This window comes from Parasteatoda tepidariorum, chromosome 6 (assembly GCF_043381705.1).
Source record: "Parasteatoda tepidariorum isolate YZ-2023 chromosome 6, CAS_Ptep_4.0, whole genome shotgun sequence".
NCBI classification, from domain to species: domain Eukaryota; kingdom Metazoa; phylum Arthropoda; class Arachnida; order Araneae; family Theridiidae; genus Parasteatoda; species Parasteatoda tepidariorum.
Genome location: NC_092209.1, coordinates 30,479,376 through 30,609,529, shown reverse-complemented (window position 1 = coordinate 30,609,529; position 130,154 = coordinate 30,479,376). Strand labels below are relative to the sequence as shown.

The 130,154-nt window shown below is 29.9% G+C and overlaps 2 protein-coding genes and 2 long non-coding RNA genes across 4 annotated transcripts; 3 read left to right on the top strand and 1 right to left on the bottom strand.

The window, feature by feature from the left end:
- The first annotated feature begins 14,169 nt into the window (after window positions 1-14,169).
- Window positions 14,170-57,995, top strand: LOC107438511 (WD repeat-containing protein 11). The gene is made up of 26 exons (XM_016050819.4): window positions 14,170-14,658; window positions 16,356-16,425; window positions 17,381-17,422; window positions 19,419-19,572; window positions 19,710-19,883; window positions 24,598-24,790; window positions 28,462-28,579; window positions 31,822-31,984; window positions 33,103-33,299; window positions 35,239-35,560; window positions 36,445-36,529; window positions 38,546-38,728; window positions 39,478-39,586; window positions 40,199-40,308; window positions 41,340-41,460; window positions 43,108-43,214; window positions 44,210-44,324; window positions 46,434-46,602; window positions 46,887-47,112; window positions 47,913-47,994; window positions 48,964-49,062; window positions 50,066-50,232; window positions 52,052-52,244; window positions 53,769-53,849; window positions 55,602-55,746; window positions 57,619-57,995. Exons 1-26 carry the CDS (start codon window positions 14,537-14,539, stop codon window positions 57,765-57,767), a joined length of 3,696 nt encoding a protein of 1,231 aa, XP_015906305.1. The 5' UTR covers window positions 14,170-14,536; the 3' UTR covers window positions 57,768-57,995.
- A 7,094-nt stretch (window positions 57,996-65,089) lies between these two features.
- LOC107438512 (TP53 regulating kinase) lies at window positions 65,090-66,049 on the bottom strand. The gene has a single exon (XM_016050820.4). The coding sequence runs from the start codon at window positions 65,868-65,870 to the stop codon at window positions 65,130-65,132; it is 741 nt and encodes a 246-aa protein (XP_015906306.1). The 5' UTR covers window positions 65,871-66,049; the 3' UTR covers window positions 65,090-65,129.
- A 35,662-nt stretch (window positions 66,050-101,711) lies between these two features.
- On the top strand, window positions 101,712-103,335 carry LOC122271825 (uncharacterized). The gene is made up of 2 exons (XR_006226616.2): window positions 101,712-102,002; window positions 103,029-103,335. It is a non-coding gene; the product is annotated as an uncharacterized lncRNA (long non-coding RNA).
- A 13,789-nt stretch (window positions 103,336-117,124) lies between these two features.
- LOC122271826 (uncharacterized) lies at window positions 117,125-122,544 on the top strand. Its single transcript, XR_006226617.2, has 2 exons — window positions 117,125-117,758; window positions 122,458-122,544. It is a non-coding gene; the product is annotated as an uncharacterized lncRNA (long non-coding RNA).
- The last annotated feature ends 7,610 nt before the right edge of the window (window positions 122,545-130,154 follow it).

The following is a 130,154-nucleotide window of genomic DNA, read 5'->3' as shown; positions in this document are numbered from 1 at the left end:
GTGGAAAATAACTGTGTATATATATATATATATATATGTACACACGTTGGAATTATGGAATAATAGCTCTTCGCTATAACATCAAGCTTGCTGGAATCTTCTATTAAATAGTTAAAGCCAAAACATTAAACAAAAATTTCATTTTAAATGCAAATTACATAAAAAAAACTTTTTAGACATATGTTTCATTTTTTTGTATTAACAATAAGCTGCTTCTGGAAATGAGCATATATTCACGATAAAGTATTTCTTTTACCTTTTTCTAAAAACTAATCTGAGTAGTAAAAAAAAGACTAGTAATTTGTTACAGCTATAATTACTGCCATTTGCTTAATACAATAACTTATAATCCTTATTGTCCCTTTCCCACACGAAATCAAACTCACTGCTTCGCGGATCTTCGCTTGTTCATGCAGATTTCGGCAGCATTGCTCTAAATCAGCGGTTTCCAACTGGCGGCCCGGGGGCTGCATCCGGCCCGCGAAGCCTTTTTTTGTGTGCCCGCGGACTAAAATATATTAGTTGTAATTTTTTTTTTGCGGACAATTTTCGTAAAAATTCTATATGGGTTTAAAATACTTTTCTCGTTCATAGAAAAACCTAATTTCTTCGTTTCTGTGAAATTTAACATACCAACGGTGCAAAAAAATTTATTTTCTCGAGTTTTGCATTTAAGAAAATATTTATTCAAATGCAAAAATTATCGTGTATGTTGCTCTTTTTTATTCATTTTTTGTATTTTGTGAATATAATTCAGCATGTGTGCATCAGAAATTTTCTCGAAGAAATTCTCCGATTTAGCTTTTTGAAACCACTCATTTTGGACGAAAATATTTACACACACATTTGTAAATTTTTAATTTAAGATGTAAATATCTATTCTCTGGTGGTTGTAGCAGACAAACCTCAATTTTCTCATTAAATATTTTGTGTGGTACTATGAAAGTTTTAATACCAACTTTTTTGAAGTTTTATATCTTAACAATTGGATATCTGTTGCACATTAATTGTTTAATACATAGGTGCACATTAAAGTTATTGTAGCCCGAATGTTTATCATTTATTTAACATTTTTTTAAATATTATTAGTAACAATTATGTATTTTTAAAAATCTTCTTCTTATTTTAATTTGTAGTTCAATACTTTTGTTTTGTACATCTTGGTAAAAATCTGACAGTAATATTTAATGTTCCTTCAAACATAAAGGAGTCCTACATAAAATTTTGATACAGTTGCGGCCCGCCATGTGATATGTGTTTTTAATTGTGGCCCCCTGTCTCATGTAAGTTGGAAACCCCTGCTCTAAATCATCGGCATTGGTTTTTTAAGCGCTGATCGGAGAGTCGGAAATCCTTCTCGGACTCGCCTACAATAGCTAGTTGGCTCACCCAATCATACTCACTGCTCAGTGGTTCCAGAAAGTCGTCCACTGTTTGACTTCACTTATTCGCGGTTTTGTGACACGGAAGCCGAAATCGGCAATGCTGCGCCAAACACATGATGGTAATTGGTGGGAACATGTTAATTATCATAGATGTCAAATAGTATAACTACCCCTATTTAACACGATAGTTTCAAATAACGAATTGAAGCTTTTTTAGTATTTTTCTTATCTCCTTAAAAGCACATGGTCAAAATTTGACACTTATCTTGGTAAAAACGTATTATTTAGCATTATTATCAATTTTGTGCTAGTTACCCTTTATTTACCCCGATAGTTACAAAATATCGAAATGGAAAGTTTATATTTGATTAGGAGCACATGGAATAATACTTTGCTACTTCCTTATTGCCAAAAACGTTTGAAAGTCTTACTATCTATTAAACAAATTACACCGATTATTAAAAGTAACTTGATAAAAAGAAAAGATCGAAATGAAAGTATTGTAGTTTTTCTATTTATTTCGGTAAGAACACGTGATCCAAATTTAAACTTCAAGCTTGCTAAAAAATTTTATTTATAGCTGTCAATTAAGCTAATATTTAACCAATAATTACAACATTTCGAAATGAAAATTTTTTAGTTTTTCTATTAATCTTATGAAAACACATGGTCCAAATTTCAGACTTCGATCTAGGAAAAAACGTGTTATCTAGCATTATTGTCAATTAGAATTACCCTGGTGATTACAAAATGTGAAAATTAAATTTTTTTTAAAGTTTTTTTGTTTTTCTCATGAAGAACGTATGTTCTAAGTTTTAGCTTTCTAACTTCTTGGGAAGTAAGAGAATTAGTAAAGAGTGAGTGAGAACTTTTTCCTTTTATATATCTGTCTTTTATATAACTGTCTTTTATATATCTGTCTTTTATGTATCTGTCCTTTATATTGTATCTGTCTTTTATATATCTGTCTCTTATATTTCAGCGAATCTGTATATATACAGCTTCTCTGAATCTATTTTTTAAAAACTTGCATTTGTATTTTTATAAAAGGAGATATTCTGAGCACATACGAAAATCAGAAATATCAAGAGAAAAAGCTAAAAAATCAGGGCAAAATTTATGATTTGAATTTTATGAAGAAAATCAGAACAACTACTACACCCTGTATTAAATATGTTCTTAAACCACGGAATATTCCCAGCTATATGTTGAACAATTTTGTTTTAATTTATGTAAGTTTAAACCTTATAAATTATCGTGAGAGTTTCTGATTTGCATTCAAGTTTTTCAAAAAAATAAACGTTTTTTTTTTCTTTAATTCCATTATTTTTATAATTTAAATATTTATTTTTTACGTTATGTATTATGTTTTTTTAATGAATTCTAATAGTTAGAAGAAATAATTTGCTGCCTTTTAGGGGTCAACCTAAAGATAAAAGTGCCCAGTGGTCCTTCAGTCACAAAGGTAGTGCAACCCTACTTTTAATCATACTAAAACAATGTTGCAATATTAACAATAATAGATTTTTCTTATAACTTCTTAACAATGCGACTCTTACTTCTTCGATACTTCTTAACAATAGCATCGCTAAAAGTAAAGACATTTTTAATTGTTAAGAAAATGTTGCTAAGTGAAATCATTGTTCTAAACGCAACAATGGCAGTATTAAAAGATATTTTTGCCATTCCAAAACTTGTATTTGGGGTGATAACTTGATTTTTATTCAAGAGTTTTCAAAAAGCGATTTTGATTCCATTATGGAATATTTTCAACGGATAAAGCGATTTTTCGCTAATTTGTGCTGCTGTGGCGGCGATGGTGAAGTTGATGATGGTGAGGATGATGATTTGGATTTTCAGGTAAATGGTAACAATCCCCATACAAATACCAACGTGTGTTATACCCTTTATTTGCATACTCATGCCTGTACAATATTAGTGTTTTAGCTATTGTAGCTTCATTGCCAGTTATTACATTCAGCAAAAATAAAATATAAAAAATTGCCGAGTATCTCTCATCAGCTGCAATCAAAATTTTGTTTTTGGCTTAGAAAATGGGTAGAAATGGATATCGATTAAGTCAATTGTCGCCAGTTTTTTATTACTTTATTTTTATTAAACTGAGTAAAAGGGCTCTAGTTCCTTTTTTTCGCATAATTTTTTTTAAATATTTTGTCCTTCCTCATACAGTAATTCAGTTTATATATTTTTGTATATTTAATGTAAATTGCATCTCATTTCTTTAATATGCATGGATATATTCTTATAGACTTATTTGCCAGATGTAAATTTAGGGATGAAATATTTCAAATGAAAGTTTTGTTTAATGTAGGGGACTTTACAAGGAAATTTTTTGTGATAGCAAAATTAGTAATTTTTAAAAAAAATTTTAACCATCAAAATTGGTTTCCAGCATTAAGTGCCATGTTACACCAAGTACAACTGATTGTTAGAGCGTAGAATTGGGTGTCCCTTCTATTAGTCACTGTATCTCGGAGTTTTTATTGTATATAAAACTACTATTATCTTTATTTCATATTAGAAAATCTCACCTTTAAATAACTTTTTTCTTGCCTTATGACAAAGCATTTTTAAAAAAATCACAAAAATGAGAAAGGCACTGAAATATAAATTTTCACACTACTGATTTCAAATACAAACAACTTTTCAAACCACTATTATTTGTCAAGAGCGACGTTAAATATTTTCATGTTGATGTAATCCTGATAAAAAAACTACTTAATTTCATATTTCTTTCAGCCAAAGATTGCTGAAACTTTGAGATGTGTGGAATCAATTGATTCTATTCATGATTTCTCATACAAAGATGGTAATCCTTTATTTCTCTATAAATTCCTGTTAATCTATGAAATCAGTTGATGATTATTCATATATATATATATATATATATATATATATATATATTAAATNTATGTATGTGTATATATATATATATATATATATATATATATATAATTACTATCACATTCTTTCTTGCTGCTTTGACATACTGCTTTAATTTGTTTGACAACACAGTGTTCCCTTGATAAAACTAAATTAACTGGTATCGAAAGAAATAATTAGTTTCTGTGTTTTGAGTGTATCCTTTACCAGGAAGAAAGTGATTAAGATGATAAGCAATAAAAATCTATTGCTTACAAATTAAAGTCTGTAGTTTACAAACCTAAAAGGAACATCTTCCACAGCATCAATACTGTCATTCGTCTGGAAAAACAATGATCTGCCCAAAAAGTTCTTGTGACAGGAATAGAAAAAATTCTCAATGAACTTCATTAAATTTAACTAAACTTCGTGTGTTTTCATATGCTCGTTAAACTTTTGTATTTTGGGTGAACTCTTTGCCAGACATAAAGTGATTAATGTGGCAATACAAATGAAATTCTATAGATAAGAAGTCAGTGAATAATCAGGATACGAGTACAAGGAGTGAATAAGGAGGACGAGGCAACACTTCAAAACAAAAAACATTGTCTGCATTATCTGTTGCGTGGAATGCGAGAGGGTATCGTCTTGCAGTTCAAGAGCTTTGTAGCTATTAGTCAAAGACAGTACAATCAGATGAATACCTAGCACTGTCAACATCTCGTAACATGTTTTCCAAAATTAGCTTCATATACAGAATATTCACTTAACAATGGTTCAACATTCATTTTTCAGATCCATATAGCATGTAGAAAGCATTATTAATCATTTCCTTTTGGTTAATTCACTGACAGTATTATTCTTGAGGACTGGAATTTATTTTGGAAAATGATTCCTACTCCGATTTTGCTAAAAGAAGGAGTTGAAAAATCACAATGCAATATCACCAATTTTTTTTTCCAAATGGAGGGGGGGAGGCTGCTATATACGCATCATCACTTTGCGTTGATATTGGACGTTTCATTTTCACCAATTCGATTAAATAAAGTAGGAAAGGAGAAACTACAGTGACGTACATTATTTAAAGTTCTCGATGGTAAGAAAATTTTAATTTTGAATAAAAATAAGATTATATTAAAAACATTAAGGTTCTTGGTAAACAATAATTATTAGTTTCATTTCGATGCTACCACTTGCACTTATTTAAAAAATTTCAATATTTTCTTTTTATTTTCTAAAAAGGCATCAGTGATGAGTTAAGTTCAATTGAAGGAACTGAAGCTAATGCAATTGAATGCGATGATGACCTGAAAGTTCCGACTGATGAGGAACTTTTTGACATGCTTGGGGTCAATGTGAGACTAATGTTGGTTGATGAAAAGGAATCATCAACTGTGGATAATTTTGTCAGCTTAGGAGAAGTGTTGACGGATGATGAGCTGCTTGATATGCTCCATGTCAACTTACAATCAATGTTGACTGATAAAACTGAGCTGGCAGCTGTGGAAAATTCAGTCGATTTCGGAGAAGTGTTGACTGATGCAGAATTACTCGGTATGCTTGATGCATTTAATGGGCCAGAGGTTACTTCAGCCGAGTCTCAAAATGAGCAGTCTTCCCCTGGCAAAGAAGTTTGCGTTGCAAACATTGGAAATGATCCTTTGGCTCAAATTACTGAAAACATAGGCTTCATCATGGAACATCTAACTGATGTATTCATTGCTGCTAAAAAGAGAGGAAGCCTGATAGTGGAAATCGATGATCCTAGGTTTGATCATGTGATAGAAAAGTTAGGGCTTACAAACCCTGTTCAAATCGCATTTTTGGATTTGATTTTTGATGTTTCAAAAGAAATTTTGATGGATATATATCGGTGAGTAAGGAACTTTCTTTAAAAGTTCTGATATAGAATTGAAGGGCTTGGAGATATGTTAATATAAGCCACATTTTTAAATTGTTCAAGAGAGTATTTTTAGTGTAAATTTTTGCAGTTTTCATGTAGGCAATAAAGCGTTTGCCTTCATTGAGTCCTTATTTAGTAGAAATATAGGAAACTTGTAAAATACTTATCTGAAAGAAATACTAAGATATAATCTCTGTAGGGAAAAGTATTGTTTACCACAAAATTTCCTCAATCATTCAACTAACTTTAAAGACATAATCTGTTAAAGTTAAAATTTTGCATCATAACACCACATTTAGAATTTTTTAACTATAAAATTCTTATAAAACAATTATTGCTTATTGCTTTTTTTGTTCCACAGTATTTTCTAAGATTAATGTTTAAAAATATACAGTTTTGTGGACCAATAGTTCTGGTTCAAAGAAACAAAATATTTATGTCCATATTGATCTTGTCTGGATTTCTTTTTCTTTGACAGCACTATATATTTTTAAAAACACTCCGAGAAACATTTATTTTGAATCATATTAGTGACAAAAATTTAAAAGAAAATTAAATTCTCCTTTAAAGAGAATAATAACTAATAACTCCATGAATCAATATTTTTTGTAATGAAAATGGAATAAAAGGTATTTTGTACATTTATGAACACAAAAAAATTAGGTTTCTGGAATCAAAAATAAAAATTAAAAATTCTTATGAGATTTTCTGTAAATTTAAGTTTTAATTTTTTTAATTTTTACAGTCATATTACGTTTATACACATTTGTCACACTGGTTCGAATTACTTTTTGTAAGATAAACATAGCATGCAGGGCAACGGGTAAAATAAAATTATTTCTTAAGAAGAGAAATAATGTTGTACATGAATCATACAGATTTCTAAAGCCCATCCTCTAAGATTATAATGACACAGAGCAGACATGCGACTGTAACGGCAAAAAAGCCTTCGTAGCTGGAGTAGACAAACAATAGCAACTGGTTAAATACAGAGCGAGTTTATTTTTTAATGAATTAGTTTTTTTATTCATGATGTTTTAATTTCTAACAATAATTAACCATAGTATAACTTGATTTTGTATTACAGTGTAAGAAAAAAAGTTTTTACGCTTAAATCTGCTTCAAACTTTTCAAAACAAAAAATTGCCAAACATGGTTAAACGTTTTTTTAACAATCTATAAGTTCTTTTTCTTCGCATTTTGCCTAAATTGGCTGAAAAAGCTTTTTATAATTTAAATATTTTTTTAAACATTTTATGGAGAAAAAAAATATTATAGTAATCTCTCACTGGTGAAAATTGGCTTTTGCAAATATTTTCTTTGGTGAATCTCTGAAAATGTTAAGTGGAAAATAACTAAATTTAATTAACTTTTCATCATCAATACATACGGATTTTAAACATAAGGTGAAAAAGAAATGATGTTTATCAAATATTCCAAACGCTCTTCAATATCATCAACAACGTCATGGTAACACATTATACAAATTTTATTTTATTTCTGGACTTAAACTGTGTCACATCTAGTTAAAATAATTTCCTAACATTTATTTAATATCTCTTTAGAGAAGCACAGGAAATGCCTCAACCATGGCTAAAGCCAAAGAGGTTAACTCCTAAGCCAACTTTCCCGTGTGACAAAGATAAAATATTACCCGTGCTTCAGAAAGAAGTGGAAAAGGCTTTAGGGCTCTTACCAAATCCTCAAACAAACGCATGGGAAAATAAGAGACCTCCATGGTCCATTATGAAACTAGGTAGCAAGGATAGAGACCTTGTGGATTACATTTTAATAAATGAGATCAAAGAGGAAGAACCTGATTGGGTCAATTATGATGAGGAGGAAGTAATGGTTAAGATGCAAATTGCCGATTCCATATTGGATTCATTGATAGATGATACCATTACTACTCTGAAAAAGATAGAGGAAAATCTGGATAGTCAAACATCTGGTTTTCCTTGATTGGAAGAGTGTGTTGTATTAAAATTACTTATCTGGATTTGATAAATGGACTGGAATTGGATTTGATAAGTGGACTGGAACTGGATTATAAAAATTGTGATCAAGATTAAGTAGCGGCCAAGTTCTAAACAGCCGATTTCTTACTTGATCTTTCGATAATTTCAAAAATGAAAAAAGTGAATTGTAATCAGACTGCAAGTTGGAGTAATGATCAAATTTGAAATACCCACTTGAAAAAGCATGTCGAAAATATAAACAGGTAAATATTTTGTTTTCATTGGTATGAACGGTGTGTTATATTTAATTACGATATTTATTTTTTTGCTATTCTAAATTACTATGGCTACATGATGTTGCAAATCTGCATCGCTGCATGGTGTTGTCATTGTTGTATAAACTTATTAAGCTCGATCCACATTCCGCTTACGGTTAGAAAGCCACGGCTAGCTTATTATTGCTTATCCTTTGAGGCGATATTTTCTGGCAAATGAGTTTTTGTTATAAAAAAAAATTATGGTTTCAACTCTAACTAAGTGATTGTAAAGTTTGTTATCTTCATTTGTTAATTTATTTAAATATATGATTAATTTTGCTACAGGATTATTTTAGCAGAATAAATTACTAAATTACGCATACACAAGAGTTGCGGACCATCATGTATTTTTCACAAGCAAATGGCTTCTTTTAACTTGTTACAACACAAAACATTGAAAAGTCCACAACAAATTATAAAGCGAGGATTTGGAGGAGCGCAACAGTTGAATGAAAAATAAATTAAACAAAAAATATTTTTGACAATTCTCTCCTCTTTAGCTTTTGAGAAATATTCTGAGAGACGTGTAATATAGATTAAAAACTTTATGTTGTTGCTTAATATCATTTCAATAAATAGGTGAATCTCTATTGTTTTTATCAAATAATGTATTAAAAGAAACTAATTCTATTTCTTTATTATCTCCTTTAGAATACAAAGATTCCCCAGCTACAGAAGAATCTTTCAATTTCTAAAAAAAAAAAAAAAAAAAAAATAAAAAATAAAAAAATAAAAAAAATTTATATCATTAGAAGATAAAAATTACAAAGCTGCAGAAGATCAATTCAATTTCTAGAAAGGAAAATTCATAACAACGTGACTATTGTAAAAGAAATTATTTAAAAAATCATTATATTAATAAAATAATTATAAATAAAAAAAACACAAAAAAAAAATTCTGACTCTCTGTTTTTATTCCCTTGCTTTAAGTTTTCAAATAAGTGGATAATTTAGTACTTTTCCATTTCACCTGCCCAAGTGATTAAGTTCTACTGTTTTTCCAAGTGATTAAGTTCTATTGTTATTTCAGTTGACAGCTAATTTGAGAATCCGTATTTCTGTATCATGGTATACGACAGAATAATCGTCAAATTTCGGAAACATCCAGCAGCAACCTGCGAAAAAAGGGGGGAACGGGACTAATTCGAAGGGTTTAACTCCTAGCCAACCCTAGGTAAACCTTTAAATGCATTTTTTTTTAAAAAAGATTTAAAATCCATTTTGAGCGACAGATCACGATACGGAAATATCGCTATTTTTAACAATAAATATAAAAATAAATGCAATAGATGAATTTACTAGGACAGGTAAAATGGAAAAGAACCGTTATTTTATCATTCATAAGAAATTGTAAGCTTTGATAAATTATTAATTAAAAACTATAAGAAACTGCCTTATTTTGATGAAGTCAATTGTGGTGTTTTTACAACAGCCCGTTGTGGGCCAAGGCGGTCATGGAGGTTTAAACTTCAAATTTCGTATCCATCGGCATGATTGCGACAATATAGTCAGCATTGAACACAGGCTGGTACCCTCCTATCTGAAGATGGATGGGTTTTAATCTGCCACAGGAGATCGAACCCTAGTTTTCCATTATGACAGTTCAGTGCCTTAACCACTGAGCTATTGCGGCCCTAGCAAAATATTTTATTATTATTTTTTTCAATTAAAAAAGTAGGAAAGAGAAAAAGTTCTTTACTTCTTTATTTTTTTTAAAAAAAAGAGAAAGAAACCTTTATCACTAAAATTCATGAGTTTATTCTCAAAATATACCAAAAAGATAACTGATGAACAAAAGGAACACAAAGAGCTACGTAACAGAAATAACTTGTAAATTCTTAAGTAGTTATGATAGAAATAATAATGAAAATGCAGTTAAATGAAAGTAAAAGTATCCCTACATTAACAATTTAAAATGGGTGTGTGTCATTGTATTATTAAGTGGACACAACAAGCGAAACGGTGACCATATGGTGCCTTTTAACCTTGTAGCCGTTTTGCATGTTCTATCTGGGGGCATCAAATGAGCTTTTTTAGGTTCACTCCCGTTTCCGCAGCATGATAAACATCAAACGCATGACGTCAGATAAAACAAAAGCCATGAAAATCGTACATCGAAATATATGTAAACATTTTTTTCATCAATATACACTTATTTTTTGTAATAAGCTTTATATTTGTTAAAGTTTTAACACAGACTCTCAAAAATAAACAACTTTCTGAATAGCACGAACATTTAAATCGAGGAGGCAGTACATTTAAAATAATTTTATTCTAAAAACTCAAAAAAACACGACTTCGGTACCAAGACTACCAGCGCGCAATATCGAACCAGGGGTGAAAGCGAGACGGAAAAGAGGAAAGGCTGGTAGTAAAACCATTTCAGTTATAGCTAGTTTTGGGGAGGGGTTTACTTATTCTTTTTTTAAATTTTTCAACAATATCTACTTTATCTTGGAAAAGAAGCAATTTTATATGTATGCCAGAATTATAAAAGAAATCTTGATAGTTACAGATATTTCATTTTTTTCGAAAAAAATGCTGGAATGAAATGTTTTACGTACCAGGTTTTTCTCTTTTCCGTCTTGCTATATAAGGGCTTTCACCCATGTATCGAACACTTTACGTAGAGCAGTTTTACGAGCACCGATATTCCACACGCTCGGTCTCTTCGCATTCTGATCAATTTGGTCACAGATCTTATAAAACTTGGAGGGTAGATTATTATTCATATAATAACCGCGTTTTGCGACCAGATAGGTCACCTTTCAGAATAATAAGTTTAGCATTTATAATCCTATGGTAGTTAAGCCGAATGCCAAAAACACAGCTGTATTTATACATATTCCAATTCTTCAAACTTTCCTCTAATCTTAACACCTTTGTTTTAAAAACTAACTAGTGAGTAAGAATTGTTGCAACTTAATTATTATTTTGAGGTTAGTTATTTAATATATCGTTTACTAGTTTTGAAAATTACATGAAGCAAATTTTTTTACCATCTAGCTGTTGCCCGCGGCTTTGTTCGCCCACACGCAAGTATTTTGATTTCAATTTTGATGTTTTCGCGAGGTGTCCACGATATTGTCAATGTTCTTTATGTATTGAATTTTAGTAATAATTTAAAGTCTGTGAGGCAGTCCTTTAACCACACTAACCACCATAAGTATGAGCTTAGTAGGCAGCAGAAGTATTTAAATTATTTTCGTCTTTATCGTGCGATAAGATAGAAAATTCATTCCAATGCTCCCAATACACTACTTTTCCACGCACCTCTAAAGTCTTATTTTAAAAATACGATACGATACGACCGATTTCGCTCAAATTTCGTATTTTGCCATGCAAAATTGCATTTTTTAAAACGATGTGAAAAATTGTGTACCTAACTATTCAAACTCTTTTCGACTATATAATTAAATAAAATAATAAACTATTATAAATATTTGCTGAAAGTTATTTTTTGCATTAAATTATCTTTGGATAAACTAATTTTACAATTGTGTGCAAAAAATTTTCAATTACTTATTCTCGAGATACGGCGAAATACGTATAAAGTAAAATTAACTTTAATGAGTTCAACCCTTGCACCCAGACTGCTGGTGCAGAATTTTGGGTATTTCCTATATTTTGGGGGCCTGGCATCCGAATCGTCCAAAAAAAAGAGTATATGATATTACAGAGAAAGTACGTTTTTGTTTCTGATTTCGTAGCTTAAAATAACGTCTGCACTAATTAATTAGCATATTTGAGATTACCTCCTCGTGTCATGATTCCTTACTAATATTTCATTGAAAAAAATTCAGAAGAGATACTTTTTTTCCTGGTTAATTCATTAACAATTGTGCATCATTTGACTCTTATGTAGGTGTCGAAAAAGGCAAATAAAATTCTTATCGTCATGCAGATGGTTATTTTCACAACCATTTTTAAAGCAATGAAATCCATTTTATGAGCTAATGTGTCACTTTTATGCATACATAGAATGCACTCTTTAAAAAATTTTGGATCAAATTGTCGTAAAAATTATAGGCTCTCTGGTTCAACCTCTATAAATTCCATTTTCTAATAAAATCCATTTTTTAAGTAAAAAAATTTTTAACGTAATTTTTATAGTAATATATATTTAATTGCAGTGATTCAACAATTTCACAGTGAATATTACAGTACAAATTTCGGCTTGTCAGATTTTTTGTTCCGTAAAATATTGCAGTAAAAATGATTTTTATGGCAGAAAGTACTGGCACACTGAATGTCGGTATGAATTTTCTGCAGTGCACTTTTAGAGGACACTGTACCACGGTATTTTTTTCATCTCAAAATTTCTTTCCGCTACATATATATAATTANGGATATATACACATATATATATATATGAAGGGAAAGAAAATTTGCGTTATAAATATTACAAAAGTATGTATAAGAATAAATTAAAATGTATGTTTGAATAACTATGACTAGTGAGTTAGTAAGGTTGACGCTAATTGCTGAGAGTAAATAATAAATTCAAACTTTTTAACTGTCTAAGAATAATTATAGGTTCAGAAAAATGATTTTTATTTTCAAATGATCAAAAAAAAATTTTTTTAGTATTGCACCCTAGAAAAATTTATTTTTTGCAATAATTGATGTTGGTGAACTTAAATATTCAAATTATTTCATTAGCTAACACTTTTTTTATGAAAAATCATCACATTATTTAAGTTCAGTTCTTTTTAACAAAATAACGTAAAAATCTTTCCCTAATTATTAGTGTAGTTTAATGCTTAGTAAAGATTTTTAACCTGGATCCACTGGAAAACACTCGTTCTTTTTTCCGTTTTTTTTTTTATAGCATTCTTTTAATTTTTTTTAACATTTTTAGCAGTTTAAACTGACGCTCGGTGACTGAGCGGTAGCGCTTCGCACTGTCGTGCCACAGGTCCTTGGTTCGATCCTCGGGCCGGGCAAGGCCGACTTAGCCTTTCATCCCTTCAGTGGGACGGTAAATGAGTACCAAGCATGCTTGAGAACTAAACTCAGGGGGCTCCGTGCTCGGCTGACCACCTGACCGGAACATCTGCTCCTGCACCCCAGAGCCCAAAGTCAAGAAAACTGAATTGGGCACAGTAGGCCTTGGCGCCTTGGCCCTCTATGGGCTGTCGTGCCGCTGAGTTTAGTTTAGCAGTTTAAACTACATCAGTCCCGCAGTGGACTGATCGTTAAGACACGGTTCCCAGCAGATCACCGAAGTCAAGTATCACTGGCTGCGGTCATTGTGCTCGTGGGTGACCACTTGGATCCGTCTGCGTAGGGACCGAGGGTGTGCGGTATTGGTCCTCGTTAAACTGTGCTACCGTAAAGTGCTCGACTTCGCGCGCAGGTCGTTGGGCTACCGAAGCGGGGGTGCCATCCCCTCTGCAGAGGATCAAAATTGTGATGGCATGTCTTCGGATCATCCTCCGGGATGTTTTCCCAGACCGTCGCCAAAAACCTATTGTGCAGCTCTAGTGCGACGTAAATTAACAACAACAACAACATTACCGATATTTTATAATGAAACTATTAAACCAATTTTTTCTTTTAAATTGTCAGCCGATTGTTTTTTAAGTATAAATTGATAACTAAACAAATGAAAATTCATGAAATAAAAGGGTCAAACCATGGAACTGATCTTTCGAATATCAGATTCGTGAATTAAGAGAGTTAGGTCTAAGCATTATAAAATCATCACTAAAAACTGGCTTATGACAGCACTGTGAAAACGGAAACAAATGATATTTCAAGCCAAATAAATAAACATTACTACTTTTTGAAGTTAGGATATTTTTTCGGATATTTTCATTTTCAATGTTTTATTTATAACTTCTTACTAACTTGTTTTCTTCTAAATGTTTATGAACGTTAAACAGGGATTTACGTGGGCTGAGTCCAAGAAAGAATGTGATGTTATTTCGTTTTTGTACATTCATCTGCTAATTTTGTTGTCGTGAACTGTACATTTTTCTAGTTTTAGAAATTTCTTTGAAAGGAATTCAATGGTGGAGAAATTATTGAACGTTTCAAAACGAAATTGTCGAGAAACTGTGATTATTTATAATATAATTTGTTAAAATGTCTTTGAGTGTGGATTCACCAAAAAGTTCTGAGGAGAAGACTACACCAATTATCCAACGTGTCTCCCCTAGATGTATAACTGGAGTTCTATCTGGTGCAAATAAAGGAGCTTTAGATTGGTATGTGTTTATTAATTGTTGATTTCATGTTATCTTAAAGACTATTTTATTTAGACTGGAAATATGATTAAAATTTCTTTTATGCAGCTTAATTGAGATAGTTTGTAAATCGTGATCTGTCGCACCAACTACACTCTCCAAAATGTCAAATGGATATGAAATTTTCAAATTTAGAAAGAGAAAAAAAACGCCTGAATATTTGTACCCAGGGGTAATAAATTTTACCTTTTCTGTTTTTTTTTTTTTTTTTTTTTTTTTTTAAAAAAANTTTTTTTTTTTTTTTTTTTTTTTTTTTTTTTTTTTTTTTTTTTTGAGTTTCTACTACCGCAGCTCGGAAGATGCTTGGTGATTATTTGGAGATATTTCAGTATCGTAATCTGCTTATTACAATCGCCATAAGTGTCAAGTAGATTTTAAACTTGTGAATTTTAAAAAAAAGACATGTAGACAATTGCCTTGGGAGGCTGTGAGGTATACCTTTAAAGTTGGTCTTTTTCTGTGACATCTTTTTTTTTATTTTCTCTCCGGCCATTGTCCGGAAATTGCCAAGACTTGACAATTATTCTGCCACAAAACAGGATACGGAAATCATCCTGCTTATTTTATTTTTAGGAACATTTCTGCATTGTCATCTACAGAAGAATAAGTGTCAAGTATTGGCAACTTCTGGACACCACACTGTGAGAAATAAGAAAGAAAAAAACAGTAGGGGACCAATTTGAAGGATAAAGCTTGTAACCACCTCCAGACAAATTTCTGCAGTTTTTCTTTTTGATTTTTTATAATAAAATTATGTGTTTAAATCTCTTTAGTGATTGCAGTTTGCTGGGACAGATCCCAATATGGAAATTTCTACATTTTCTATTGTTACAGGGGGAAGATTTCATTATTGGTGTCTATTCGTGCCCACCACTGCGCCAAAAGGATTAGTTTTCTAGCCACAACCCTGAAGTGGCAAAACTTGTTGTTCATTTTAATAGATACTGATAGGGGAATCTTTTCTTAAGGAAAAATAGGATTTACTACCTAATTAAAACTTTTCATAATATTGGGGAATATTTTAATAATAATTCAAGTAATGTGACAACTGGACTGAATCAGTAGTAACTAAAAAAGAACATCGCAGAATGGAAAACACTTAAAAGGTAAATCCCACTGTATCATTCCGGCAAACCAAAACATCACCACTGAGCTTTTATTCCATACACAGTTCAAAATGCATGTTTAATAAATTAGAAATAGCCTGAAATGAGTGTTTAAAACTGGCATAGATTAAAAGGAATATTTAAGAAAATTGACATAGCTCAAAACATGTTTTTAAGAAAATAAACACAACTCGAAACATGTTTTTAAGAAAATGGATGCAGCTCGAAAAGTCCGTTTAAGAAAAGTTATCTTATATATCCACAAAAAATTTTAATAATTATTGATATGAACTGTAATTAAAAAAAATAATAAGGACAGAAATTGAGTTCCTATGGGAAAATAAAAGTTGTTGATTATCATTGTTTGTTTATAGAAAATAGTAGATTAAGAAAAACTAAAACATGATCAGTTCCTTATTAATTTGATGCTAGGAATTACAATCTTATTCTATATAACCAGCACATTAAAGTTATAAAAAATTATATCTGTGTAAGATCTTAAATACTATGTAATTTTACTTATGATACACACACATATAATATTTGTTTCAGGGGCTGGCAGTCATTTTTTGCATATGGATGTCATAACCATATTGTAATTGTTGACACAGAAAATATTAAGGTAATTTTTTTAGTTATATTTAAGTATATAAACTTTTTATACATCAAAATCATAATTGATTTAATTTTATTTATTACCTAAAGATCATCAGGGCTTGAAATTAATGGTTGTCCTAAACTACGAAAATCTGACTTGAACATCAGTTAAATAATTATTGCTGGTCTCCTGAACAATAAGTGTCTATTGAGCATAAAGGGATTATGTTTTGATTTGGTTCTACTTTTATTTTGATTTTCAAAGTAGCATTATTAGTCATATTTAATTTAATTTTAATTGCTTTTTTTATTTTTAATATATATTATATTATATTTAATATATATTATATATATATGAAATTTATTTTGCATTTCTTAATTGGCTCATAAAAATTTAAATATTGTATTTGATAAATTTATTTTGTTTCATAAAACTTATAAGTATCTTTTTTTTCTTCATCTAAATGAGGAGTATGAACATGAACGTATATATAAACTAGTGTAATCTTAACTGGGACCAGGTACTGGGAAAAGATCTAGAGGAAATGCTTTTGTACTATCTTATTTGTCTTCCTGTAAATTAATTCATTGCCTAAGTTAATTAATTAGCAAATAATCTTTTCAAATTGTGAGTTTTTGCTCTAATTTTATATATTAAAGTGATAATTAAGTTAAAACCAATTAAGTTTTATGGTAATTTTTAAATCAATATAACTTTTATTATCTTATTTGTTTTAAATTTAACGAATAAGCAAAGTTAAATAGACAATTCTCATTTATCCTTTAAATAAAAAAATATTCTTTTTAAATATACTTATGTTAGAATAATCTTGTGTAATAACTGTTACTTGCTTTCATTATTTTCTCACATTTTTAAAATTACTTGAAACTTTCATTACAATAATAGATTCACCTTTTATGATTTTTTTTTTTTTCTTCAGTGTTTTAGTTTTAACCATTTTTCTTTTTTCTGTTTTTAGGCTTTTCAAACTTTGGAAAGGCATGCTACAGATGTCACTAAAGTAATATTATTTTGTCTTTTGAATTAATAAAATTAAACGGAAATTAAATTGCTGCATAAAATGTCATTTTACTAAATGAAAATTAAATCTCATTGTAATCTTCAATGTGTGACCAAAATATGAGAAAAGTCAGGATTTTTTTTCTGATTTCCCAGATTTATTGATGTGGACTTAAATGGTTGGAGACTGCTAATTCAATGGATTATTCTACAGACGTTTTGTTGTTTTCATGAAGTTTCCTTTTTTTTTAAATTCGAAAGAAAATTGAAAAAAATAATAATGTATTAGTAAATTATCTTAATTAATGTGATATAGTTAAAGTTTTATTAAGTGCGTGAGGTATGAACAACAGCGAAAGATCTATCCCACCTGCAACATATGTTTCTCCAGTGCAGTCAGCCCGGCCCACCTCCTTAGCTGTGTGGATTTTGAAAAGGAGGATTTTCTGCTCGACCTGATCTTGTTTTTTGATTTCCTGAGGGTTCCGCTTTTTAGCGGATTTCCGCTTTTTTTACTTTTGTGTCTCAAATATCCGCCTTTTTATCAAAAACTCCGATTATCTAAAAGTTTCTCTTTTTTAAAAAAAATTTTTTAAATAAAGATTTTGCTTTTTCGAAAAATTTAGCCGTTGAAATAAAAGAATTATATTTATTTCCGATTTTCAAAGATAAACAGAAAATTCAACCTACATATCTGTCAATCCTTCCACATATTTACATTTTAGCTATTTTCGCCGCTTTTACGCACAGAAGATACGATTTTCCTCATTTTTACCCGCCCGCCAGATAGTTCGTATTTTTGTACTTCAAGCTTTTTAAAAGTCTCAAGCCCGGAATTTGCTAACATTTCGATTCTTATTCACGCGATTTGAATATATTACAATATGATTCTTATTTACGAGATTTAAAAATCCAATGTCACTATTTGTATTTACTCATTTTTAAAAACCTATGTAACGATTCGTATTCACACGAGTTTAAATCAATTATCGCGATTCTTGTAAGAAGTAGGTTTTTTAAAATTAGTTACTACAAATGTGACTGTTTTTCTATCAACAATTATTAGCATATATAGGCATATTCAAAACTTACATTCTGTGCTTGCGAAGAAGAATGTGACAAAGGCAGGTAAAGAAACAAAAAATAGGATGTGTGAAAAGATGTTTGAAGATGGGCTAACGACTAAATTAATCACCAATCTGTTTCCCCTCATTCACAAGCTGCATTATGATAAATTTTACCTTGTTAAAGGATTTTTTGCTGGTTTTGTAAAACATGAAGCGTTTGCAGGAAATTAAGCACAAAAAAAAGATGTTGCAAACAAAAGCAATCACTTAAAAAATTATTCAATTTTTTGTGGAAAAAGAGTTTTTTAACTCAGCACCGAAATTTAAGAAATAATGCTGCTGTTATTTATGATATAAAATGCGAAATTCTTATCATATGATAAATAATTATCCAAACAGTTGCTGATTATCATGTAATTTTTTCAAACTAAAATAGCAATTTTTGTTGTTTGTTATCTTAAATTGTCTGGAATTTATTATTAAACGATTGCACACAAGTAAAATTTACTCACATGGAAATTCAGCTTTTTTTGCCTTTTGGCCAATCTCATCCCTGACAACAACAGTAAAAGCTTTAATTTATTATCGTGTAATTATTTTACAAGCTTACATTTAATATTATCTAATAGTTTAATTAAACACTGCTTTTATCTTTTATTAAATTATAGTAATAATTAAGTAAAGTAAGTTACAATTAAATAAATAAACAATTTCCTTGATACGTATACAATTTTTCATAATGATTGTATATTTTTCACCCTATTATTACATTTAATATCTATATATTTATTTTTCTAATGTCTAGATATTTATCTTGATATTATGTCTAAATGTGTACTATAATATAATGTCTAAATGTTTACCATAATAAAAGGTCTGATATCTAAATATTTACTCTAATATTACATCTAATGTCAAGATATTTTGTAGGTAAAATGGGCTCGGGAAAATTACTACCATGATCTTCAGCATCCTTATTCATTGAAGTTAGCATCTTTAGATTCTGGTGGTTTAATAGTTATTTGGGATGTCAAAGAAGGAAAACCAATGACAACATTTTCTGAGCCCGGAAAAGCTGCAATTGGTAAGATTTTTTCACCCTCAACATGACTTTGCACAATATTAGGGATAAATAGGAATTATGTAGTAGATTTTTACGTGATTGATTTTTTGGTTTTATAAATGAAGTTCTTTTTTTACTAGTTGTTTTTTTATTTTCAGATATAGAATGGCTTCCAGGTGAAGATTTGTGCCAAAATCTACTCTTAGGTCTACATCCACCATATTCTATAGTATTGTGGAATACAGAAACTGGAGCTAAGTTATGGAAGAAATCCTATACAGAAACATTACTTTCTTTTGCTTTTGATCCATTTTCAATCAGAAATATTGCTTGTAAGCATATTTAATTAGTTCAAATGTATTGTTTTTAATATGATATTTTGATTAAACTTTATCCGGATGCTTGCCTTTGCAATATGAAGCTTAAACTCATAAAATATCTCATCATTTTTTTCTATTTTTTTAAATCATGTTTTTTTTATAATATTAGGGTTGTGTAAAATAAGGATATAATGCACCTGATTTTGGTTTCCATTTGATATTCAGTGCATTCAATTGAGTTGATAAACTGAATACACTATAACATGGTATTCAATTAGGTTTGACAGTCATAAAATACCGCTCATAACCTCTACATCAGGGGTTTCCAACTTAAATGAGGCCGGGGGCCACAATTAAAAACACAAATCAAATGGCGGGCCTCAACTTTATCAAAATTTTATGTAGGACTCTTTTATGTTTGAAGGAACATTAAATATTACTGTCAGCAAGGATGAGATTTTTCCGCTTTTTGGCGTATTTCCGTCTTTTTCTCTTTTGTCTCTTGAATTTCAGTCTTTTTATCAAAAACTTTGATTCTCTAAAAGTTAGGTTTTTTTTAATAAATATAAAAATTTTTCTGAAAATTCAACCGTTGAAATGAAATAAATACATTTATTTCCGATCTTCAAAGATAAACAGAAAATTCCAGCTACATAGCTGCCAATCCTTCCGCATTTTTAATTATTTTAGCTATTTTCTCCGCTTTTACAAGCAGAAAATAAGATTTTTCGCATTTTTACCTGTCTGCCAGATAGCTCGAATTTTCATAAAAGTTGTGCATTGCGATTCTTATTCATGCGATTTCAACATTGTACATTGCAATTCTCTCGATTGCTAGATTTAAAAATCCAATATCGCGATTTGTATTTACGCCTTTTTAAAATCCTATATAGCGATTCGTATTCGCTCAAACTTAAAATTAAATATGTGGTTGTAATATCAAACATCGATTTTCATAATTACACACGATTTAAAAATTAGGCTTTGGATTCGTATTCACGCGTTATAGAAATTATCAATTGTGATTCGATATTTTAACATTTTTAAAATCCTATATCGAGTTTCATATTCACGTGATTTCAAAGTCCAATATCGGGATCCATATTCACGCGATTTTGAAATCCAAGATCGCAATTCTTGTAAAAAAAGTTTTTTTTCTTGAATTAGTTACTATAAAGGTGGCAGTTCTATCGATGATTATTGGTATATATCGGGTGGCCAAGCTACTTGAGAGTCGAGCCATTTTTCAAAATTTGAAATTTTTGCTAGCCGCAATTAAATACATATTTAAAAGGTATTTAAGAAAAAAACTTTTTTACATAAATTATATTTATTGAGAACATAACAGTACAAAATATGTGTATTGAATTTAAATATTAAAAACTGAACACATTTATTTTACTTTTCTTGATAATTCTTTAAAATATGAAGAATAATTTGGGACAGCACTTCTCAGTAATTCTTTGAGATGCTGGTTAATTAATACTGATTGTTGTTTGGATTTCACGAATTTTAAAGTGGAATAAAATGATTCCCATAAGTATGTTGTTCCTAATATTGAAATAATTCTACAATCAGCCTTTTTTAATTCAGGATAATTCGATTCTGGTACAAATTTCCAAAATTCAGTAATCAACGTCGACTTATTGTAGAGCTTGATTTTCTTAGATCTCTATTAATTCTAATTCTCCAGATGCTTTTTAGGTCATAATTATATTGGAAATGGAAAACTCACCTTGAATTGGACAATGTTGCACTTAGTCTTTCATATTTGTTCTCAGTAATTGAAAAGACATTTTGAAACACATACGGAATGATAATAATTTTTTAAAAATATAATAGCACAAAAATGAAAAGGGAACTCGAGTACATTTATCAAGAGCCACAAATAATCCTTCAAAGAGCCGCAGGTTGGCCACCCCTGGTATGTATATTACAACATCAGCGAAACTGGATGAGAATATGTTGCTGATATTTTTACTATAAATCACGTAATAGTATTTATTAAAAAAAATTTAATATTAAAGTATGTTCTCAGAGTAGTTTAATGTGCTAAACTAGACATTCTCAAGTAATAATTGTCTCCTTTGTGACTGTAGAAAAATATAATTTCTAGCTTTATTTTTTTAATTTGTAATTTTACTTTTTACTAAATGTTAAGTGTCAATGTAATTCATATATTAATAAATTGGTACACAATTAATTTTAAATCAACTCATAGTTATTTATTATCTTAAATTGTCTGGAATTTATTATTAAATGATTGCACGCTCATAAGATTTACTTGCCTGAAAATTCAGCTTTTTTGCCTTTTGGCCAATCTCATTCCTGTGTCAGATTTTTACCAAGTTGTACAAAATGAAGTTATTGAACTACAAATTAAAATAAGAAGTAGATTTTTAAAAATATTTAATTGCATATTAAAAAATTCGGGCTACGATAACTTTAATGTGCACCCATGTTTTAAACAATAAATGTGCAACAGATATCTAATTGTTAATATATAAAACTTTAAAAAAGTTGGTATTAAAACTTACATAGTAGCACACAAAATGTTCAAGGACAAAATTGAGGTTTGTCTGCTGCAACCACCAGAGAATAAATATTTACATTTTAAATTTAAAATGTACAAATGTGTGTGTAAATATTTTCATCCAAAATGAGTGGTTTCAGAAAGTTAAATCGAAGAATTTCTTCGAGAAAATTTCTGATACACACATACTAAATTATATTCACAAAATACAAAAAAAAATGAAATAAAAAAGAGCAACATACACGATTATTTTTGTATTTGAATAAATATTTTCTTGGATGCAAAACCTGAGAAATAATTTTTTTTTGCACCGTTAGTGTGATAAATTTCACAGAAACGAAGAAATTAGGTTTTTATTAACGAGAACTATTTTAAACCCATATAGATTTTTTACGAAAATTGTCTGCAAAAAAATGACAACTAATATATTTTAGTTCAGGGGCCGCCAGTTGGAAACCACTGCTCTAGATTTTATTAAACTTCCAACAAAAATTTCATTTAAATATTTAGCAGTGATTGATACTGATCATTAATATCTCTTTGAATAAAACATTAAGAGAAAAAAAAGGATTTTTGAAATTATACCTAAGAAAAACTTTTCAAGGCTTTTATTCAGTTTTGGAACTTGTAGCTCTATTATTTATCTTCTACAGTCTAACCTTGAAACTCCAGAATCGAAAAATTAGTAAACTTTCAATATTCAGGGAAAAAAAATTATCGTGATGAGAAAAATAAGCACAATCAATTTTAAATTGGGTGCAGAAATTTGTGCGTCATGATAACATCGCATGAGAAAAATAATTGATTATAAATACTATGTGCCAATCTGTAGCATTAACTGCTGAAAAAGTGGTTCACAAAACCGTGGTTTTATGATGGTGCGTTCTGAAAGTAATGCGCATTTTTTGGGAAAAATAGATTTATTGATCCTATGGGTACAAATGGTTAAAATTCTTCAAAATAGTTCCCTTGTGCACCAATACACTTGCGGAGACGATTCTGCCACGTCTGGAAGGCATCCTGGAACTCCTCGACAGGAATGCCTCTCAGGAACCTTGTAACATGAGCTTGGATGTTCTCCACCGACTCCCAGTGCTTTCCCTTCAGCTCTCTTTTCAGTCGGGGGAGCAAAAAAAGGTCACACAGCGCCAAGTCAGGGCTATAGGGAGGCTGGGGCACCAACTCATCAATTCCAGCAATTCTTCATAGCGCAAAACTCAAACTTCCTTTTGCTCCTCCGTCAACTCCTTCGGCACAAGCTTCGTACAGACCTTTCGCATTTGCAAATCCTCCGTTACAATCCCATGTACCACACATTTTTATAAGTTTAGGGTGTCAGCGATTACCAGAATGCTTAACCGACTGTCTGACTTCAAAACTTCACGCACACGCTGAACGTTTTCATCGGGTCGGGCTGTTGTTGGGCGTTCAGAACAAGTCTCGCCGGGGACCTTCTCCCGCTCCTCCTTGGAGGCCTTGTGCCACCTTCCACACTGAGATCTTGAAATGCATTCCTGTCTTGAAGCATGTGATGCAGTTGTCTTGAAGCATGTGATGAGTTTCCTTTGCATTCTTCCCTAGTCGCACACAAAATTTTATCGCGTACCGCTGTTCCAGCGAACGAACACTCCACCACGCCGTGACTCGATCGAAAAAAGACTTTGCGCGAAGACACGGCCTACTGCTCGGAGCGACCTGAGACCAGGCTTGTTTGGAAGGACAAATCCCCCACCTCAATAGTCGCGTCACAATAAAATCATGCGCATTACTTTCAGAACGCACCCTGTATCATTGGGAAATGAATGAGTTTAAAAGAGATTGCTAAATTTTTATTGTCGTAGTACTACTTTCTAGCGTATAATAATATGGTATTGAAATATCAAGATTTTAAAAACCTTACACCACTTAGGTTTTGGATGGAATCAAATGTATTATTATGATTTTTTTTATAATTTTGGTCCTGTAGCTTCTATTCATTAGGTGGACACAGACGTTATGTTGGCTAACATAACGTCTGAATTCCGTAAGTTTCGAAAATACAGACCATCCGAACTCTGAGCTTTGAACTTTTTTAACAAATTTTGTGAAGCATACTAAATAGATGTATGGAAAGTTTATTAAAAATTTGATATTTGTTCATGTCATATGCTTTTAACAATTTATGTATTTTTTTTTTTTTTTTTTTAAATTTAGTTTTAGCATCAGATTGCATTTTATTTGTTGATGACTTCAACTTAGTTAAAACTCCATCCAGTAATGGCCGTAAATTCTGTATTTCCAATCCTTCATCCAGTACTTCTGCAGCTGAAGGAAAAGTGAAAGCTGTCACTAGAAATACTTTAACGAAAAGAATATGGCTTCTGTCTAAATCTGACTCAAAAACTAGGTAAAAAGAATTTTTCAAATTGATGTTACAAAATGTAATTTTTATTATCTTTAATATTAAACTAGAGGGTTATGCCAACACCTCCTAGAAAAGAGAAGGCCTTAGCACAGATCACTTAAGTAGTTTGAAGAAACAAACGTATACTGCTCAGTGGAAGCAGAATAAGAATGGAATGATGTCACAATCTTCTGACTTCTAAATTACGTAGTAGGGGTAATTAAGAAAGATGCCATAACGATCAGACTACTAAGGGATCGTATTTATTATCTAAGGTAGCCCTGTGCAAAAGCCTTCTCTTTTCTAGGAGGTGTTGGTTCTTCCCTTTGCTCACTTAGCTTCTTGATCATAACTGACTTCGTTTGTTTGCCAATTTTTAAGACTTGGTTTGTGAAAAAATTCTGGTAAGATTAATAATATGAACTTGTTTACTGTAGAAATATTTTATTTAATGAAGTTTTGATAAACTTTTTATAATAAATATTTAAAGCTTGTTGAAATAGCATAAATTGGTTTGTTTGTTTTATTTTACTTTGAAAATGTAATGTTGATCGTCTTTGTAGAGCAAATTCTATCTTTTGTGTTATTGAGTTTTACATTACATTCAATTCAGTTTTGCACTGGTGACTGAAAGGCTAGTTTCCATGTTTAATTTTAGCTTAATAGTTTGCAGCCAATGCTTGAATCTTCGAAAATAAAGTAGAGATATGAAGTAAATGTAGTTCTTTTTTTCATATGTCTGTTTTAGTTCCTTTTTTTCCTTAGTTTTTGTTTACAATAATTATTTTAAACATGGTTTTAATCATTTTAATAATTATTGAGAAATATCTTGTAATGTGTCTCTTTTTCTGAAATTTTATTATTTTTATTATCAAATGTTATAATTATTAAGTATTTTTTGTTTCCATTTTGTAAAGAATAATTTAAAAAATCTCTTCATAGAAAATAGAATATTTAAATAAATTGAAAATGTAAGAAATAATTTGCAGTGAAGAGTTTAACTCAATCCACCTTACATGCATTTTAAATTCACAGAATTAAATATTATTTTTTTTTTTTTAAGTAAATGCATGTCATACAGCTTTTAAAAAGTCACTTAAGTTATTATTTTGACTGGACTATTAAAAAGTATTCAATATTTGTTTATTGATATCCTGAATTTTCAATATCATGACATTTTTAGTGTCTCCCTTCAAGTTAAAAATTTTGAGGTTTGACTATAGTACAAAATAAAAGTATTAAATAATATATTTGTTGTAATTTTTTAAGGGACAAATAAATTTACTTAGAATGACATTTTTCTCCCCCATGATGCATGATTCCTTAATATAGGGCAGTCAACTTGCTCCGCTTTGTAGGCAAATTTTTTATGTTGTGACAAAAAAATTATTTATAATTTTTAGTTCATGGCAAGGACGCAAAAATTCTCAGAGCCAAATATTTCTGTTGTACACAGTTTTTTTTTTTTTTTTTCTGGTTTGAAATTTTCCCTAAAATTACAGTACTTTTTTTCAGTTACAAAAACTTTTTCAAAATATTTTTAGAAAGTAAAATTTATGTATTGTTAAATTTTTTTAATAATAACTTTCTTAATGAAAAAAATAACTTATTTAATATTACACAATTCGGGGTTGTTTAAATATTACATAAGCATATTTTTGGCAATTTTAGACTTCCCTTCTCCCTTTTAAGCAAAAATAAGCAACTCACTAACATCCTTCCATGCTTATATACACAAGCTTCAACACTTACACAAGCTTCTTTTGTTTTTGCTATGCTTTTACTGCCGTAATCTAGTTTTAAGATTAAATTCAAATAAAAAGAAGTTTTAAGTTAAATTCAAATGGAAGAAACCTTGCATTAAACAAATTTTAGATTTTTATTCATTTTTTAAAAATGTGAATGGAAGTATTCTGCAATAATCTTTTGTGTTCAAACTGCTAACCTCTGAAACTCTCCAAGGAAATCTTTTTCTAATTTTTTAATTCCCTGAATTCAATTTTTAATCCACATTTTAATTTATATCAATTTTTTTTTTGTTATATTTTTATTTTACATTTTAAGAAAATTTTGAAATTAAGGAGATTTTAATGTCTTACACAGGCATTGCTCTTGCTCCTCCTCCTCCCCTTTATCAGCAAAAATAAGCAGATCACACCCCTCATATGGTGCTTATGTAATATTTGAGTGAGCCCTTCTCTGTTTAAATAACATATGTGTTAAAAAAAATAGAAATCAAAATATATTGAAATAGTAATAATTTTTTTAACTAAATTTAATCTCCCCCTCGTAAATTAAGTAATTCAAACTAAGCAAATTGACATTTAAAGTTATTTGTGTTATATTCGAAATGGCAGATCAACCAAAACATAACAGACAATTATTTCATTCTTTTTCTCAGGGAAAAATATTTCTTGGAATTCATTCATTCAGTAAACTTTATTGAAACTTATAGCCTACCACTGCATAAAAATAATTTAAAAAATTTCTAAAATGCAACTTTGTCCCAGTTATCTTATGATGAACTTTTTAAAATTTTGGCATTATTAAGTAGCAAAAATTCTTAAAGTTTCGATTTTTATTCTCTCCCACCTTGTTAATTACATTAGTTTTTATTTGTTATTCCCCTTTTTAGTGCCTTTATTACCTTTTTATACTTATTTAAATTTCTAAAATAAATATTTTAAATTTAGGGGCTGTTCAAATATTACTTAACCATATTTTAGACTATTTCTGGCTCCGCCACTCCCTTTTCAACAAAAATAAGCCGGAGAACGAAGGTCCAGGTGTTTCAAAAAATCATTGATCACATAAGTTTCTGGAAACCAAATTTTCAAAGGTGGAACTTAAAAACACAATTTATTTTATTTGTCTGTAAGGGAGAGCCAGATACTTTATAAGCTTATATTCATGATTAATATTAATTTTTTATCAGTAAATAGTTATTATAATCATAAACTCAAGAAAGACATATTTGTAAATTTTAATTACTTCTCCAGGTCATCATAGGTATGTGTAAATGGTATAGGTATATGTAAAATTTTAAATATATTTTAAGTAAACTAAGAAATATTGAGAAAAAGGCAAAAAAAACCTTGTTTAAATTTTTTTCAATTTAAACTGTTTTTTTTTTTTTTTTTTCTAACTCGAGAAATTTTCCGTAATTTTGACTTGGGCTCACTATCACCCCTGCTCCTCCATACTTATGTATGAAAATCAGAACACTGCCTCTCCTGGTTTTTGTTTTGACATTTACTTTCGTAATCCAGTTTTTGGGTTAAAATCAAACAAAAGATGTAGTTTTGTGTAAGATACAATTTATGTTTTTAACTCATTTTATAAAATTTTGAGTTGAATATTCTCAGGGAATCCCTTAGATATTCCTTTCCTGTTCAAAACTATTGGCTAAGATTAATTCTTCTAAATACTTCTTTTATTCCAAATTTAAAATTTGTATTTTTTCGGTACATTTTAATTTAGCTTTTTAAGAATTTTTTTAAAATACGAGAATTTTAATGTCTTATATAAGCATGGTTTATACTTTATCTCCTCTTGTTTGCAAAAAATAAACAAATCGCAAAACCCCTTCTTAAACTAGGTGCATACGTAATATTTAAACAGCCTCTTAAATATTATTGTAGAATCTTTGATGAAATAATGAATTTTTACTTCAGTGAGGAAGGAGTTACATTGCAAGAATGCCTCACACTCACTTATCACAAGACCTATCGACATCATCTTCTTCTTTTATATCCGAAAGAAGTTCTCATTTTAGATCTTGAAATAAATCAGGTTAGTCAATTCATATTTTGTAAAGTGAAATAAACTAGTTCTCATTTTTGTCATCAATTTTCAACAAAACAGCTGTATGCTTTCATTTGTGTTTTGTGTTTATATCATCCAAAAAAAGTCTCTTTCTGTACTTTCATATATTATATCAGTAATATTGGTATGCAAGCATAATCGATTGTTCAATTATTCTACAATTATGATGTATTGGAAGTAGGATAACAGGATTCCCACGGTCCTTGAGAGTCCTTGAATTTTTTTTTTCTAAATTTAGGTCCTTGAAAGTGCTTGAAAAACGTCTTAGGTCCTTGAATTTGTCCAATACTGCCGGCGGCCCTTTTTATAAAACACCCGCGGATCTTTCTGTTTTGTTCCCGAGCTCTCTCACGTGGTTTTTAACGCCACCGTTTCTAACCGGGCCTAGCGTCTTGGTGTCTGCCAAGCGCGCGGAGCACAGCAGACAATCAATGCGTTCGGGGCGAGACTCCACTTCATCTTCTGTCGCATATGCTTAGATCTTCTTTTTTCTTATCGAAACTGGAATACTCTCGAATTTCGTAACAATATGTACCTTGTAGTTTTCAATAAATTTGCCGTTTTACCATCCGCACTTGTCCTTACGTTTGCGTCATTTCAAAACTTTATTGTAAAGCGTATTCGCAAAGGCACGGCTTCGTATTTGTGTTATGTAGTTTAGACTAGTTATGCCTGGGAAGTGCTATTTTAATCCCCAATGGATGGATAATCAAGCTTATAAAGAATGGATTTTATCGATGCCCGAAAAGAAGTTCAGAGCCAAGTGCCGATTATGCATGAAGGAGATCGATATCGCGAAAATGGAAGAATCTGCTCTGAAATCACACATGAAAGAAAGGTAAAACAAAAAAGCAGTCTCATGCCCTGAGTTCTCTTTTTCCAAAGACATCAACATCTAATTCATCTGGTGTAAATACTCCTTCAACATCGTGTGCCCCATGTGAAACAGAAACTTTAGTGGCCGAGGTAACATTGTCTTCTTATCTGGTCAAAAGGAATGTGCTTGATGCTGAAATTCTCTGGAGTCTGAAGTGCATCACTAGTAATTATTCATGTAACTCCTGTGAAGGGATTAGTAAATTGTTCTCCAAAATGTTTGCTGATAGCTGTATAGCGAGACAATTTTTTTGTAGTGCCACAAAGTGAGCCTATTTGGGCTCCTTTGGATTGGCACTATACTTCAAAGGGATTCTTATAAATGAGCTGAAGAATGTTGATTGCTACACTGTACTCTTTGATGAGACGTTAAATCAGTCTCTACAATCTAAGCAGATGGACATTATGGTAAGGAATTGATAATAAAGTTTGCACTAAGTATCTTACCTCCCAATTTATGGGTCATGGAACTGCAGAAAATATTTTGTCCTCTTTTTACAAATGCATGGATGATGGTTAAAAGCTCTCTAAAATACTTCAATTATCCATGGATGGACCCTATGTCAATTGGAAATTCTATTAGAAGCTTCAGTGTGAATTAAAAGAGAAATATTCCCACCAGGTCATATTCATTGGCAGTTGTGGATTACACATAACGAATAATGCTTTTAAACATGGTGAAAATGGGATATGTTCCTTCTAATTTTTATTTTCAGAAAGAATTGTTGCTGCATAACATTTAGAGAAGGTTGTGTAAATTATGGATGAATAATTTCAGAAACGATGTTTAATAGAGGAGAGGAGGGGGTTATGGAATAGTCATGGAATATGGAATACCTAAGATTTAGCTCTGTCTTTCATGCAGCCTTCACATGGAAATACACAGGATTAAAGGATTTCACCATTAACACCTCATTACCATTAGTTATAGATTGTGCTGAAAATGATTTTGTGAATTAATATGTAAAACCAGTAGGGTTGTTTTTAAAAAAATATAAATTTTAGTCCATAATACATATACTCTCTTCTCTCTATATAGGCAAAGCATTTAGGTATTATATTTGAAATTAATTATTGCCACAACAAGCATTGTTGCTTCTAGTAAAATAGAAGAGAATAATTTTTAAAATTGGTCTTAGATTAAGGTCCTTGAAAATTTTGTTGAGGTCCTTGAAAAGTCCTGGAAAGTCCTTGAATTTCAATCTCATCATAGAGTGAGAACCCTGGATAAGTATTTGGCTGTAGAATATTTTACTAATTTCATTATTTTAATTATGAGAAAGGTGCTTTACATTTTTGTATTTGGAATTTAGTTGATTTTCTACCCTGTGTATGTCAGATTTTAATCTGAGTGCTATATTTATTTCAACTTTAGAGTAAATTATTAAACTTAGCTTATATGTATTAGTTATAATACGACTGAAATTTTTACATCTAAAAGTTATGAAATAATCAAAACTAAAAAGGGGCACTTCTTTCACTAATAAATTTTATTTTAGACCATCAAACAAAGCTTATCCAAAAAGTGAAGGGACAGTTAAAAAATAACCTGGTTGGTTGGTTCTAATGGCACTTGCCACACGGGCAAGCCTGCTTGGTGAAACTTAAGGCAGAGTGTGCGATTCTTGTTTTTCAGTGGCGCCATCTATGGCCAAGAATTCGACTTCGCCACAAAATATGTCACACCTCTTTATAAGGCGGACTCATTCATACATCCACAGATCGTAATTTTGACCTGAATCAGAGAACGATCGATCTCCAATCCAATACTCCCAGAGGTATTGATTTGTTAGGGAACATGGAGGACTTTGCGACTCGACAGAATTTTAACATGCATCAGTCACCAACTACACGGGGAGTCTTCGGCCAACGGGGTTCGAACCCACAAACTCTCCGGCATGGACCCAGCACCCTACCAACCAGGCTATCCCGGCAAAAAAAAAAGAGTAGGAAAGAGAAGAAAAAAATAACCTAGATCAAGCAATAAATAATTTTGTATTGTATAAGGTTCACCTTAAGCCGAAGCTCCTAGCAAAAATTATGAAATAAAGAATTTTAAAAAATCAACTGTACATAATTGATACTCTAATCTGCTATAGATGCCAGTTTAGGTTATTTAATTAGAGACCAAAGTAACATTTATTTCGGGGTATTGTGAAATAAAATTAGAAAATCTAAATTACAGCCACTTTTATAAAACCCATTTTCAACTTTATAAATTAGTTAACTTCCATTATGAGTTTGATGTTAAGCTCCTGAAATTGTACCATACTTCCTTATTGATGTATAATGTTTTATATGTTGATTAATTTCACTGGCCATCTTTCTTTCAGACTGTTGGCATTGTGTCATGTGAGCATTCATGTTCTTTCATGATGCAGTTATATTCATGTAACCAGAGAGATGCCTTCTACATTCTTCATGACTCTGGAACAGTTTCCTTTCGACTCAGACATCGTGGTCAAGCTGTAATGGCGCTCGCTACTCCTTTAGAGTGTAAGTCTCTTTTGCTAAATATTGCACTGTAAGATTTTGTTTCATCCGTCTGTCTTTTATTTCTCTGTCACTTGTCTTGCGTTTTTAAATTCCTCATCCAAATTTTTTAGCTGTTTAACCCCATAACGATCGGTTAATTTTTAAGAAAACGGTCATAAAAGTGCCTATTTTTTGACATCTAGTTTAAAATAAACTAACTCTCTACAATTGCCTTAAAAATATCCTGGTACTGCCATCTGGTGTGTAAAATGAGAAATAAAATGTTTTCCGGGCAAAAGAAATGAATTAATTTTATTCTAATTGGCGTGTTACTACTGAACACTCCAGCCCAGGATGGCCAGCACCGGAGCGAGAAATAGAGAGCGAAACCTCACCCCGTCATTTTCACGAGAGCGAGAAATAATGGGTTAAGTTTATATGTATTTTAATAATTAAAAAAAAATGCTCTTTTTTGAAGACAATAAATTTATTTTTATACAAGGACTAGCTCTAAGGCAAAAAAATATTTTTTTGGAACTAATGGTATTTTTGCATTAAAAATTGCAGTGTAACCTTAAAAAGTCAGACTAGTCAGAGGTCGAGAAGGTTATAAATTAGGAAATTCCCTTATTTTTGATTTACTTAAACCAATACATATGTTAAAGTTAGTGCCCAATGTGAAAAAAATGTGTTTGATTCCATCTTAAACATATGCACAGTGAAACCTCTAGGAAAGATCACCTCTGTGTTGCAAATTTCATTTTTTTTAGAGAGAAAGATAATTTATTTTAATTATTACTTTTTGCAACCATTTTTACTTATATAATTGACTTAACTAGTACTCTATAAATTTCTAATTTTACCTTAAAAGGGCAAACACCAGAGATTTATTTTTACATATAGATTTTTGCTAGTGTTAAATCTTTGTAATTAAATAATTTAACCAAATCTTTTGTTAGCTGCAGTTTGATACTATTGTTGTCTGTCTTTAATATTTCTGATAAAAATGTTCATGTGTGTCATAAGAAAAAAAATTTCAGGGAAAGACTAATTTTTAGTGTAATTATTACCTATTTTGCATACGTTTTTATACCATTTGCTGAGATGCATATGTTCTATTAATGCAACTTGCATTTTAGGTTCTGATACTGGCATAAACACTAACGATTCCAGTTTAGAAGTGACATACGATATGCAGTGTCAGTCAGACTCTTTGAGACTTACAAAACATGCAAAAGTGACTGGAATGGCAGTCTGTCCATTGAGTGAACAAAAAATAGCTCTTCTTGTTAGTGATGGTCGAATATTGTTTTTAGAAGTGGCAGCTTATCACCTGGTAACTATAGCTGATTTGTTTTTATTAACCGTAACTTTTACAACATTATTCATGTCATTTTATCAATCTTCATTTTCATAATAGTTCATAGGTCATAAATTTTCATAATTTTTTTTTCTTTCAAGAATGGTTGATACTAATTTTTATAGACATTTTCAGTTGCAATGTTGGTTAGTATTGTACTATAAAATATAAATTTTTCTCACTCTGAAACATTAGTTAGTCATTAGACTATATTCATTTATCATACCAATTACTTTCTTGGTATGCTGCTATAATTAAAGCAAGAAATAAAAAACCCAGTAAAACAGGGTTAAAAAAATTAATTTTCAATTGGAAAATTGTGCATAAATTTTATTTGACAAATTCATTGGCTTTTAAACTATATCCATTATTGTTACAAAAAACTTTCTTTTTTTGGATTTCATCTTAATAAAGCTAAAAAAAACGTTAAATAGTATGGAGAAAAAAATAATTTTCCTAAAGTAAAACTTGTGGGTTTCCTCTAACACAGTGATTCTCCACCTTTTTTTCGGGGCGGCACACTTTTAACAATTTCGAAATTTGACGGCATGCAATGAAAAAAAATTCTTTACAAGTTGTTTACTTACCTATCTGTTAAATAGTTTGTGATAATAATTTTGAATGTGAAATAAAATAATATGTACTGCAAAAGCACGTTTATTAAGGGATTAATTATTTCTTTCGACTAATTTTTATTAGTTAGTAACAGTTATTTATTTTTTTGCTTGTTATTGAATGTTAGCTTGTTTTCTATAGCTATTAACTGTTATTTTTTGTGATTTCTTGTTAACTAGTTTTTTGCTGATTATTAATTGTTAGCTTATTTTTTTTTGTTAGTTAACCTTTGTTAATTTGTTTTTATAACTATTAATTGCATAGCCTACTTTAATGATCAGCTTTTATTTCCATTTGAAGGCTAATATTTAGCTTGCTTTCCTTTGTTAATTAATAATTTTAATAATCATTAAATTCCCTACTTATTTCACAATTTTTTTAAATTGTCAAAGACAATTTAAACACTTCCTTCTTATTTTAAGATTGTCAGAGACAAGACAATCGCCAACAAGGATGTTCACGCGGTTGAAGCGTGGAAAAATTATGAAATGTATTATATATATACACTTTTCTTTAATTTAAACCTTACTCATAATTTAAAAAAAGCATTATAATTTTTATTGTTTCATTTCTAATATTTGGCGGCACATTTTAAGAATTTGGCGGCAAGCAAAAGTGCCGCGGCACAGTGTTTGAGAATCACTGCTCTAACATTTGGCAATTACACCATTTTGATTTATGCAATAAGAAACTTTCTTGACTTAATGTTAATATTAAAATCAGAAAAGAGCTGGGCATCAGAAGATGCTATGTTTGCTTGTTTGCCATCCTGCTATGTTTGGTTACTAAACCATATTGTTGTATTACAAAAGCTTCCTAATCTCATAATATATATATATAAATTTTTTTACTGTCAAATGTGTCATTTCTCAATAAGTATAAAATAGTACAGTACAGAACCCGTTATCCGGAAATCAGAAAACCAAAAAACCGGAACGAAATTCGATAAATTTTCCAGCCATTGTTTTTTTTTAAAAATTTTTCCCTTATAAGATTTTAGTATTTTTCTTTCTTTTTTGAAAGTTGTTTACCTTACCATCATTTTGGAAATAATCATTAGTGCATTACTCCATCGTTTTTTCTTCTTTTTAAGATTATTTCCAAAAAAAAAAAAATTTTTTTTTATTTGGGTTTAACAATAAAAAAAACGGCTTTTTGTAGCGATTCAGAAAACCGGAAAAATTAGTTATCCGAAATAGCGATGGTCCCGATCGTTCCGGATAATCGTTTCTCTACTGTATATATTATAATGTAAAAACTTATTGCTGTCTACTATGTATCTGCTTTTTTTATTTCATAGATACAAAATGTAAATTTTCTTCCTCCTTATTTATCCATGAGCATGGATCCTCAGCTTTTCACTAAAAAAGAAGAACCTTTCCCTCCAGATGTATTGCCCATTATTTCTGATGCTCATCATCCTGCCAACACACTCGCTGATCATCTTCCGCCCACACTCTATCGCTATGAGGACATTGCCACTGCTTCAGTTAAAAAGACAAAACTGAAAATGTTTATTTATGGATATCTTTGTGCACTGTCTGCCCCACCTCATGTTTTGAGAATGTGTCCTCCTGTTACATTTCGCAATTGGACTATATATAGACCTTTAATGGCTGTGGGTAAGGTTTTTTTTCCTCTGATCGATTGAGTGTTTTTCTAAATAAAATTTTTGATTTTTTGAAGAAGAAAAAAATTTGTTATGTGTTTTATTCTGAGCAATTTGACACCTAGTATAAGATGATTTCAGTTCAATAATTAAATTTTTTCACTTGGTGCGCAAGATTACTCGACTTCTAATTAACCAATTCAGTTAAAGCTGGGTAATTGGTTTCAGTATAATATGTTGCTTAAATTCAATTGATTTTTGGGTATCACTAGCTATTGTTTAATCGTAAATATTTGATGCATTTTTTTTTTGTTGCACAAAATAAATTTTTTTATAAGCCAAAAAATTAAAGTTTTTCTTTTTAATTTAAAAAATGCTTTTTGTATTTCAATTTCTTTTATGATTTTAAAAAATACATATATGATTTTAAAAGGTATATATTTAAAAAGTGTTTTATAAATATTTTTCTGATTTTTTAGTTTTATAATCAAATAATGCTTCTAGAAATTTTTAAAAATTTAATTAAATTTTTGAAAATTTCTAATAAAAATTTAATTAGTTAAATTAATATTTCATGGGAGCAATTAAATTGTTTTTAATTGACCTAACTTTTTTTCTGTATTGTTGCAGTCTTCAACAATTCAATTATTTAGATCAATCAAAAAAAGGGTTGTGTATTACTTTTCTAGGAATCCAAAAAGAGTCATTTGTTCAAAATTTATATATAATGTAAGAATTGCTTTTATAAATTTTTGTTGTAGCATTTAAAAGAAATTATAAATGAGTACTTTACAATTGATAGTTTCAAAGCTAATTTTGCAAAAAGGTTTTCTTTATTCAAATGCAGTTGAAAAAATGAAAATTATATTCTGAATTTTACATCCAAAATTTTCCTAGGAAATGCTAGTGGTAGTATTCAAGTGATCAATATGGCAACAGGAATTATAGAAAAAGAATATGCCCTTCATACTTCTCCTGTGAGGTAAACACTCTTTTCATTTGCTTAAATTAAATTTAGGATCTATTAAATATATTTTTTGTAAATAGGTACTGTTAAAGCTCGATATAACGAGTATGACATATTACAAGAAAACCTTTATACATTATATTTCACTATTGTTTAAATGAACAATATTATATGAAAAAGATTTAAATGGAAAGGTTTATTTATTTCTGGTATCAATGCAGAAAAGCAAAAAATGAACATAGTTGCCTTGCTTCAGTTTTAATCCTTTATTTTTTAAAGCAATGTGACGTTGACCACTGGCTAAGATATCTTATTCCTTATTTTAAAGAAAGTTGTTGATAATTTTAGAAATCCTGTCATACACTTCAAAAGAATACTCCTTTGTTGTCCACATAACTATTATTTTCCCTTATTTCCTTTTTTAACTATTCACTAATAAAATCAATATTCATTGTTATCAATGATGTCAAAAAGTGTTGCATTTATCTTTTCTTACAAAAATTTTTTACAATTTTCAAATTTGTCTTTCAAAAATTCCTATTGTAGTTATTTCTGCCTTTCATAAAGTACATATGTAATTCAGTGTACAATCCGTAGGCAAAGGCAGTACATGGATAGACATATTTTAATATAACAATTTTAATGCATACAAAGATACATATATTTTAAATTGAAATAGTTGAAAATATGTCTGTTTCATTTTTTATTCTTTTTATTGCTATTTTAACATTTATTTATTCGCTTCTAATAACAAGCTCACTGTAATGATAATTTCATCTGCTATTATGAATTGTCATTGCAATAGACTTTCACTGTATTTGGTTTCAAAATCAGTTTGATTCCATTTTTTAGAAATCTCATAATTTGAATTAAAATTTCTTTTAAACTTGCACCAGAGGAGGAAAAACGTTCCCGATCTAGGCATAAGCAATAATCTCTTCTTCAAGCTTAATGAAGCAGTGTTTAAATTGCTCAAAAGGGTTATGAAAAAATGCAATCTGTTTATAAAAACTAAAATAAATACATTTAAATCCCCAAGTTTCTATAATATAGGAGATCCATCTGAAATTATATCTCATAGAAATAAGATTTTTTTTTTTTTTGTCTCTATAGTAAACGAGCATCATTGAATGGCCAATGGAGAGTGCTACTGAATGATTTAAGTGGTTTATATATGTATGAACAGTATTCTCCACTTAATTGCATATCGGATAATCTAATAACCTGCTTTTATGAATAAAATTTAATGGAACTGCATCATTTATATGAAATTAATGTTAAATTTCCTCTTCTAAATGGTTATTTGTTGTTTCTAGTCCTTGCTTATTTGCATAAAAAATAGGTACTGAAACAAAAACAAAAAATTATTTTCAAGAAATGTTTTACCAGATAGAATGGAATTTTCGTTTTTCAGTAAGAAGATAAGAATACAGTAGGTGGTCACTCCAATAGGGGTTTTCTGTTCATTTGTTGCCCTAAACAAATGTTAGGAGTATAGTTTAAGAATTAATCGAGAATTTAATAGTTCAGTTTCTACCCCTTCAACTTGAAATTTTAAAATGATATACCAGGGAATTAATAATCAATTTGTTTTTCAAAGTTGTAAGTTTTGCCTAATCAAATTAGGTTTTTATGTTTAGAGCCTTACAACCATAAATAGCTTTACATTTGAATAACGAAAACTTTATATGTATTTTACTGTAATTTGATGTATGTTCTCTGTACCTATACTTTTATACGTCGATTCGCCTTGTTCCATTAAGTTTTTCTTATTATTCAGTATGAAGTTTTCTGAACATACCAGTGTATTTTAAAAAATCAAAACATCATTGACTGTAATAGTTTTTAAATGAGATTACCTACTTGTTTTTTTAAATTAAAATAACATACTTATATTAATATTTTATTTATTAAATGGGATACTTTTATTTTGATCATTGTAATGGAAATGTTACTGAATTCAGTTGATCTTCATAATGAGCCTAAAATTCATCTCTTAACTTTTAATGTAGATTGTGTTCATTTTAATAGGGGTATAGAGTGGATTGGTCTGACATCTTTCCTGTCATACTCCCACCCAAACACTGTTAATAATCTTGGCCAAGTCAGAAATGAGTTGATGTTGCTTGATCTGCAGTCTGGCCGTATCAGGAACCTACGAGAAGAAAGGACTGAAGAATCACCGATTGACATGATTCGTGTTTCATACCTTAGGTATGTAAAATTTCATTTATTAATAAAAAAAAGCTGTCGTGGTTCAGGGGATAGATCACTTGCCTCCCAATGAGGTGACTTTGGTTAAAATCCTAGTCATTGCAGGTTGATACGAATTCTATTCTGGTCTCACACTGGCTGCAGTGCTGTCGTAATATATACTCGGTAGACAAGTCAGACAATGGCTAGAATCCCCTTGCTGTCGGGCTAACCGTTGGAGGTTTTTGTTGTTTTCCTCTCCACGTAATGCAAATGAGGTTCAGTTTTATCAAAAAAAGTTCACCATGAAGACTAGTTTATTTCATTGCTCAATTCAGGAGTTTGGTTGTCTTCTTTGTTGGGTATAAAATTAGGTACAAGGATTGGCATTAGATATTCATAATTGAGTTGAACATTAATAGTTGTAATCCCGAAAATGGCTGGGCTGTGCACTGTCAGTTATAAAATAAAATACTTAATAAAAACTATTGATGTGTATGTTCAGTAATAAATATTATTAATTATATAATTTAATAATATTAATAATTATATATTTTTATTTGATGAAAATCAAATATTTGTAAATACTTGGTTCAACATTACATTCATTAGCAGCTACAAACAACTGTGGAAAATTAATTAGTACAAAGTATAATGTTTATTTAATAATCTCTCATAAAAAGCCATCACTTAGTCTCATAAAAGAAATTTTCTTTAAAAGTAAAAGCGGGATAATGCATTAGTTAATAGCGCAATTTTCTTGTTTTCAGGCAATATCTTATTGTGGCATTTAAAGATGAGCCATTTGAAATTTGGGATTTACGCCAGCTTGCTATTCTTCGTGTTATGCCAAAAAATTTTCCTGTAGTAACTGCATTGGTAAGTCTTTCTCTAACTCTGTTGAAAATAATTTTTATTTAAGATAATTTCAAAAAAATTTGTATTTATAGAATTGTTTCTTTATCTTACAAAATTCTAATACTTTTCTAAATTTAAAATGTTATTTTTATAGTTATAAAATATTTGTTTTGATAAATTTGAAAGCTTAATTAAACTAAACTTAACTAAACGAAAGTAGAATTTGCCTTTTAATAGTAGAAAAGAACTTTGTAACTGAACAAGTTTTAAAAATCCTTTTACTCAAAAAGTATATCTAAAAACTAGAGTAGAAATCACATTTTTCTTTATGTTACTAAGGTAGTTCACAATGTAATAATAAAAACAAACTTTAAGATGTTTTATTGAAAAGGGAAAAAGAAAAGCTTTATTCTTCAGCCCTGCATTTTTAGTTATTTAAATGGAGCTTGTATTTAAATACAGAAGTAATTTTGCATTATTATTTTTTTTATTTGTAATTATTATTGAATTTGTGAATTATTTTTTAGTTTAATTTCATGAATATGACTGCAAATGTTGCTAACTGAATGTCTTTTCTTTTACGAAATGTCCAATATTCTACTGTAGTTTTATTTAACTTATATTTATTTTCAGGAATGGTCACCTGGACATTATAAAAGAAAAGAATCATCATTAGAGCTATCCTTTGACAAAGTAAAAGAATCCACACCTTCAAGTTTAGATTATAACCCTGAAAGTGATGGGTAAATAGATTAATATTTAAATTTCCTCAATAATGTTTGAATGATTTTTTTTTTCGTATATTGTTCTCATCCTGCTTTGTACTTTTTTAAAACTATTTATTTATGCACTATTCAACAGATTTGTAGTGTATTTGTACGATCAGACAAGATAATTAACCGAACAGAATTAATTTTTAGAAAAATCATGGGAAGGACAAAAGAATTTGATATTAAACCCAGTACATTGACCACCGCACCGCCTAAAGTGTTACTGGATTAGAAAAACATCCTCTTTTTAAAATCAATTTTTCAAAAACAGAATCGGTGCAATATTAAAGCATGTTAATGTCTCCTTTTAGTAAATTCATTATCATTGTTTTATAAAATCAAGCTTTGAGAGGACAATTTTTTTTTTTAATGGAAAAAAGAGTCATGTTCTTTTTCGTTTGAGTACTCAATTTTTTTAAAGATTTTTATCTATGTAAATAACATTATATACATACCAAATTCCCACCCCCCTCCCATGTTGGTCGTATGTGAAGCTAATGTTTAACATCGTGAAACTAATGTGTAACATCGCCCATAATCCTGGAATCCACTTGTCTTCTGGAATAGGTTCAAAGTTTTAAAATTGAACATTGCTAGTCGCAAATTGGATATAAATTGTCTCATTAATAATATAAATTGCCTGTGCTGTTGATAAAAGCTTATTCTATAAAATAATTTGTCGCTCAAAAATTGCTATGTAATTAATTGTGTTAAAAGGCATTTTAAATTAAAAAAGCTTAAGTTATTTTGAACAAATAACTTCATGCATGCTAAGTTTTTTAATTAATTTTTATAATCTTAAATTTTTAAGCCAAACTGGATACAACAGGATACTTAAATGTTAAGAATTGATTAATGTGAATTTGGTTATAAGTATTGATTTTTTCTGACTTATTTTTTTTTTCTGGCTTATTTTTGAAATATTTTTAAAATTTAAATTGATAATTTATTTTTTACTAAAAATAATTCTGATATATTTTTTAAGCCCACACTTTTTCTTGCAGTTCAACAAAATCAGTGACATATACAAAAGAGCATCTGGTATTTACAGATACAAATGGGCAGCTGTATCATTTTTCTGTTGAAGGCAATGTGGTTAAACATGGATCTGTTATACCATCTGATGTGAGTGCTGCCATTTTATTATTTATTTAGCTTTTAACTTTCAGAGGAGGGATTAGTATCTGATAATTTATTAAATTATGTTATATAAATAATTTAGCTGTTGTCTGAACTATCTATTTGAACTGTCTGAACTATCTATCTCTATTTGTAGTGGTATTAAATAAGACAATTTCTTAATTTTTGTAGACTTCCTTTTTGATAATGACCATTTAATTGTTTTAAATTTTTTGAATCATCTATTTATTAAATTGCTCCATAATAATAGCAATAGAATAGCTTGAAGAATGAATAATTAGTTCAGTTCATTTATTTGAGTTTGTTGAAAATAGACTTTCTATACATTTACAAATGAAATAAACTGCTGTCAAGTTTTGCGATATGTGCAATGTTTTCAATATATTTTTTCTGTTTTTCCTTTTTTGACTTAAATGTGATGTTTACCTTGAACAAATTACTGTTAATTTTCATTTCTCATGTTTAACATGGCTTTTTGCTTAAATAAAGGGCCTTATGTGCCACTGGGTTTAAAGAGGGGTAAGCCTAAATAGCTTGCTATCAGCCTCGCTCATTCCAGGTGAAAAAGAATACTGAATTTTCATTTTTTAAATTTTATGTATTTCTTAAAATTTGAATTAATGTTTAAAAGTAATATTTGTATTACTTATACTTCAACGCACCTGTTTAAGGCATATAACCCTCAATGTAATCTTTCACTTCTCACGATTAATGGCTGACAGTTTTGCCTCATTCCCTGATTTGTTTCAATCTTTAATTCAATATTGATTGTCTTGCACCAAATTGTTTTTGTTCGATATTTTTTTTTATACTTTTTTTAATATTAGCTTTTAAAATATGGACTATAAATTTTTATACGATTTAAGACTGTTGATTTAGTTAATGAAATTTCTGCCTTAAAAATACTAATAAATGTGTAAGGAATGCTCTTTAATTGCAAGGGCAATGCAAATGTTAAATTTTTGATACGAACAAAATTAATATTTTCCACTCTCTCTAAATTTCCCAAAAAAAGGGAAAGAAACAAAAATTTTAAAAATTTGTTGAATACCTGAAAAAAAATTCATCTCTTTCTTGTGAACCTTAATTACTTTTAAATTGATGATGATTCACGAAAATTGTTTTTATTTGTCTTAAATATTGAAGTCTTAAATATTTTTGAGATATCTAATTATTGAGGGGGCTACAAGCCCCTGCCAATGAATCCCCTGATTGTAATAACTTGAATTATAATCTAATTTTGCGTTTTTAAAATTTTTTTTATTCTGAATTTAAGTAATTTAAATAAAGTTACAATTATTTTGAATAAAAATAATACTATTTAAAAATATTGTAGTCTAAAATAAATTAATTGCTTGTTGTTTAAAATCAATTGGCCTTTTTTAAGTTTTCTGCTGTGAGTGAAACTTAAAAGGACATTTAATTTAAATGCACTTTAGTCTTTATGAACTTTATAGATTTCAATATTTATTATAAAAAATGTAAAAGGATGTATAAAAAATATAAATAAAATAAAAATATAAATGAAGTATCCTTTGTATACCTCAAATTTAGTTTATTTGACTTGTACCTGAAACAGGTCCATATCTGTATTGTTTAAATTGATTTGTTGGTTCTAATTTGTTTTTATAGCAAGCGATGGGTAGCGTGACTTGTATTGCCTGGAAAGGGGATCATATTGTCTTAGGAGATGTTGATGGAAATTTAAATATCTGGAATTTGAGGGGGAAAGTGTCAAAGTATGTTTTTTTTTTCTGATTCTTTCCATAGTTGTAGTTCAAAATTTAGATATTGTTTTATTACCATAAATGTTTATGCTTATATATGAGTTGTTGTCAATGCTTTTATATTAAGCAATCCATCCATATTTGTCGGGCCGGGTTAGCCTGTTCAGTAGGGCGCTGGGCCCATGTCCGAGAGTTCGTGGGTTCGAACCCCGCCGGCCGAAGACTCCCCGTGTAGCAAAGTGACTGATGCACGTTAAATCTGTCGAGTCGCAAAAGTCCTCCATGTTCCCATAACAAGTCAATACCTCTGGGGGTACTGGATTGGAGATCGATCGTTCTCTGATTCAGGTCAAAATTACGATCTGTGGATGATTGAATGGGTCCGCCCTATAAACCGGTGTGACGTATGGTGTGGCAGAAGTCGAATTCTTGGCCATAGATGGCGCCATTGGAAAACAAGAACAATCGCACCCCTTCTGTCTAAACAGGCATACGTCAACTTATCCATATTTGTTATTACTTACCAATCCGATAAGGATATCCCATGGTAGTGGCAATGAATTAAGGGCCTCAGATATTCTAGAAAGCAAATTTTTTTACTTTTCTCTTGAAATTAATTTCTTGTGATAGAGTGTCACATTATTTTATAATTGATTCTTCAAGCTTATGCCATTGTATTGATCTAGAGTTTGGAAAAAGAAATATTAAACTTGTTTGTTTCATTTATCAACTCTAATGGTTCTTTTGCAGTTATTTGGTTCTTTTTTATACGAAATAAATAGAAATTATCTAAAGTCTCTCCTCATTTATAGAAAAAAAAATATTGCTGTTGTCAGTTTCAATTGATATAATGTTAAAAATTTTGTTTATTGTGAATGTATTTTAAATAGCTCTATTTTTTATTGATTTATTTTATTTCAATATTCATGAAGATAAGTAATTTAGTGACATTTTTTTAATTGATATGCATGACAGACTGTAATATTTGTTTTTTTATCTGTACATAGAGGTATTTCAACGCATCGAGGATGGATTAAAAAAATACGCTTTGGACCAGGCAAGGGTAATATGAAAATACTAGTCATGTACAGTGATGGGGTAGATGTTTATGATGTAAAAGAAGTAGGTGTTATTAATCACTGATAGAGTTATGAAATTTGTCTTCTAACAGTCAGTACTTGTATTACTTACAATTAAATTATATTTATTAATAGTTAATTGTGATACTTACAATTAAATGTGAAAGAAGTGTAGCGAAGGAGAATCCACTATCAAAATTAATTAGGTCTTAAAAAAGTAGCAATAAAAAAATTTAAAAAGCAAACAGTGTATTGGTAATGAAGGCTGCTAAAAGTTATGTATAATTTTTTAAATTCGTTTATAAAATTGCCCTCAAAAAGCAACTAAAATCAATTTAAATCAAGTTTAAGTACTGTGTCTAGTTCTGGTTAGTTTTATGTTATGGTCAATAAGGCCAATAAGGAAGGAATTTTAAAATCATATAAATTAATTCACTTTAGAATGAAGCTTAAAAGCATGTCTTAGTAAACTGCAAATGAATTTTAGTCCCACAAGACAAATAAATTGCTGTAATAAATTTTATTTCCCCTTTTTCTTTTTCCTCTCTCAATGATGATTGGTCTTATTTGAAAACTTTTTTTGTTTATTTCTTATTTTAATATTTTATTTATTTGCTTGTGGTCCTGATGTGCATTATTATATTTTCACTTTATTTATTTTTTAATAAGGATTCAATAATAAGGACAGTCTTTACAGCACCACTTTCTGTTTGATTTTTATTTAAATTTTATTAAATTCAAATTATCAAATTCAAATTATCAAATTCAAACTTCATTGAGTAAGGAATCTTAGCACAAACAAATACATGATTGCATCTTTTTTTATATAATTGAAGTATACTACCAAAATAATTATTTAATAACGCATTTATTAATTAGATCTGTGTATTCAAGTAAGGATTGAGTATACTTTGTACAAACAACAATCGAAACAACTTGAATAAAGGAACATGAATGGACTTACTATAGTTTTAATTCCATAAGCAAGACCCTTCTTCATTGTCTAAACACTCACATACAAAAAAAAAAAATTTTTAGACACTGACGAAGGCTCTTGTTTACAGAATAAAAGCTATAGTTTTGCATGGCCGTTAAACTTAAAACTTCCCCTTTAATCGTAAACTCTTAACTATGCAACATCTTCAGACCAGGAGAAACTGGAGGGAAGAAAAAAAAAATTTGTGCCACTCTTACTTGCAGTAAAGGCACTGTTATTAATCTCTGCCCACTGGTCAGCAAGCTGCTAGATTCAACTGCATTAAAGAGGGGGGAAACAATTTTCTTCTGTTGTGGTAGTTGTTATCAATAATTTCCAATGTTTGGTGCAAAACCTTTTTTTTTTCATATACAAGTTAAAGTTCAAAATCTGTTAAGGTGACTGTTCAATTAGGAAACCATGTGAAATAAATTTTTATAATTTATTCAATTACTGAGTAATATTTTAAAACTTTGAGCTTTTTAATACTCTCATAAAATGGTATTCGTTTTAACCCCTTAGCAGGTTATATTTCAGAAAAATGGACCGAAAATAGAATTTTTTTTTGACTGTTTAATTTTGTTCTTTACATTATTATAAAAGATAAAAAATGGTTTTAATTACAAAAATAAAATTTTAAATGCAATAACTACTGTATTTATAATTATTACATACACATAAAAAAGTAATGGATTACACACACATCTTATTCAGTTAGAGCAAATTAAACAAAATTTTGAAACTAAATATAACTAGTATAATATAATATAAAAACTCCACAATATCATATTCAATGCATAAATTTTACAAATCTTTTCCCTCCCTCGACTGAAGTTGAAATCTGTGAAAAACTAGAACCACTAATGCCATCTATTAGGAAAATAGTGAATTAAGTATCCTAAAGTAGAAATGAGCTCAGCTCAGGCTTCACAAAATGGAAACGTTAATTTTTCTCCTGCCCAAAGTTAGTTCGGGCATCACAAATACTGCAAGTAGTAGTTGCCCGAACTAGATTCAGGCGACACGGGCAAGGCGTTAAAAAGGAATTCTTCTTTGAGCATAAATTTATCGTACAAATTATTATATTCATTATATTATTCAAGGATCATATTTATTCTATTAAATTAACTATGTACTAATAATATGCATTTTTAAAAAAAAAATTCTTTTTGGAAGGTTTGTTTTTTACATCAAGTGAGATGCCCTCGAGATATGCCAAAAGTCCAAGACATGGACTGGGTTGGATCGGATCGCCCTGTCTTGGCTACAGCAGACGGAAGTCTTCGAATAACAGACATAACACTGAAACAATTTTCTTCCAGCATTCCTGACTATCAACCCTCAGGTAGTTTTAATCAGTTTTCATAATAATAATCAGGTTTCATTTAATTCACTGAATTATAGTTTTTTTCACAAGGAAGAAAATCGATTATATTCTCCAAATTTTGAGTGTAATTTTGAATTAAAAATGATGTTATGTTAATATTACTATATAAAGCATTGTTTTTTTCAAATCAGAAAAATATTATTTTAGCTATAAGTTAATATGTATGTTGTTCATATTAGTTTTATAATTCTTATGATTTTTATGATATTGTTGAGTTTTAAAATATATTATATTCTGTTTAGATTTTCCAATTGCACCACATATTTTGTCTCCTAAAGTATCGTTTTACATGAAAAGTTTCTTGCATCATATATTATGGAGGCAGGACTTTAAACCAGACATTGACCAACAAGATAATTCTGATATGCTTTGGGCTGAAGAGCAAGTAAATTCAATCGGAGAAGAATTAAAAACGTTTCTAAAATCATGTCCTTTTGGTATTGCTGAACGATGCTTACATGTATCCAGGTAGGCTAACATGTATTATTTAAAAAGTATTTTCTTCATTTGTGTCATTAGTATTGCACCAAAATGATAAAATGAAATTTTCTTTCGGTAATGGAATCTTGTGAAATGTAATATCTTTTATCTAAAACAAAGTTGTAAAAAAAGAAGAAAAAATTCAACTTTTGTAATAAAAAAATTTTAAAGTTTAATTATTTTATAAGTGATTATAGTCTAAAATGCAAAGTTTTGCTAGAAAACAATTTCATCAAAAAGTAATCTAACTGTTCATAAAATATCTTTTTTCTGATGTCTTTTCATGCTTCTAAACAAGTTGCTAAAAACTAATTTTTGTTGATAAAGTTAGAAGAGGATGAAACAAATAAATTTACAGAATCAACATTTTGGTCAAGTTTATAGAGAAATAGCTTCATAATTTTCAAAATCATTGAGTAACCAAGAAAAAACTAGTTTTTTTTGGCGGGAAAAATTATATGTGGCATCTTTAGGCATTGCAAACACTCAGTTGGCAACAAAGTCTTTTATTATGTGCTGGATATAAATAATAAAGTAGTAGAATAGGCTAGGCGGTTTCTGCTTACTTGTTACTAATTGAGGCTCTCTAGACAGTTTTGCTTTTTAATCAGTGCAGAATGTTCAGTGCCTGACATAGAAAAAAAATATTGATATTTTTTGTTATTTTTTTACGTTTGTGTTCTGTAATATATACCAACAACAATCCAACAGAACTTTAATTTAATACAAAAATTAACTGTAAAGGATGCATCTTACCCTTTTTTATTACATTTTTAATATTTTTGTAGGTTATTTGGAGACCAAGAAGGATGCAGATTTTGGACCGTGGCTTTACATTACTTGAAACTCGCCAAACGCCAGAAATTTAAAGTAAGTCAAATAGTTAATTACTACCTATGTATTATTAATTGACTATATATAATTAGAATACTGTCTAACCATTTGTTTTACTCGCTTGTTTACTGCATCCATTCAATTTTTTAACTCTTATTCTCTTAAGACTATTTGTAGAAATCATAATAATTTCCCATTTTCACAGTAAGTGAGGTTTTCACTTTAGGTATGACTTAATGAAAATATTTTCTTCATTTTAAACTACTTGAAAAATCAAGCTGATCACAGGTCAGAGAAAAGTTAGTTCATTTTATCAATCAGGGAATTCAGTTAAAATCCCCAAAAAGTCGGGAGAAATTAACTAATTTGAAACCTGAAAATCCAATTTTTTCCAAAAAGCAGAACGATTCTTTATTTTCAACTCTAATAGCAAATAAAATTATTTTGTAATGTATTTTTCGAATGAAAATAAGGCATAACTAAAATTATTACTATGCCATTGGCTAAAATAATCGGGGAAATTCGATTTTAAAAAAAAAGGACTGAAAAAGTCAGGGATTTTTTTTTTCTATGTGTTTCTAGCCACTCTGAAAATATACTTACTAAATTGAAATGGCTGAGATTTGATAACAAGATGGCCTACTTTTCAGCTAGAAGGATACTGGTTCCTTCAAAAGTCCCATAGAGAACTGCCCCTGCATGATTAGAAATTAAGAGAAACTACTATTTTGTCGTGAGGCTTTCAAAGGATGCTAAAAATAATTCCTGGAGTCAGTATCTACTTGTTCAGTTTTAATTTGATTGATTTACCCGACTCTGTCTTATGTAATTCGGGACAAGCTATGATTGCTGCTGATCTGGATGTGTCTTCTTCTGCACCAAATAATTTGTATCATTAAAGAATGTTAGATAATGTTTCTTAATGACTTTTGTTTAAGCAATAAAATAAAATGTACTTATTTTATTTTGTGAAAGCATGCATGACACTTAAATAACATTTTATAGGTTGATTCGGATATAAAAGAGGAAACAGCTGGTGAAAATTTTTTTGATCAGCCATTGGACACTGGCTTCGACTTCTTTTGTGATAATGACGTATATAAGGTATTTATATTATTATGCTTGCAAGAACATATTTTGTATTTTTAAAAAAATACATTGGAAAAAGTTTTATATTTAATTAATTTTCCATATTTTGTTTATATTTTAGGAAATTACTTATCATTTTAAAATAAGTATTAGTTAGAATGTTATATTTCAACCAAAATATGTCTTATATCAATTTCTAAATTATATTTTACCCCATAATAAAGCTCAATTTTTAATTTTTATGTAATAGATATTATTGAGATATTGCTACAATACTAATTTTGCAATTGTTAACCAAAAATAAATTAAAATCTTTGGAATTTGTAAATCAAAAGTGCATTGAAATTTGCAAATCCAGAATAAGTTAAATTTTTTTTATCTGCATTCATTGGTAAATTTGCATTTGTCCATTTAAATCAAATTAACTATGTCTTTTTTTTTAGAGAGGAACACCTTCCTAAAATTTTTAAAATATAAATTCTGTCATTAATGTAACTTAATTTAGAAAAATTTTAGTGTGCAAAGTCTGGCCCTAAAATATTGCTGAAGAAAAATTTCTGTACTCATCGAGACGTGTTATGCAATTTAAGGTGTGTAATGTAGGGAAATATAAGAATAAATATAGGGGGTTTTGATCAACTTTTAGGAAAATATATATTTTTAATATTTTATTTTATTTAGTGTTATATCAAACAATATTAATCAGGGCATTGAAAATATGTTTGCATTTTTTAAACTACGAACCTTTTAAAAATCTAGAATCTAGAAATTTGAATTCTCTTGAATCCCCTTGAAAACATAAAATCAATTATTTACCTAATAAATATTTATAAACATTACAAATTTGTATGAGTTTTTTCAAAGCAAACAAAAGGTTTTTAGACAGTATTATTTTTAATAATTTATCAATTGATTTCACATTATTTTTTATTAATGTTCAAAATATTATTGTAAAATTGTTATTTCAGCTGTAATGGGCTCAGTGAAAGTAACCTATTTATCTCTTAAACCATTTTAGAAGTTGCAATTGGACAGAGTACGTCTACACTTAAGCAAACGAACAACTTATACTCAAACGCAGCAGTGTGCAGAGCGTCTTTTGCTTTTAGGTCAAACTGACCAAGCAGTTCAATTGCTTCTTGAAACTGAGTCTGAAAATGATAATTTCTATGAAGACTGCCTAAGGTTGGTGAATTTGAAAGTTTAGTTAGTGATTTTATTGTTAGTCGTGAGTTATTTCTTAATTATTCAAGCCATTTTTGTTTGAATTTTTATTTGTTTACTGAGGTTGATTTCCAAATGTTTGTATTTGCTTCATGTACTTCTCTTTCTGCTGCAATATGTATTGTAAGGAATCAAAGATTAAATCTTTATTCACCCATTATTAATTGTAATCAAGTTCAAAGTTATTGCATTTCAATTTGTAATGCAAAAGCAAAACCCTTTTTGTCATATCGAAAGAAATTTCATTGCCATAACAATCATAAGTATTTAAAAACTTTGCTTGGTCTTAGCACCATATCCAAAAGATAGATTATGATACAAGAAGTCTTTTTAGAAACCAATAGAATTAGGATTCTTTAATTCTTTGATGCAAATAATCAAGCTTATCATTTGTACAACTTTATTTTATAAGAACCAATAAGAACATTATTTTACTTTGTATGAAGATGTGCTTTATTGCAGAATGAATAACACAATGTAAATATTTAGAAATTGTAACATCATAAAAATTACATTTTTGAATTTTCTAACTTTATAACTACATTATTTTTTTTAATTATATGTTCTTAGTTAACACTTGTAAATGTAAGTAAAGTAACAACAATTTGTGCTTAAAGAAATTTTAGGAAGATTTTTGCACTGGATCATTCATCAAAATGGTAACCAAGTTTTGATAATAGCTAGGATTTGGAATTGGAAAAACTAATATCACAAAAATATCCAAATCCAAAACTCACGGCTAATAAACACGTAAATTTTCATTTATTGCAAGTATTAGAACCAGGAAGTGACGCATTTATACCTTGACTGTTGTCTTTGATGCAATCAGGTTTTAGCATGAAAATGCCCCTTACCTTTGTCATGCTTGTGTTGAAAAAATCAAAACCTTTGCTTTTATCCTAAAAATATATTTATTTTACTTGTCCATTACTTATACTTTCTAGAGAACTTATTAAACTAAAAACAATAACATCACAAGTAGTTTCAAACACAAAAAATAGGTTAAGGATAAAACTCTTACCCAATATAGGGGAGAGTCGGGTAGCCCCGACCACTTAAGGAGTATTGCTTATATTTCTGTATAATATTGAGTAATAATCAATATTTTTGTATGTTTCTATTGTTTTATCATCTAATTAAATAATACAAAAAGAATAAACCAAGAAAAAAATAGTTTAACTTAAAAAAATAGAAATTAAAAAAAAACATGTTTTTCAGCTCTTTTCAAAATGTGTCGAGTAGCCCGCCCAGTTGCAAAAATTATGTTTTTTGACTGTTTTTTCAGGTGTAAATGAAAATGACCAATGTATTGACAATAGATAAACTTCATTTATCATTTTTATCACAAAATTCAACCGATTTTTCTTAATATCATGACTACTGTATTCAACATATTTTCAAAACTATTGTTTACCATGTTACCAGCTGCATAAATACTTGAAACTTTGAAAATAATCTTTTTTTAATATAACAATTAATGTCCGATGGCCCATTGACTTGAAAAAATATTCCATACATATGAAATTGACAATGGGCGGAGGTACCCAACACTCCCCTATGTATTATTTTTTCATGTATGGAAAATACCAGAGCCAAGAAATTGCACTTTGATGCCTTGTTTGACACAATTAAAATCTGACATGGCAATGTACACTAACCTTTGTTTTTTATGCTCATTTCTGTTGAAAAAAGCTGATCATATAAGCTTGTTGTTTTATTTTATTAACTGTCCATTACTTATATTAGAGTACTAATGTTTCCTATTTGTTTCGTATTTCAGAGCGTGCCTCATTGCGACTGTTCAGTCGTCTGGTACTTCCCAGTCAATAATCAAACTGGTGTCCACCAATCTGATAGCCAGTGGTCGAATATCAGAGGGTGTACAGCTACTATGTTTGATTGAGAAGGCATCCGATGGCTGCAGGTACTTACAGGGATCACAACGATGGGACCAAGCTGTATGGCTGGCAAAGGTAATTTCACATTTTTGGACATCATGCAGTTCTTCTAATTTAACAAATACATATTCTCCCTTAATTTAGATTTCTAGTACAAAACCTTTTTTTAAACTTGAATGTATACTTTTTTACCAAAATTAATTAAGCATCTATAATATTATAATGATTTTTATGCTTTTCCTAAATCAATAAGTGCTACCCATTTTCAATTAATTTAGATTTTTAGCACATAACTTGCTCTTTTATACAGGGCTGATTGTGCTCCGGAAAAAATCCGGATTTTTCGCTAACCGTGATCCGGAAATTTCCGGAGACCGAAAGTTCAGACGTTTTAAAAAATCCTTGATCGCAAAAGTTTCCGGAAATCAAATTTTCAAAGGTGGAACTTAAAAACACAGTTTATTTTATTTGTTTGTAAGGGAGAGCCAGAAAGATATTTTATAAGCTTATATTCAAGATTAATATTCATTTTTTATCAGTAAATAGTTATTAGAATCATAAAGTCAAGAAAGAAAGACGTATTTGTAAATTTCAATTACTTCTCTAGGTCATTATAGGTATGTGTAAAATTTTAAATATATTTTAAGTAAACTAAGAAATATTGAGAAAGAGAAAAAAACCTTGTTTAAATTTTTTTCGATTTAAACTCTCTTTTTTTTTTTTTTTTTACTCAAGAAATTTTCTGGAATTTTGACTTGGGCTCTGCTTATATTTCAATTAACGCTGATTTTAAATTATTTATTTTTTCCTGAAACAAGCTTTAAAGGTGTAACTGTAAACAAAATAAACTCATGGTTCCAGATAACTTTTGACATTTTTCCACAAAGTAGGCCTCTCATGTTATCCACATTGATCTTTGAGCATATTTTACATAATGAATAAAAATGTCCATTACTTATACTTTTTTTTTGTTCTGTTCTTTAGGTAAATATGAGTCCCATAACTCTGAGTGTTTATTTCTTTCTTAATACATTATTCTTACTTCATGAGACTCATTTAATTTGTTATATTATTGACAAAATTTATTATTTTTAAGACTGGTTCATTATTAGCAATTTATGATCAATATCATAATGTATTTAATGCCATTTGAATTTGTTATATAGTTGCACTTTTCTCTTGCAAGATTAAACTCAATATCCCATCCAATCCATATCCTATAAGAGGAAACTTATTTGTGAATTTTTTAATAAAAGGTTTTTTGATGTTTTTTTACTTAAAACAATGGAAATATTGGATATTATGATAAAGGTGGTCTACAAATTATGTTGTCAACATTTTATAAATTTAAAAATAAATTGAATTCCTAAATATTTTTCAAAAAGATAATTATTTGAATGTAAAGCAAAATTGATCAAAACTCTCTGACAATCTTTTCAAAACATTTTAACTTATTTTTTTTTTAAATTTAATATCAGAAATTTGTTTTCTAAAGTCTGAAATAAAAGCCTAATTATGTCTTATTTGTACTATCATATTACTGTGTTTTGTTTCTACTTTTCATATTTACAGATTAATTATTGTTCTTTAATTCTTTAGTCCACATTATCAGTAGCTGAAAATCGAGAAATTTTGAAACGTTGGGCAGATCACTTACGCTCTTCAAATATCGATCAAAAAGTAAGTTTTGATGAAATATTTATATTAGTTTTTATATAGATATTATGTTTCTAAGCAAATGTATTTATTTTCCTTGGATTAAGGAAAGGTTATGTCAAACAATCACTTTATATTTATGGCACAAGTAGTTCAGAAAACAACCTCACCTACTACAGCCAGGAATTTCTCATCATTTCACTAGTTTGATATCTTTCATCGCTAACCTATTTCTACCTTTTAAGTTAATAGAAATGATACCAAAGTTTAATATAACACTTACTCTGTCTAAATATTTCTTAATACTTTGTTTTTTTAAGTAACAGGTTGTGTTAAGAAATTTTTACAATGCTTATAACTACCCGATTTAAACTTAATTTTCTTATAACTTATCGGACATTTCCAGGTCCCTTTGTCTAAATAAAAACTATAGATTTTTAAAAATTCTCTAAAATTGAATTTTAAATTTCGGTTTTTTTATTGTTTCATTGATAATTTTTCATTTTTTAATGAATTGTAAAATTTTCAACAAAGCTGTTTATGAACTTTTACTCAAGTGTATTTAATGTCTATCACAAACAAAAAAAACTTTTAAATTTTTAATTTAGTTACATACAGGCTGTCACCAAGTCATGAATTTAAAAAAGGGTAATAAAAATCACAATTTTTTCGACAAAGTCCTGATGTTTATTTCCTTTTCAAGCGTCTCGAGAAGTGATAATTCTAACTTTTGCATACCATTATAATATCAAAAGTTATAATTGTCAAATGCAACAAATTACTGCCGAAAAAACAATCGAAACAAGAGGTAGATTTACAACAAAATCGTTGAGAGCCCAGCACGTCAAAAAGTGATGACTGGAATTCTAAATTTACTTGGCATAATAACATCGCAAACTTCATCGAAATAAGGGGAAAACGATCTAAAAAATACATATTTTTGCGATGAAATTGCAGCAAGCCAAACGTGTCCAACAGCAATAACTGAAATTTTAAATCCTGTGTTGTTATAACATCATATTCAAAACATTAAAGTTTGAAAACCGATGTGAAAATGCCAAAAACAATCGGAAAATGGCTTGTTTTTAAGATGGAATCACTGCGAATCAAGCACGTAAAACAGTGCTACTCAAATTCAAAATTCTTGTATTATAACATCAAAATTTGAAGAAAACAAAAACATCCAGGAGTTAAGAAGAAAACGATCTAAAAATGACATTGATTTATGATAGAATTTTTTTTATATCTGAAATTGAGATGTTTAAATTTTATAAAAAATCATTCAATGGATTAATCCATTATAGAGGCAAGACTGATAAAAATAGTCACATTCTGCTGACATCAGATGAGGACAGTAAGGCTTCCTGTAGGATTTGTTTGTTTTTTTAGAATAGATGATTTTTAAAAAATCTATGTACTTTGAATAATTTTTGAATTGTATAATGTACAATAGTTGACAAAAAATTTCGTTTACATATTTTTTAAAAATCTACTGAGTTTCTGTCATTTAATGCTTGCAGCAATGAATGTAAAAATTTAAATTATTAAACTATAATCTGCATATACATTTTAACTAAATCCCTAACATTCATTGTATTCAGAGCCATAATCTACACTATTTACATAATGTTAATATTTTAAGCTATCCAATACACTATGTTATATAAGACAGTTTATATAGCTTAAGCTGCTAAATAATTTATATTACAATTATAATTCACATTATAAATAAATAATAGTTGGTAAAATTTGATTTTCTTCATTTTTCAATTTCAGAATAAGGCACTTTTATCTGTGCTTTCCATTCAGGAATTTTGGACTGTGATCAAGTTTTTGCATTCATTTGGTATGTTTGAAAGAGCAGCTCTGTTTCTTCAAGCCACTTTGGAATTCGGTTTGTTGACTAAAACACCCGATAACTATATCCTTTTATAGATATAGATATATTTGATAAAATTTTATTGTTAACCGATACAGGCTGCTACAAACATTGTGGTCTCAACTCTAAAGGGTAATTTAACTTTCCAAATCAAACAACTTTTAACAATTCAGTATGGGGTGGGAAAATGAACCGTGAGAATGAACGGTTGCTCGTTTGAAGAAAACGAAAGAAACAATTGCGAGCAAAAAATAAAGAAATTTGAATAATGCAAATTTAAACAACAACCACCAATTGAAATGCAAGCTTCAAATCCACAACTGACTAAATATTCCTTGAACTTAATTGTCTCTGAAGTTGATTTGAGTGGATAACTCTCTGTTTGGAAATTGTTCCCATTAAACTCCCCACTTCTGCTGGTTTTCAGTCTTCTACAAAGTAAAAAATAAAACAAACCACTTTAAATGACTTTTGATCTAATAATCGGATCTTCGCGTTCTCTAACTAAATTTTAATGCTTTGAGAAGGGGACATCAAATATGCTAAATAATTAGTGCAGACAATAATTTAAGTCACAAAAACGTACTTTCTCTGAATAACTTTTTTAATGGACTCAGATATGGAGAAAGCCACAATTTAAGAAACTGGGTCCCAATAGTTTAAGGTCAGGAGAGAAGTTCAAAGATTGAACCATTAAATGTTAATTTTATTTTTTGCCTATTTTGTCATATCTCAAGCACTTTTTAAGCGAATTGAAAAAATTTCGAACGCACAATTATAAAATTTGTTTATCCAAAGACGATTCCAATAAATATATTTTTTCTATTATTTTGTTTAATAATACTCGAAAAAAATTATGAGGTAAAATGGGTTCGAATCTCAGCAATGGTAGGTCGATTCGAATTCCGCAACTGGCTTGCGCCAACCACAGTGATGGCGTAAAATTCCTCAGTGCTAGAAGGATTGTAGATTCGAATCTCCTTGCTGTCAGGCTCACCATCGGATAAACCAAGAAATCCAACTCTATTGAAAATCTATGTATATAATCTAAATAACCCTTCAAAATATTAGGTGGCTAGTTGAGTAGAGTGCAGGTGGAAATTAATGTGCAACCATCTCCACATAGTGAGTACCAGGGTTGTTCTAATCTAACATAATGAGCAAAGAGATATACTGTGAAAATTAAGAAAAATTGGTAAACTTCTGGTTCTAAAATTCAACACAAGCTATAAAAAATTAAATTATTGATCAGTATTTCATTTATTTAGGTTATTTAAACTAAAGTGTATTTATTTCAGAAATTGCAGGCAATGTAAAAAACAAAAATTGAAACAATTGATTTTTTCCAAGTTTTCGTTAATTTTAACTTTGATGTACAAACAGAAAACAGTTTTTTTTAATTTGTTGTTTTTATACTTATTATAATAGGCAGCTTTTACGTACTAAATCTTTTCATAATTAAATATTAACTTTTTTTGTCCCGCTCTTGTGTAGGTGACAATGATTTACCTACAGTCACATGGGCACCAAGGTTTCCAAACCCATGCCATGTGATTCCTTTTCACAAGGCTATACAAAGACAATGTTTACTAGCTTTCAACGCTAAATGCACTGCGAGAACTCTTTAGTGTAGCATTAGGAGAATTATTTACACTGTTAAAATACAAAATGTACAGAACAAGCTTAATCACAAATTAGATCTTCATCTTGCACTAAAAAAGCTATACTTTGAACATTTTTAACTAAAAAACAAAAAGTATATATATATAATTTTAATTTTATGCACTATTTTTGAGTCTTTGTTTTGATAATATAAATATTTAAAATGCAACCAATCATTTATATAAACCCTGTATACTAAAAAAAAGATTAGTATCTTTTTGTTTCAAGTTGTCGTTCTTAACATTTCATTACCTCAAGATATAGATGTTATTTTTATGGATTATTCAAAATACTTACTGTCAATCAAAAACAGAAGCTCTGCTATACACTACTGTAAATTGGTATCGGACATAGGAGATGACCTGAGGAAACAATTCCACTTCATTTCTGATGACTCATAAAACTTCACTGGAGTATTGACATTAATTTCAAAGTTGCTAAAACTTTTTATTTTCATTTTATTTATGCTTCACTCAAGATTGATTCCAAATACTGCATTCGGTACTTGTATATGGAATTGCGCTGTAAACTTGAATTGACTCATAGGCAAAAGATTTTTTTTTATGCTACATCAAGGTTGTGGTGTTTAGAACTTTAATTCAAAAATAAAGTTTGGAGGCATTTTAGTGTATAATGAAAATGCTTCAATTGAATGCCAAAAGGAAGAGAAAAAATTGTGAAATTCAAAGTTTTTGTTATTTATTTTCTAGCTAGCTTGAAAATTTAGGTTTATGAAACAAAAATAATACATAATATTCACTAAGTAACATAACATTCTCTTATATCTAGAAAATCAAAAGAAAACTTTGACAACTACTTTAACAAATAGACATTTTTTTTAGTATGAATATAACTTTAACTAATTGACACCTCCTAATTTCTTTATCAGAATTTGTAATCAATTTTTCTTATTAAAAGTAAATTTAGTGTGAGAGGTACAATTTTTAAGCAACACTTCAAGCTTTCTCTATTTTTTGGGGTAGATAAATTATTAGAAATACCCCACAGTTCACATTACCTAGCAAAAATTTTATTTAATCAGGAAATTATTACTTATACTAAGTAAACTTATTTATTTTTATTTCTAAAAAAACGAAATAAAAGTAGAAGTTTAAAACACATGTTTTACTAAATTAATAAAAATTACAATATTAAATTTCAACATTAATTTTATAAAATCATGAGATTCTTGAAATCTTGTGGTTTTCGTTTTCAATTAAATTTTATTTTTACATGATATTTTTGTTTTATAAGGTTTGTAAGTTTATAATTTTTATCTAAATATTTATTATTTATCAATTATGTTTTATTATTATTTGTTCTTTTGTAACAAATGTGAAAAAAATATTTTATGATTTATGCTTATTATTGTCTTTAAATATTTATTATGAGATTTGTTTATTTATGCTAAGAAATTTAAAAATATCAGTGCTCTCCCTCAGCATTTTTAAAAGAGCCGCCCACCCTATTTCCCTTTTGATCTCTATAAATGTGCCCTTCTTATAAAAATAAGTTGCCATCCCTTAAAAACAGTGCCTTTTTATTCATATTCCATTAAAAAAATTATAACTCGCTGTTTAAATAATAATTAAACACTGGTGAAATTATCTGTATTTATAAGTTTACTTCTGATTACTATTACTAATATTTACTTTGTTAGGATTATTCTCAACTGGTTAAATTTTTATAAGTTTCTTTTTTTTGTGGGGGGAGGTATATTAATAGATTTAAGTGATTTTAAAATAAATACTTTTTTTTAAACGCACCTTTGTTTATTTTTTCACAATTTTCAGTTTAAATTATAGAAATCAAGTTAAATATAGCTTTCAAGTTTATCAATAAACCATTTTTTTAGTTTGCTTTTATAAAAAAAAAATTAATGCTTAGAGATGCTCTTTAATTATTTTTTATTAACTACAAGTTTTTATCTTATTTTGATAATGAGTATTACTTTTTGAGTTACAAAAATAATACACAAGGATAATTTAAAAATTGTTGAGGATCAAATTCAATTATTACACATTTGATAAATTTTTATGTTGTTAAGTGAGTGCCCATTCAAAACTCAAAGTTCCCTTTTTAGTGAGACAGCCCCCTGCCTTTTTTATTTCTAGGGAGAACTCTGAATATTGTGTATCATATGTTAATGGAAAAAGTTTCCTGAGAGACCAATTTTTTTTATTTAATTATACTGATACCTACTGGTATATAATTTTTACATTCCGATGTATTCCTAAATTGCTTTACTATCATTCCCAAATTAAAATAATTTTTATTCTAATTTCTGGCAAATTTCAATTTTTTAATTACTTTTTATTCTTTATTACATATTCATTCAGTTTGTAAACAACTTATTTTTTATAGTTTTTCTGAAATTTGTAGATGAACTCTTATTTTTCACAAGTAGATAATTAAATTTTTTTTATTATTTTGTAATTAAATTTAAGAACTCTATTATTTTTACTAATCTTTACTATTTTAATACTATTCTTAGTTTTTTTTTAAATTGAGAACATTGATTCTTTTTTATATGTAAAATGTCATTTAAATATTTGATTTTGTTTTCCAATATCACAAAAGAATATAGTACTAAAAATATTTTTGTTAATAGAAGAAAAAAAAATAGCTCTGCTACAAAATTAGTAATTACATTTTGTAAAATTCCTGTTTGTGAGAAAAGTATTTTTCTATAATATTATATGTACAGTTTTCTAGTCAAAAATAAAAAATTTTCTTTATTTGTCTAAATGCCTTAATTTGTCTTTATCTAACCCACATATCACACTTTATTTTTAGTACTATCAGATAAAACTTTTTATCAGATGTGGACCATTAATATGGAGTTAAAATATGGCTTGAAATTAAATGGGCAAACTTAGATAAGAAGTTATCATTTCAGTTTTAAGTTCATTGCTTATTGCCTTAATCTTATATATTTTGTAACTTTAGGGGGAAAAATCATATTGGCTATTTTAATTGTAAACAAAAAAGATATTTTCACAATTTTGAAACTATTTACCATTTCGTGGAACTATAAACAATGGCTTGAATAATTTTTAAAGCCTAAAAATTTCTTTTAAAAAAAATGCGTTTGAAAGACAAAGAAACCTATTCCTTGTGCAGCAAATTTATAAACTAATAATATTTGTGTCAAAATGCTGCTTCATGGGTATAAAAGTATGAAGTTTTAGTTAATTAATAATTAGCAGTAAATTATTATGCAATCTATAATAATAATTTACTGCAAGTTATTTAAACTTTTAATAAGATTGATATATTAAAAATAGATCAAGAGGTAAAAAAATTTAGAGACTAAAAAATATTTGAAATATTTTTTAATAATATTTCAATTGTAATACAAAGTTTTATTTAAATAAGATTAAATTATTATAATATAATATCAACATGAAAGACTAGGACACTTAGATAGTGAAACTAACCTGAAAAGCCAAAAAGAAATTTAATATTAAAACCTAATTTTTATTGGTTTTGAATCATTTCTAATAAAATATCTTAATTGCTAATTCCAAATCTTTATCGATTAACGTAATCATAAAGGCAATAATGGAATTTTATAATAAATAACACTAAGGTAATTTATTATTATTATTTCAAATAAATACATATTTCATACAAAATTTAGATTTCAATCTATTTTCTAAGTATTATTAGGACTAACAAAACCCATAGGAAAAAACAAGAGGGTAGATTTGGGGATTGTAATAGCCAACAGAACAATAATATATCACTCAGCAGTGAGTGAGTGTTCTTTACCAAATTCTATGAGAAAATGTCTTAAGGTGATAATTTAATGAAAATGTTTTGGAATCTTCCAAAACATGGTCTGCACTGATGACACCATTCTGCGATTTCGTAACTAGAGGATTTTTAGTTAACTTGTTTCAACTAAATAAATTAATTACGGAATTCTTAATATGAAATTCTTTTTCTCCCATTCAACATAAAATACATAGTACACAACTTATCGAATTTAAAAAGTAAAATTGTCAATAAAATTTAACATAGATGGAATGCATAATAATAATCAAAAATCAATTTTATAACAAAAAAAAGACTCTTGTTAGCGCATTGAAAATAAGTCAGAATCACTAACAAGGGAAACTAGGGAAGTGTGACTCGCCAATTTTGAAATAAACTAGTGGGATGTATGCCTTATGAGGAATAATTTTAGGGGGCAACATTCGTTTCGGCCCATAGAAGGTCCTGTGAGAGATAAAAAATAATTCAATATATAGAAAATCGGTATTTTATTACTTCAATGCAGATTATTAGTTATTGTAATTGTCTCATACTCCAATTAATTTGTAATTAATTGGATACTTAATTAATTTGCTAATTAATAAATCAATCAGAAAATTAATTGTTAATTGATTTGCAATTACATACTCCAACTAATTTGAAAAGTTTTTTGGAAAAAAAATTTGACGTAAATTTTTTTTAAAAATTAACCTAACAGGTTTTTCTGAAAAACAACAGATATATAAAATTTTCGAAATCAATTTCGACAATAAATATGCATTATATAGTACGTGAAAGCACCACAAAATTAATTGGAGTATGAGACAATTACAATAACTAATAGTCTGTATTGAAGTAATAAAATACCGATTTTTCTATTTTTTATCTCTCACTGGACCTTCTAGGGGCGGGAACGAATGTTTCCCCCTAAAATTATTCCTCATAAGGCACACATCCCACTAGTTTATTTCAAAATTGGCGAGTCACTCTTCCCTAGTTTCCCTTGTAAGTAAATTTCACGTTATGGGGATCACCTAATATAGACCAAAACAATACCAAAATTCTAAATTAACATTTGGAAATTTAGATACCAATTTTGGTAAATAAATATAAGAAAATGATGGAAATGTACAAATTGATCTTTATAATTCCATAGTGTTGACCCCTGTTAATAACTAGGATAATGCTTTGTCAATTAAATTTTAAATTCACTTGTAGGGTAAGAAATATTACTTGAAAAAGAGTAACTGTTAAAAGTAACAGCCATTTGTTATTTTATCAAAAAATAAATAAGAATTATAATTTGCAGATAAAAATTCTACAGCAGAATGACTTTTTAACAATGGAAATGTTGAACAAAAGTAAGAATCACAGATGAGAAAAGTACCTTTGAAGGGCCATGAAATAATTTCATAAATTAAATTTAAGAAGGATGTTCTAGCACTAAATTTTAGATCAAAAAAATTAGTATATACTTGCAAAAAAATTTAATACTTTTAAGTACTAGAATTCATTCAAAAAAAATTTTTTTTTAAAGAAAACATACATGTTCTAACAAATTTTCCCTCTTATCAGTAATTGATTTAGGAAACATATATATATATATATTGTGAAAAGTAATTATTGAAATTCAAAATTCATGAATTGTAATACGAGGGTTGCTATTTATATTTCTAGCCTTGGCAACAGTAAGTGTTGCTAGGCGACCGCAGACGATTTTAATCGAAAGTTTGATATTTTTAAACATAAATTCAGCAGATGATTTACCATTATAGCTTCATTTGTGTTGTTGACAGTAAATTGAAAAGTTCTTCTCTTTCAAAAAATGGAATTGAATTGTGAACATTTTCGTGTCATTATTTTTCATAACTTTCGACGAGGATTGTCAAGACAAGAGTGCTTCGATGAACTTAATTCTTTATTCTGCGATAAAGCGCCATCCTACAGCAACGTAAAAAATTGGTATAACGAATTAAATCGTGGTCGATGTTCCATCCAGGACGAATCCCGTGCAGGTCGTCCAAAATCCGTTGTTGTGCCAGAAAAGATTGATGCTGTGCGTGAACTGATAAAGCAAGATCGTCATGTGACATACCGTGAGATAGAGGAGTCTTTGGACATTAGATGACTAGCATCAATAAAATATTGCATGAACATTTGAGCGTAAAAAATTTTTTTTCGCGTTGGATCCCGCATAATCTGACAAACTCTCAAAAAAAGGCTCATGTCGATTGGTGCAAGGAAATGTTGGAAAAATACGTTCAAGGTACATCAAAGGCTGTGTATAACATCTACACAGGTGACGAATCATGGATCTATGCATATGAGCCGGAAACAAAACAGCAATCAACTGTATGGGTCTTCCAAGACGAGGCAAAACCAACAAAAGTTGTTCGAGGAAGAAGCACATCGAAACAAATGATTGCCTGTTTCTTCGGCATTAACGGTCATGTGGCAACAGTGGCGTTAGAGCAACGCAGGACGGTCAATTCTGAATGGTACACGACCATTTGTTTGCCAGAAGTCATCGGAGAAATTCGAAAAAAGCAGAAGAACAGGCGAATCATTCTTCATCATGACAATGCGAGCTCTCACACATCGACTCAAACAAAGGCATTTCTGACGGAGCGAAAGATCGAACTGATGGGTCATCCGCCGTACAGCCCTGATTTGGCACCCAATGACTTCTTCTTATTCCCACACATCAAAAATAAATTACGTGGACAACGATTTTCGACCCCCGAAGAAGCGGTTGATGCATTCAAAACGCATGTTTTGGAGTTACCTCAATCGGACTGGAAAAAGTGCTTTGAAAATTGGTCCAAACGCATGCAAAAGTGTATTGATCATCATGGAGAATATTTTGAAAAACAAGAAAACCAATTTCGATCCTACATATTTGTTTTTTCATTATTAGACCAGAAATATAAATAGCAACCCTCGTATCATATTAAAAATTAGGTTTCTTAAAATCGTGCAGAGTTTCGCAGCATAATCGTTGAAAAGGTGATCGAGAAGCAAAATAGATTAACAATGGAATCGGTTCAATTTGAGCGCATTAAAAAGTGATTACTCAAATTCACAGTTCAAATTTTTTTTATTAAGAAAAAAAAAATCACTGTGTTCAGAAGCTCCCAAGGGCCGCAGGTTGTCAACACAATTCATGTCAAAAAACATTGCTAGTAGTATCCCTATAGTCTCCTTTTCCTGCAAATAGTTGCTTTTTCAGGCAAAAAAAGCTGCCATAGTCTCCTCAGGCCGAAAATAGTTTCATTTTAGTGGCCTGTGGAAACCCCAACCAAGCTAATTTTTTTTTCTTGCCAACATCAGCGATAATAACTAAAAATGCGAAGTTTGAATTGTATTTGCATAGATGAAATATGTGTAATGATCGGAAAAATAGGAGGGGCAAAGATTTTGACTTAAAAAACAAAATGAAGGTATTAAGTTTAAGTGGAATTGCCCAGTATGAACTTACCACATTGATAAATTGTGGATTTTCATATTAACTTTTAAGCGATGCACAAAATCTTCATTGGTGAAGTGCAATTATCCATATATTTGTCCTGAATCCACTACAATTATATTTTTTTAAAGGATTGTCAGAGTGTTTATTTTTTCAATGCATTTCTTCATAGCGCAGATATTTTAATAATGCCCAAATTAATTTTGAAGTGATACGTAGATACTTGGTATCTCATGAAAGTGAAATTATCATTTTTAGTTTCAGACATTTTGTTTTAATTGTTAAAATACTCATTTATTTAACACCTCAAATTCAAGTAGTTGATTTATATCTAGATAAATGGAACTCCTATTAAATTCAATAATTATTTTACAAAAGGAATGTATGTATATTCTGCTCATTTAAATAAATTTTTAAATCTAAGAAAGAATTAAATTTACTAAATATCATTATTTGATGAAACATACTCATTGCTTAAATATAAAAACAGAGCAAAAGTAGCAGGCAAATCTTATTTATTTATCTTAATCACAATACATCATCCTACCATCGACCTTTTCCGACCTCGCTGACGAACTTCTTCTAATTTATCAGCTACAGCTGAAGATTGTTTACCAAGTGTCTTTAAATACTGCTGAAGTATTGCAGAATAGAATTTTTCAGAGTTTGGGTGAGAACTCGAAATAGCACGTTCTAACACATACAAATCAACAGCTTTATCTTCAATCATAACGTCTCTCTTTGACAAACCAAAATCAATAAAATAAACATCAAAAGAACCCCCGGAAATATCATCTAAATGGTCTTTTTTCAAAAGTAGATTAGAGGTTGTAAGATCGCCATGAACCAATTCATTTTTATGCATTTTAGAAATACCTTCACCAATTTTCTGGGCTAAAGGTGTTAAGGTATTAATTCCATCGATTCCATGTTCCGTTTGAACAGATTTTAAATATTCTTTGACAGTTATTGAGCCGGTTATTTCTTGAAGTATAATAGAGCGAGCCTGTAAGTCTGCAAAATAAATAGCAGGGCACTTTATACCAATTTCGTGACATTTGTTGAGAGCTCTGACTTCAGCGCGAATGCGCTCCGATGTGAGTAATTTATCAAGATCGGGATGACGATACTTTTTAGAAAATCGTTCTTTTAGAATAGAAGGCTTCTCGAGAAATGTACCAATATAAATTTTTGCCTCTGAACCTTGGTTTTGCACCGTAAAATTTTCTTTCAGAGTTAAGTCTTTTGAAAAATTGTAGGTAAGTAAAGGCTTTGCCATTGTGAAATCACGAAACTAGTAATTAAAATCAAGTGAGGCAATTAAAATTGAGAACTTTTAAAATATATCTCCTTATAACTTATAATATATATTTATCCAAAAAGTAAATGTTCCTCACGTTTCTCTCATGTTTACAAAATGATAACAAACATGTTGAGTGGTTGATTTAATTGAAATCCGAGTGAACCTACACTTTTCGCTTGTAGCCTCTATTTTTAAAGAATAAATTGGTTGATTGATTGAAACTGCTTTTAGCTTACACTTAAGAACAAAAGCTTTTAGCTTCCACTTAAGAACTTACACTGACAAAAAGTAAAGGATTGGATTTGTCTTTGAACTCGGCTGAAGCAGATTTTCTCACGAGTTTTTTTTTTTTTACTATTAAGATTAGTCTCGCAGTGGACTGATCACTTAGACACGGTTCCCAGCAGATCACCGAAGTAAAGCATCACTGGCTGCGGTCAGTGTGCGGGTGGGTGACCACTTGGATCAGTCTGCGTAGGGACCGAGGGTGTGCGGCATTGATCCTCGTTAAACAGTGCTACCGTAAAGTGCTCAACTTCGCGTGCAGGTCGCTGGGCCTCCGAAGGGGGGTTGGTGCCATCCCCTCTGCAGAGGATCAAGATTGTGATGGCATGTCTTCGAATCATCCTCAGGGATGCTTCCCAGACCGACGCCAAGTCCATTGTGCAGCTCTAGTGTGACGTAAATGATTTACAACAACAACCATATTAAGATTATATTAACCATATTATATTAATATTTCCTTAACCGATTTTTTTTTCACTGTGCACCATTTTAATATTATTTGACACTTTTATGTATACTTTTTATTTCACTAATTTTATTTTTCTGCTAGTTTTAATGGTCCTGAAGACACTTATAAGTTAACACTTTCTGTTGAAATTTTTTTTAAAATAAACTTTTATTTTTATTTAAATTTTAAACTGTATAAGTAGCAATTCATTTGCAGTAACCATTCTCTGCTGAGAAATTTTCAAAATACGTTAGTTTTTTTAATTCCAATTTGTAACGTTTACAAGTTAGACATTTTGAAACCGTTTAATTACCACTTGAGATTAATCATATTTTTTTTATTAAGGATTAAAGTTGCACGCTCTGTAAATAAAATACAAAGAATTATTTTTCATACGCAAAACTACTTTTGTGTCATAATGTATGTAATTTAAGCATATTTCTTTGAAAATGATACCACATTTTATAAAATTACTAGGCTTGGCCTTAAATAGGTTAATTTTTTTATAGATATTAAAGGAAAATTTAATTTTATGCAAACGTGCTTATTAAAAAAATACATTATATTCTTTCATGTTCATAAAAAAAAAACAGATTAATGATTCAAATTTGAAACATCAAATCAAAAACTTTTAATGGTACCAAAGAATATTTTCCGACTAACAAATATTTAAACCAGGTTTTGTTTACCACAGTGTAGTACAGGAAGCAAAAGAAAGAAAAAACAGAACATTATAATAATAAATAAATACGTGGGTGTACTTGCAATATAAAGAACATGGTTTTATATAAGCGAACGGCAAAAGTTTGGGCCACTTAATATGAATTCCAATATTTTTTTTTTTTTTTTTTTTCTTTACTTAGTTCGACGCATTTTGTAACTTTTAATGCCAATCGAAAACTTTTCGCACGCAATAAAAAACTAGCTTATACAAAGATAAACTTAAGCAATATTAAATCTGAAGGTGATTATTCTCCTCCCCCCCCCCNTTTTTTTTTTTTTTTTTTTTTTTTTTTTTTTTTTTTTTTTTTTATATATATATATACACGAACTTGGGTCTCAAATTTATCCATAATATAATGTGAATTTGATGTTATTAATGTTAATACTTTTTGTAGAAAAAATACTCCTATTTCGTCTCAAAATTTAATTTTAATTTAAGTTTTTCATCCAAGTTTCGGCACATTTTTTGATAAATTTGGGTAATTTAGAAACAAGACGGAAATATTAATTTCCAAGATAATCAGCAATGACTAGATAATTGCAAAGATCTGAAATTTTATGTTGAGAAACAAATATTAATTTATAAAATAATTTGTATGTTTTGTAATTTGATATACATTTAAAATAATTAAAAGAATTTCTAGGAAACTAAAGTAAAATTTCTTTTTCTCAACAAATATCTGCCGAAAAACAAGCAGTACAACTTTTTATTCTCATCTGACTTATTTAAATATTTATTTTTGTAATTTCCATTCCGCGTAGGTTTTCATTCATTTATTTATTTCGTATATAGTTTTGTAAACCTATATTAGTCTGAGTAGGGAATACTTAATCTTTCCCAAAAATTATTTGATAGCAATATTCATATTCCTCCGTTCTTTTGTTAATGTATTTAATACGAGGTCATTTTTAATTTATTTTAAACGACTATTTTTAGGATAATAAGCTTCATAAATATTTTATTGCATATTCTGTTCATGCGACCTGGTATTATGAACGATTTTATATAAGTATAACGAGTGAATAAAGTAAGAATAGAGAATGAAGCCAATAAAGAAGAAAACCAATCAATGGATCAGTGAATATCAGCTAACGAGTTGCTAAATGCATAAAAATGTTAACTTTTAAATCGTGTTACGACAGTCGATGACAAAAATTTTTCATTTTTCAAAATTTTTTAACAAAATGATTATATATTGAATGCAAAGTACCTTTAAAATAGTATTTAAGCATGTACAGTTATAAACGCGATTTCAAATATCTAAAATATGTTGAGTATAAAAATGCTATGAAATTTAACCAAATCGCATGAAAATTGAATAAATGATCGTATTGGAAAAATTTTGTTTAAAAACGCACAATTTGAAGTTTGCAAAAACTTATTAATTAAGCATTTTGCATTGCAGGTCAAAATGTGATGAAATTTTCATTTATTACGAGTTATATTGTGGGGCAAGGGAGACTGAAAACACTTCGCTTTTGATTAATATTAGAAATTATATTTATTTGTATAGCTTAATATTTTGTATATAGCTTATTTTTAAATAAATTAACTTACTTCATAAAGTTTAAAAACAAGTGTTTTATAATATCAAAATAAATCTGATTCTTAATTCAAGTACTGTTTTCGTTATTGTTTGTTTCAGACTATTTTAACTGGTGTTTTTTTTTCCAGTACAGATATGTTAATTGAACCTTTTTTATTTAGTCATTTACGATTTCTTTTTATTTAGGACGTTAAGTAGTACGAAACTAAATAACTACTTTTATTCACGTTTTAATAACATTTCTTATTTATTTTTTTTTTTAAAAATTATAGAAAATAATTTAAAACTGATTTTGATCGATCAGTCGAGTTTTTCTTAAAGATAATCCCAGTAATGCAAGATCGTCTTAAATAAAAATACACATGACAAATTATATTAGCAAAACGAGCAAGATTCAATCCATGGCACTAACACCATGAGTTAAGAGTAGTAACATCAAGCACAATTTTTCCTATCGCATGTTAAAAAGTATAGCAAAGCAAGCATAAGTTTTAAATACAAAACACTTACCTCAAAAGTTCAACTTTGTTCATTTCTCCTTTTGCTTTTTCGATTTATTTATTATTGCGTTATTAGAATTATATACAATTGCAGCTTGTCCCGCGGTAGACTGATTCTAAAGACACGGTTAACAGTAGAACACCGAAGTCAAACATCACTGGCTGCGGTCAGCAAGAGGATGGATGACAACTTTGATCAGTTTGCGAAGGTACCGAGGGTGCGTGGTATCGATCCTCGTTAAACTGTTCTTACCTTAAATAAGTGCTCGACTTCGCGCAGATCGTCGGGCTACCCCAAAATCGAGGAGCCATCCCCTCTGTAGAGGATCAAAATTGCGATAACATGTCTTCGGATCAACCTCAGGAATGTTTCCCGAACCATCGCCAATAGCTCATTGTGTAGCTCTAGTGCGACATAAATAAAGTACCTACATTTGCAGGCTTGTGTGATCAATTTAGGCATATAAACCTCTGTTAAGGAGAAGGACAGGTAGAACAATTCAGAGAAAGGCATCACATCCAGAGTTACCGCGGGATTTGAGCCCGCTAACGCCACGCTTCGTACAGCGTTTGGCGGGTGACACCTCTTTTATTTATTCTGAAGGATTTACTTATTTATTTAATCGTGCACATACATATAAGCTTGTATGCTTAATTTTATTAGCACGATTATTCGCTATCCGTTTTTCTACTTGACAAAAACATATAATTCAGAGAATGACAGCACGAAGACACATCCAGGGCTATGCTACCGCATATAGGGTTAAGAGCCTGCTACCTTTACGTTACAGAGTGTTATCGGACTATACAGCTCAGCCAGGGAGGTTCTTTAATCAGAAGGAGAGTAGCGGTAATATTGTTTAATTGCAAAAATTGAAATTTTAATTTAGGAACTATAATTACTTTTTAAAATCCAAACTCCTTCAAGTAGTGTCCCGCAGTGGACAGATCATTAAGACACGGTTCCCAGCAGATCACCGAAGTCAAACATCACTGGCTGCGGTCAGTGTGCGGGTGGGTGACCACTTGGATCAGTCTGCGTAGGGGCCAATTTTCAAGAACTTTTAAGATCTTAATCACTTGGCCATTATAAGTATTAATCTAAATTTAGTAATAATTATTATTTGCTTTAATTTAAGGAAAATATTCAGTTTGAGTGGGAAAATTTCAACGAGGACCCTCGTTAAGTTCTTGAAAATTGGTCCCTACGCAGACTGATCCTCGCAGTAGGGTCCTCGTTAAACTGTTCTACCGTAAAGTGCTCAACTTCGCGTGCAGGTCGTTGGGCTACCAAAGCGGGGGTGCTACCCCCTCTGCAGAGGATCAAAATTGGGATGGCATGTCTTCGGATCATCCTCAGGGATGCTTCCCAGACAGTCGCCAATAGCCCATTGTGCAGCTCTAGTGCGACGTAAATGAACTACAACAACCTTTAAGTGGTAGTAATATTTTATTTACGTTACACTAGACATCTGAGAACATGTCTGAAAATGAACCGAAGACATGCTGTCACAATTTTGATCCTCTGCAGAGGGAATAGCTCCACTGATTTGGTACCCCTATGACCTGTGCCCGAAATTGAGCACTTTACAGTAGAACTGTTTAATAAGGGACGATACCGCAATCCCTCGGTTTCTTCACAGACCGATCAAAGTAGTCACCCACCCGCACACTTCTCGCAGTCAGTAACGTTGCCATAGAGGGCCAAGACCTACTGTGCCTATCTCAGTGTTCTTGACCTTGGGCACTGGGGTGCAAGAGCAGATATTCCGATTGGGTGGTCAACCGAACGCGGAACCCTCAGTTTTTAATCCCCAAGCATACTTGGTACTTATTCCATCAACCCAGCGAAGGGATGAAAAGCTAAGGCAACTTTGCCCGGCACGAAAGTCGAACCCAGGATCTGGTGGCATGAAATAAATAATAATAATAAAATAAATAAATGATCAAGGAAAGAAAATAACTTATCAACACAGATCATGTGAATTCATCATCATCAACAGCACGCCAATATGGCACGTCTTTCTTCTTTACTAGTATAGTATAATTCCGATTCTGTCTGATAGAAAACCGAAGTAATTTCGAGGTACCTATTTTCACCCCACTACCAGGTCTTATCGCACTCTTCCCTATACCATATTCATACGAGAGAACAGTATTAAGATCGCCACCATGTGATCTTGGGCCGTTATAGTCAGAAAGACTCGTGTCTTATGCAAGGGCGCCGACAGAATAATATAAAAGGGGGTGCAACCCTCTAACAAACTACCCCCCCCCCAAAAAAAAAGAAAATTTTTAAATATTCTGTTATTACATTTTGTTTTGTTATTACACATACTTTCATCTGTTAATTTTTTTCAAGATACATTTCTTCATTGTTAACAAGATATTTAAAATAAAAGTACGAATTTCTTTTACTTGCAAATTTTGACACGAGAAACTGTACTGATGGCGCTGGCATATACTGACTTTGAAACACAAATAACTAAAAACAGTAGTTTCGTATACTAAAGTGTTTGTGCAAGCTTAACATTGGTATTTATTGCGTTGATGAAGTTTTACAGTTGTGAGAAGTCAATCTGTTTTATACACCTTTGTTAAACTAAATAACTAATAGAAAATATAATATTATTTATATTTTATTAAATAAAATTTAAAAATATAGCTCAGATATCTGCCAAGTTTGTGCATGCTCAGTGTGCATGAGAAAAGAATCAAAGATGACTCAGAATTCATTGAAAAAGTTATAAACAGCTTTGGACAGCAAACAAGACGATTACAATTCTTGTTTGATTAAACAATTTTTTAATTGTTATGAATCAATAATTACTTAATTATTTGTTTTGGAATAAAAATATTTTTAATAAAAAAATTTGTAACAAAATTGTTTTTCTGTATCTCTTTAATTGTTTTTAAAAAAAAAGCCAGGGGGTGCAAGTGCACCCTCTTGCACCCCGCTGCCGGCGCCCTTGGTCTTATATGATGTCATGGGCCGTAAAGAGGGAATCACGCGATGACATATATTGTTGACATATATGACATATACATATATAGATCATGGTCCTAAAGGCGTTAAAAAAGTTTCAATGGTTGCAGTGTTATCCTCATATCATAGAATTAAAAGAGTATCAGAAAATAAAGACATTAAAAATTTTCTCACACTTCTTACATTTGATATTTGTATACCGCTGCCTCTCAACGTTTAAGTACCAATTGTCAAATTTAGACGCAACATCAAACTCTGTGGAGGAGGTCGATTTGTTGAAATTCCGAGCAAATCATGAAGTTGCTCAGATTTCAAAGAATTCCTGTAAGCTGTCTTCAGTTTATTGTGGCAGAGGAAGACGTAATCATTGGTAGAATGACACAAAAATTTTATGATTTGGAACACATCCAAGAATCTTTTTGACCATTCTTCACCTTTAAACTTTTCAAGCATTTGAGTAATGAAACTAAGTTAAACTTGAAATTTTCCCACTCAAACGGAATATTTTCCTTAAATTAAAGCAAATAATAATTATTACTAAATTTAGATTAATAGTACTTATAATGGCTAAGTGATTAAGATCTTAAAAGTTCTTCGAAAATTGACACACTAAAACACCAGGAAAAAAGCAAAACTTGCTTTAATATTCTAATTTATTTTGTATTTATTCGGAATTTAAAACTAATTTATTCAGCTTGCAGACGAAAACTTATAGACTATGAAAGCTAAGCAAACAATCGATCGTTTGGTTAGATAGGAAAAAAGCCATTCGTTTCAATTAATAAAGAATATATCAAGAATATATCAAGGTCTGCATCTGTTTAAATAACTGATATTATGCGTGAAAGGAAATTGAATATTTTTGTTCATCGTTACCTATGTTTTAAAACAAAAAAAAACAGGTGATCAACTGAGCCGTTGTTTTTTTTAAAGAGGTGTAAGTCTATTAGGATTTAAAGAATCATTAATTATTTTTTATTATTTTACGATTTTAATAATCATTATTATATTTTAAAGTAAAATAAAATTATGGTGTTAAAAACAACACTCAAATTTATTAACTTTCGTTAATATTTAATTTATAATACTCTTATTGGCAATATTTGATAATATTCACTTCAACACCAACCCTTAAATATCTAGATATATGAAAAAATAAAAAATGATAGAATTTTCTAATAGTTAAGATGTTTTTTTTTAAATTATACAATAATGTTTAGTTGAATTCTAACAAAAGGTGAAAGAACACGCTGAATTTTAACAGGAGTTTGTACTTTGCTATATTATATTCAAATGGAGTTGAAGATTAATATTGAAGTTGATGTTGGAGTTGATATTGAAGAGCCATAAAATAGTTTTTAGTATCATATAAAACTATTTTATCCTTTTATTTTTGTTTTATAAATTTTTTTAATTTAGTCTAAAATGTTTTGAGTAATTAAAAGTTATCTATTAAAGTGATCAAGATAATCTAATTTTCCAGTAACGCACGTAACACAATTTTGCATTTTTTTCCGTAAAAACTTAAGTAAGACAGAGAATTTTAAAATGCTTTGTTTTATAAATTAAGAAGGCGAGATATTCAGTTAAAACTCCCAAAAGTTATAATTTAAAAAATTTATTTTATTCAATGTAACACACGTAACAAAAAGTTACGCGTGTCACTGTTACGTGTGTTAAAGGTACTTATACACTTTATTTATTTACTATATTTCTATATTATTATATTAATGAAAAAGTGAAATCATGTCCGCGCATTTTTCATAACCGCCGCACAACTTCAACGCCAAAATCACAAATAAAGAATTGTAAGATTCAGGCTTTTTCTGTAATTTTTGTGAAATCATGTCGGTATAAGCATTAATAAGACGATAATTTTGAAACTTCTGGGAGTTGTTTTCCTAAACTTCTATTTGTTATATGTTCATGTATAAGTGGAATACTTCAACTGCATTATTCAAATTATTCTAATATAGATAAGTTTGAAATAGTGTCATTATCTGAAGCTAAAAGAATAAAAAGTTGATGAAAAAAGAAAAAAGCATCGCATCTTGCATTTCAAAGGCAAGAAAATAAAAGAATTGAATTCTTACAGAAATAAATAAAATGTGTGTTCTTTAGAAGAAGAAGCATAGGGCCAAAGTGGGAAAAAAGGTGTGAAAATGCAAACGCAGGATATGGAAGAATTTACCCCGACCCGCCCTTATTTAGGGCATACGGGTAAATGTTTATTAAAATAAAAATAAAAAAATAATAATCCAGAGAACAGTACAAACATAAATTACATAAAATACACATCAGACATGGCAACAGCCCATAAACATGGCGGGCGTAGAACAGCTAAAATCATGTAAGGTGATAAACATTAAAACAGCAATATATTAAAAAGTGTCAATTAAAAGAATAATTTAAAAGAGCAATTTAAAAGATAAACGTGCGAAATTTACAAGAGAACAAAATTGTAAAACATTTAAAAACATTACTTTTAAAACCAATTAAATAGTACAAAAGTAAATAACAATAAAATTGGAGCAAGTAAAAAAAGAAGAGTTTATAAAAGACATAGTAAAAAAATGAGACACCCAAGCTGGAAGGAACAAGTTCCGAGACATTAAAGACCGTCTCCCATTACATCCTCTAAAGTTTGTTTAATAATCTTTTTTATGATATTTCTACAAGTCAGGTTAGCATAGCATTGATGTTTGCCAATATTATTAAAGTTATTGCCCCGGATTGTCTGGAATTGAGAACAATTCATTAACAAGTGATCAATAGATTGATATTCACCACAGTAATTACATTCTGGAGTTTTGTGGAATAATTTATATTGGTGTTCTCCAAACTCTCCGTGGCCTGTTAAAAATTGATTGAGATAGAAGTTTGCTTGTAGTCTATTTAATTTCGGGTCTTTAAAAAATTTGAATGTCTGTCTCCCTTTCTCGGAACTCCGCCATTCCAGCCCCCAGCGCTTCATGCTATATAATTTAACCTGAGTTTTAATTTGGGCGATGGAGCTTGGGACCTCAAGGGCAACTTGGCAGAGATCGGTGGCTTTCTTAGCTGCTCGATCCGCCTCCTCGTTGCCTTGAATAATAACGTAACGCAGTAAACGCAGGATAAAAGAATAGAAGAGGAACATAAGTTGAATAATGATAACAGCATATTGAATTTATTAAAGACCTCAGTCATTAAGAAAAACAGTTCGCAAATCATTTAAAAGTTAACCTTTTTTGCCAAGAAAAAAAATTGCTGTAGTATCTGTGTTAGCAAAGCGAGTTAGACTTGAACTTTCAAAAAAGATTAATAATAATGTAAAACGTTCATCACTAAGTATTTCAGAGGAACTTAAATTACAAATAAATTAATTTTTCTTCAGAAGTGTGATTGTTTATACTATATTTGGATTGAAACAAGAGTTGGTTGTTTATGATTGAGTTGGTCTGGATTGTCAGAAAAAAAACTTGCAACAAATCAAAGGAACTATCTAACAATGTTTCTAAAATGCCGCTTTTTATCAGTTGCATCCTGAGCATTCAGTTTCGTTTTCAAAATTTTGTGGTTTATGACCGAAAAATGTCTATGACAATACATGGTGATGGTGAAAATATTTATGTAAATCAAGCGAAAGAAATCTTGGATCTAATTGTTGGGAGGGTGCATGTGATATTTACAAAAATGGCTCATTGTTTGTTATTGGTTTCTAGCTATCTTCTATTGTAGTTTGACAACGTTGGGAAAAAGATAACAATTGTCACATAAAAAAATATGACGGCAAATGTGCTGGATGAATTTTTTGAAATTATTCTTGAAAACTGGACTAGCATTCAATAATACGTAAGAGTTTAAAGAATCCAAGATGATGCTTTCCAACAAGACATATCGAGCAGTAAAATCAGGGTAGTTCAAGTTGACTTTGCAATGGCATATTCTTGAGTGAATATCAGAACAAAGTTCAATCAATATTATGCTTCTGAGCCTCTGTTCAATTATTTACAGCAGATGTTTCCTTAGACGATACTTTTCCTTCATTCTCAATATTCTCTGCTGGGAAAGACAAAGGTAAAAATAGTGTCTGTACTTTTGTTTAAAGATTAATTGAGAAGCTGTTTCAAAATTCATATTTTGTTTATTAAAATATTTCGGACGATAAACTAGCAGAAATCCTCTATAGTGATGAGCCAAGTTCAGAATTTAAAAATAAACATATGGTTGAGTTATTTCATCTTTTGTCAATCAAAATATAAAAAAGAAATGCTTTGGAAATATTTTACCATATTACTTGGCAGAAATGTATTGTATGAGATAGGTGTGCAGTGCAAAATCTTTAGTGTTGTTATAAAAAGTTGAGTTGTTATACAGTGTTGCTTGCAAAGCTAACCAATCAACTCATGCCTGCCTAATACATATTAGCCAAAATGAATTAAAGATATTAATTGAAAATATCAATCCAATGCAACGGTGATACAAAGCATAAAATCTATGCACAAGTATTTAGATACTTGTATAACATGCAAAGTCAGTTAGTCCGTTTATGTCCCCTCCTGATGTATTGTAGTCGGTAGAGCGCATATAACTGAAATTAAAACAATGTGAAATGTGCTCAATCTCGGTGCATTATTGACGCAAATGACGCTTGTAAACTTAAACTACAATATTTGCAGAAAATAATTGGAAACGATGCATATTTTATGTTTCCTGACAGAAATGATTTTGAGGAAATAGATGTGCCATCAATTTGCTATGTATTACTCACTAAACCAGTATAAAGAAGAGGTGCAATACTTGACAGAGGTGCAATACTTGACGAAATGGAATAGAAAGAACAGTTGATAACGTTAACAAATGTCACGTTTCAAACAACCCACGACACGTCACTTGAAAGTATTCCATTGTTTTTTAGCCAGAGTTTTTTAATTTAATTTTCACCTTCGTGCCTTTTTAATGTTTTTACAAAATATTAACTTGAATTTTAATTTTTTTTGAAGATCAATTCATTTATAATTTCTGCATCGTCTACGATTTTGATATGAACATAAATCCTGACGAAAGTAAAGGATTTTGTGACGAATGAAGAAACGTATATTGATTGGAATATTGAAAACCAATCCAGCCCATTAGATGACAAAAGGATGAACATCAATTTATACAGTTTTTGCAACCCATAATCAGAAAAGTTGAGACGTTTGTGAAAGTCTATCGAGGAAAAAAAACATTTGACAAATGGGCGATCTAGTGATCGCAATAATGCCATATCATTTTCTCTCTTTTGTAATCAATCGGAGTTATAATTATTGTCTTTGTTCTTACATTATTTTTATTATTACTAGAGGGCTGTGCCCCCTGATCGCTGACGCTCGTCAACCCCCGAAAATTGCTACGCAATCTTATATGGTTTGCTTCGCAAACCAAGCTCGCTTCGCTCGCTACTAACTTAGCTACATTGTAAATGCACAAAATTCTAAGAATTCAAAACAATCATTCAAATCCATATAAAAACTTTTTTTTTTAAAAAAATTACATCTTTTTAGTAAATACTAAGTCATTAAAATAAATTTGAATTCAAATAAATAACATGTAATTCGTTAAACCTATTAGAAATGTGCAATAGTATAATTCGTGATATAAATCAAAAATCGTCAAATAAATTCGTAATATATAAATTCGTGAAAAAAAAAGCGTTTTCGTCAAAATACTAAAATAGAGATCTATAGACAAAGACTACTCACTTCTGCCTAGCTTAATAGTATGAGATTGCCGCAACTGATGCTCTCTGGTTATTTCCGTTTCCGCTATATGCTGAGCCACCTCAGCTAGATTTGGCATGTGACATTTTTAGCGGCAATCATTGGTCGATTCGCCGTGTAAGAGAAATGGTAACGTAAACAAAACAAAGCAAACGTTGCCACCGGCGGAAAAGAAATACAGCCAAAATTTGGGAGCCACGTAAGAGAATTATACTCGTATATATTAGATTATTGTTGATTTTTAAAAGAAATGTGAGAACAGGGAGATTTTAGTATCTTACGTAAATATGACTCATACCCCCTTTCCATATGCTTACGTATTGTTTGAACGAAATTTTATAACTCATGCGCACTTTAAAAATCTTCATAATTAAATACGGAGGAAGCATTTAATAATGAAAAATTTTAAAGTGCAGAGAGGAACAGAAATCTTGGCTGAAAGTCTGCTTTCTGTTCCGTTCTGCAGACGGAAGCAGTCATAAGCGGACAGACTGCTAACATATGTGGTAAAATTCTTAAAATGGACTGACATTCGTTTCTTGGATACAAATTTAAAGTTTTGTAAATTGAAAAATCTTTAAAAAATTTTAAGCTATGCTGTTTGAATTTTATATTTTAAGCCGATGGACTTTTTTCTCCATTGAAGAAATTAGCATTTTGCCAAACACAGTTAACTTTAAAAGAAACTTCGGAAAAAAAATCTCAGGAGGAATTTTAAAAGGCTTTTTATATTTATTTACATATATATTAACTTCGAACTCCCTGATTAAAGTAATATTTTTTTATTGTCTGCAAAAATAGATTATGGGGCAATTAAAGAAAAAAAAAATTTAATTAGCTAAACCATTTCGAAGTTTGTACAAAATGGGGCTTATGATATCTTCAGATAAAAGAATACGTGATTCCAAGGCTAATGAAAATGGGCTAAAAAAATTTTTAAAAAAAACATAAATAAGACTAAAAAATAAATAATAGAGATTTACTTATTAATTTTTTTAAAAATTGAACTATTACAGGGTACAAATGGGAAAATTAAATTTAACGTTAAATAATTTAAAAGCCAATTGATACATTAACAACATTTTCATATCAGAATGTTCTTTAAGCGTTTCTTTAAATGTATGTGAAATTTTGAATATTTATTATCGAGTGATTTTTGCGTTGTGAGAGTGCGAGCGTGGAAATTTTTTCTTCGACAATGACGCGTTTTATTGCAGAGAAGTAATTTTAAAGCTTACAATGCACTGTCCAAAATATATAGATAGCAGGAAAAAAATGCGATTTAGATTTATATGTTAAAATAAATTTGGAGATTATGGTAACAAAACTATTGATTTTAAATTTTCGAAAGCACACTTCGAGTGAAAAAAAATGCGATTAAAAGTAAGAGGTATAAAAAACGTTTTAATTTGAATATTTAGAATTCCTTTGTTTGATCCTTCCTATGGAGAAAGGCTTGACACCCTGCTGGGCAAAGTCTGGCGCCGTCGTTGTCCCTTCGCCAACACTTTTCTGATGGTTGCATGGGAAGAAGGCTTTTAAACGTTACTTATTTACACTTTTTTTTCTTCCAGATGAAGTTGAATGCCCTGAACTTAAGGTGCCATGTAACGCACCCGGATGTAGCATATTACTCAACAAGGATGGGTGTGGAGTTAGTCAATGCACTCGCTGTGATCAATTGTATGACTGTCCCATTGAATGCCTAGACTTCTCCAATAGCCCATTGTGTCTTACCGGCGGTTGTTCATCAGATTGCAGTAACCAGACTTACAGTAAATGAAGAAAATGTAACCCCCAATTTGCAGTTGCTGGAACTATTTGGAACTTGGACACAGAACCAGAGCAACTTGCTGTAACAATACTTAACTGTAACTTAATAAAAGATAACTAAAAGTTTTATCTAATTGTTGATTTCTGCATTAGAAAGACATTACTTAAGCAACATTTGTCACTAACTACTTGAAAACCGTTGGTTATTATTTGAGCAGCATATGTCAGAAGTCACTGGCATTTATTGATAGTCACTTTTACAATATTTGCCAATAATTACTTGAACAACGAACAAAAAAAAAACTACTTGAATTATTTATGTATTGTTCTATTGTTCATTATGAAAAAAAATAAATCAGAAGACTAGCATTAAAAACCCCATTTTTCTTTTTTTTTTTCAAAGAAAAATTTTTTAATAAGAAAAATTAATTGTAGGTAATTCTAATTCACAGGTAATCGTAATAAGGGGGATACTTTAAAGTAGAAAACACTTGTTTCCGCATTTTGAAGGATCACCGTAATTAATCAGCAGATTGCCTAGGTATTATCTAAGTAGGCGAATTAATGGCTTGCGAGCTTTAGCGCTGGCTTAACCACCCCTCATAGCATGGGAATTAAAAAGTCAAATTCGTCGAAAGTCAAAAAAATTTTTAATGTAAACTACATAAAAAGACATTTTCCAAAAAAATTGACTAAAATTTTTCAAACTTTTTTTCTTCAAATCCTACTTTCAAGATGGTTTTTAACAAAATTTGGTTTTAAAAAAATGCAGTTGAATTTCTGCAATAACGTGCTATACTCTCTCTGCTAAGTAATATAATTCATAGTTAACTTTATTCCTAAAATTTGACCCCAAACTCATTAGTATACAAAGGAAATACCTAAACATTCCTCTAACGATTTAGGATGGTACTTAATATAGTTTTTAAATTTATCAATTGCCATTTTTCAGATCAAGTCCAGTCATGTCATAAACTTAAGATTCCATGTAACGCACCAGGATGTGAGAAAATACTCCGTCTGGACGAATGTGAAATTTGCCGATGCTTTCCTTGTGATCCATTGAATGATTGTCCTGTGGAATGTCTCAACTACGGCCTCACGCCATTATGTCCAACTTGTCGTTGCAAATTGACGAGTCGGTACAGCAACTATGATTTGCAGTTACTAGAGCAATTTGAGAGTTGGATAAAGCAGCAGCACCTAAGATGCCTCTGTTGTAATGATCCTTAATTGTAGCTAATATATTTCTAATACATTATAAACAGTGCTTCGAGTCTGTTTTTTCTCTTATTGGTCAATTATCACTCAAGCAGATTTTTTGTCAATAATTACTTGAAAGACATTGTCAATAATAACTTTGAAAATATTTATATCAATATTTACTGGAATTACTGTTGTCAATAATTACCTGACCAATTATTATAAGAATTATAATAATAGTAATTTTAAAAATATTTGTCTAACAACTTTTGTAATAATTACTGAGAGAGTATTTATTGATAAAGTATTTAAGCAACTACGTTAACAGCAGTTGACTTTCAAAGTATTGAAGTATGTAGTTATGTAGTTACCAAGTTAGGAAGTTAACTGAAACAATTTGAGGGTTAGATAAAACATCAGTAACAAAGAGGTCTCGGTTCTTAAAGTACCGAATTAGTTGAAGACAGACTTTAGTGAAACGAAATCTCTTTATTATAAATTAAAATCACCAAGAAAAAAACCCATCAACAACAGCTTGCGATCAACAACACAGACCAGACATAATGGCTGAGTTTAACGAAAGAACCATTAAGAACAACCTCAGTTTCGTGTAACACACACACACAATATATATATATATTTATATATATATAGTATATATATATATGTGTGTGTGTATATATATATATATATTCTAACTCATCATAACAGCTCGCAATAATTTTTTTCTTACAAGTTAAACTAGTAATGATTCTTAAACTATTTGAAATGATATCGAATGTTTAATTATTTTTATTCCATATTTTTTTATAACGGGGGTTGAACAGCAGACCCAATTTTGAGTTTATGTCTACCAAAATTCAATTCCGCAGACTTGTAGCTTTGAACCCAATTCAGAAGATACGGAAACTCCTGTATCAATTATTGGCAGAAATTTGCAAGAAATATTAACAACAATGCAATATTAGCAACAATATCTTTTTTAAAACTTCTTAACAATATGAAACAGTGCCATTAAGTGCAGTAAGTATATTTTTAATTGTTAGGAAACTGTAACTAAGCAAAATCATTGTTCAAAACGCAACAAAGACAGTTTTAAAAGATATTTTTATCATTCCAAAACTTGTATTTGGGGCGAAAACTTGATTTTTATTCAAGAGTTTTCAAAGAGCGATTTTGTTTCTATTATGGAATATTTTCAACGAATTAAGCGATTTTTCGCTAATTTGTGCTGCTGCGGCGGCGATGGTGAAGTGGATGATGGTGAGGAGAAGGATTTGGATTTTCAGGTAAATGATAACATTCCTCATACAAATAGCAATGATATTAGTGTTCCGGATATCGTAGCCTCTTGGTCAGTTATAATAATAATCAACATAAATAAAATATAAATACTGCGGAATATCTCTCATCAGCTGTAATCAAAATTTTGTAATTGATTCGGAGAATGGTTAAACATGGAGATTGATGAAATTGAATCGGATGGCTCTAGTTTTTTATTTTTTATTCATTTATTTATTTACTTTTAATATCAGCTTATGACTTTCGATCTTATAACTTTTTATAAATTTGGCCTATTTTTATAATGTTAGATATTTCCTATTCAAGTTATTACATAAAAATTTTAAAAAAATATTTCAAATTAGGAGATTTTGATGACATATAATCTCTTTTCTGACTTTTGAGATTTCGAAAGTAATGACATTTTAGTGCGATTTCTTTTGTATAAATTTTGTTTTAATATTTTTGCCTATTATGTTGTAATTCTATTTATTTACTTATATACTTAACTATACAAGTATATTAAGTCTATAAGTAAACTTTAAGTCTATAAGTAACTATTTACTTACTTGTATACTTAACGCACATTGCATCTCAATTCTCTTAAAATGAATAAATATTTATTTTTTTATACAATTGTAAGCTTAACGTAAATTTAAAGATAACTAATTTAAAATTAATAGTTTTGTTTATAATGGGGAAACTTAACATGGACATTTTTTGCTATATTTAGGAGCTTTTTGTATTATCAAAATCAGAGTTCTAGTATTAAGTATATTAACCAAGTGCTTCTTGGACTATGCACTATACCTTGGAGCTTTTGTTGCATAGAAGATTTTCTTTTTTTCCCATTTTTTCTATCTCACTTTAAAGTTTTTCCCATGCTTTCTGCAAAAATATTTAAGACACATCTCTAAAATAAGAGAGGTAACACTAGTAATTTTAAATACAAACTAATTTCCAAACTATTATTATTTATTAAAACTGACTTTGATCATTTTCATGTTGATGTAAACCTGATAGAGATTCTTGACTCGACTTAGCTTTGGTTGAACAGAGCCAATTTCATCATGAATTCACAGTTTCCTTCATGCAACTTAGTTAATGAACAATGTCTAAATTCTTCTTCGAACCTAAATTTTAATGAAATTATTGCAAAATATCTATTTATTTTCATGTTTCTTTCAGCCAATGAAAATTACTGAAATCTTGGAATGTGTGGAATCAATTGATTCTGGTGATGATTTTTCCTGCAAATATGGTAATCCTTTATTTAAGCCTGTTTATTTATGAATGCACAATTGCTAAATATGAATATATAAATAGCTAGCACAATAATTAGCTTCTCATTTATAATAGACATAAATTTAATTGAAATATTTGAAATAAGAAATGATATCAACACTTTTATTATTTCTTTAAAAAATTGTAATATTATTTCTTTATTATATTAATGAAGTATATTTTACATAATTAGGCAAGGTTGGAAAGTTTTTGACAATTGACGGTTTTATCTTGTTTTAACCGTCATGTCGGAAAAAAACCTTTTGGCATTGTTTTTGACAACTGTCAAAAATCATAAAATTTTTAATCATGTACGAATAGCGTTTTCATACCCTACGGACTGACAATATGCCGAGAAAATTGAATTAATTGTGAAAACGTTGAGTAGAACAATGTGAACTGTGTCTTTTTGCATAATTCGTAGCGAAAATCAACATGGTAAAGGAAAAATCTCATTTTGAAATAAAGAAAATTAAGCACTTTTTTAAAACCCAATGAAAAAAGCACCTTTACGAAAATCAAAAATAAGCACCTTTAAGCACTTTTTAAGAACGCTACGCACCCTGGTATTTTGCCATGTAAAATTACATACTTTAAAATGATTTAAAAAATTTTATACCTTACAATTAAAATTTTTTGGATTATTATTTAAAAAAATAATGAAAAATAATAAATATTTACTAAAAAAATTTTCGTATGAAATTATCCTTGGATAACGAATTCTATAATTGCGTGCAAAAATTTTAGCTTTGCTTAAAAAGTTCTCCAGACATGGCGAAATACACAAAAAGTAAAATTAACATCAAGGAACCAAACTTTGGATCGCTGTCCCGACCAAACTATGGTGACCATATTTCCCTTATTGTGGTTACCCCCTATATTTTGGGAGTCAGAAATCCGAATCCGTTGAAAAAGAAGCATGTTTATTCTGATAAAGTATGTTTTTGTGTATGATTTCGTAACTTAAAATGTCTTCTGCGCTAATTAAAAAGTATATTTGAAGTCAGCCTTCTGAACTATTAAGATTGAGTCTTGAAACATGAAGATCCGATCTTTATTTCAAAAATTATTCAGAGTAGTCAGTTTTAAATTTTCCCATTGTTTAATGCAGTAAGATAAACACCCAGCACTGTCAGCATTCCATAATGTGTTTACCGAGGTTAGTTTCCTCATCAAAATAATGGTTCATCATTCATTTTTCAGGGTCAATCACAAGTAAAAGCATTACAAATCACTTCCAAATGGTCAATTCATAGACTATCTACTTTTTTGTAGGATCAATTAGTAATTCAGTAACAGTAGAGCAGTATCAGTCAATTAAGTTGATTTAGAACGATGATTAAACAAATATTATTTTACCAAGTAGAAAAATAGAAAAATTGTGATGTAATAAACCAATTTTTTTCTTCTTGTTATCCTGATCGGGGCAAAGGTGTTATACATAAAATCACTTTCCATTGATATTGGACATTTCTTTTACAATCAATTAAAGTTATAAGAAACTTTTTAATTAAAATTGTTTCTTGTAAAGACAAGTTTACTTTGAATCTTTTTTGTCGTTTTTGTTAAAAATATTTAGTTCTAAAACTTAATCTAATGAGTAAAAATAAACCTAAATAATTAAAAATATCTGTCTTCGTAACAAATAATTCACAAAAAAGAACAATAGAAATTAATAATTTTACGCAAATTTTCACTCAAGGATTGACACGTGTCGAGCAAAAAACAATCCTATGTGTATTGATCATTAAAGTTTTATTTCTATGCTTGCTCTTTTTTAAAAAAATTTCTTTTTTTCTTTTCATTTTCAAAAAAGACATCATTGACGAGTTAAGATCAAATGAAAAAGCTAGAGCTTATGTTACCAATGACGATGGTGTCAATTTAAAATCAATGATGATTGATAAAGCTGAGCAGGCAATTGTTGAAGTCAAATTGGAAGAATTATTGACAGATGCAGAACTACTTGATTTGCTTGATGTCAATATAAAATCAATGTTGATCGATAAAACTGACCGATCAACTGTGGATAATTATCTCAACTTGGTTTTGACTGACGAAGAGCTTCTTGATATGCTTGACGTCGACTTAAAATCATTGTTGACTGATGAAACTGAGCAAGCAATGGTGGAATATTCTGTCAATTTGGAAGAAGAATTGACGGATGCAGAATTACTTGATATGATTGATGCATTTAAAGGGTCAGAGGATATTTCAACTAAGTCCCAAAATGGCCTATCTTCCCCTGGAAAAGAAGTTTGCATCGCAAACATTCAGAATGATGATGTGGCTCAAATTTGTAATAATATTGACGCCATCATGGAGCATTTAGTTGATGTATTTATTGATGCTAAAAAGAGAGGAAGTCGGCTTGTTGACATCAATGATCCTAATTTTGATGATTTGGTAGAAACGTTAGGGCTTACAAACCCTTGCCAAATCACATTTTTGGATTTGATTTTTGATGTTTCTAAAGAAATTTTGATGTATTCTTATCAGTGAGTAAAAAAAAAATTCTATACAATTTCGGACTTAGAATTGAAAGGCTTGGTTCAATATAATTTTAAAACGCATTTTCAAATTGTTCTGCAGAGCATTTTTAGTGTAAAATGTCGCAATTTTCATGTAGGTAATAAGTTGTTTGTGTGCATTGAGCTCTGATCTAGCAGAAATACTGAAAACGTGCGTAAAACTTGTTTGGAGACAATACTAAGAAACAGTTTAATGAAAATGTCAAAATCATAAAACTACCATAACTTTTCAATTATTAAACTTTAAAGATATAGTTTGTGGAATTTTAAATTTTACATTTGGAATTACTCTTCAGTTAAATATTTACAAAATAACCATTATTTATAGCTTTGTTAAGCTCAGCAGCATTTTCTCTTTTTAATATTAAAAAATATATAGTAATTTGTGTTAACAAAAAGTACAGTGCCTGCGAAGCAAAGTCTTTACGTCTATACAAATCCTGTACCGATTTTTTTCCTTCTTTTTACACTTAAAATTAATTCACGTAACATTTATTTTAAACATATTCGTGACAAAAAAAATTTTAAAAAAGTGTCTTAATTGAGACCTCCATAAATCGATATTTTTTTTACATAAAAACTTGGACTATAAGTTATTTTTTAGGTTTATGTACAGCAGACACACGAATTCTATTTATGATATCTACTGTTTTATTTAAATTTTAGACATTTAACTTTTTTGGTCAGAATTACTTTTTTCAGGAGGAAAATGATATGCAGAAAAATAAAAAAAATATTAAATTATCATTTTCAGCACTTTTTAGTAGAAAAACTAAAGAATCATGATAATTTCTCCCACGTAAATAATGGCATTTGCAAATACTGGCATTGGGAAATGTCCGAGTTTTTCATTAAGTGAAAAATACTAAATTTTTTATTAACTTTTCACCATTCTGAAAGTCAACATCTACTGGTGCAAATTCAAAGAAGTAATATTTAACAAATGCTGCATCCGTTTACCAATGTCAACATTCCCTCACTTGCATGGTAACTTATTAAAAAAAGTTGTGTTGTATTTCTATACTTAAACAGTATCATGTAACTGTTGTTAAAATAATTTCCTCCCAGTTATTTAATATATTTTTTTAGAGAAACACAAGAAATGCGTCACCCATGGCTTAAGCCAAAGAGGTTAACTCCAAAGCCAACGTTCCCATGTGATAAAAATGAAATATTGCCTGTGCTTCAAAAAGAAGTGGAAAAGATTTTCGGGCTTTTTCAAAAACATCAAACAAATGCATGGGAAAAGGAGAGACCTACTTGGTCTACTATGAAACTAGGCAGCAAAGAGAGAGATTTTGTGGAGACCATTTTAATAAGGGAAATCAGAGAGGAAGAACCTGATTGGGTTAATTATGATCAGGAGGAAGTAATGGTTAAGTTGCAAATTGCCGATTCCATATTGGATTCATTGATAGACGATACCATTACCACTCTGAAAAAAATCGAGGAAAATATGAACGGTCAAACAACATCTTACATTCCTTGATTTGAAAAGTGTGATTGTTCGAACTTACTTGGACTTGATAAACGGAATGGAACTGGACATGATAAATGGACTGGAACTGGATTATAAAATTATGATCAAGATTAAGCAGAGGTCAAGTTATAAATATCTGCTTTCTTGACTTGATCAATTGATAATACGATTGATACTTTGAAAAAAATGGAAGAAAATATGAATAGCAAAATATTTTGCTGATTACGTTATATTATGAACATCGACTGAAAAAATGAATTGGAACCAGACTGAATAATTTATGATCAAGATGAAGTAATGGTCAAATTTCAAATAACCAATTCCATAATTGAACCATTGATGCTACTATCACTTGAAAAAGCAGGAATAAAATATGAACAGGTACATATTTTGTTTTCGTTGATTTGAACAGTGTGTCATACTATTTATCTGTCTTTTTTTGTGTTTAAAACTCCTATGGCTAGATGGTGTTGTCAATCCAAAAATAAATACATTTTACTGCGAAATTCGATCTTGTCCGCTTATGGTTAAAGAACCACTGTTAGCTTAATATTGTTTATCCTTTGAGACGATGTTTTCGAGCAACTGATTTTGTTGTTATGAAATGAAAGTATGGTTGTAACTGTAATTTGATTTATCGATTGTAGATTTTGGTATCTTCAATTGTTAAATCATTCAAATAATTGATTTACTTAACCATAGAATTAGTTCAGCAGAACATGTTACTAAATTAGGCATATACGAAAGATGCTGACCATCGTGCTCAACTATTATAAACATCAGTATTTAAAAATATTCTACACTTTAATTTGTGTGAATAGTCAACAAACATTGTTTGTAGATAAATAAAAATTGATATTTCGATCTAGAATATGAAAATTTAGTTAAAAAATTCGAATAATATTGAAGGTAGTGAAATCTCCAACTAATTATTATTAACAATTAGAAATTACGAAGGAAGCATACTCAAAAATAATTTATAACTATTTAAAGCTATGCGTTTTATTTTTAGTTCTTTAGTTAGTTTAGTATACTATCTTTAGTCAATTTATATTCAATCCTTTGTAACAAGTTACAGAATTCTGGCGCCTTGGCCAAACATTTGAAAGTGCACTACTAATTATAAGGCCAGTATTTGGAGGAAGACAACACCCTTTAATTATGGAGTTAAAGGAAAAATAAATTAAAGAAAATATAATTTTGCAAAAACTCACCTCTTGAGCTTTTGTAAAACTGGTCCGAGGCGTGTAATATAGAACTTCTTATTATCATTTAAATAAATAGATGTATCACCTTTGTAGATCTTAAAAGAAACTGAATATATTTCTTTCTTTATTTATTTAGAATGTAAAGGTTCCATAGCTGCAGAATAATCTTTTGATTTCTTGGCTCTCAGGACTATCAGTCGGACTCTCAGAAAAAAATTAAAACTTTCATACCTAGAGAAGAAAAAAGCACCAGAGCAGCAAAAGATTATTTCAAAATTTCTAGAAAAGAACATTCATAATAACCTAACTATTTCAAACAAAAAATTATTTAAGAAATCAAAATATTAAAAACAAAAAAAAAATAAACTTAAAAAAAAAAAAAAATATTGACTTTCTGTTTTTATTTCTTGTTTCTAGTTTTTCAATGAATTTTTAATTTTATTATTTTCCATTTCACCTGCCTAGGTGATAAAGTTGTCAATGCAATGTCACAGGGCACTGGTAAATTCAACTGCTTCTATAATTATTATTATTTCAGGTGTAAGCTATTGTAGAAAGATTTCTGTATCGTGATCTGTGGCAGAATAATCGCCAAATCGTAGCAACTTCCAGCCAACGGTCTGCGAGAAACTAAACAAAAAAAAGAGCCTAATTCGAGCAAACCTCTACGTGTTTTATTCCTCAAAAATATTGAAAATTTAAAAGCCATTTGGTGCAACAGATTAAGATACAGAAATATCACTGCTATCTTTATTAATATAAATCAAATAAATAAATAGCTAAATTTACTTGGGCCGGCGAAATGTAAAAATGAACCGTTAATTTATTATTTAAGACATTCATAAAAAATAAAAAAGCTTAAATTAATTCAGTGCAGTACAATGATCAATTTCAAACTCAAAATACTTTATCCTAGAAAGGATAGTCAATACCTATTATTGTGGTTTTGATCTCATTCCTTATATATTTTTATTGGTATATTATTTTATTCAATGAAATTAAGAAAATTAGAAATATAGGTAAAGGAAAAAATATGTCTTTTCGTACTTTATTTTTTAAGGAACGAAAAAAGAACTTTGTTTTACCAATAAAATTCATGAGATTGTTCTCAAAGTATACAACAAAAAAAAAGTTTTTTGTAAGCAAACTGAACACAGGGTTTTACGTAAAAGCTCTTAACTTATGAACTCTTAAATAAAAATTATTCAAAAAATGTGTAAAATGTGTAAAATGCAGTTAAAGGAAAGTAAAAGTATAAAGTATTTCTACGTTAAGTTAAAAATGAGAGGGTATCATTATATCTTTGATCTACACAGCAGGCGGTCTAGGAACCAAAAAGTACCCTCTAACCTTGTAACCTCTTTTCATGTTCTTCTTGGTGGTATTCAGAGCATTTTTTCGATTTACTCTCATTTCGCAGCATGATAAAATACATTTCATAATAAAAATTATGATAATGAATAAAAAACAGCAAACGATAAATATCTTCAACATGCATATTGGAATTACAATTACGTAAAAAGGAAAAATAATTTAACCTGTTAGTTTCGTATTAGTAAACGAAAATAAACTTAGAACTAACGTAAAAATATGAGCGTCACATGAACCAGAAGTTAAAAAAATCTAAATATATGCAACAAAAAAAATTCAACAATGTAAAATTTTTGTAACAAGCTTTAATATTTGTTAAAGTTTTAACACAAACTCTCAGAAGTAAACAATTTTCGAAAAACAATCAATATTTAAATTTAAGTTGCAGTATCTTAGAAACCATTTTATTTTGGGTTATCCTGAAAAAAGCACAACAACTTTGGTAACAAAGTGACCTTTGCGCAAAGTCGAGTACTTTATAGTAGAACAGTTTAACCAATACCGATGCTGTGCAAGTTCGGTTCCTTCGCAGAATGTTGAAATGGTCACCCACCCGCTCATTGATCAAACAAAAACTTGTAGGGCATGGTATTATTTGTGGGTCTGGTTCATTTCATCGACAATCACTTCATCGACAGGCCACTTCATCTACACCACTTCATCGACAAGCTATTTCATCGACTAGGTCATTTCGTCGACAAGTCATTTCGTCGACAGGGTCATTTCGTCGACAGGGTCATTTCGTCGACAGGGTCATTTCGTCGACAGGGTCATTTCGTCGACAAGTCATTTCGTCAACAGCGTCATTTCGTCGACAGGGTCATTTCGTCGACAGGGTCATTTCGTCGCCAGGGTCATTTCGTCGACAAGGTCATTTCGTCGACAAGTCATTTCACCGACAAGGTCATTTCATCGACAGGGTCATTTCGTCGACAAGTGATTTCGTCGACAGGGTCATTTCGTCGACAGGGTCTTTTCATTGACAGAGTCATTTCGTCGACAGGGTCATTTCGTTGACAAGACATTTCGTCGACAGGGTCTTTTCATTGACAGGGTCATTTCGTCGACAGGGTAATTTCGTCGACAAGTCATTTCGTCGACAAGTCATTTAGTCGACAGGGTCTTTTAATTGACAGGGTCATTTCATCGACAGGGTCATTTCATCGACGAGGTCATTTCGTCGACAGGGTCATTTCGTCGACAGGGCCTTTCGTCGACAAGTCATTTCGTCGACAAGTCATTTCTTCGACAGGGTCATTTCTTCGACAAGTTATTTCGTCGACAGGGTCATTTCATTGATAGTGTCATGCGTAATTCTGAAACTATTTGAGAGATTTAATCTAAATATTTCTATTATTAATTAGAAAAATGCACTTATTTAATTTTATACTAAAGTACAATTCTTTATGGCTGTTTATTGTTCCAATTACGCTAAAAGAAGTTTGCTTTTTTAATTAATTAATAGGTAGTTGAGAAGCGTTTAAACTGTTGATGTATCGAAATCTACCTTTCTATATCTGAATCGTAATAGCTCGACACTTATTTTCAGGATAGGTAAGGATTGTCTTCAGAACATTACCAAGCATGATATCCGGACCGTGGTCAACAGTTAATATAGTGTGACGTTAACAATCAAATTGTTTTTAATATCAAATTAAATTAATAAAATATATTTTTGGAATTAAAAGTAATAAAAATATATTACAATGAAAATTTAGACGCTATTTCAAGGAGGGGCAAGCTAAATTTATTGCTGTAAAAATTTTCAACATTTTTACATAAATTTTAACAAAAACATAGACTTCAGTCGAATTCTCTCAGAAATGAGAATAATCATAGACCTAATTATTATATCTGCATAAGTAGAAAAAAAATTCTAGGTTTTTTATGATGGGAAATTAATTTCTTAATTTCACTTTAATTGCAATTTTAAACTTTTTGTTCAGCATCTTTAACATTAGGACAGGAATATGCTTATTCGAACAATCGAACTGAGTCTTAGTTTCGTTACTACTATTAGAGATTTCGAAGAACAATAGGAACACAAACTTGATGTTTAGGTATTTACCGAGGCGGTTGTAGATTCCCACAATATTTAAAGTGCTACTCACCTTACCAAAAATGTTTAGAAGCACGGGCGTAACGTTGCAAGCGTGTTAGTGTCTGCTCTTCACAAAATATGTTTTTTCTATGAATAGTGAATTTAATAATAGTATTAATTATTCAATTCTAGTCTAATACTATCAAATTATACTATTTTTGAATTATACTATTATTACAATTAAATAATAATAGTATAATTTAATAAGAATAATAATAGTAGTAAGTAAATGATGAATTAATTAATTTTTTATTTGCTGGATTTAAATTAGACACATTTTGTTTAAAAGAAAATTAACAAAAAGTCAAGCCTGGAATTTAAACGTAAGAATAAATAACTCTTACTTTACAAAAAAGAAAAAAAAATCTTGCAATTAAAATTTGACCAATTTTTTAATAGTATAAATTTTTAACTGATTTTCTGCACAGGATGAAAACACAATTTTCAAACGCTTACTGACAACTATTAGCACGACTTATCGCCAATCAAAATTTTGATTATTTTCTGCCTGAACAAGCCAGGAGGCTCAAAACTAAAATGCAGAAAAAATGAAAATAAAAAATTCCTATATATTTAAAATATCAAGTTTGTTCAGTTGACTACAAATGAGAAAAAAAAATTATAAAAATTTTCACGCATAGCAAAAATCACAAGGGCAAAATTTCTCAAATATTCTATCAACATTCCACTTTTTTCGTTTTGGTAACAAAAATTAACATTTCTTTTTCAGAACACATATCAAACATGATAGTTAAAAGCATTTCCATTTCCGATTACACTTTTTAAAGGACTTACTGCTCGCCTTTAAAATATATGCACTCACTGCAAATTTTATTAATTTAAATAAATTTTTATTCTCTGGCAAATCGAAAAGAAAAACATTTTAATATTTGAGTAAAAAAACAAGTTTGCTAAACTTATTTTAATAAAACATTAATGAGAATAAAATCAGATGCATATGGATAACTCTCCTCAATTATAAACTCAAAAGTCAATTTATTTGTTATATCGTAATAAATTGCGTTTTTTCCCCAAATGTTTTAGATCATAAAAACCAATTAGACACGTTTCCTCCCCTCCTCTGATTTAGAACCATTTTTTATATCATTTCGATTGCCTCGCATACCGAGGATGTGGAGTCATTGTGAGTTTTTTCTTTTTTTTTTTTACATTAACAAAGTTTATTTTATAGGGTAAAAGAACTTATAAATGTTTAGGGAACATATAGGTTAAAATACATATTAAACTATTAAACGCCAAAACGTTATAAATATTTAATTAAATAAATTTCACAAGAATTGTCAGAAACTTCCCTCTTCAGCAGCATAGCTGACAAAGACATGAGGAAGAGGATTAGAACAAAAATTTTTATCAACATTATTTCCCAATGTGTTTTCCAAGTTGGATTTTCATTTTATTTTTCCCCACATGCATTTTTTCCCCAAGATTTTTATAATACTAGGAAGTTCAGCCCCTTGCTCACTTCGCTCGCCAACCTTCGTAATAGCCACTCATACAACTTAGTTTGTTTTTTTCCTATATCGATCTTTTTTTTAAAGAGAAAATATATAAATATTGAAATTTCATGTAAGAAAATTTTATTAATATGTCAAACAAAATTAACGATTACTTGCATATGAAAAAAAATCAACTGAGCTTGAAAACAATAAATATCTAAACACCGGGAATATATAAATATTTGATAAAACTAGAAGTAATCTTACTAGCTAACTATCTAAGAGATTTGTGTTTTTCGGATTAAATTCTTTGTAAACATCACCATTGTTATCATTGCAAAAGTTTGTTCCTTTTCTTTCTCTTTTTTTTGGACAAGATTTTAAACTGTATTAATGCGTTTTACTCATTGCGGGGGAACATTATATAAGTATAATTTTCTTTTTATCGACAGAAAATTTTTGCAGCTGAAATGGCCTGTTAACGAAAAGACCTTGTCATTGAAATTACCTATCGACCACAGGGTTTCATTATCTCACAGATTCATTATATACCGTCTTTTTTTCCTTCCTAATTTCACCCGCCATTCACTCCCTACATCAAGAATCATTCACAATAGTTGTTGCAATTGCTTTTGCGATGATAATCTACAATAATGTACATTAAAAATTAATCTTAGAAACAAATGCGTTAAATATGACTAGAAAAAAATTGTGTATTATACAACTTAAATGGGTAAAATACAATTAATGTTTCGTTTTTGCAACGTGATGTGAATAGAGGAGTAGGCAATTTTCAAATAAAATGCTTTTTTCCGGCAACTTCAACATACTATTAAGATTTTGCATCAAGCTAGGTTTAAAAAATTTCATCAGAAATATACTAAATTACAAAGAAGTGCAAGGGACATAACGTCTAATGTAAAAAATCATAAGACTAGTTTCAAAATTACTCATGACTTTGCCTACAAAATAATCTTTTCTTAATATTGTCGACGAAATGACCCTGTCGACAAAATGACACTGTCGACGAAATGACCCTGTTGACAAAATAACCCTGTCGACGAAATGATTTGTCGATGAAATGACCCTGTAGAGGAAACGATCATGTCGACGAAACGACCCTGTCGACGAAATGACCCTGTCGACGAAATTGCCTGTTGACGAAGTGACCCTGTCGACGAAATGACCCATCGACAAAATGATTTGTCGATGAAATGACCCTGTCGATGAAACGATCATGTCGTTGAAATGACCCTGTCGACAAAATGACGCTGTCGACGAAATGACCCAGCCGACAAAACTACCCTGTCGGTGTAATAACCTTGGTAAAGATACGACCCTGTCGGTGAAATGACCATGTCGACGAAATGACTTATCGATGAAATGACCCTGTCGACTAAATGACTTGTCGATGAAATGACCCTGTCGACGAAATGACCCTGTCGACGAAATGATCCTGTCGATGAAATGACCCTGTCGACGAAATGACCCTGTCGACGAAATGACTTGTCGACGAAATGACCCTGTCGACGAAGTGGCCTGTCGACGAAACAACCCTGTCGAGGAAACGGCCTGTCGATGAAATGACCTAGTCGATGAAACGGCCTATCGATGAAGTGGTGTCGATGAAATGGTCTGTCGATGAAGTGATTGTCGATGAAATGAATGCGACCCAATTAACAGATCCTTCCATAACATATTTTTCTGCATAACCAAATGCAGCACAGTAAAATACAATATTTCAATGTCCCAGATAGCACAGACTGTTACAGTGCCGCCATAAAAAATTAAAATTGGTCCCAGTTGTCCCAGTCACAAGTGTGACAATTTTAAACTGTCCCAATAGGGTCATAATGCGACTTTGATGTTACTTTATTTTGTGATATCACATAAAAGTTTCCATGACTATTTATTGTAAATTTTGTCACTTGGTAGTCACATTTATACTTAACCGGGACTAACGTCACTGAGAATCTTTGTTGCCACTTTAGTTGCAACTTTGATCCCTTGAAAGACGCTGGAGAACCATTTCACGCCTTATATTTCTAAAGTTACAGGGGTATTTTTCGCGACTTGTCTCACTCAAGTAAGACCAGTCACTTGAAAGTCACACCTATACTTTACTGATACTAAAGTCACTGAGAATCTTTGTTACCACTTTAGTTTCAACCTTGATCCCTTGAAAGACGCTGGAGAACAATTTCACGACTTATATTTCTAAAGTTACAGGGGTATTTTTTGAGACTTGTCTCACTCAAGTAAGACCAGTCACTTGAAAGTCACACCTATACTTTACTGATACTAAAGTCACTGAGAATCTTTGTTACCACTTAAGTTTCAACCTTGATCCCTTGAAAGACGCTGGAGAACAATTTCACGACTTATATTTCTAAAGTTACAGAGGTATTTTTTGCGACTTGTCTCACTCAAGTTAGACCTGTCACTTGAAAGTCACAACTATACTTTACTGATACTAAAGTCAATGAGAATCTTTGTCACCACTTTAGTTGCAACTTTGATCCCTTGAAAGACGCTGGAGAACCATTTCGCGACTTATATTTCTAAAGTTACAGGGGTATTTTTTGCGACTTGTCTCACTGAAGTTAGACCAGTCACTTGAAAGTCACACCTATACTTTACTGATACTAAAGTCACTGAGAATCTTTGTTACCACTTTAGTTTCAACCTTGATCCTTTGAAAGACGCTGGAGAACAATTTCACGACTTGCCTTTCTAAAGTTACAGGGCTATTTTTGCGACTTGTCTCACTCAAGTTAGACTAGTCACTTGAAAGTCTGGCAAGCAGTTTTTTTGAGATCTCTTAAAATTAAATATCTGAATCTCAAAAAAGTTGCTAAATAGAGTCACAACAATTGTATTCAAGTGTCATTTTTTTAAAAATGGCTCCAAAAGACCTCTCAATATGACTTTGAAGAAAAAATTATTTCTTTAAATGTGTTTGTTAAAAAGAATTTTACATACAATATTGCTCGATTCTCTAATACTCATAGTGTCAGAAAAAAAAGATTTTAAAAGTCAAAATGCCCTTTGACCAAATTACCTAACAATATTTAAACAAATTTATTTAAATATAATATTATTAAATATCTCTTAATATAATGATATAAATTTATTAATTTATTATTAAGAAAGAATTTGGATTTATTTTCCAATACTATTTTTAAAATAAATGTATACCATTTATCCTTAAAATTTAATGTTAAAAGTTTCAGATCTTACACAACTCAAATTTTACATATTTATAACCACAAACCGTCTTGATAAAATTTATCTTATTCGAAGATATTATTGCACTGGTTGAAAAATAAAGTTTTTAAGCGAACAGTCTTATAAGCAAAGCATTTTTGTAATACTTTAATTTTGAATAAAATGCTTTATTCTATTTTGCACACATTTGTAGTGATATTGATTGTGTTTACACTACAAGATTAATTTTCATGATAAAATATAGACGAATTTTCAATAGAATATAAAGCACTTTGCATGGTGTTCAGACCCTTAGATTTCTTAAATAATCCGCAATTTCAAATGCAAGGAACAAATTTAGTTAAATATGAAATTTTATTTTTACAACAAATAAAAATATATACTGAGCGATTGATGTGTGAAAATCATTCAAAAGAATAAGCATCGAATTAATATTTGTTCGCTCGCAAAAAGCAAACGATTTAAAAACAAAAACATACCACAGCGCCATTTTTTGTTCAACACATTTTTTTTTCAATGAGTGGCTCAAATTCCGACAATTTTAGCTTTGATGCTATCACTCAAAATTGAATCTAATTGTTTTTAAAAGATATGTTTCAAGATTAAAATTCGTTAGTTTGTGCTGAATCCGTTAGAAACGATTTCACATGCCTTTGCTTCATAAAAAAGCTTTGTTCTACTTTCATTAAATGTTATTTGTTTGATGTTAATTTTTTATGTTTAATTACTTAGTTGCAATATAATTATTTAGTGAAAAACGACAAAAAACTGCATATCCTATGCCACATCTTTAAAAATAATAGCCCATTCTGACATTGTTTGAATTTATAAACGAAGAACTCATGACGATGATGTCACCAAAAATTGAATAGTTCAAAAAGTGATCACTTTTGAGAAATCTTGCTTCTAAACTCGCAAATGATTTCATTCTTTTATGGTTTGTTTCATAACCTTAGCGTTTTTTTTTCTTTCTAAAAGTGTTATGAATAATAATCTCGTGATTTTAAGAAGCTTTGAACTATTGTAGTGGTTATTTTATAAGTAGAATGGAAGATGCGAGTCCTACTTATTTTGTTTTCGTACACAAAAGCTCTTATATTTGCGAATAAACTCCTATTTGTGATTTAAGTGAAATTAGAATAAGTTAGTATTTTATTACTGACGATTAAAGAAAATTTATATGCTTTGAGTTCACTTTCCTTGTTCTATTTTTTAGGTTTATTTAATTTTTTTGTTTAAGGCTCTTTCGTTTTCAAATACTTATCGAGTGTTAACTTTTTATTGCCAAGTCAATGTTGTTTCATTTTAATCACTTTTTTTTCTAAGTCTCTGTTCGTTTTGATGATAATGCACCCCAACAACTATATTTTTAGGTGGTTTTTATTTTCGTATTTAGATTGATTGATTTTGCAAAGCGATTAATGTTTTTGCTCAGTTTTAATATTGTAGGCTTTTTTTAATAAATACATAATTTTTTAAGAGTTTAGAAATTAGAATAATTGAAGTTTTATTTCAATTCAAAGTCTTGATTTTTAATTACAAATATGCACTGGATACTTCCAAAACTATTCTAATAGTGAAATTTACTTGATGCAATAAATATTCAGTATTTGAACAGAAACCGAAAAATTCGGTTGAAGATTACTAACATTATTTAATATCATATCAATTCATATATATCAAAATACAGAACTATTTAAATTATATGTGAGTTAACACAATAATAAAATTAAACAATTTTTAAATTTATTATAAAATTTTATTTTAAATAATAAGTACAACTTTATTTTTGATTTAATAATTATATTTATTCTTATAAATGAATATAAATGTAATGAGTCTTCGATTTAAATGAAAAATTAACAATATTCGTAAAAATATAGAGCTATTTAAAATATTAAAAAAAAATTTAAAGCAAAACATAATGCATGGGAAGGAATAAGCTTTAAAGATGAATATTTGCTCTGATTTAATTAAAAATGAAAGTCTTCGATACTAGAATAGAAGGAATAAATATTTTTTAAGAAATGTATTCGTTACCTGTTCCATTTCAAAGAGAGTTAAATATGCATTAATTGGCCAAAGACAATTTAGCATATAATAGGGTAGAGTGGGTTCAATTGTAACAGGGTACGATTGTAACAAAGCAAAAATTTCGAATGTCGGGTTCTAGATTTGGTTCTTATGTGGCGCACAAGGTGTATTTAATAAATCTACATGTACACCCCTGCTGGCAACCATTTTTATGCACTTTTGAAAGAGTTACATCACAAAAGATATTTTCCCGCTACGTGAGTACTTTTTTTGGTATTAGAATATTATATTGTAACAAAGTAATTTTGTTTAAACAAATAAAAATTATTAACTGAATATGTAAGTAAACACCTTAATTAACATTTAAAAAAAAAAGATTAGTTTTGTTAATTAACTAGCATTGTTTTTAACAAATGAAGCTGAAATGGCGTCTTGGGAACGATTGTAACAATAAGTAAAGGGGCGATTGTAACAGCTGAAAATAATTAATCTTATGTTTACAAACCATTACTTAACTCTTTAAGAACCACCAATAGTTTCCTATATCATTTATATTATGTTGCATGCGCATTATTTTATTTGTCATTTTTCACAGCATAAATTAAAATTTTTAACCCCTTAAAGTTAAAAGTTTAACCTTTTAGGTCTTTGCTCATTTTTATTTTCACTCCTAAAATATCACTACTATTTTGATCAGTAAAAAATATATCACAACTATGATAATATGTATAATTAACTATGTTTTAGTTGAATTTATGAACTGTTGCAATTGACCCCGTAAGCGGGGACAATTGTAACAAGTGCACGACTGTCAAAAATTGTTAATAACTAACATAATAACATTTAAAATAAGGTTTTTTCTTTCTAGTAGAGGATAGTCTACTTTACTCGTCTGTCAATTAATACTAATAATATATTGGATTTTTGTTAGTTAAAAATAGTTAAGTAAAAAATGTTACAATTGACCCCACTCTCCCCTACTGTTTATGAATTTCAATTTTAATAATAAATTCAAAGGAGCTATTATTTTTTTAAATAAAACTTCCATACAACACGTTTTAATTTATAAATAAAATAATAAAGCTGGTTCAAGTTATAATTACTAAAGTATCTTTAAAAACTGAAGTTTATTATTACCAGGGGCGGCAAATTTCTTCCAAGGTGGAAAAAGCCGTGGAAAAAATCTATAACCCATGTTGAAGCGATAAAATATGCTCATTTTAAAAAAGGAAATATCAAGCAATTAAATTTTAAGCAGTTTTAATTGAAATCTCGTTATAGTATTAATTTCCAACTCTATCAAAAAATTTTGTTGATTATAAAAAACAAATATTGAAAAGAAAATAAATTTAATAGTTACCTTAAGAAATTGAAAGAGTAATTTTTAAACAAAAGAGTATATTAGAATATTATTTGGAAATATTTACGTATCATAATATAAGCATTCCGAACCACAAAACAGACATAAGAATTTTCAATCAGTAATTACCGAATTTCAATTTTTAATCGATGATTAATTGTATAAAATCTAAAGAAATTTCATAAAATCGAGAATGATTATTTGAAAGCGACATACAATTATAGAGTATTTACTTAAAATAAAACTTGTAAATTTTAAATTTAAATATCATAGCAAAGTTTTTTTTCTGATATTTTCGTGGTTTTACAATATTTTGCTCAGGATTCACTAATATTAAAATTTTATGGTAAAAGATATAATTAATAGTTAATAATTAATAGTTAAGCTACATCAGTTTGTTTACTATTAACAATAACTATTTATAATTTCTCAAAAAAATAGTCAAAAAAATTAGCAAAATAATACTTTTCAAAATAAATTAATTTTAACTATCCATTAAATAAAATTGTAAAATAAATATATTTGGTTATTCTTAGTTTCCTTCAGTTTTTTTTTTTTTTTTTTTTTTTTTTTTTTTTTTTTTTTTTTTTTTTTCATTTTTTTCACTTTCGTCCAGTGTTTTGGACTGAAAGAAATAAGTATGTTCCGGACAGAATGCCAACTTTGATTATAACAGATAACAACTCGCAAACTAAAACTTATAAGTTAGTGAAAATGAACAATAAGAAATCATTCAAAGCATCTTCCGATAAAATAATTTAATACTTAAAAGCTGAATATTTTCATAAGGGTACAAAAAAAATATTTTTAAAAAATTGCCCTATATATATACCATTGACTAAGATTTATTTTAACAAGAATTGTGTGAATGTGTGTGTTGTGACGTCAATGCATGATTCTAAAAAGGTTACTTTGTCCAACTTTTGATAAGAATAATAGAAATTTTGCCAAGGAATCTCTATTTTTTTTGTTAATTTTCTATTTCTCTGTCAATTCTTTTGACAAAAAATTACTAAACGTTAGAAGAGCGGAGATAAATAGAATCTTCGTTTTTGGATTTAGTACAATTTTACTTAATTTATTAAAAGAGGTGTATTTCGAAATAGAAAAAGTTATAAGTTCTTCAGTTACAATTTGTTTTATTAGATTAGTCATACTTTGTTTTACTATTTTTAGTGAACTATAAATATTTTCAAATAATGATAATATAATTATGCATGCTTTGTAATAGTCGTAAAATTGAATTCAGTTTTACTTCCATTTCTGCTGACATTTCATTGTGCACACAGATGGTTATAAAAATTGAATACAGCTTATTTATGGTTATTAAACATATTATTCCGATATGGAACTATATTTTACCATTATTCAAAATTATGTTTTAATATAATACTTAAAATCGCTGATATAAATCATCATTGCCACTAAATAGAGCCAACTAAATTGCTTCTGCAATCAGAAAATATCTGAAGACTCAAGAAAATGAAATACTTATTCTTGCTGCTCGCCCTTCTTGCTGTTGTAGTACAATTAGCCAGTGCTGAATTAGTAATAGACGCATCCAGTGAGTATAATATTTCCTCTTCTGCCTTTCCTTTATATATATATATATATATATATTTAAAATNCCAGAGCCTTAGTAACATAGACGAGACGGCTGAATAACCTTACCAAATTTTATATGCCCCTCATTTGGTACCCAAAATAAATTTATTAAAAGACTTGGTGAATTAAAAAAAACATAAGATTATAATGTCTATCAATATGCAGTCCACTTTAATTAATAAACTGTAGTTATTTTTCATTCAATTTTCAAACTACTAAAATAATATATATATATATATATATGTGTAATATCTAAAATACTAGCTTAATAAAATTAAAAGAATCTCTAGAGACTAAACTCAAAAAGAATTATATCTATCTGCAGATAAGCAGATCTGAGAAACATTAAGATTTCTCTTTCACATACTTGACTTAGCTCTTCGCGTATATAGTGAGTTCCGTTGAATAGCGATGAAATCTTTATTTATAAAATGAATTCACACCTCACAGTAAAATATCTTAAAGAAACCAAATTCCCATTAAAATCAAGACTATGTTGAGATATTAGTTCATCTCCATCAGGTCTTAAGATCTTCCAGACGCCGGTTCTAACATCTGGATTTTATAGATCACATGACATGAACATATGTTACGCGAAAAAGTGTACACTTATATTTTGGAAATGAAACGGTAAAGATGTGTCTCGGAGCCTCTGCTCCGTTTGTATATTATTTGTAAATAGATTTCCTTATTCTTTTCTTCAATAAAAGTATAGAAAATTCGTTTTGTTGTCATCCTTATAGGAAAGGATATTAAAAATAAAAAAATGACTGCAAATTCTACGAAATGCAATATAATGATAAATTAACAGCCACGGCTCAAGAGTTTACGAGAAAAAATAGAGAAGGAGCACTACATATATATATATATATATATATATAAATTGCTTCTTAATTATTTCTGTATTTATTTGTTTATATTGTTATTCAACAAAAAACTAAAACATTTTCTAAATGCTCTTTTATTGCTATTCATTTCATTCCAGAGGCCGAGATGCGTCGTCCAAACTGCAATTTTGTCGGAAAATGTGAGCCACCTTGCCGAATAGAAGCTTTACTTGGATGTGAATCTTGTGTTTGCGGAGGTCCCTCCTTCAATGCTTGATTAAGTGTAATCTATACAAAGATGACGAGTTATTCCTATAGTATATTAACTGTGCACTCAAAAAGGCGGCACGTAATGGCTCTTTGCAATGCTCCAATATAAAAAACTCTCAATTCACAATCTTATTCCTTTTCTATATTATTTTCGATTCAAATAAATAAAAATTGATAGTTCATTTTGTTACAGTAGCAATACTTCTGATCCTTTTGCATGGATTCTTCTTAGATTACATATTTGACTTCAAAATAACGCAAAATTAATTTGCATTAACAGTAATTCAATAATTCAATTAATCTAGGATGTTCTGTAACCACCACTCTTGATAAACTTTTCTTTCCTTCAATTATCCATTGATATATTTAAAATCCTTGTTAAAATACTGTTCAAATATAAATTGATCCAACTTGTGTTGCAAATTATTATATGAGAGATATAAAAAAAATTGGCTCTCGGATTGCCTTTGAGAAAATTAATCTGTTTTTCTGCTGAATTAGACTAAGAAAAAGAGAAAAGTGATTATTTGAAATACCTGCAAATTTCAGTCTATAATCAAACAGAATTTGAAGTTTTGAAACTAACAACAACAGAAAATAGTATTTTTTTTCCTCAAACTAAAATTTGGTACTCAGTGTCCTTCAGGTGCTGATTTTTACCTATCACGAACCAATGTAAGAAAAACGCTTTTAAAAATATTTTTTTAAATCATAAGTAACATGAAAATTGGTTTTTCTGAAAATTTACATACATAATTTTTTTATTCTTTTTTTTTTATTTTATCACCGTCGTTGAACAGTCTATCCAATTTTAAGTTTACGACTACCTAAGTTCAGCTACGTAACCTTTTAATTTTGAACTAAATTCAGAGGACAAGCAAACTCCTGGATTAAGCATTGGAGGGAAAAATAATTACTTAATACAGCTCAAAAAATGGTACATCATCTCCATACACAACCAATTAGTGAACTGACATCTGCTTTCAACAATACATATCTTATATACAGATTCCATAATGACGTCACTTACGTTGTCTGAAAAGCAAATACATGTTGCCAACACAAACACACGACCAAATGTTAATTTAATGTGTTCAGAGGAGTAACAAACCACCCCAACACCCTAACGTAGAGATATCTTTTTTTATTTTTCCTCCACTGCACAGTTTATGTTCGTTACGTCGTATTAGTAAATTGATCCCTGAGGCATTCTCTTTTCTAGAGGTGTTGCATGGACCCATTTTTTTATCTCTAAAAAGTGACATTGATTTATGTTTGATACCGTCATAAGAAGATTTATATAACTGCTTTAGGCGTAATATATTTATAGACTCTATCAACTCAATTCGATTCTTATAAATTACGCACGCTTTGTTCCTTTCTTTTTCGTACAAATTCATAGAAATGTTGTTGATTTTTTTTTAGAATTATTTATGAAAAAACTTCCATTAATTAACCGTAATGAAATTTTACTGTTTAATTTTATTAATGCTTTAAAAAATGATTGAAAATTAAATCTAATTTTTAGCTTTTTTTTACTTACTATAGGACATTTAAAGTTTTACTCAGTATTTCTTCAAATTTTAATCAAGGATGTACTGGGTACCCGGCAAACACGCAACACTCGCCCTACCCGGATAATGCCCGGACGCAGTAAATAATTTCAATTACCGGTACCGAATCCAGGCAATTTTATAGGGTTTCCAGAGTCCGGTAACAATTAATCTTTAACTCACAAGGGAAACTAGGGAAGTGTGACTCACCAATTTTGAAATAAACTAGTGGGATGTATGCCTTATGAGGAATAATTTTAGGTGGCAACATTCGTTTCGGCCCATAGAAGGTCCTGTGAGAGATAAAAAATAATTCAATATATAGAAAAATTGGTATTTTATTACTTCAATGCAGATTATTAGTTATAGTAATTGTCTCATAATGTAATTTGTAATTAATTTGCTAATTAATTAATTTGCTAATTAATAAATTAATCAGAAAGGTAATTAATTATTAATTAACCATTAATTTATAATTAACTATAATTTATTAATTAATTATTAATTAATTATAAAATAATTAATTGATTTGCAATTTCATACTCCAATTAATTTGGAAAGTTTTTTGAAAAAAAAATTAAAAATTTTGATGTCAATTTTTTTTTTAAATTAACCCTAACAGGTTTTTCTGAAAAACTACAGATATGTAAAATTTTCGAAATCAGTTTTGTGAATAAATATGTATTATATAGTACGTGAACGTACCACAAAATTAATTGGAGTATGAGATAATTACAATAACTAATAGTCTGCATTGAAGTAATAAAATACCGATTTTTCTATATAGTATTAAATTATTTTTTATCTGTCACAGGACCTTCTACGGGCCGAAACGAATGTTGACCCCAAACATTATTCCTCATAAGGCATACATCCCACTAGTTTATCTTAAAATTGGTGAGTCACACTTCTCTAGTTTCTCTTGTCAGTCACATTTAAATTTATAGTAATTTTAAGACTGTTCAAAAAAAAATATTTTCGCAATTATTTCGAATATCCATGTATTTCATCAGTTATTTAATAATCAAGCTGAAATAACTGGTTTATGCATGACATGTTTCAATTTTATACAGAATTTTATTTCAGGGAAACTTTGATAAAGCGGACGCTATTGAGAAAAAGAAATATGATCATGAAAACTGTCCGTTTAAGAGAAGTCCTTGTTAATCCTGAAATCAAATACTCAAAACTATTTTAACTAAATCAAGATGATAGTTAAATAAATACAAAATAAGAAATAGGGAATTACATTAATATTTAAAGTTAATGAAAGCATGATGATTAAAAATCAAAAGATATCTATATAAAATAAAATAGCTTTTTAAAAAAATTTAAAAGAACCACAATTTTTTTATGGCTTTGCACTTAAAAGTAAGAAATGAAATATTTAGTATAATTTATGAGTATCAAGTTGAGTCAGAGTGAGAGTTAATTTTCCTGATATTTTGTTTGTTTTATGTTAATTTTATCTTAAAAAGCGTTGCAAGAACTTCTTATAAAAGTTTTTAAAAAAACGGATGAAAAGTTGGTGGTTTATTTGAAGTTGTTTTTGTTATTCGAAACCGCTGACATTTTATCTGCTTTCTATGAAAAGTTTATAAGAAATCCTTGCAATGCATTTTAATAAAAAAAACATATAAAACAAATAAAATATCTGCAAAATTAACTCACACTATAGCAACTCGATTTGTCACTGGACTCAATTATATAAATACGGCGTTTCTTACTTTAGAAATACTAAATCAGTGACTTAGTGAAGTAATTTTTCAAACATTTCTCCCGTACGAATTCATTAATTTTTTAAAACAATTTTAGGAGTGGGGCTGAAATTGCTACTTGAAGTACATACCCAAATTTCAGAACCGCAGCACCAACGGTTCTGGAGTTATAATTGATTCGAAATAGCATGTAGGGACAAGGACAGACAGTACTATTGTGCAAACACAAAGGAAAAGTTGAAGGAAAAAAAAGGATTGTTAATGTATTAGTCGCCAACTAAATTTAATTTCAGAGGATTGAACTGTTGTAATAGATTTTTCAAGGTCAATCGAAAGAGATAAGTCCTGCAGAAAATTATTTGATTTTGTTAAATTTTGATTATCATGAGCTGACAGCGAGCAACAACGTCATGAAAAATATACAAATTACGTTTAATCTTTATATTCTTGAGATGAAGTTTTAAAAATGTGTTATTCTTATTCTAATAAGATAAAACCAGCAGCAAGGGCTATTAATAATTTTTTTTAAAAAAAGGAAATATTTTAGGTTTATTATTTGGGACGGAAATGTTCGAAGCCACCTTACCTGCTTTCGACCTTTACTGAATTAAAATTTCCACCAAATGTCAGAAAAGTATTCGTTGTTAGGATATCATCTTATATGATCTGTTTTGTTACGCAGCTTAATTAATAGTTTAGTTAACAATGCAAATATATCTGAACTCGTATCTATCTTTACTATCAGCACCAAATTTAGAAAGGCTAGAATTTATAGAAAAAAGCTTGACGAATCTTAAGAGGAAAAAGTATGAAATAAAATAATTTTAGAAAGTTTAAAAATCGAAACTTTCCTTGCACGAAGAAATGAGCAATAAGATGATAAGAGTTAATTTATAAGAATTGAGTTGATACAGTTAATTTTTATAATGATATCGATAATTTTTTCATATATTATGTTCATTTTATACATAGTTTTTCCAGAAATGTGTTAAAAGAATTTATGTAAATTTTTTAAACAAAACAAATGACCGGATGATTGCCATAGTATGAAATGCTGAAAATCGGCAGTTTACCGAGCAGCAATAATAATATCAAATAAATCACCGACTTTTCATCTGCTTTCTTTAAAAATTTTATACGGAATTCTTGTATCAATTTTTTAAGGTAACTTTTATATAAAATGAATAAAAAACCTGAAAATTTAATTAAGATTATCAACTTAACTCGATTCTAATGAGTTTTATTCAATATTTTATTCCCTTCTTTTATTCTGCTTCTCCTCAAAATTAATTTTTTATTTTTTAATTACTAGTTTGTTTTTTTTTAATTATTTATTTTTATTGAACTTGAGTTTAATATCCTTCAAAGATGCGAACTTTGAAGGAAGGATAAATAAAAGCAGAAAATGCGAGTTGTATATAAAATATTTTGTCTTGTGCATTAAGTACTTTTCATTGAGTTTATTTCTCTAGCTAAAAATAAAATTCATAAATTCGGTTAATTATTAGCACGGAATGATCAAATCTTTACTATAGGTAAAATTTTACAATCCACCAAAGATCTTAAAAATCATATTAGTTTTAGGCAAAATTAATAGGTTCCATAAACCTTTTTTTAACAAAAAAAAATCTCAATCTCAAGCATAGTTTAACAAGAAATTATTAAATAAATGATGCTGAATAAAAGTTAATAGGGCAAATAGAACTATTTTTTTAGAACAATACATAAAAAATTCGGATTAAAAAAATAAAATCATATGCTGATTACAACTTTATACACTTAAGTAATAAGGATTATTTACCTAAAACACCATCTTCTAGCTGTATAACACATATTCAATACTCGACTAATTTCTCTGATAGATTTTTCATCTTCATAAAGTACCCTTTTTCCTTTTAGAATGTCCGAGCAATGGGACATTATTTTCTCTAATTTAACTATTAAAATTAGTAAAATTCTAATGAAAGTTAGCAAATCTCTAAATAATCTACAACCGCAAAATGCAACGAAAGACTAAAAGTAAAATTTACTTTGAAATTTACTAGAGACCTCAAGCTGTTGAACCCAACTTTTGACAAATTTTAATTTCTTCAAAAATTTGAAACTTTTTTTTTTAATCTGAACTTTCATTTAGAAAAATTAAGTTTTTATGTATTTTATATTTTAATATTCTATATTTTAATATTTTAACAGGATTTATATGTCTTTAATAAAGTAAGAAAACTGCCGTATCAGTTTTCTTACTCAAAGCACTTTGGTAAAATTAACAATTAAATATGGTTTTATAATATACTAGGAGACTTCGCTCCCTGCTCGCTGGTGCTCGCCAAGCCCCGGAACTGCTTTTGCAGTTCATTTCGGATTGCTTCGCAATCCAATGCTCGCTTTGCTCGCTCATTGGATACGTTCTTAACGTCTAGCTTTTGTATACTTTTTTGAATACTAAAGTTCTGAAAACTTTTCACTGTAGAAAATTCTAAACCTGTACATTTCAATATTAATTTGAAATTGCAAACAGTTCACATATTTTTCTTAATCACACTATTCTAAATTTCAGTTGTTGAGAAAAGTAACTGTTGTAAGTTTTGTTTTAAAGTCTTTCCCACCAGAGGGCTAAAGCCATGTGTTGTAAAACAATATGAAATAGTAGTCTGCCACTGAACGCCGGATGTAAAGCATCGGCTTTGATGAAGATAATTTTGTATTTTTAATTCTCTGAAGGGCGCCACCTTAATAATATGGAATTTGTAAAATAAATGTATATATTTTTGATTGTTGATGAAGCCCATCATTTTGTGTTTTCATCAGTGTTCAGAAGCAGAACAACTATAAGTTTTTTATTTTATCACAAAAAAATAAAATGTATAAAAAACAAAGAAAAGAGTAAGAAAATGAGTATAGTCATAGAAAAAGTTAAAATTATAATATAGTATTTGTCAGTTAAAATAAAACTTTTTGTTTAAGTCATTGCTAACAATTCAAATTTCTCCGAGGCAATTCTAAAGTATAAATTAAGGTAGTATTGTTAAGTTGAAACACAATATTTTTAGTTTTGATGTCAACAATACAATTCAATTTTTCACAAAAACGATTGTTTCCATTGTTAAGTTCAATGTCAACAATTCAAATTTTTCTGAGGCAACTCTTAACCTCTAAATATTATTTTTTTTATGTACACATTTCTAAATGTCAGTATTCAACCACAAAACAACTTAAAGTCCTCAAATTTAGCATGAAGTTGTAAAATGTAATGAAAGAGGGTCATAGCAATAATGAAAGTAGAAGTAAAGTTAGTACTGTAAAATTAAAACAATATTTTTAATCAATGAGCCAAGTTCTTCAAGAAGCAGTTGTAGAAGTAGGTTGTTTATTTAAAACTTTTTATAGAATTTCTTTAAAAACACAATTGTTAATTTGGGCATTTGGCGATACAACACTTATAGAATTGAAGGATTTGTTACGTCAAGCGCTCAGGTATCATAATTTTGATCTAGTTGCGCTTCTATGTCATTTTGATTTATGTTGCTAAGTTAACTTTCAAAAAATTCTATGGCTGGCAGCAGCATTTTTATTTTTTAAGTAGTTTATTTTTATTTCTTTTAGAATTCATTATTTTTTTAGCGAAATGTTTTTTAGCCTAACAGAATTCTTTGCCGACTGTTTTCTCTATAAATGAAGAAAATAAAGTAAATATTTAAGTGTTGTGAAAATCATCTTATTTAGTTGTACAAAGTACTTCAGCCAAAATTTGGGAGCCACGTAAGAGAATTATACATATTAAATCTGAAACACATCATTAAAAGACAGAATGCTTTGGTGTTTTCTAAACGTAAACAAAACAAAGCAAACGTTGCCATCGGCGGAAAAGAAATACAGCCAAAATTTGGGAGCCACGTAAGAGAATTATATATAATAGATGATAAAACTAAAACTAAAGAAAGTGGCGCGACAGCCAATAGAGGGCTAAGGCCTACTGTGCCCATCTCAGTTTTCTTGACCTTTGGGCTCTGGGATGCAGGAGCAGATGTTCCGGTTAGGTGGTCAGCCGAACGCGAAACCCCCAGTGTTTAGTTCCCAAGGATACTTGGTACTCATTTATCGACCCACTGAAGGGATGAAAGGCTGAGTCAACCTTGCCCGGCCCGAGGATCGAACCAGGGACCTGTGGCACGACAGCGTGAAGCGCTACCGCTCAGCCACCGGGCGTCTCGTAATTATAAAGTTATCATTAAATTTTTCATTTCAACACATTTAAAAAGAAAAAAAAAGTGACCCGTAGATGAGGCATTATCCCAACACATTTAATAAAATTCAAAAAAAATTATGGAGTTGCTAAAAATTTTGCTAAATAGTATTGAAAGCTTAAGCTTTCCTATATAAACTTAAACCCTTGTGCCTTAGGTAATTTTTTAATAGTGAATTGCCCGTAGGGCTCATATGCAAAAGAGAGATGCCCCGTCGCGCAAAGCACAAGCGAGAGCCAAACATAGCGGACTCTCGAGTACAAACCCCCAAGTCGCGCTCGAACACAAATCACATTTAGACCTCAACAAGTCTATTTTTAAACGAATTATTAAAAAATAACACAGAAAATCATTTGAATTATAAACACTCAAGATTAATAAATGAATTACCAAAAAGTTACATTTTGATTTATAAATTCCGAAACTAAATTTTAGATTGGTCGCTAAGTTAATAAGAAAAAAAGATGGGAATGAGTTAAGTGTAGGCTTTGTAATAATTTCCTTAATTAATGAATACTCCCAAAACATTTTTTTTGTCATAAACAAGTTATGTATTTAAAAGTGTAAGATATTGGTATGTAGTTATTTTGTAAAATTTCAATATTTTGCAGCAACAAGTTCTTTAAAATTTACTTCGTCAACTGTTATGTAATTATACAGAAACTTTATTGAAATAAAATGCATCACTATGCTCCTTTTATTTCAATTGTAAACGGGAAAAGGATATACATAATTTAAAATTTACAATTACTTTATAATATTAATACCTAATAAGACTTTTAGAAATTTCAGTTGAGTATTAGACGAAAATGGAGTTAGATTCGGAGTCACAAGCTCTCTGGAGTCGGAATTGGATTATTCAACTAGCGACTCCTCAGTACTGTTAAAATAAAAGCATTATTTATTAATATAAATTTTAATATCCTTTTCTTTTTGTATTAATTCAATTATTTCTTTTTTCTTTTAAAAATACTAAAACATTTTCCTATTGCCCAAAAGCAAAGAAATATTCGGTGGCTTTTTATCTTTTAAACTCGAAACGGAAATCTTACATTTCCAAATGATTAATAAATATTTTGTGCATTTTCTTTTTCTCATCTATTTAAATACCGAACTGAAATTAGCATTTAAATCGAATTTAATAAAACAAAAATCATACATTAAAAGATTACCACGCGAAAATATATATCCACTGTCCGGAGCAAGTTAGCATCTCTGGAATGAAACATCGTACCCATCCGGAAATTATTTGCAATAACAGTGTATTGATTTAAAAAGTACATTGCATACTATAACTATTTTTTCCATGCTTTTTATTTTAATGAAGTGAAGTAACAGTACACAACTTTGTGAATCCGTAACCCGGTTGAAGAGTTACGATCTGAAAACAAATATGTCTTATAAACTCAAATGAGGTATCGGAGCAAAGCAAAGATAATTTTCAAAGTTAATAAAGCAGTTTGAATTTAATTTCTTTTTAGTTTATGACAGTCAGTGAACAACCTATCCAATTTTTGAGTTTACGCCTGCCAATGTTTAACTCCATAGCCACAAAAACCTCTTACAATTAGCGTGAAGGCAAGGGTACTCTCACCAATGATTCGTGCCATGACTCGAACCCGGATTACCTCAATGGGAGCTCAATTTTCACAGATACCCTAGCTCAGTTTCAAAAATTATAGTGCACAACATTTTTTTAGCAAATTAATAACTGTGCTCACATTAATGCAATAGTGGGAGGGCTGATAGTAGCAATATGCATCTAATAAAGCCTAGAGCTTCTCTTAAAGCATGAACGAATAATGCCAGTAGATAAGAAAAAGTTTTTTTAAAAATCATATGTTTTAATTTTGTGCTTTTTTTTCAACTTTTACTGTCATGTGAATCAAATTGTAACCATTTAAACTTTTTTTAAAAAAAAGCTAATATCAGTGGGGGATTTTTTTAACAATAATCGCATTTCGGTTTTTCCTTTTCTACATTCATTTATGGTTTTAGTTACCAAAAGTTTCTTGCACTACATCGGATAACATTTTGAATATTGATTTATTTCTTTTTTTTTTTTTTTTTTTTTTTTTTTTTTTTTTTGTGTGTAAATAGTGGAGAGCAAAAATTTTAGTCCGTCCAGCACTTCAGAGCTGAAATAAAATTAATAAGTGTATATAAAGTGTAAATGTGTAAATAAAATTTTTAATGACAGTCTGATTTAACTGATTCAGTGGATATACTCTGTTGCCAAGTTAAGATAAAATCATTATCCCTATGGAGAGAGTCCCCATTTAAGTGTACGCCAAACTCCCAGCGAGATAGAATATCAGCATCGCCAACATTTGAAGCTACGTTGCTTCTTTTTGCTTGCTTTCTTCAATCAGGTGAAATGAAGAAAACAAAACTTATTGAATAATCATTTAACAATTAATAAAAATTATATCTAACTAGTGGGCTGCGTCACCTGCTCGCTAACGCTCGCCAACCCCCGAAAATTGCTACGCAATTTTATATGGTTTGCTTCGCTCGCTACTAACTTAGGTACATTGCAAATGCACAAAATTCTAAGAATTCAAAACTATCATTCAAATCCATATGAAAACCTTTTTTTTTAAAAAATTGCAATAATTAATTATAAATTATTAATTAGTAAATACTAAGTCATTAAAATAAATTTGAATTCAAATAAATGACATGTAATTCGTTAAACCTATTAGAAATGTGCTATAGTATAATTAGTAATATAAATCTTAAGTCGCAACGGAGTATAGTAGATAAAGGTACTCTTCAGACATAAAAAAGATTTTAATTCCACTATGTTGATCTGAGGAAAATTATTATTTGAATATAAATGAATAGATTGTATTTTGATTAAATAAATTGGATTGTTTAATCAGATGGGACTTTCACGAAATAAATTTGAGAACTAGAGATGCTACAGACAGTGATACTACATCTAATAAGATATAGAGATACTACATCTAATAATTCAACGGCTTACATGATTCACCACTTTCTGACAGTTAAGCCGTGCTGAGCCTTGTATAATGGGGGCAAAATAAATCGAAAATCTGCAAATTTTGGTTTGTAGGTCTCTACTGTTTCTTAAAATATTTTGTCGAATACCATGCAGTTGGCATCTTTGGAGATCTTGGTGGTTCATGGGCCACATCAAGAATTAAGAGTCCCTTTTAGGCACATTATTTTACTTTCCTTTTCATCAATTAAGAATAATTTTAATTTTATTCCTTAACACTAGAAAGACGGAAAATTAGTATATACCTATATTGCCTAAAAGCAGTCAAAATGACAGGATTGTGAATGCGTAAATAAATTTGTTTAAAATTAATTTTTAACATTTTTTATATTATTTACAGTTATTTAACAAGTTATTAGTAAATATTAACAATAAAAAAAATTATATGTTGTACAAAAAGTCACAAAATTCTAAGAAATTGCGTCATTATAGTTTGCGTCATATATGTTTTTCTAATTGAAATTAAAAGCAGTCAAAATGATTTCCTTAGGCAATCTAGTATTAAATTATGTTCTTTTGAACTTAGTTATAGAATTTTAGTCTTTATAGTTGTCAGTATTTTTAAAACTTCAACCTTAAAGAATTTTTAACTATCAAAAAATTCTAAAAAATTCTTCCTTCCTTACATAAAATTTAGTAACGTGAACTTTGAAAAACTTTAAACAATTAAAAAGTTTTAAAATTGCTAGCATCCCTTAAAATTTAAAAACGAATAACTAAGTTCAATAAAACAAATTTCAAGGAATAAAATGAAACAAAATCTTTTAAAAAATATATTAATTAGTTCCTGAATAAATAAGGAAATTTCGGAGTTAAATTTATCAGTAGATTAACATCAAAGTAAAATTATCTGCCTAAGGGGATTCTTAACTCCATATTGGGGCCCTCGAACCACCAAGACATCAAATTTATTTCGTGAAAATTCAATTATTTATTATTCAGGTGATGCAAGAGTGCAAGGTTTACAGTTAGAGCTGATTTTATGGTCTTGGCTTATTGGGGCCCTCTTCACAAAAGCGGTTCATAGACTTTCTAAAATTCAGCTGAGAGCGCTTATGCAGTAGAATACATTTGGAAATATATGCTATCGCTCCCTGTGAACGCACCCTAAGTAATTTAGAAAAATTCCTTATTTTAAATATTAGCGTTTACATTTTTAAATCATGCACTTTTATTACTGAATACATTTCAGGTGCTCAGTTCAGTTCAGGCGGTGAAGTTTCTGACCCACCTTTGCCAGAATGCTCTTTTAATGGGTGCTCCAACTTGTTATTGCTGAGATGTCATGCCATGTCCATAGAATACTTTATGTGGCTCATAATGGTTTTGTAGTTTGTGAAATATTCAATTACAAAATACTCTCGATTAATAAAGGTATGCATTTTGTATATTATTTTCGATTCTAATAAATAAAAATGGATATTTCATGTAATTTATTTAGCTATAATAACCACATTTCCGATACACTTTGCGTTAATTCCACCTTGATTACAGACTTTGCTTCGTAGACAAGGTATATTTGCCAATAACAAACAGTGATTGATAAAACTCAAATTGCATAATGCTTGATGATAAAACTCAAATTGCAAATACGAATAATTCAGGATGTTCTGTAATTACCACTCTTAATATATAGTTTTAAAATCCCTGATAAAAATGAAGTCAGAAATATACATTAGTACAGTAAATTATTCGTCAAAATTTAAGGACAAATTGTAAACAAATTCTAACGAATCACTATTGAGATAGGCAGAATCAAATACTTAGATTCGAAACTTGTTTGCTAGCCGCATCAAACTGAGACGAAGAGAAAAGTGATTATTAATAAATAACTTCAAATTTCAGTCGGTAATCCAACAAAATTACAATTTATTTTAATCTCCAACTTTCTCAATGTCAGTACATTCGTTAGAATTCGATTACGTTTTTCTAGTCTGTCGCAGTCAGATAATATCTTTTAAATATCAAATATATATTTGTTACTCCAAATGGGTGTATTGTTCTCTTCTTTTTTAACAAGTATTCTGAAAATGCAATCCAAAGACCGGGGATACAGAGTATCGAATATACACCTTTATACTAATACGGATGACGAAAATAAATAACCGAAGTAATTTCTTAAGAACCAGTATTTTTTTTTTTTTCTCAAGGTCTCTAGTTCCTGAGTATAATCCGGAGATATTCTTTCGAAATGGTGTAACAGATAATCCAGAGAAATTATTTTCCCGCCCAGCAGACATCGCTAGGGTCCTATTGACTTAGGATGTCCTATCGTATAGGATGTCCTATCGTCAGCCATAAAAGTGTAAGTGATCATTCACACAAGATGAGCAAAAACACACTCACGCAAATTCGATGAGGCGAACAAGAACCTTATTGGTAGAATATATTTCCTCACGAAAAACTCTCTAATGAAGTTCTCGTCTCAGAATTTTGGGTTCGATTTTTTCGCATCTAGTATGAATAACCCTTGAACATGATCGCATTCGCCCATTTCCCTACCGATACTTCTTGACTCACATATGACGTAGTTTCGCTCACATATGACGTAGATTCTGCCGGTGAGAGGGGCTTATGTATTTTTGTAATTCACATGTAATCCGCAGATTTTACGGTGGTGCGGAATACTGTTCTGAAATTTCTACTCCTTCTGAGCTGAGAGCAGGATTTGCGGATTATATCCGCTATTGATAATACGCTGTGAATTACGGTAAAATTTGTTATCCAGAGTCACAAGATGTTGCTACTCAGTTATTGAAACCCGTTGTAAAACAGCATTATATAAATATATTGGCTTAAATTTGATTAGAATTTAAGTAAAGTCATTCATTATAAGTAGCATGAAAGTGGGCCAGTCGGAAAATTTACAGACACAATTTTAAATTTTAAATCAATTTAAAGAACTAACCTAAATTTATTAATGAATAAAATAATAATGATACAAGAAATATCATCCTAGAAAGACATGGCTTAGTGCTTCGTTTTAGGTAGTAGAAAAAACATGTCTAAATATAGAAAAAAATTATGCTTAAATTAGATGTTGATTTTTTCAACAAAATAAAATTTGTTTTTTTTCAACAGAATAAAATAGAAAGTATGGAGTGGTAAAAGGTAACTATTAGATACATCTCTTAGCTTTCTTAATTAATCAAACAGATTTTGATGCTTTTAAGGACGTATTTATTCATCATGATTCGTCAAAACTTCGATGTAAGTTTTTTGCTATTTTTTCTTAGCTTGAATATCGAGTTGGGACCCTTTATGGGCGTTATTTTTTACTAGTACTCTAATATTCTTGGCAAAGATTCTAATAGATTTGTATATTTTTATAAATAGAAACATCTCAGAATTTCAGAATCCAATCAAACTGACTTTGCTTTTGAGCTTGCCTTCCTCACTAATGATCCGCCATATTTCGTAGACGTTTGTGTTTTGGTCAACCTATACAGTTTTCACAGTAATCAAATTGATATTTTCTCCACTACTGATTCCATTATTATTCATTCCTTTCATCAGGGACTTCTAATCGAAGAATTTGCCCCAGGAATTCTCACACCTCTACATGCCACTGTTAGTATTCATTAAAACTTTCCAAATGCCATGTTTTACCATAGTTCCAAAAGAAAATGAAGAATTTCAACGATGGTCTTCTGCGTGATAACTTTCGTAGGATTCATGTGTTTATTCTCATATCAAATTTATTACATGAAAATTCGAAGTCACGAAGACTGCTTAATCTACGTTAACTTTTCAAAACAGTTTGGAATTCTATTTTGTACTGTAAACAATTTCGATAAGATAAATTAATTTTTCATTGACATAGTAAGATATAATAGGAAATCATTCATTATTAAAGAATTGAAAATCATAATATAAATGTCACGATTCCGAAATATATCATAGCCTCTCTGATAATTCGAAATTTTGAAATTGACTTCTTAAAATAACTTCCATTATCATCAAAATAGATAAGAAGGAATGATCAGATTTCTTTTCAATCAGAAATCTACAGAAGACTCGCAGAAAATGAAGTACTTAGTATTGCTCTTGATCATTGTCGCAGTATTAGGATACGCCTGTAAGTATAAACTATAAATTCTTCTCACTAGGATCAGATTCCACCCCCCCCACCCCCATCACATCGCGAAAGAGAGACCTCCCCGACCCCAAAATTAAAGGCGATCCCCATTTTCAAAATGTATCAGTGTCAGAACGCTTTTTCGAATCTCATATAACTCTTAAACCACTTGCGCTAAAACTCTGGAATTAAGACATCGACATCAGGGAGCAATTTTAGCCCCCGGTTATAAAAATAGTATAAACATTTTAATTAGTCCCTTTGAAAGGAACGCTTGAAAATTCGACTTTTTTTGTGGCATTGGTTTAATATTATCCATTGCTGTAAATAAAGTTGTAGATAGTTCTGTTAAAGATTTTATTGCATATTCTTTATTGTTTATTTATTTTTTACAAGTTCAGTAATCAATGCGAATCAGTGCTATGTCACTGAATAAATATTTCTAAAGCTTATACTTGTGTTTTTAAAAAGTGTTTCCATAGCGATAAATAATTTAAACCCAACAGTAATTGAAATAAAAGAAAAATAAGTTGTGTATTAAAAAGCAAAATCAATAAAAAAAGATTTTCGTTAAGGGGAAAGGTAAATAAATCGCCATACATTACTGACGTTACCAATTTTTTATTTTAGTAATTACTACTTTTGGTATCATTATACTTATTTGGGATTTTAATAGGTTACAAATATACCAATATACGTAATACTGCACTGTTGTAATAGGTTTTTGAAGGTCCATCGAAAGGCATATGTACCGTAGAAAACTGCTTTATTGTGGTAAATTGTGACTATTATGACGTGGCCTCGAGCTACAGCGTCATGCAAAATGATACAAATTACATTTAATCTTTATTTTCATGAGATGAACTTCTAAAAATGTGCTATTCTTAATCAAATAACATAAGGTCATCTGTAAGGGCAATAAATAGTTTTTTTTTAATCGAAATATTTCACGCTTATTATTTGTAACGGAAATGTTCGAAACCACCTTACCTGATTTCGACCTATACTCAATTAAAATTTCCACCTAATGTCAGGAAACTATTAGTTGTTAGGATATCATCTTTTATCATCTGTTCTGAAACGTATCTTAATAAATATTTTAGTTAATAATCTGAATCGTATGTAGTTTCACTCTCAGCACCAAATTTAGAAAGGTTAGAAATTATTGGAAAAAATAAGGCGCAATTTTTCAAAGGCTTGACGAAAATCTTAAGATGAAAAAGTATGAATTAGAATTACTTCAAAAAGTTTAAAAGCAACAACTTTCTTTGCACGGTAAATATGAGCAATAAAATATTGAGATTAATTTCTAAAAATTGAATTGATATAGTCTGAGTTAATTCTCCTTACATTATGTTCATTTTATATATAGTTTTTGCTGAAAATTTTTGCAAGAATTTCTGCAAAACTTTTAAAGAAAACAAATGAGATGTTTATTGACAGGGTTTGAAAAGCTGAAAGTCGGTAATTTGCCGAATAACAATAACAATATCAAATAAATCACCGACTTTTCATCTGCTTTCGTTAAAAATTTTATACGGAATTCTTGCGACAATTTTTAGGATAACTTTATATAAAATAAATAAATACCTGGAAAATTAACTAAGATTATCACCTCAACTCGGTTCTTATGAGTAAGATTCAATATTTTATTCCTTTCTTTTTCGTGAAAAACAAGAGAAAAGTTACATTTTTTCTTATTTTTTTTCAAATTATTTATTCTTATTCATCTTGAGTCTTATATCCTTCAATGATACGAACTTTAAATAGAGGTAGAAAATGCGAGTTTTGAGTAGAAATATTTAGCTTGAAAGAATGATTTATTTTTATTAACATCACTATGAACTCATAAATGCGTTTAAAAATTCAATTAATTTACCCTAATGCAATGCTTTTTTTTAAAAAAAAAGGAAGAATTTTAATCTTTACATATTGTAGGACATTTTCTTTACATTTTGATTAGGGGTATATTATGGGATACTCTCTCGGGTTTTACAAGAATACCCGAGTTACCTGACTATTTCCTGGGCCCAATAAATAATTTTAACTACCTGTACAGTGTACCCGGACCCTGCGACCAATTTTACAGGGTTTCCAGTGGCTGGTAACAATTTTTTTTATTTCCAACACTACCACATTTAAATTTACAGTAACCTTAAATCGGAGCTATAAAAAGAGAAAAATCAAACTTGTGACATGGAAAACGATTAGACTCCCCACCGATTAGGGTAAAACGAACGAAAACTGTTCAGTTTCTTTTTAGATTGGTAGAGGAATGCCTAGATTGCACTCGCATAGAAATGTCGTGTTCATGATGTTTACTTTTAAACTTTTGTATTCGTTTTAGTTTTATTAAATGTTTTGTGTTACTAAAAGGTATCTTCAATGATCCATGTTAATAATAAACACATCAAAATCCTTATTCCATGTATTCCATCAGTTTCTTAATAATCAAACTGAAACAACTGGTTTATGCATGACATATTTTAATCTTGAACAGAATTTTAATTCAGGAAAACTTTGATAAAGGGGGCTCCTTTGAGACAGAGAAATGTTTCTCCTAAAGAAGGGTATCCGCTTAAAAGAAGCACTTGCAAATTCAGAAATCCAACGCTGAAAACTACTTTAACTAAATAACGATGATAGTTAAATAAAGACAAAATACGAAACAGAGAGTAACAATGATATTAAACGTAATGAAAGCATAATGATTAAAAATTAAAAGAAAACAGTTTTAAAAGATTTTACAAAACAGCATTTCTAGAGTTTTGCGCGTAAAGGTAAGAAATAAAATATTGAGTGTAACTTGTAAGAATCGATTTGATAAAATATGATTTCATTTTTCAGATATTTTGTATGTCTCATTTGAATTTTATCTTAAAATGCGTTACAAGAATTTCTTATGAAATGCTTAAAGAAATCAGATTAAAAAATCTGTGATTTATTTGTGTTGAGGAAAAACTGTAATCGCATTTATTTAAAGCAGATTTCTTCTACGAGTGCATGCAAAAAGAATGCTTTGATTTGCCGTTGAGTTTAAGCCCAAAAAAGGCAATAAATAAAAATAAATCCTTAACTCAGATGTTCTTTTTTATTAATCCTTTCCTAGTGAACGTTTTAACTGTGTTAATCTCTAATGTGTTAATCTGTAATGTACTACACTGTAAAGAAACTCTGTAAATCTTTAACCAGTATTTGGTGCCAAGTATCTCATTTTCCCAAAGTTTAGTTAAATGAAAGATCATTTTATTTTAGCTACACCATAAATTGTAAAGTAGGATGGAGAAATACTTATATGGTGCAACTGACTGCACCAAAATTTGTTAAAAGACATAAAACTTTGACGGCGACTGAACTGATATATGAACGATATTTGATAACTGAACGATATTATTTGTTTACGACGCCATGTTTTATTTACAACTCGGTCTCGGTGTATCTTGATGACAAATGCATGTTGTCCACATAATCTACATTATTATACTTACCAGAGAGGTTTCCCAACTGCCTCCCCTACTCTTTTCTGAAGGATCTCCAATCAGCTGTTCTGTGATTCCTCTTAGTAACCTTCAATCCATTGAGGCCTTTAATAGAAAAAGTAATTAGTTGGTGATCTAAAACAGAAACTGCATCAGGTACCTTCCAATCAGTAATGTATTCTACAGAAATAGAATTAACTAAAGTAAGGCTAAGGATTTTCCTTTTGTTATACGCAACAAAGGTTGGTTCAGTGCCTTTAATAAGGACAAATAAGTTATAAAATAAAATATATTCCATTAATACATCCCCCCTCTAGTTACAATCACTATTACCCCACACTGTGTGGTGAGCATTTGCATCGCAGCCGAAAATGAGTCTGCAGACAAAACTGCAGTAATCAATTAATGCTTTAGCAGCATCAGCCAGTGGATCCTTCTCCTCATAAGGGAGATAGGCAGAAACGAAGACAAAGTTAGAAGCTGATACTTTGTTATGGAATTTTAACTTAAAAGCAACTTAACTTAAAGCAAAGCCATTTAACTCTACTACTCCTATCATCGGCTTTTCACTTTTTCTAAAGTTTCCTTCTCTGGCTTTGGATGTCCAGTGGCGCAAATCATACTGCCTCCAGAGTGTCTCTGGCCAAAGCCAGAGACTGCAACAGGAAAAAAACCGTGCTTTTGATCCTCTCCTATCCAGATTTACTAGCAGTAATCTTAAAAGCAGCGGTATTAGCACTAGGCTCACCCGAAGGCTTACCATGTGCAACTGGAGGCTGTAGCATACTTTTCGAACATGAACTTCTGCCTAATTCCTGAAAGCATCCCTCATTAACCGGCACGACGGATAATGTCGTATCACAAGCTTTTCCATAACTCATCTTTACAAACTACCTGCCATTTACTTACGCAATAAAGAGTATCTAGGGGGCAAGCATTACCCCCCCCCCACAAGTTTGCTCATTACACATGTTAATATTTAAAATTTGCGTTTCAAAATGTGACTTTAAAAAAAAGATTTTTTTTCAATGTTAGTATCATTTCGCATTATATTCGGCATTATTTAAATATGCCTCGCTTCTAGAATATTATAAAAAAATTATTATTGAATGAACTAGACACATATTGAGATTTGTTTATTTATTTATTTATTTATTTTACATTTTCGTTCGACAATTTTATTTATCAATTATTTTTGACAATTTTATTTTGCTTTTCAGACAGCCAGACAACTGAACCAAAGATATATGATGAAGCCTCAGATCATATAAATTCCATTCTCTGAAAGCATTTTCTTGTCCAAAATGCACTTACCGTTTTCCAAAATAAAAACTGGAGCTTGGATTAGAGCCACGGCCCCCATTTTCCTTCCTTATTGTATAACACTCTTTCGTACCAAAATCAATCTTTAGTAAAGTTTTTCCTACAGTATGTGCATTGTACAATCATTCTAATAAATATTTAAAAAAAACTTCGTTTCGTATTGATTCACCTTAATGACGTAAACAAACATGCTTGGGTACAGTAGAGAATTTTTGAGTTTTTTCAAATTTTTAAACCTATTATTCTAAGACATTTTTGTATTAATGCTCAATATAAAAACAGCATTTGGTTTTTATTTATTTTGACCTGGTAAGAAACAGCATGTACTTGTAGCTTGCTTCATATTGAGCTGGGCTCTTGCCCTCGTGCCTGAACAACTTCGTAGGGTTGAAATATTGAATTTTCAGTTCTGTGAAATTGTTGAGACTGCTCTTCTCTACTGATGACCTTATAAAAAAAAACAGAATTTGGTTTCATTTATTTTGACCTATTATGGTACAGCCTCTATTTTCTGCCCCTTATTTACGTAAACATGTGAGAGAGAATGTAATTTTCTTATTTCTGCTGAAAGCATGGGAGTTACCCAAAGTTGCTAAAAACAATATTGTCTATTATTTGAACAGCCCTTATTTGTATTTTATTTTCTCCCGTCTACTTAACAGAATTTAAATCAGTACTAAAATTACTTTTGATTTTGCCTTCATTCAAGACGCTAAGAATAAGATTATTAGCCTAGGTCGTACTCGCATGGAAATGTCATGTTCATGATGTTTACTTTTAAACATTTGTATTCGTTTTTGTTCTATTAAATGTTTTGTGTTACTGAGAGGTATCTTCAATGATCCGTGTTAATTATAAACACATCAAAATCCTTATTCCATGTATTCCATCAGTTTCTTAATAATCAAACTGAAATAACTGGTTTATGCATGACATATTTTAATCCTATACAGAATTTTAATTCAGGGAAACTTTGATAAAGCGGGTGCCTTTGAGAAAAAGAAATGTGTCCGCTAAAGATGGGTATCTGCTTAAGAGAAGCACTTGCAAATTCAGAAATCCAACTCTGAAAACTATTTTAACTAAATAAAGATGATAGTTAAATAAATACAGAATAAGAAACATGGAGAAACACTGATATCACAAGCTTAATGAAGGCATAATGATTAAAAATGAAAAGAAAACTGTAGAATAAAACAGTTTTAAAAAATTTATGAAACAAAATTTTTATGGTTTTAGGCGTAAAAGTAAGAAATAAAATATTGAGTGCAACTTGAAAAAAAATCGATTTGATGAAATCTGGGTTAATTTTTCAAATATTTTATTCGTTTTATTTAAATTTTATCTTAAAATGGGTTGCAAGAATTTCTTGTATAATGTTTAAAGAAATCAGATTAAAAAAAATCTGTGGTTTATTTGTGGTGAAGAAAAACTGTAATCGCATTTACTTAAAGCAGATTTCTTCTACCAGTGCATGCAACCAGAATACTTTGATTGGATGTTGAGTTTGAGCCCAAAAAAAGCTATAAATAAAAATAAATCCTTAACTCGGGTATTCTTTTCTATTAGTTCTTTCCTAGTGGACGTTTTAACTGTGGTAATCTCTATCTGAGTAATGTACAAGACTGGAAAGAAACTCGGTAAATCTTTAACCAGTATTTGGTGCAAAATTTCTCATTATCCCAAAGTTTGAAAGATAATTTTATTTCAGTTACACCATAAATTGTAAATTATGATCGAAGAACTTGGTGCAACTGACTGCACCAAAATTTGTTAAAAGATATAAAACTTTGACGGCGACAGTAAACTGAACAATATTCGTTTACAACGCCATGTTTTCTTTACAACTCGGTCTCGGTGTATTAGGCAGACTAATGCATGCCGTTTCAGGTATCAACTGATTGTGGCAGGTAAATGTTTTATTTGCATTAATTAAAGTTCATTTCTTTTGCGTTGCCTTTCTAAATTTGGTTGGTGGTATAAAATGGTTAGAAGTATGTCATAAATTTACCTACTTCCAGTAAATAGCAATCTTGGCTTGCTTTTTACCGGAAAATCTTCAAAAATATCTTAAATTACCGGAATTAAAATCAAAAATTACCGGAAGCTTCAAAAATATCTAATAAGGGAGCAACTTTCCTCTGCTTTTATAAAAGAAAATAAAAAAGAATGAAAATCGTTGTTTTGTTTCTTCATACCCTTACTTTTGGCGCAACCTTCTACTGATATTTGGAGCTAGTTTAAAATTCCAAAATATGATAAAATTGAGAGCCATTTTATGTAGCCAGCAAATGACTAATGACAGCTCGGAATTTTTAACAGTGTAATAAACGTGTCATTCTCAAATCCGCTGATCTCTGATTTCAATTACAATAAAAATCTATAAATATATTTCTCTTACACGGCGACAAAAAAAAGCCTCATTACAACTCCCCGAATGGCAACGCTAGAAAATCGACCAATGATTGCCGCTAAAAATGTCACATGCCAAATCTAGCTGAGATGGCTCAACATATAGCGCTTTTAAAAACGGAAACTGAAATAACCAGAGAGAGCATAAGCTAGGCAGAAGTGAGTAGTCTTTGTCGATAGATCTCTATTTTAGTATTTTGTCGAAAGCGCTTTTTTTCACGAATTTATATATTACGAATTTATTTGACGATTTTTGATTTATATCACGAATTTATTTGTTTTACTAGAATTTATTTGTTTATGCAGGTTTTTCCATTGCAATTCACTTATTTCAATTTTTAATAGACTTAATTATAGCCAAAATTTTAACCTTTTAAAAGAGATATCAGTTTTAAAAATTTTATCTTAAGATTTTATACTATAGCACATTTCTAATATGTTTAACGAATTACATGTCATTTATTTGAGTTCAAATTTATTTTAATAACTTAGTATTTACTAAAAAGATGTAATTTTTTTTAAAAAAAAAAGTTGTTATATGGATTTGAATGATTGTTTTGAATTCTTAGAATTTTGTGCATTTGCAATGTACCTAAGTTAGTAACGAGCGAAGCGAGCTTGGTTTGCGAAGCAAACCGTATAAGATTGCGTAGTAATTTTCGGGGTTTGGCGAGCGTTAGCGAGCAGGGGGCGCAGCCCACTAGTATCTAATAATGGTGCAACTTTCCTCTGTTTTTATATAGGAAAATAAAAAAGAAAGAATGAAAATCGTTGTTTTGTTTCCTCAAAACTCCTACTTTTGGTGCAACCTTCTACTGATATTTGGAGCTAGTTAAAATTCCAAAATATGATAAAATTGAGAGCCATTTTATGTAGCCAGCAAATGACTAATGACAGTTCGGAATTTTTAATAAACATGTCATTCTCAAATCCACTGATCTCTGATTTCAATGACAATAAAAATTTATGTTATTATTGTTGTTAGTAAAACACCAACACTTCATCTGTTGTCGTTAAAAAGTTAATAAAGAAATTCTTAAAAATGATTTTTAAAATAAAATTCATATAAAACGAAGAAAATGTCTGGAAAATTAAACTTAGACTGTATTAACTCGATTTTTATAGGTAGCGCTATATATTTAATTCCTTACTTTTTTGTGTAAAGCCACGGAGAAGTTGCTGTTTTTCAAAATTATTTTGTTTCATACATTTATTTCATCCATTTCCTACATTTTCATACATGTTTAAAAGAATTGCAATTTACTTTTAATAGCAATTTAAGCTTTGAAAATTTGGTACTGACAGCAAATTTCGATATGAGGTCAGATTATTAAAAGAGTAGATGGATAGAGTAAAAAGAAACTGAAGATAGAGGTTTTCTTATTAGTATTATAACATTAGAATAGCAAGTAAATTATCAGTTAAATGAATAGTATATTAATTAAGTTAGGTTACAAAAGTATGATAAAAGATCAAATCGTAGCACTTAATACTTTTTTGGACTTTGAAAATTTTTATTTGATTATAGATCGGAATTAGAGTCAAGATTCAGGCATTTCAGCAATCCTTACCTCAGCACTAACCAGCATTATGAAATCGTGCACAGAACTGAAAGACATATACAGACACAATTAATAAAAATAAATAGTTTCCATCGTTTTCATTCTTCTTTTTTTGATTTTGCCAATGGCTTTACGTTATTAGATTAATCATAACACATTTTTCAAGGTTCATCTCATGAAAATAAGTATTAACAGTAATAAGTATCATTTGGCATGATGCAGTGCTTCGAGGCCATCTCATTATAGCCACTATCAAGCAATTTGCTTCGGTACTTACCCCTTTAGATAGACCGTGCAAAACCTATTACCATAATATGGTAGCATCTATATTTTATTTTAGTTTAGTTTATAACCGTCGTTGAACAGCCAACCTAATTTTTTGGGTTCACGACTTCAGGTTTGGTATGTTCAACTCCGTAGCCTTATAATTTTGAATTCAATCCAGAAGACAAGGGAATTCCTGAATAAAATATTGGGAGAAATTTGCCTACGTTGAGGACTTTTTGATGGAGCTAACCCGCATTTGCGTTACATGGAGAGGAAAACCTGATAGCCTAATAGCACGGAGACTCTAACCCACGATTCGTCTACCACTGATGATATTTTACATGAGCACTGTGGTCGTTTCAAGCTGGATACGAAATTCGTATCGATCAGCTATCTCTGGGATTCGAACCGCGTTCACCTCAGTAACATCTATATTAGTATATCTCGCACCTATGCAAAACCACACCAATTATCATAATACCAGTAGTACCAATTATCAGCGAAACTAAATATGCATTTTTGCAGTCAATAATAAATTATTTGTTTATAGTTCCCCATAATGAATTAGTAGCTTTTTTCTGTTGATTTTGTTCCTTAATTAATGACTTATTTTTCATTATTTTAACCACTGATTTTAATGTATTAAGTTGCATGGGAACATGTTTCAAAATTACAACTAGTAAGAAAATGAACAAACGTCTTCAGACAACTTTAGGAATGCTAATTGAGTGACATAGCACCGATTCATCAGCTATTCGTGTTGATCATCGAGCTTGTAAAAAATGCTCAAATATGAAAGAACGTGCAATAAAATTTTCAACAGAATCGTTTATAGTTTTATATGGAACTATGAATAATATTAAGCCGATTCTAAAAAAGATCACGTTTCAAACATATTTTCCAAAAAAACGTGTTAAATTGTTTTTTAAACAATTTTGAAATCTGGGTTAAATTGCTTCTTGCAGTCTATGTCCACATTTTAGAACCACTGCAATAATGGTTATGAAGTTATGAGAGATTCGAAACAGCGTTCTGGGTCAAGGACATGGACAGACTAACGAAACAACACGCAGACAAAAATACTGAGAAAACACAGAAGAAAAGTTGAAAAATGATGCATAGAATAGAAACCAATATGTCAATCCCCTTCATAAGCATAACAGGCATGATGTCATCCATACCTGGCTTAAGAGATTTAATAGCCCACACGACTTCTGCATAGAAGATCCCCATTTTGGAGGCCTCACAGTCATTCTTACTGCAAGCAGTCGAGGAATTATTGTAAAGATATTTATTCTCTACAGAATGAGACCCAGGAAAGTGAGCTCCAAATAATTCCCCAAGAGCCTCTTCCCCTGACTCTCTGTATTTTCCGTTTGCAAGACGGATAGCATTAAGATTGCAACTATAATCTTTTGTAAAGATTTTTGCAGCCTTTGTGGTTTCATAAATTGTGTTAATACCATCGCTGAAAGACAGCCTGCCAAGAGCGACATTCAGCAACTCTAATAGCCTTATTATATGTAATGAGAGCGTTTCGGTATGACTGCCATTCACCAGATTTCTTTGCTCTGTTAAATAGCTTCCTATATTTTGTACGCAATTTACTAAGCTCGGAAGACCACAAAGTTACTCGCCTTGGGGAGCTAGAAGACGTAACATTACAAGGTATATGATATGAATCGAGTATGATCTATTTGCACTTGGTTAACAGTCCACTCCTTATCATCTACATTATTATAATTACCAGAGAGGTTTCCCAACTTCCTCCCCAACTCCTTTCTAAAGGAACCCCAATCTATTGTTCCGGGGTTTCTCCTTGTGACCTTCAATCCATTGAAGCCTTTAATAGGAAAAGTAATTAGTTGGTGATCTGAAGCAAAAATTGTATCAGATACCATCCAATCAGTAATGTAATCTACAAAAAAGGAATTAGCTAGAGTAAGGTTAGTGATTTCCCTTTTATTACACGCAATAAAGGTAAGTCCATTGCTTTTATTAAGGACAAATAAGTTATTAAATAAAATATGTTCCATTAATACATCCTCCCACTTGTTACAATCACTATTACCCCACACATACAAATGCTCACACATGTGTGATGAGCATTTGTATCGCAGTCAAAGATGACTCTGCAGACAAAACTACAGTAGACAATTAATGCATTAGCAGCAAAAGCCAGTGGGTCCTTCCCCTCATAAGAGAGATAGACAGAGACGATGGTCAGACGCTGATAAATTATCACAGAATTTTAACTTAACAGCAACTAAATCCCTCTTGAGAAAGTTAAAAAGATTAAAGGCATTTAAATTAGACTTAGCCAACATACAGGCCCTGGGGAGGGGTCACAACAGGTATGATAAAAGTATTAAAACACTTAACGTTAAGCACAGAAATTTTACCCTTACGGATCCAGGGCTTTCATATAAGACGAATATTTAACTCTCCCTCATTCAGCCTTTTAGCCAAGAGACTGGAAGGCAATGCTATTAAAGAGATTATCTTAACCAACTTTGATTGTTTCTGTTGCCATAAAAGTTTATAAGAAGAACCTAGAATGGCAATTGCCCATCCTGGTTGGATATAGGCGGAAAATCTCCTTTTAAAAGCTCTATGGCTTCATCAATTTCAAACACAGATGCTGGGGAATTAGGTCGCTGGTGAATCAGGTCAGGTATCTGACCCAGAATCCAATCTCAGCTCTTCAAGTTCAAAAGCGTCGTTTGAACTTTCCTTAGAATCAGGAGATTTGAGCTTCCAGGTTTTCCTTCTCCTGGTCCGTTTCTTCAGACACTTCGCCTTCAGATGTGACAGGGTGGACATACGATTTTGCTGGAGCCCCTGCTGTCCTTTTCTTATTTGGATCGTAGATGATCATACAAGTTCTACAATCCACACCAGTGAGAGCCACATAATCAGCTATGTCTTCACTATGTCTTCAAGATCATTAGGATCAACCTCAAAGCATCTAAAGGGGCTCGGTACCGCAGCATTCTGCAGAACCCACCACTTCAACCCTGAATTGAGTCACTGAAGACGGTTTAGAAAGGTAAACTGATCACAGAACCTCTGTTTTGTCTTGAAGGCTACCTTGGGCAACACATCAGCACTTAAAAGCTTAAGTGTGATGTCACCTAAAGATTTCTCGTGAATATGGCCTCTGATAAATTCTACTGTGTTATTACCACACTGGAGAATCAGAGACCCTCTCAGTAAGTTGTTACTGAGAATCTCGGGCATATTTTCAGCGAAGGGGATGGCGTCAGTCAGCTCCAAGATCCTCCTGAGAATCTCATCAGATTCCCCCCAAAGAGAGCTTGTCCGAAGGAAAGTCCTTCTGAACAATTGCAATT

What these genes read in the sequence shown, in the direction of transcription:
- LOC107438511 (XM_016050819.4), top strand. Translation starts at nt 14,537, where the DNA reads ATGTCTTTGAGTGTGGATTCACCAAAAAGTTCTGAGGAGAAGACTACA. An exon ending in TATAACCCTGAAAGTGATGG is followed by an intron (nt 40,309 to 41,339) that starts GTAAATAGATTA and finishes TTTTTCTTGCAG; the next exon opens with TTCAACAAAATCAGTGACAT. An exon ending in CGATGCTTACATGTATCCAG is followed by an intron (nt 47,113 to 47,912) that starts GTAGGCTAACAT and finishes ATATTTTTGTAG; the next exon opens with GTTATTTGGAGACCAAGAAG.
- LOC107438512 (XM_016050820.4), bottom strand. Translation starts at nt 65,870, where the DNA reads ATGGCAAAGCCTTTACTTACCTACAATTTTTCAAAAGACTTAACTCTG.